This window comes from Pseudophryne corroboree, chromosome 2, assembly GCF_028390025.1.
Source record: "Pseudophryne corroboree isolate aPseCor3 chromosome 2, aPseCor3.hap2, whole genome shotgun sequence".
Lineage (NCBI taxonomy): Eukaryota > Metazoa > Chordata > Amphibia > Anura > Myobatrachidae > Pseudophryne > Pseudophryne corroboree.
Genome location: NC_086445.1, coordinates 968,257,610 through 968,401,788, shown reverse-complemented (window position 1 = coordinate 968,401,788; position 144,179 = coordinate 968,257,610).

Genomic DNA, 144,179 nt, shown 5'->3' with positions numbered 1-144,179 from the left:
ATAACCTATAACTGGCACTGCAGTGCTCCCCAGTCTCCCCCACAATTATAAGCTGTGAGAGCTGAGCACAGTCAGATATATATACATAGATGATGCAGCACACTGGGCTGAGCAGTGCACTCAGATATGGTATGAGACTGAGTCACTGTGTGTATCGTTTTTTTCAGGCAGAGAACGGATATATTAAATAAAACTGCACTGTCTGGTGGTCACTGTGGTCAGTCACTAGTAAACTCTGCACTCTCTACACTTCTACAGTACTCCTAAGCTCCAGTAAATCAGGTCAATCTCTCTCTCTCTCTCTCTTCTAATCTAAATGGAGAGGACGCCAGCCACGTCCTCTCCCTATCAATCTCAATGCACGTGTGAAAATGGCGGCGACGCGCGGCTCCTTATATAGAATCCGAGTCTCGCGAGAATCCGACAGCGTCATGATGACGTTCGGGCGCGCTCGGGTTAACCGAGCAAGGCGGGAAGATCCGAGTCGCTCGGACCCGTGAAAAAAAACATGAAGTTCGTGCGGGTTCGGATTCAGAGAAACCGAACCCGCTCATCTCTAATGAAAAATACAAAGAATATGTTTGAAATATCTTCTTTGCATTATTCTAATCTTTTGCATTTTTATGTCAACCTTTTGACCTTGTCGACCTTTTGTACTGTCTACCTTTTTCATGTCAACCTTTTGATCTTGTCTACCTTTTTACCCTGTCAACATAATGTCTGTCTAACACATGAGGCGTAATAGGGTGCGATTTTTACGATTAAAATGGAATTTGCATCGCAAATGTAATAGAATGCGAATTTTAAGGTTAAAATGGAATTTGCATGTGATTATTTGCAGTTTTTAGTAAAGGAAACATGCGGTTTTTCAGTAATAAAAACATGCGGATTTTAGGTCATGTTTTTATTACTTAGTAGCCAGAAGCATGCACAGATCAGTGAGATCCGTGCATGCTTCTGTCTGTAAAGGTAAAGAAAGTGTTAAAAATGTAAAAAAAACAACATGCAGGTCGTCCCCCCCCCAAAACATAACTAGCCCCGGGCTCTATGAGACGGTCCTGGTTGTAATAATACACAGAAAAAATTGATTGGGGTTCCCTGTATTTATACAAACAGCACCGGACTCTTGGACTGGTTCAAAAAATATGGGGGACAAAAGAAGCAAGGGTCCCCCGTATTTTTGAAACCAGCACAAGGCTCCACTAGCAAGGGAGGTGATACCGCAGCCGGGGGACACTTTTATATAGGTCCCTGCAGCCAAAGCATCACCTTTACCAACTTATCACCCCTGGCCGGGGTTCCCTGGGGGAGAGGGGACCCCTAAAATAATGCACCCAAGGGCCAGGGATGAAGACCAGGGCTGTCCCCAGCACCCCTGGGTGGTGGGTGCCGGGCTGATAGCCGTGAAAGTGTTAAGAAAGAATATTGTTTTTTCTGTTGAACTACAAGTCCCAGCAAACCTCACCCACATGCTGGTACTTGGAGAACCACAAGTACCAGCATGCGGGGCATTAAAGAGCCCGCTGGTACTTGTGGTTCTACAACAAAAGAAATATTACAATAAACAAACAGACACCATGACAGTAAAACATTAATAAAACATACTTGCACACTCACACTCACATACATACACACACTTACACATACTTGCCAACATCCAACGTAGCCATTCATGTCCACTTATCCCATAGCATCCACGATCGCTGTAAAAAAAATACACACCTACCCCTTGTGTCTAGTCCTTTTCTTTCCCTGTAGGCATCCCAGGGGTTAAAAAAAATAAAAAATGAGAAACCCGGTCCAACGCGCTAAAGGGGATCCATGTTTACACATGGATCCCCTTTCCCCGAATTCCGGGGGGCCCCCATGACGCTTGTCACTAGAGGACCCGGCAGACAATCAGGGAGCCCCACATCATAGCGCTGTCCTGATTGGCTGAGCGCTACTGGCCTGTCAGTCAAGCGGAGGCCATAGTGTATAATGGAGGAGCACACTCTCCATTATACTCTTTGGTGGGAATCCTGACTCTTGTGGGTGACCTCAATTAACCCTGCGGTCTACTGCAGACCGCAAGATTCTCACCATAGAGTATAATGGAGCAGCGGCAGCGATTGCAGTCTGAATGACTCTGTGGAGTGCGCACGCGCAGCCCTGTAATGCCAGCGCTGCCCATGAATTGTATTTATGTTGCATTAGGGATGTGGCTAAGATGCATATTTTGCACACACAAAAAAAAGTCTATGGCCAGATTCATGGTGCGGCTTAGTCACAAAGTCTGTTGCCAGATGCATGGTGCGGCTTAGTCACAAAGTCTGTGGCCAGATGCATGGTGCAGCTTAGTCACAGAGTCTGTGGCCAGATGCATGGTGTGGCTTAGCCACAAAGTCTGTGGCTAGATGCAAGGTGCGGCTTAGTCACAAAGTCTGTGGCCAGATGCTTTGTGTGGCTTAGTCACAAAGTCTGTAGTCAGATGCTTTGTGTGGCGGCATGGTGCAGCTTAGTCACAGAGTCTGTGTACAGAAACATGGAGCTGTTTAATCACAAAGTCTGTGGCCAGATGCATGGTGTGGCTTAGTCACAGAGTCTGTGGCAAGGTGCATGGTGCAGCTTAGTAACAAAGTCTGTGGCCAGATGCATTGTGTGGCTTAGTCACAAAGTCTGTAGTCAAATGCATGGTGTGGTGGCATGGTGCAGCTTAGTCAGAGTCTGTGGACAGATACATGCAGCCAAATGCATGTTGCGGTTTAGTCACAAAGTCTGTAGCCAGGTGCATGGTGTGACTTAGTCACAAAGTCTGTGGCCAGGTGCATGGTGCGGCTTAGTCACAGAGTCTGTGGCCAAATGCATTGTGCGGCTTAGTCACACAATCTGTGGCCAGATGCATGGTGCGGCTTAGTCACACAGTCTGTGGCCAGATACATGGTGTGGCTAAGTCACAGAATCTGTGGCCAGATGCATAGTGCGAGATGTGGTTAAAATTTTCCTCCTGTCATCAATGTTCGTGTTCTAAGCCTTTTGGGTACACAACATTTTTCGTCTTCCCTCCTCCATGGTTACTTCAGTTATTACAGTTAATTAAAGTTTTCTTCCAAATCCATCCAGTGGAAGGCCCAGAACAGGCTCTTTGGGTCGCAGTTCTGGCCGCCGCATTCCGCCATGAGGTCCCCCCGACCCCAATTCACTACTATATCTTCTGGGATGCAATGTTTCCACTCTGTGAAGTTTTCTTCCAAATCCATCCAGTGGAAGGCCCAGAACAGGTTCCCGGGGTGAAAGTTCTGACCAACGCATTCTGCTGTGAGATCCAACCAACTCCAGCCTTCTAGTATGTCTTGCGGGATCCAATGTTACCAGTCTGTGAAGTTTTATTCCAAATCCATCCAGTGGAAGGCCCAAAACAGGCTTCCTGGGTCAAATTTCTGTCCGGCTCATTCTGCCGTAGGGTACAACCGGGACCCTAACCCCCCTAAAACCTGGGCAGGATCCAACTGGACAACCTCGTATTGGTATCATTCCAATCAGTGCAGAGGTGTCCGAATGCATAACCGGACAGACAAACAAACAAACAAATGAACAAACAAACGGACCAATGAATTTTATATATAGGCTCTTACTACTGGGGGAGGGGGCAGACAGCAGGCCTGTTGAGAGGCACCGTTGTTGCTTGCTGTAAGTAAGTTCTGTGCTTACACTACTGCTTCAGGCAGGTTAGGTTTTCTTCTTATGTTTTTTCATCTTTATGCTGCAAATAAAACTAGCCCTGACTACTTTTACCAAGACCCTGGACTTGTGTAAGGGTTCTAGCCCTGATCTTGCCAGGGTGTATATATATATAACAGTCAATTGCAAAAATTTGCTAAATTTTACATTTCTTTGAAATTTTACAATAAATCTAAACTGTACACTGTATGTGAAATTTGCAGGTACTGCACACATTTACAGGCAAAACAATGTCTTCATTCCCTAAAGTATATTACCAGAAAATATACAGTAACTTGTGATTTCACAGCTTATTAAACATATGCATACTTGAAAAACATATTTTATGTATTACTTGATCAATGTTAAAGAGTTATATAACGTTTAGGTGTGTGTAATGTACCCTCTGTATGTGAGTATAATAGATGATTATTTCAGCTCTAGCTACTGTAAATGTTATATTCAGATTTCACACTTTAAAGTTTTCCAAACAAACTGAGCAATTCGCCTGGCTCTCAGACTGTCCATCCCTGAATAGCTGCTTATACTGCAGCACACAGTAATTCAGCATCCTGCATAAATGCAACTTGCAAGCACAACGTGGACAGAACTAAATTATTTTCATTAAAACGGAATATATTATTTTTTATTCAAGATAAATATACAGGGGCTTATTCACATTTGGGAGCTAAGCAAGAAAAGCAAGTAACTTTTCACCTTGGTAAAACCACACTGCACTACATTTGGGGTAGGTATAACATGTGCAGAGACATTTATATATGAGAGGGACTTGTCCATGCTCAGATCTAAATTACAGTGTAAAAATAAAGTTGTCCAGAATGTGTGGGCTACATGCAAAATCAGCCAGTATTTACCATGCATGCAAAAAATTAAAACAAGTACTGTATTTGCACCTCTTATTTAGTGATGAGCGGGTTCGGTTTCTCGAAAACCGAACCCCCCCGAACTTCAGCCTTTTTACACGGGTCCGAGCCGTACTCGGATTCTCCCGTGTGGCTCGGGTAAACCGAGCGCGCCCGAACGTCATCATCCCGCTGTCGGATTCTCGCGAGATTTGGATTCTATATAAGCAGCCGCGCGTCGCCGCCATTTTCACACGTGCATTGAGATTGATAGGGAGAGGACGTGGCTGGCGTCCTCTCCGTTTATATAGTTATAGCAGTTAGTTGATCTGATTGCTACTGCTTAGCTTATTGTGGGGAGGATTGGGGAGCAGCTGTTAGGACTCAGGAGGAGACGGAGTACAGTGCAGAGTTTTGCTAGTTTTTTTTTATCCGTTCTCTGCCTGAAAAAAACGCTCCATACCATATCTGTGCTCAACCTCAGTGTTCTGCATGATATATCTGACTGTGCTGAGTGCTCACACTGCTTAATTGTGGGGGAGACTGGGGAGCAGCTATAGCAGGAGTACAGTGCACAGTTTTGCTGACAGTGACCACCAGTATACGTTTGTCTGCCTGAAAAACACTCCTGTGGTGTCTTTATTTCTTTATACTATAAGTATAAATGCAGTCTGCTGACAGTGTCCACCAGGCCCATTATACTGTATATAGCAGTACGGTAGGCCACTGCTGTACCTACCTCTGTGTCTTCAGTCACTCGTCGTCATACATAAAGTATACTATCCATCCATCTACATTGTATACCTGTGGTGTCTTTTTTTCTTTATACTATAAACGCAGTCTGCTGACAGTGTCCACCAGGTCCATTATACTGTATATAGCAGTACGGTAGGCCACTGCTGTACCTACCTCTGTGTCTTCAGTCACTCGTCGTCATACATAAAGTATACTATCCATCCATCTACATTGTATACCTGTGGTGTCTTATTTTCTTTATACTATAAACGCAGTCTGCTGACAGTGTCCACCAGGTACATTATACTGTATATAGCAGTACGGTAGGCCACTGCTGTACCTACCTCTGTGTCTTCAGTCACTCGTCGTCATACATAAAGTATACTATCCATCCATCTACATTGTATACCTGTGGTGTCTTTTTTTCTTTATACTATAAACGCAGTCTGCTGACAGTGTCCACCAGGTCCATTATACTGTATATAGCAGTACGGTAGGCCACTGCTGTACCTACCTCTGTGTCTTCAGTCACTCGTCGTCATACATAAAGTATACTATCCATCCATCTAGATTGTATACCTGTGGTGTCTTTTTTTCTTTATACTATAAACGCAGTCTGCGGACAGTGTCCACCAGGTCCATTATACTGTATATAGCAGTACGGTAGGCCACTGCTGTACCTACCTCTGTGTCTTCAGTCACTCGTCGTCATACATAAAGTATACTATCCATCCATCTACATTGTATACCTGTGGTGTATTTTTTTCTTTATACTATAAACGCAGTCTGCTGACAGTGTCCACCAGGTCCATTATACTGTATATAGCAGTACGGTAGGCCACTGCTGTACCTACCTCTGTGTTTTCAGTCACTCGTCGTCATACATAAAGTATACTATCCATCCATCTACATTGTATACCTTTGGTGCCTTTTAGTTGTGCGCATTAAAATATGGAGAACAAAAATGTGGAGGTTAAAAAAATAGGGAAAGATCAAGATCCACTTCCACCTCGTGCTGAAGCTGCTGCCACTAGTCATGGCCGAGATGATGAAATTCCATCAACGTCGTCTGCCAAGGCCGATGCCCAATGTCATAGTACAGAGCATGTAAAATCCAAAATACAAAAGATCAGTAAAAAAATGACCCAAAAATCAAAATTAATAGCGTCTGAGGAGAAGCGTAAACTTGCCAATATGCCATTTACGACACGGAGTGGCAAGGAACGGCTGAGGCCCTGGCCTATGTTCATGGCTAGTGGTTCAGCTTCACATGAGGATGGAAGCACTCATCCTCTCGCTAGAAAAAAGAAAAGACTTAAGAACTGTGCGTTCTTCGAAATCTCAAATCCCCAAGGAGAGCCCAATTGTGTCGGTTGCGATGCCTGACCTTCCCAACACTGGACGGGAAGAGCTTGCACCTTCCACCATTTGCACGCCCCCTGCAAGTGCTGGAAGGAGAACCCGCAGTCCAGTTCCTGATAGTCAAATTGAAGATGTCACTGTTGAAGTACACCAGGATGAGGATATGGGTGTTGCTGGCACTGGGGAGGAAATTGACAAGGAGGATTCTGATGGTGAGGTGGTTTGTTTAAGTCAGGCACCCGGGGAGACACCTGTTGTCCGTGGGATAAATATGGCCATTGACATGCCTGGTCAAAATACAAAAAAAATCAGCTCTTCGGTGTGGAATTATTTCAACAGAAATGCGGACAACAGGTGTCAAGCCGTGTGTTGCCTTTGTCAAGCTGTAATAAGTAGGGGTAAGGACGTTAACCACCTCGGAACATCCTCCCTTATACGTCACCTGCAGCGCATTCATCATAAGTCAGTGACAAGTTCAAAAACTTTGGGTGACAGCGGAAGCAGTCCACTGACCACTAAATCCCTTCCTCTTGTAACCAAGCTCCTGCAAACCACACCACCAACTCCCTCAGTGTCAATTTCCTCCTTACCCAGGAAAGCCAATAGTCCTGCAGGCCATGTCACTGGCAAGTCTGACGAGTCCTCTCCTGCCTGGGATTCCTCCGATGCATCCTTGAGTGTAACGCCTACTGATGCTGGCGCTGCTGTTGTTGCTGCTGGGAGTCGATCGGCATCCCAGAGGGGAAGTCGGAAGACCACTTGTACTACTTCCAGTAAGCAATTGACTGTCCAACAGTCCTTTGCAAGGAAGATGAAATATCACAGCAGTCATCCTGCTGCAAAGCGGATAACTGAGGCCTTGGCAGCCTGGGCGGTGAGAAACTTGGTTCCGGTATCCATCGTTAATTCAGAGCCAACTAGAGACTTGATTGAGGTACTGTGTCCCCGGTACCAAATACCATCTAGGTTCCATTTCTCTAGGCAGGCGATACCGAAAATGTACACAGACCTCAGAAAAAGAGTCACCAGTGTCCTAAAAAATGCAGTTGTACCCAATGTCCACTTAAACACGGACATGTGGACAAGTGGAGCAGGGCAGACTCAGGACTACATGACTGTGACAGCCCACTGGGTAGATGTATTGCCTCCCGCTGCAAGAACAGCAGCGGCGGCACCAGTAGCAGCATCTCGCAAACGCCAACTCATTCCTAGGCAGGCTACGCTTTGTATCACCGCTTTCCAGAATACGCACACAGCTGAAAACCTCTTACGGCAACTGAGGAAGATCATTGCAGAATGGCTTACCCCAATTGGACTCTCCTGGGGATTTGTGGCATCGGACAACGCCAGCAATATTGTGCGTGCATTACATCTGGGCAAATTCCAGCACGTCCCATGTTTTGCACATACCTTGAATTTGGTGGTGCAGAATTATTTAAAAAACGACAGGGGCATGCAAGAGATGCTGTCGGTGGCCCGAAGAATTGCGGGCCACTTTCGGCGTACAGGCACCGCGTACAGAAGACTGGAGCACCACAAAAAACACCTGATCCTGCCCTGCCATCATCTGAAGCAAGAGGTGGTAACGAGGTGGAATTCAACCCTCTATATGCTTCAGAGGATGGAGGAGCAGCAAAAGGCCATTCAAGCCTATACATCTGGCCACGATATAGGCAAAGGAGGTGGAATGCACCTGACTCAAGCGCAGTGGAGAATGATTTCAACGTTGTGCAAGGTTCTGCAACCTTTTGAACTTGCCACACGTGAAGTCAGTTCAGACACTGCCAGCCTGAGTCAGGTCATTCCCCTCATCAGGCTTTTGCAGAAGAAGCTGGAGACATTGAAGGAGGAGCTAAAACAGAGCGATTCCGCTAGGCATGTGGGACTTGTGGATGGAGCCCTTCATTCGCTTAACCAGGATTCACGGGTGGTCAATCTGTTGAAATCAGAGCACTACATTTTGGCCACCGTGCTCGATCCTAGATTTAAAACCTACGTTGTATCTCTCTTTCCAGCAGACACAAGTCTGCAGAGGTTCAAAGACCTGCTGGTGAGAAAATTGTCAAGTCAAGCGGAACGTGACCCGTCAACATCTCCTCCTTCACATTCTCCCGCAACTGGGGGTGCGAGGAAAAGGCTACGAATTCCGAGCCCACCCGCTGGCGGTGATGCAGGGCAGTCTGGAGCGAGTGCTGACATCTGGTCCGGACTGAAGGACCTGCCAACGATTACTGACATGTCGTCTACTGTCACTGCATATAATTCTCTCACCATTGAAAGAATGGTGGAGGATTATATGAGTGACCGCATCCAAGTAGGCACGTCAGACATTCCGTACGTATACTGGCAGGAAAAAGAGGCAATTTGGAGGCCCTTGCACAAACTGGCTTTATTCTACCTAAGTTGCCCTCCCTCCAGTGTGTACTCCGAAAGAGTGTTTAGTGCCGCCGCTCACCTTGTCAGCAATCGGCGTACGAGGTTACTTCCAGAAAATGTGGAGAAGATGATGTTCATTAAAATTAATTATAATCAATTCCTCCGTGGAGACATTCACCAGCAGCAATTGCCTCCAGAAAGTACACGGGGACCTGAGATGGTGGATTCCAGTGGGGACGAATTAATAATCTGTGAGGAGGGGGATGTACACAGTGAAAGGGGTGATGAATCGGACGATGATGATGAGGTGGACATCTTGCCTCTGTAGAGCCAGTTTGTGCAAGGAGAGATTGATTGCTTCTTTTTTGGTGGGGGCCCAAACCAACCAGTCATTTCAGTCACAGTCGTGTGGCAGACCCTGTCGCTGAAATGATGGGTTCGTTAAAGTGTGCATGTCCTGTTTATACAACATAAGGGTGGGTGGGAGGGCCCAAGGACAATTCCATCTTGCACCTCTTTTTTCTTTCATTTTTCTTTGCGTCATGTGCTGTTTGGGGAGTATTTTTTTGAAGGGCCATCCTGCGTGACACTGCAGTGCCAACCCTAGATGGGCCAGGTGATTGTGTCGGCCACTTGGGTCGCTTATCTTAGTCACACAGCTACCTCATTGCGCCTCTTTTTTTCTTTGCGTCATGTGCTGTTTGGGGAGTATTTTTTTGAAGGGCCATCCTGCGTGACACTGCAGTGCCACTCCTAGATGGGCCAGGTGTTTGTGTCGGCCACTTGGGTCGCTTATCTTAGTCACACAGCTACCTCATTGCGCCTCTTTTTTTCTTTGCGTCATGTGCTGTTTGGGGAGTATTTTTTTGAAGGGCCATCCTGCGTGACACTGCAGTGCCACTCCTAGATGGGCCAGGTGTTTGTGTCGGCCACTTGGGTCGCTTATCTTAGTCACACAGCTACCTCATTGCACCTCTTTTTTTCTTTGCGTCATGTGCTGTTTGGGGAGTATTTTTTTGAAGTGCCATCCTGTCTGACACTGCAGTGCCACTCCTAGATGGGCCAGGTGTTTGTGTCGGCCACTTGGGTCGCTTATCTTAGTCACACAGCTACCTCATTGCGCCTCTTTTTTTCTTTGCGTCATGTGCTGTTTGGGGAGTATTTTTTTGAAGGGCCATCCTGCGTGACACTGCAGTGCCACTCCTAGATGGGCCAGGTGTTTGTGTCGGCCACTTGGGTCGCTTATCTTAGTCACACAGCTACCTCATTGCGCCTCTTTTTTTCTTTGCGTCATGTGCTGTTTGGGGAGTATTTTTTTGAAGGGCCATCCTGCGTGACACTGCAGTGCCACTCCTAGATGGGCCAGGTGTTTGTGTCGGCCACTTGGGTCGCTTAGCTTAGTCACACAGCTACCTCGGTGCAAATTTTAGGACTAAAAATAATATTGTGAGGTGTGAGGTGTTCAGAATAGACTGAAAATTAGTGGAAATTATGGTTATTGGGGTTAATAATACTATGGGATCAAAATGACCCCCAAATTCTATGATTTAAGCTGTTTTTTAGGGTTTTTTGAATAAAACACCCGAATCCGACAAAAAAATTTAGGTGAGGTTTTGCCAAAACGCGTTCGAACCCAAAACACGGCCGCGGAACCGAACCCAAAACCAAAACACAAAACCCGAAAAATTTCCGGTGAACATCACTACTCTTATTGTGCATTGCAACCTGGTTTGTTCCAGTTGCAAAATTGCTTGCTTCTTTATAGTATTGTACCCAACTCAAAATCAGGCACACAGTATTATTTTATTTATAGTATCACATGTTCTTTAGAATCAGTAGCATAATTTACTGCTTTAATTAACAATGTGCCATCATGTCAGCATTTGTGTTATATTGTCAGTCACGTGGGGAAGCTCAATAGCCGACAGAACATCTTCTTTTACCCAGATTAATCCCTCGCATAATTATTTCCTCTGTAAGACCTAATTACGACTTACTCCTTATTTTTTGGGGCAAAACCACCCTCAAGCATTTTTGTTTGTATTCGTTTTTTGGTTCGGTTAAAAATATCAATAAATAAATCTATAATCGTTGATTTTTTAATTGATGAAAAATCAATAAATACAGCTAAAATTATGTAATTTTTTTCAATCCAAAAACTAAAATTCGGATATAAAATTTGAATTCTGAAACATGGGAAGATCTGGACTGGTTTTTGGATCAGTATGGATCAACAAAATTCGGGTGGATTCATTTTTCTGGAGAACCAAACCGCAAATCTCTAAAATAACACGGTGTTTTTAAAAAAGTACCCAGGGCTGTCGAGACATATGTCAGGCCCAAGTGATACTGAGGGTGTGCGTACAAATCCAGGAAGCATGGCCATGCCCAACAAAAAAAAAAAAATCAATGAAAAACACTGTGAAGGGGAACTTTTGCCCCCTCAAGCAATTCCTACTCTCAGTGCTTGCTCTGTAGAGGTCATTAAAAATAAAGCATGTGCTATATGTAAATGGCTGAAGTTGGCTTCTTTGCCAGACCACATATGAAGTAATGTTCTCTGTAGTTCTCTCTAGGGTAAAACTTGATTAGGACCCTCAAAAATGAAGACATACAGTAATGGCTGGTTAGATTAATTCAGACTTCCCAGTATCCACTGTGCTATAGGCGAAAGTGGGTTGGATTTGTGTGACCGCCGGTTGGGAAACTGCCGTTCATCATACCGATGGCGGTATCCCGGCTTTTAGCTGGCCAGCAGTGGGGGGCGAGAGTGCTCACCACAGGTTCTAATCCCACTGTATGGGTGTCGTGGACACCAATGAGTGGGAATAGTACATGTTGGTCTTCATGCTGACCATCGGGCTATTAACCGTTCAGGATCCCGGTGTCGGTATAGTGACCGGCGGTCACATAACTGCATCCCACGTGAGTCTGTGGTGATCAATCGACTAATGGGTGAGACGGCTTTGCTCTACGGTTGTTTCCACAAGCCATTGGTGCTGTTGCAGAGGATGAAAGCAACTGAAGTTTTTCCAAAGCCAATTCCATCTATTTATGCAGCTGCAGATTTGACTGCCATGGCTTGACGACTCAGACACGTCGACAAATTCCCCATAGCAGCTTTTACATTAAAATCTTTCCAGGAATTTTTTTCCTGGAGAACCATTGATTGCAACGAATGGTGGGTTAGTATCTGCCAAACTATGGGGCTCCTGAACTCCGTGTTCAGCTCTTTAAGATGAAAGTGAATTCGTTATCAAAATAAAAAAAATCTGGAATTCTTAAAAATTTATTTTAAATATAAATCTTGTATATATTTGTATTTATTTTTGATAGAAAACTGAAGAAGTCATTATGGTTTGTGTCTGGCAATATATTTTTCAACATCTAATGAGACATTTTCAGAGACATCTGTTTATTGTCTATATTTTCAGATACACTGTATTAAACAACTTGTTTATATTGTCATATTTTATAATGTCATAAAAATCAATTTCCCGGAAGACTCAACATATTGTATGTAATAAAAGCCAATGAAGACAAAACTAAATTATTTTACATTTTTACGATAAGAATAAGTTAAAATGTTTATGAATATTGGATTGTTTTCAGACGCTGGCAGAATTTTCACTACCTCAGTTTATTATGTCAATATTTATCATCCGTAATATTATGAAGTGTCACCTTTAGTTCTGCCGTCAGTTACCATTATAATTTTTTCATTCAATTTTTCAAATGACTATTTGTTTAACTTATAAATGTTCATAGAAAATCTGTTAGTTAAATCTATAAAGTAAGTTATTAATGAAACATATTCTTGGAAAATTTAAAGATAGCCTATTGGTGAGCTTCACAAAATGCACAGGTAGATGTGTATTAGGAAGACCGGCCACAGATTAGATCATAAAGTCAACCAAAGCTCCTCTAATTAGGACAAATCTAAATGGGCCCATGTACTGTATTATGTTTAATACAAGGGATAACATACAGATGGATCCATGTTTATCTTGACCTTTAATAGGATTAACTGAGACTGGCCAGTCTGACTTAATACCCTGCTGTATTGTTCTCTGTATTGTATTGCAGCCGAGAACAATAGATGAATGTTAATAAACCATGTTGTGCCTAGGCGCAGCAAACTAGTCAAGATAACCGTGGACCCATCTGTAGGTAACGGGACATTATAGATGGTTGTTATAACAAGATGATTAACCAAATATGTACATTTTGAATAATGTGTTACTCTTGTCTAAAATATGTATTGTTAAGGGTGTAGCTTCCATAGGTGCAGGGAGAGGAGCTGCTATGGGGCCCAGAGCTGAGAGGGGCCCATCTTCCCTATAACAGTCACATATGCTATATATATTGGGTAGTACATAATATCCCTTACAAACTTTTGCCTTGGAGGCTGCAATATATCCAGTTACCCCTGGCTGGACCTGCTCATTGTAGTGTGGTATAAAATGAACTGGAGGGCATTATATTGTTACATAATATGAACTGGCAGCACTGTATGTCATAATGTGAATTAGGGGTACTGTGTTGCATAATGTGTGCTGGCAGCTCTACAGAGTGACTTAATGTGAACTAGGGTTGTCACTTTCCCTGATGACACAGAATGTGTAAAGGGGGAATGTCACCTAAAAATGGCATTACTCATCGGGTAAGACAAACAGAAAGGTTGAGTATCCGCACAGGATCCCTAATTCTGTTACCAATACTGCAAAATATATAAAGGTATTGGAAAATACAGCAGTGGACAAAATATATACAGAATGCCAACCAACTTCCTCTATTTAGTACAAATTGTATACTGAGAACAGATGGGTTGGTGGTGCTCTCTGAAGCCGGAAAACAGACAAATTGTAGGACAGAGAAAAAAGGTCTCATTTTCTTACATAAGAAATATATATGGGGTCAGATTGTGTTTGTATTTGCTATGGTTCTGTGTATGTTTAATGTTATGTTATTTTTCACTCTATGTCTTACTCCTTTTGCTGTCACTTTAGCCCCTTGCTCCCTGCGTGAAGCTACTTTCTGCCTCTTGCGGTGTTGGAACGCAGGTCGCATCTCCCTGGCGACGGCTGACGCAGATACCGGAAGACCATGGCGGTAGTTAGCCCGGGGATCCGAGTGCGGACGTGATTGCGGAGGGCTGGGACTCATAAGATGTTACAGGTATTTAGGGGGGTAAGTGTTGGTTTGTTTGTTACCTGGCTGTCATGATGTTGTCCTGACGAAGGAGTGCTTTACTCCGAAACAATTGTCGACTATTGACATAATAAATTAACTTGATTACTGTCTCTGAGTGCCGTGCTCGATTGGACTCTCTATTAACTTTGAACTTGGCACCTGAGCACGCTGGATTGAATTTAGGAGTGCCGGCTGCTGCTGTATTTCTATATATATATATATATATATATTGTTCAGAGATTCATTTGAGAAGAATTTAAAACTTAAGTTTTATGTTTGATATTCAGTAAATATATATATAGCTCAAAGTTATCACCAGCTTACTCAAATTCCTTGAGCTAGATATGATAATATGAATAGCAGTAGATCTTTAGATAGACCTAAATGGCACCTTGTGCGCTGGCTTGTAGAGTTTCTGCTGAGACCAACAAATATATATAACGTAAACAATTGTATTTAGACAATATGAATCAGAGACTTTAGTTGGTATGCACAGCTGAAACCAAGGTTTTGTAGTTATAGTTTGAATACCAGATTGAATAGCAAAACAATGTACTCAAATAGATATTTGTTAAACCGAGCAGCCTACTGCTGAAAAATAAATGCCCTAACACAATGTTATATAGCGACGCTTGTGTCGGTTAGATTTAACAAAGAATAGAGACATAGGGGCAGATGTATTAAGCCTGGAGAAGGCATAAAGAAGAGATAAAGCAGTGATAAGTGCAAGGTGATAACGCAGCAGCCAGTCAGCTCCTGTCATTTTTTAAATTTGTAATGATTGGCTGGTGCGTTATCACTTTGCACTTATCACTGCTTTATCACTTCTTTATGCCTTCTCCAGGCTTAATACATCTGCCCCATTGTTTTAAAAGAATAGCATATAGCTATGAGTCAGATCACACAGTACATTCTCATACAATGAGGCTTGTGTCAAATACAGGTGATACACAAAAGAAACAATGTATTAAAGCAGTAGTTCCCAAACTGTGTGCCTAGGCACCCTGGGGTGCCTTGAGGTACTTGCAGGGGTGCCTTGGGTTGGTGGTCCAGGGCCAAATCAAATTATTTATAGTCAATAAAACAGGCAAAACCAGTGCTAGTGGCAAACAATCATGATATATGTAGACAAATAAAAGCAAATCCTGTCCCTTACCACATAACTGACCCTAAGGATGACAAATAAACACAATTTATTTAATTTAATATTTGTTTTTGAATTCCTCAATAAGAAACATTTGGCCTAGGGGTGCCTTGATAAATTTTTGATGGTCTAGGGCGCCGTGATTCAAAAAAGTTTGGTAACCACTGTATTAGAGAGTAGCACACCGCTGTAAGGCAGTATTCAAAAATGGATAACAATTGATACAGTGTCTATAAAAAGACAGAAATTGAGTAGCCCTCAGTGGTGTATTAACGGTGCACGCACGTCCCTGTAAGTTACTGCAATGAATGTTCAAGATAGTACATAAGATAATCTTAGATGTCATAAAAGTGTGTGCAAATGCCACTTCTGCTGTCAGCGTTAGGGGGAGTGAGGCATCCTGATAACAAAGGCATATCAGGGCACCCCCACCGCAATCGTTGATGAGAGAGAGGTCAAAAGAAGAATTGAAAAATGTCAACAAATCACTGCTAGTGTATAGTGGAGCATTGCTGTAGTAATCTGGTAAATTATCATGCAAGCACTATCAGTATTTACTACCTATAAGAAAAAGCAGAAGGGTTTTTCCCATGCACCCTGAGGACTATTAGTAACAAGACCTGTACACTATATAATAATAGAAAGTTTAGAGAACTTAGTTAAATATACTTGCAAAAAATATGATAAGCCTCATGGCCACTTCACGACGTCTCTATTGCTGGAGGTCCCTAATAATAAGTATAAGTGCAGGGCGTGGACCCCACAAACCCGTCTCAGGCCCAATCACCTCAGGGCAGCACACTATTGAAATACTAAAGTGTTAATATGTGTTAATAAGAAAGAAGCAGGAGCTATGTGTTAGCAAGTGATACAAAAATAAGGGTGTTAGTAAAATACTCAAAAGAGTAGTATTAGTGAAAAAAATAAATAGGAGTGTTTTAAAAGTGCTAAATAAATATTATGGTGCACTACCCCAAGGCAGCCCGGTCACACCAAATCTTGGGGGGTACCACACCCCAAACCTACACACAGCAATAATAATTATATCCACTATGGGTCATGTAATTGCTTAATGTAAGGCCACATACAAAATATATCCAGATTAAGAGCTAGCTTACCTGGAGTCACCACTGTATCCTCCAAATGGCACTACAGGACCCAGCATGCCCTTCTTATTAACACATATTAACACTTTAGTATTTCAATGGTGTGCTGCCCAGAGGTGGTTGGGCCAGAGCTGGCTTTGTGGAGTCCACGCCCTGGACTTATACTTAGTATTAAGGACCTGCAGCAATAGATACGCCGTGAAATGGCCTGAATGCTTATCATATTTTTTGCAAAATATATGTACTGTAACTAAGATCTCAAAATGTTCTATTATTATATAGTGTACAGGTCTTGTTACTAATAGCCCTCTGGGTGCGTGGGAAAAAAACCCTTCTGTTTTTTCTTGTCTAGAGTAACCCCCTCCCGCAGCACCTGAGGAACATTACCAGTTTGATTAGAGCAGTTTGCCATTATATATTTCACTATATTTCAATTTTTATCAAGGATCCTAGACCATGCACTTTCTAATAGTTAGGCAAAACAATGTGATGGCTGGCCACACCCCCTCTGGAGACTGGCCACACCCCTAATTATGGGCCTCTACCACTGCATTCCCCCGGGGGGCCCTTCATTCCCCAGTCCGACACTGCTCCATCCACTTTACCTCCAACCAAGGCTTAGTAAATAGACCCCTAAGTGCGAGCAGTAGGAGGTGCACATGTTCTCAGTGTGCTCTTCTTGGTCTCAGCACGAACTATATAAACCAGCGCACAAGGTGTCATTTACTGTAGGTCTATCTAAAAAACTATTTCTATTGATATTATCATATCTATCTCATGGAGTTCAAGTAACCTGGTGATAAATTTGAGCTATATATATTTTACTGAATACTGAAATTAAAAGTTATTGACCTACAAATTACTCATTGGCCCAAGCTTGGTGCATATACAATAAGTGGCCAAACCTCTGAAAGCAGCATTTTCAGAGGTTTGGTTGCATTTTTCACATTGATGCTTCCCACTCAAGAACATTCCTTTAATGTTACATAATGCGTGAAGGCTGCCTGGTCCCAGGGTTTAGAAGCGCTGTGATGTTTCACAGCCACGGCTGCAATCGGGACTACTCAGCCAATGGGAGTCTGGGGAACGGGTTTATACAGGAAGGAGAAGCTGAGTGCTGCATCTCGAGTGCAGTCACAGTTGTGTCATACAGCTCTGTTGATCCATGGGGTCAGGCAGACTTCACACATATTACATGTAACATTAAGCATGTAACATTAACCATAACCAGCGGGTTGGGTATGGGTGACCGGCGCTTGAGATCCTGCCGGTCACCATACCTACGCCGGGATCCCAGGGATTAGAATGCCGGTGGGGCGGGTGCAACAAAGCCCCTTTAGGGCTCACTGCGCTCTCCACACTCTGGGCTCGGTGGCAAGCTGTGCTCGCCACAGGTTCTATTCCCACTCTAAGGGTGTCATGGACACCCACAAGTGGGAATAGTCCCTGCTAGTCGGCATGCCGACTATCGGGATTGTGACGCGGTGGGATGTAGGTGCTGGTATTGTGACCGCCGGTCACATGACTACATCAACTAACCAGCACCCTCCCGTTATGTGTGGTCTGTGCCGCAGCCGACGGACAGCAGCCGCCACTGATAGCATCACTTACTGACAGATACATTTAGACTGATGCAGCAGAGTATGATGCGGGAAAATATGGGTGTGGCTTGGACGTGTTCTTAGAAAGTGGACACAAGAAATCTGGACAGAGGGAGTGTCATGGGCAGAACATGGATATTTGTGCAAGTTAGTTGTTGGGGGTATATTCATATTTGCATCTAAACGTAGGTGCATTGACATCTGTGGACATACTGTCATGTATGTGCAACTTATCCCCTGTACGCGGTGTCCCTCTGGCTTTACACAGCATGTGCTGCATTTACTACTAGATGGGAAAGATTAGCGTATATTCAGGGAATCTGTAATAGTCCTGTTTTACACTAATTATAGCAAGTTGTTTTTTGTATTAATTCAGTATGTCTCAGCTCATAGAATCCTTGATTCATTTTCCAGGAACTGAACGTTGCTTGTGACCATTTTTAATTGTGTACTATTACTTGTAAATAGAAGAGACAAACATAATCACTGTCACGGGAGCACCTTGCGTCTTCCTCACCTCCACAATTTGAAAAACAAATGCACTGGATACAAGAATAGAGTATACGCTGTCAGCAATTAAATATAAATCAAATGCTTTAATTCTTTGAGCAAACAGACAATTACAAACTGCTGAAATGACTTTCGGCTTGTGCAATGTATAGAAGAGGGTTGATGATCAGAAAATTGCACTCGGGAAAGGGTGAATTATGTGGGCAGCACATATTTGTTTTGTACTGTTTTGTGTAACTCATACAATAAAAAAAAAATAAGATTAGCTGAAGGCTGCATAAGCCTGAGGCCATATAAGAGCCCAATTTTTTGTGATTGGTGGTCTATGACTAAGCAGTTGCTGCTAGGTAGTTTTTTGGTTCTGTGGTAATTTTTCCTATAGGATTGTTGGGCTGTCCATCAAGGTTTTAGGGGCGTGGGTTTAGGATTATATATAATCCCAGTCATGTGCCTCAGACTTCCTCTTGCCATTTTGGAATGTTGGAAGGCTGAGTACACATACTGTATTTATACTGTCATGTTTTTTAATTTGGCTTGGTTTGATTTTTTGTTTTAAAATCGTTTTCCCCCTTCATTGCCTGTTGTTATTCTTAATTGGTGCTGCTATCCCTCTCCCATTCCACGTCCCCGCAGGTCTGCTCCCCCCCCCCCGCCTCCGGCGTTTGGCTGCATCCGCCGCTTTCGGCGCCCGCGCTCTCGGTTTGTGGGCTCCCCTGCCTCTGTATCCCGCTCTTGATGGCGGGTCCCGGCGGAGTCGCGATGCCGCGGTCCACGCCTCTCGTCCGTCTGGCCGGTCGGGAGGCGGACGGGTGCCCCTGCCGCAGCTACCGCGGGCGTTGTGCGGGTGCGGGTGGTTTCTCCGGTGCCCGCGGCGCTGCAGATTCCCCTATCCTCGCTCGGCGCTTCCGAGCGCGCCTCTCTCCCCTCACCGCTGGCGTCTCAGGCGCCCACGTGGGGCCTGGCGGCACTGGGCCGTATGTGGGGGGGAGATGGGCGGTGGCTTGTGGAGGCTGGAGCGGTGCGTGGGTAGCAGCCGCTCCCTGCCTTCCTGGTGGCCGGTACCTGGGTTAGGGTTTACGGCTCTCACATTATTCTATTTTAACTTTTATACTCTTATATTTCACTTTGTATGAGGGTAACATATATTAATACATCAGGGGGGTGATTCCGAGTTGTTCGCTCGCTAGCTGCTTTTAGCAGCATTGCACACGCTAAGCCTCCGCCCTCTGGGAGTGTATCTTAGCATAGCAGAATAGCGAACGAAAGATTCGCAGAATAGTGAAAAGAAATTTCTTAGCAGTTTCTGAGTAGCTCCAGACCTACTCACAAATAGCGATCAGTTCAGGCTGTTTCATTCCTGGTTTGACGTCACACACACGCCCAGCGTCCGGCCAGCCACTCCCCCGTTTCTCCAGACACTCCCGCGTTTTTCCCTGGCACGCCTGCGTTTTTCCGCACACTCCCAGAAAACGGCCAGTTTCCACCCAGAAACACCTACTTCCTGTCAATCACACTACGATCACTTCAACGATGAAAAATCTTTGTTCAGGCGTGAGTAAATCTACTAAGTTTTGTGGTAAAATACTAACCGCATGCGCACTGTGAACCATGCGCATGCGCATTTTTGCCTTAATCGCTCCGTTGCGAAAATCGGCAACGAGCGAACAACTCGGAATGAACCCCCATATGTGGTAACATTAAAAAGATATATATCACATATGGGTATGGAACTTTCTTGAAGATTTTATACTGTTAATGAATAAAGTACAACAATGTGGGAGGAACTCAAATGTCTGGAAAGTCAGTTGGGGGGGGCGGTCCCTAGCATGCTCTGATGGCCGAGGGTGGGTACGGGGGGCCGGATGCTCTGGGGTTGGTAGACGGGGGTCCACGTTTTTCCTCCTGGGCCCGCGTAGTGTTTGCGACTGCTTTTCGGGGTCGACTGCCACGGGGCTCAAGCCGGGGTCTCACCTGTGGGCCCCTGCTCCCTGGGGCTGTTTGGTGGCGCTTTTCGGAATCGGGGGTCCTTCCCGCGTGTTACTTCAAGGGGCCTCGGGTCTCCACCCCCCACCTCCACCCCCCGGCCTTTCCGGGTTCATAGCTCGGGAATTCCCCAGCGGCTACGGCCCCGCATGCCCGGTTTTGGCCCTCCTGGCTTCCGGCCTACACCATTGGGGTCGTCCCGTTGATCGGGGCTGCCCCTCCTGCCGCGTGTTCCTCCCTCCCATCTGGGTGTTTTCCCTTGCCTCAGCCCGCTGTCCAAGGGTTGCAGCGTTTGTTTGCCTCCGCTTGTGCCTCCTGTTTCTGTGTTGATGCGCGGGCGCTTCCTGCGCTTGTTGTCCCTCTGTTTCGTCTGCACAGGTGTCTGCGAGTCCAGGGGAGTCGGTGGATTCAACGCGGGGGGATCGGTGACCGAGTAGGGATGCGGCTGCAGCGACAGTGGATGACACACCGACAGGGTCGGTGGCGGTGGAGCCAGCTGATGGTATTCCACGTCCTCCAAACACCAGTGAGCATGCTGTTGTTTCTCATTAATTTTACAGTACTTGTACCTTCTTGTCGTGTTTCCTCTGGTTCTCCTGGGCGCCCGCGTTAGTTGGCTAGGCTCATTGCACGGCGCGTGGCAGGGCGCAGGCGGCTACTGTTCCCTCCGCCCCCTGCGATTCGCGGAGAAGGCAGACAAGGGGGGGGGGGCATCGGGGAGACTGCTTTCCATACTTTTCATCTGTGGTTACTGTCAAAGTCGAAAAATATCATGATTCACTATTGCCTTGTACTAACCCCAATGCACGTGCCCGCTGCTCGTGCACCAACTCCCCCATGCGTATGCATCCCCTCAGGTTGCGTAAGGGACGCTCTGACGTCGCCTGCGCATGGAGATGGGTATTTACGGCGGTGTTTGTGTGCGACTAGCGAGCGACTCAATCGCTACATATTTAACCAATATAATGCGTTTTATAGTTAATACTCCCCTTAACAATGTCAGCAAGTATGGTAAGTTTAAAACTTCTTGGACAGAGAGATTCCTCTTTGCATGCTGGGAGGGCTCAGACAAAGGTTGGAGGGTAGTGTTTGGTGTCCAGCTGTGGGGTATTGAAGGGGTGTTGTGCCTATGATAGTTGGGAGGGATTCGCATAGTTCCTGCTCATGGTTATGCACAGAAGTAGAAAATAAGATTAATTGCATTCCGAATAAATTACACATAAGTGCAGGATAGGTGAATGGAATTCAGTCATTTCTTTCCCACAGACTGAATACAATAGCCTTATTTACACTAAGCTTTGAGATTCTATGAAGAGGGCTTACACCTTTGTTTATGAATAGAACCAGGTTTCTCTCCAGAATAATGAGTGCTGAGTTGTCAATTGTCTCAACTGAAGGTGGGGTAAACAAAGCCCAGAGACAGAGTTTGTTTGGAAGATCCAAAACAAATAGCTTTCCACAATACAACCAGAGAGGAATTTAGAATACTAACTAGTCCTAGCCATCGCCCACTTCTTGAACTAACCAATGATCCCAGGTGCAGTACATGTCCTACCCCCTAACCAATGGAAAGAGAGCACACAGTATCTATTGTAGTATGTCTTGAGTTAGTAAATAAATATAGCTTGCAATAGGCTTGGTGACACAGACTCTCTACAAAGGTTTTCATCATTGATTAACTTAGAGCTGGATATCCAGGACTGCGCTCGCGATCATTCCCACGTGTGTAAGTTTCTCTGTGACCATCTTATTCTCTGTCTGTATTTGCCATATTCTCTCTCTCTCTCACTGTTATTGTTTAGGATTAAGACGCTATTGTGTATTTATGTCCAGTTATTCTGTTTAGGTGTTTTATGTTAGTGCTGTAGTGTATAAGCTGTTAACTGTTTTCCCCTTTTTATATAGCTAAATATTGTTAGTAAAGGTGTTCGAACCTCAGCATGGTGTCTGTGTTTCTCTAGCTAGTATAAAGGGTTTCTGAGCGTCTCGGTCGCTCAAACAGCTTTCACATAATAGAGGTTAATCAGCGTTACATTGTGTTAACATTACAAGACTAGGGTTAACAGTATAAGCTTAGCCTTTCAGCGTGTTGCATACAAGGTTTACTGTGTGTCATCCTGTGAGCGTCTGCGCCGCTCGTGTTCCTCTCGTGGGCACGGCGTCCGCTACGCTAGTAGCGTAGCATTACGGTACTCGGGCCGCCTATAGCGTGCTCAATACCCAGCGTAAGCCATGAGCGAACGTGTCGCTCGTGCATCTCGACCACGGCCTAGCGTCTTCTACGCTAAGTGCGTACCATTACGGTACCCCGTACGCCCATTGCTTACTGAGTTTCTTACCAATATATAGTGAATGTTATAAGATAAATAATTAGCTTTATCAATTGGCGGCTCGTCCGTCCTCCACATATCCGCTCTAGCGAAACTAAGCAGACTTTATCTGTCAGCAAAGGGCGGAAAGGTAGTATCCCTTCGTATCCGTGTTGGTGGTTGGGGATACGGTAGTGCTGACTAGATAAGCGTCTGCATCGCTACGTTGTAGGAGTGCTGGTGGAATCCGGAACCGGAAGGTAAGAACAGTACGCTATTGTGTTTTTTTTAAAACTGTTTCATTTCTGTTTGGTACACATTGCATACGCAACACAAGCACACACCTGCATTTTTCATTTGTGTATTTTCACATCTCGCCTTCCTGTTTGCCATTTATCATTGATAACGTGCTGAGAAAGATTTGTTGCTATTGGTAGTTAAAAGTAAAATTAATACGTAAGGAAGTAATTTGTAAAACACGCACACGGCTTTGCCTAAGATACAAGGTAGATCTGTGTGGTGCTCGGTAAATGATTACAGTTAAATATCATTTGCATTGATAGAAACGTGTTACTTGTGTTACTGTGGACGTGTCTGGCCTGTGTACACGTGTCCCTAACAAAGGGCGGGACAAGCGTACGCGACGCAAGGGCTTACACACGTAGCGTATATTACGCAATGAAGCGTATGGGTATGCCCACGTAATACAAATCACACGATAGTATTGTTTTAGTAGGCGATACGGAGGCAACGCGATAATAGCACAAGTTAATCTCAGTGTCCTAAATTTTAGCGTAATAGATCCTTCTCTAGTTGCAACTCCTCTGGGACTAGCCTGTGATACTGAATGAAAGGAATTTCTGTACAGAAAAGAAAGTAAACAGTATATGAGGTGAAAGAGTGTGTATGTATATATATATATATATATATATATAAGTTTCTCATTTTTGTTGGAACCCCCGGAAGTCGAGTTCTCGTGAGGTACATCCGTGAAAGTGACAGCGCGGTGGCTTGGGAGGCATCCCTTGTTAAATATTGAAATAAGAGCATTAGAGTATAGCAGATTAGGAGGTCTACTGTACACAGACCAAGATGTCACGGACCAGGAGGTCCAGAGAGACAGACCTGGAGGTCTAGGTACAGCAGACTAGGAAGTCCGCTATAGATAGAGTATACCCATATAGGCCATTAAGCTCTGGCTGAAAGGAATTCGCAGCCAAAATTATTGATTCCATTGGTCGTTCCGCACATAATATTAGTTGCTTATGTGCAGTACGATTGTACCACATGTATTTGTGTGCATTAGTTTGTAACTTGACCCAGTACCGTTTGCGTACGCTAGAGGGGTCATAAACGCTATTTGTACATTCTTACGTGATTTGTGTAATTTTTTTATTTCAAGGTAGGTTTGCTGGTCACTCAGGAACTCTCCAGCAACTGATATTTACTGGGAAGGGTAAGTGCTCTTCGGATCACACCCACACGTTCCAGTAAATAGAGGTTCAGGTTGCAGGGGCCCTAGGTTGAGTACGCCAGCGCTAAGGCAGTGTGTGGGCGTATTGGTCGACGTGGGCGAGTGTGTGAAGGTACTCGGTAAACTTTCACTGTCGGCCTACCCCGGACATCTTGGTTTTTGTAAGGGTTCGCTGAAGACCCTGATTTTGAAGGTCAGAGGTAGTGAAAGCAACTCCTACAAAGATGGGGGCCAGTTGTTCAGGTAGGGGGCGATCAACCCTGGTTCAGGTTGATTTAGTAACCCGGCCCATAAGGTCGGCAAGGTATATCATGTGTGAAAAATACGGATCACACACAGAGGTTTTGTGCAATGAATGGGAAAGAATGACTGTGCATGACGGGGAAAAGTTCCCATGGGTAGGCAGTTTTAGTCCCAAGGTGTTACAAAATATAAAGAAAAGGATATGTCTAATTAAGTCCGCGAAGAGGCGGATCCGACATTATGATTGTTTACAGTTATGGCAATGGGAAAGTGAAATACAAGGAGGATTAGCTTACACAGCTGACTCTCACTTTGGTAAGAAAAATATGGCAACAAGAGAGAAAGTGGTTACAGAGAATGGCACACTGGTATATGATAATTGTGCACTTAGCAACTGTATTATTGATGATAAGAATAATTGTAACAAATGTAACAATGATAAAAGTAAAACTGTTAAATGTACAACTGTTAACCCGTGCAAGTTGCACCCCATGTTAAACTTCCCTCAGGATTACAAGCAAGAAAGTGAGCCCAGCACGAGGTCGGCACCTTTTCCAGCAGCCATCATACAAGACATCCAGGTGGACGCGACCCAATCGGTAAAGGCAGTAGTCGAACCCCCTAACAGAGGGTCAGGTGAGGTCGTGTCCACAGGTACGTACGGTGTTATATATCACGCACAAACAAATGTACCTCATATTGTAGAACCAACACAAGATGATGTGGTTGAATTTAATCCTTTCAGGGTGATCACAGTCCCCAATGGAAGACTGACGCTCAGGGAAACATTCCCGCCAGGGACAGTGAAATGCGCCGTCCCTGGTCCCGGACAGAATTAAGAGCAATTATGTCTGAATTCCCTGATCCTAGGAAAGATCTAGTTGCATGTCAGAGGTTTATTAAAGAACTAGGAAACTCTGCCGAACCCACCAACAAAGGTTGGCGGACAGTGCTGAGGACATGTTTGCCCTCCAGTGTTGACCCTGCGAAATTTATTACTGATTGTAAATTAGACACAGAAGTACCTCGTACGGAGGAACACAATCAGGAATGTATTAAGCAGATCAACCGACAGTTAGGAGTATATTTCCGAGCCGTTGTCGAGTGGAACAAAATCTTCTCCATAAGAGAAAGTGAGGGGGAAAGTACTTCTAATTATTTCAATCGAGCACTGCGAGTAATGGCTAGAGATACTGGGATCACGGACATTGAGAAAAATGCACAGCATAGAGATATAGCGGTTAAGGTATTAATGGATGGTTTAAAGGAAGTGTTGAGAACAAAGGTACAAACCTCTCTACCTAACTGGAGAGGTATCTCGGTGGCGGTTTTGAGAGAGTCTGCTATTAACCATGAATAGAACATCAAAAGACACCTGGAGTTACAGGGCAGTAAGCAAATGACAATCAGTAGACAAGCCCTGACAACGAAGCCACACCAGCTTAAGCCCCAAACCCCTGTGAGAAATTCAAATGTGATAGTTTGTTATCATTGTCACAAAGAGGGACATTTTGCAAGAGATTGTAGATTGAGAGATATACAAAAGTCATATAAAACCCCTAGGCAACGACATGAAAAATGAAATTGTAATCAGGTACCACATATGTAATATTTTGAGCTACACCTATAATTTATGATCCGGAAAGTTGGTCATTTAACCTTGATAGTAAGCCTGAGGTTACAGGTAAGGATATTGGGAGGTCAGTTCCTTGTAGACACAGGAACGGCCGAGTAAACTTTGTAATTTATCTGTAAATGTTTCTTTTTCCCCATCTCTGACGTTCATCGGCAGAACTCAAACATCACATAGCTACTTGGTCTTTGCAGAAGTCTACCTAACCCCAGTGTGACCTACCGACATCGGTGTGTCCTGGCCAGGCACAAAAGGGTGAAGTGTGGAAATACTGGTGGGGGAGACTGCGCAAAGATACCAATGGACGTGTTGGTGTGACAGCCTGATGGTGAACGGAAGATCTGACAATGTTTTTTTTGTTTGTTGTTTTATGTAACATATATATGAATTGTTCTCTCTCTCGTTTTTTTTTTCTCTTCTCTCTCATGTTCTCATGCTTTACAGATGGTATGTCACACATCAGTTAGACAAATGGTAATGCAAGATTTTTGCTCCTTACAGAAAGATCGCTGATTTGGAAGGAATATTGCATCACTGGAATGTTCGTTTGGAAGACTGAGAGACAGCACCTTTGAGATGACAACAGAGCAAGAAGAACAAAAGACTAGAGGACAAAAGCATCGTAACATTTTTCTTTTCCTTCAAATTATTTTTTGTACCCCCATTACAAATTTCTCTTTCTCCTCCTGTAAGATGGACTTGCCCCAAGAGACTGTGATCCGGATTTTCCTGTTGACCATGATGTTGACCAGAGCAGTCTGTTTCGGTGAGAGTACCATGGAGGTCGAGAAAGGATCTGGAATGGGTTCTGATGACCAGGATGGAGGCGTAGATTTCCAAGAGCAACATAATCACCGAGTAAAGGCGAGTATCAGAAAATGATCTGGTAGCATTGACAATAGAAGGAATTGTGAAGGATTGTTAGCTGAAGAGAACTGCATCTGTAGGCATTGTGACAACATAGTTGAGGATGGGTGCATCAAGAAATGTCAGTCCAGTTTTAATATCCACATGGACCGGCATCCATTGAGTGACTATCACTCCTTAGTGGGTAAAGTGTTAAACCAGACAGACTGTTGGGTATGCTCTCAAGTACCTCAAGGTCATAGCAAATCAGGACTAGTACCATTCCCTTTAACTGTAGGAGAGGTACTTGAGTTAAGTGGTGGGAGGCTGGTGGACAAGAGGTTTAATATCTCTAGTCCTCCTAGTTTGAAGCTCCACCAATATCATGTGTATAGGTCCTTAGTATGCTTTAACATTTCCAATCCCCGAAAGCCGGGAAATTGGGAAGTGTCATGGAGTAATCAAACCATGACCTTTTCACACAGAGCCGACAGAATGCCCATAGACACAGAGCTTATACGCCAGATAGCCGACAGTGGAATATTTTCCCGGTATAGATACACTCTAGGAAGTAGGACCATGCGAGTTGGAGAAGTATCACCAGGATACTGTGCACATATCATACAATCGGATACGTGTACTAGACAGATGGGAGAATTAGGGTTAGGAGATTTCACATGGAAAATTTGTAACATGGTTATGTCATACTCCGTCCCATATGTTCTCCCCGATGATGCATATTTCATATGCGGGAGGAAGGCGTATAAGTGGCTTGCCCCAAACTCAGAGGGATTGTGTTACATTGGAAAAGTACTGCCTGAAGTAATGACTGTATCCCATAACAAAATGAAAGACATTCACCGCGGTGCCCAAGCTCCTTATACTCACACTCATTACCAGCACGTTGTTAAAAGGCACCTGATAGAGAGGACAGAGCATCCGGCCTCTGATCTGATCCATGAATCCACCGGGATTCAATTCCTACTCGCGTTAGATATCACTCGTACCGCCAGAGGAGTGATAAATTATAGGTATATATCTGCGCTAGCAAACTTGTTAGACAATATCACTGAAATGTATGACGACACGTTCAGGTATACTGGGAGAGAGTTACAAGCCTACAAAACAGAGCTGGTTCAGCATAGGATGATTCTCAATTATCTCACAGCAGTGACAGGCGGGTATTGTGTCACCCTAGCAACTCAGTATGGTGTAAAGTGCTGCACGTACATTACAAACAGCACTGAGGACCCGGTCGAGGTCATAGACCAAAAGATGGATGACATTTTACAATTAAAGTGGGAGTTCCGAAGGAGACATAATCTCACTCTCGCTGCTGTGAGTAATGAGCTGACCAGTTGGGTGTCATGGTTGAACCCACGAAATTGGTTCTCTGGTTTAGGAGAATGGGCCCAAGGCATTATCATGGATGTAGGGAAATTTCTCTTGTGTATTCTGGGAGTCGTCATATTGGTTGGTCTGATATTTAGATGCGTTCGGACTTTAACGAAGTGTAAAGGTAGTACCAGAGTGATGAGTCTGAGGAGCGAGGACACTGTAATAACAACAACTAATTTAATTTATGTCCCAACGATAGAGACAATGTTGTGATGAAAATGTGATTCCACGGTCTGTTTCTTTCACCCGTTTCTCCTTTGTTTTCCTCCAAGGTACAAAGACATCCACTTGGAAGAAGAATTTGACAACCTCTTTTATACAGACCATTGATGAACTGTGTCACAGACACCCAATACTTTTAGTGACTTTAACTATCTACTGGAAACCCAATACTTTAGAGACTGTAATTTTATGGACACTGGAAAAGCTTTTTGTTCACCACTTACAGCAAAAAAGCATCGCGAGACATCAGACAACATGTACATCAGACAAGACATCGACAAGACCTCAATCGGCGACTGTATATTAAAACTCACATAGTTTTATGACTGCATTTATAACGATTGTTTCTTATCTTCATCTCTACAACCTCCAGGTAGTATCCCACATAGACAACAGGTCATTTTCACATACTAGCATCCACATACTCTCCCCCTTCATGTATCAACAACTAATGTGCACCCCATTTGTTGCAACCAAAAGCCGAAAAGAGCTCGGTAGAGTTTGACAGCCCATCCACAGACCCTTAATACGGGATAAGAAGGATTCAAATGTATACTTCGCAATACCTCGAAGCTTGATTTAAAACACGTACGGCACGATGATACATGACCCCTCAGACATGGATTCATACACACATGCTTTACTATCTCACTAGGTCATATCTTTCCCACCTTCTCCTCTCCTCCCTTTACCCAATCATAAAAAGGTATTTACATGATGACATATATTTTTCTGTTTGAATTGTTTAGGAAGTGGCAGTTATTGATGACTGCCAAAGGGTGGACTGTCAAAGTCGAAAAATATCATGATTCACTATTGCCTTGTACTAACCCCAATGCACGTGCCCGCTGCTCGTGCACCGACTCCCCCGTGCGTACGCATCCCCTCAGGTTGCGTAAGGGACGCTCTGACGTGGCCTGCGCATGGAGATGGGTATTTACGGCGGTGTTTGTGTGCGACTAGCAAGCGACTCAATCGCTACATATTTAACCAATATAATGCGTTTTATAGTTAATATTCCCCTTAACAATGTCAGCAAGTATGGTAAGTTTAAAACTTCTTGGACAGAGAGATTCCTCTTTGCATGCTGGGAGGGCTCAGACAAAGGTTGGAGGGTAGTGTTTGGTGTCCAGCTGTGGGGTATTGAAGGGGTGTTGTGCCTATGATAGTTGGGAGGGATTCGCATAGTTCCTGCTCATGGTTATGCACAGAAGTAGAAAATAAGATTAATTGCATTCCGAATAAATTACACATAAGTGCAGGGTAGGTGAATGGAATTCAGTCATTTCTTTCCCACAGACTGAATACAATAGCCTTATTTACACTAAGCTTTGAGATTCTAGGAAGAGGGCTTACACCTTTGTTTATGAATAGAACCAGGTTTCTCTCCAGAATAATGAGTGCTGAGTTGTCAATTGTCTCAACTGAAGGTGGGGTAAACAAAGCCCAGAGACAGAGTTTGTTTGGAAGATCCAAAACAAATAGCTTTCCACAATACAACCAGAGAGAAATTTAGAATACTAACTAGTCCTAGCCATCGCCCACTTCTTGAACTAACCAATGATCCCAGGTGCAGTACATGTCCCACCCCCTAACCAATGGAAAGAGAGCACACAGTATCTATTGTAGTATGTCTTGAGTCAGTAAATAAATATAGCTTGCAATAGGCTTGGTGACACAAGACTCTCTACAAAGGTTTTCATCATTGATTAACTTAGAGCTGGATATCCAGGACTGCGCTCGCGATCATTCCCACGTGTGTAAGTTTCTCTGTGACCATCTTATTCTCTGTCTGTATTTGCCATATTCTCTCTCTCTCTCACTGTTATTGTTTAGGATTAAGACGCTATTGTGTATTTATGTCCAGTTATTCTGTTTAGGTGTTTTATGTTAGTGCTGTAGTGTATAAGCTGTTAACTGTTTTCCCCTTTTTACATAGCTAAATATTGTTAGTAAAGGTGTTCGAACCTCAGCAAGGTGTCTGTGTTTCTCTAGCTAGTATAAAGGGTTTCTGAGCATCTCGGTCGCTCAAACAGCTTTCACATAATAGAGGTTAATCAGTGTTACATTGTGTTAACATTACAAGACTAGGGTTTACAGTATAAGCTTAGCCTTTCAGCGTGTTGCATACAAGGTTTACTGTGTGTCATCCTGTGAGCGTCTGCGCCGCTCGTGTTCCTCTCGTGGGCACGGCGTCCGCTACGCTAGTAGCGTAGCATTACGGTACTCGGGCCGCCTATAGCGTGCTCGATACCCAGCGTAAGCCGCGAGCGAACGTGCCGCTCGTGCGTCTCGACCACGGCCTAGCGTCTGCTACGCTAAGTGTGTACCATTACGGTACCCCGTACGCCCATTGTTTACTGAGTTTCTTACCAATATATAGTGAATGTTATAAGATAAATAATTAGCTTTATCATTACGGTTTTTGGATTTTACAGCTTGTTGCACCGGGTCGCGACCTGCCGAATGTCCCCACAGGGTGCAGTATTTGTTTCAGCCCACGCATTTTAAATCCGAGGTTTACGCTTGGAGAGATTACGACGTGAAGTCCATCGTGATCGGGGTGGTAACGTCATTTTACCTTGGGGGTGTGGTTGGGGGTCACACGGCAGGCCCGGACCGCACAGTGGGGTCCCAGGCCGCAGGCCCCTCGCAGTTGGCGCTTCTGTTTTGCGCTCCTTGGGAGGGGTGGGCTTTTCGCTTATGGCAGGGGCAAGTACACCATAGGCGTCCACTCCTGTTTTCGTCACGCATGCAAATTTACGAGGTAACCTTGCCCGTGGTGGCGCGCCGGTGTTTTAAGTCCGCTCACGCTTTCCCGCATCAGGTCCAGCGGAAGGTGGACGCAGAGCCGGCCTGGGGCTTGTGTGGGCCCTATGCCGTTTTTCCCCTCTTCCCGACTTGTGCATCTTCCCTGTGGGGTTGCTAGTTCCGCCTTATCCTACATTTGTCTTATCCTCATGGGGTTTCTTTTCATGCTCCATTTCCGAGACCGTGCGCAGGGTGAGTATCAGTCTCTTATAGACTCTGCGTTTTGTTTCGTGAATATGAGCCGGGTACCCCCTTTTGGCTAACTTATACGTTGGGTCGTATTTTCACCGCTTCCCCTGCGCCCCTATCCCCTGCAATTTTTCGGGCCTCGATTAGGTGCCAGTTTTATGCTGACAGGTGGGTGCCTCTGGGTTTTTCTGTCTCATGTGCCTATTTTGAGAAATTTGGCACTTTCTTGCGTTGGTGCATACTGTCCGTCTCCGTTCCCCCCCCCCCCCCCCCCCGGTGTTTCTCGCTACCGGGACTATTTTCTCTTCATGGGTCTGGGAGGCATTTCGGTTTGCAGCTATCCTTCTGTAGGTTGCCAGGTCTTTGTTCGGGGTCCTGGGTGTTCCCGTTGCCCCGGTATGCTGCTTGGGCCCTACCGGTTGACTGAGTTATCAAGGGTTTGCGCTGGGCACAATTGCGGGTTGCTGTCGCCTCCCCGCTCACAAGGTACCAACACTTTTGGGTTTTATTAACGACTGCTTGGGGTAACGAGAAGTTCGGCTTAAGCGGGTGCAGTCGTTGCTTAGCTCCTCCCCTTTTGCGGGCAGGTTTATCCCCATGGGTGGCATAGTTTGCAGGAAACCTACGGGCCGCTGCGGGGTCGGCCAGGTAGCGTCACGCAGTTTCCCTTCCCGCGAGATCAGAGATGTTTTTGTGGATTTGGTATTCATTCCTATAGTCTTTTTACGGGGAGGTTTTTTGGGCCTCCTCCTCCTTGTTCCCTCCGGTCCTCCCAGGCTTTGCGACTATTGCGACATCTGCTTGTCTGCTGGCGGTGCAGTTTTACCATCACGCTCCCGGAGTCGGAATGGATTTGCAGATGCTTTGTCTCATTTTCAGTTTGATAAGTGCCGTGAGTGGGTTCCGGGGGTGGCGACATAGGGTTTCTCATGCCCGTCTTCTGTCGGGCGGATTGTCCAGGCGGGTTGGCTGCTCGGACTAGGCATGCATTGGCTCCTTCCTCGTTTGGGGCGTCTGCTGCGTCCTGGTGTTTTTTTCTGCATGTTGGATACAGCGGGTGTGTCCCTGGTAGACAGTTTGATGGTTTTCGTGTTGGAGCGTTATCTGGGAGGTAGGTCCAAGGCGGCCATGTATCCTGCCCTTGCGGGCATTTCCTTCCGTTCTAGGCTGCGCGGGCTGGTGGACCCCGCCTGGTCTTTCGCCCTTTTCGTGAGCGCTTAAGGGTTGGGCTAGGGTGCGCCCCGCACCTGCGGATACCCGTAGGCCTGCTACGTTGCAACTTTTGGCGGAATTGCTAGGTGTGCTGCCTCACCGAGTCGGTGTTGGAGGTGGCCCCCTGTTTAGATTAGCCTTTGCTTTGGCTTTCTTCTGGGTTTTGCGGGATTTGCATTTCAGGATTCCGGGGTCTTTTCTGTAACGCGTGTAGCAGGATGGTCGGTTGCTCTGCAGGATGGTGTGATCCAAATCGGATCAAGCAGCTGGGGGTCGCTGGGTGTCCTTGGAGGCCCAGGAGGATGTGGGTGTCTGCCCGCTGCGCCCCGGGGGTGGGCGACCAGTTGCTGATACAGGCGCTCGCTGGTCCTCTCACTAATTTACAGTTTGCCGCTGTGTTTGGGTTCGGTACCCATTCCTTGCAGAATGGGGCGGCTGACCATGCGGCAGCCACAGGGTCCTCCACGGCAGCTATTCAGGAGGTGGTCCGTGGAAGTATGCTTATTATAAGTCCTACATGCAGGTGGATAATGATTAGTTGCGCCTGTTGCGCTAACCCAAAAACTTGGTTTACCCGTCGGTTTTTGAACGGGTAGTGTTCAGGAATCGAGGGTGTGATGTGAATTTTATAATTTTCCTCCGAGGGGGCCTAATTACAATTGGCTCTTCAAAGGTCCACGGGAGGTTTTTGAGTTTTCTCCTTCACTTGGGTTATTTCTGTTCTCTGTCACTTGGTTTTCCTATGTGATGTATGTCAGTGTGATGATGTTAGGGTGTTTTTATTTTGCAGCAGTCGATGGTTTGAACAGGTGTGGCTGGTTGGCCACTCTTGCATTTTTTTGGGGGCGGCAGGGCATCCCTTGGCGGGTTTGTTGGTTGGGTGTCCGTGGTTAAGGGATACTAAGGAGTATTTGTACAGCTGCTTTGCCACCGTGAGCAGGGCCGTTTCTAGCCAATTTGGCTCCCAGTGCGAGATTAAAAAATGCGCCCCCCCCATTCACATAAGAAAAAATGCGCGCCCCCCCCCCCATAGATATAAAGAGGAAAAGTATGCGCACTCCCGGCAAGGGGGCGTGACCTCGTCAAAATGGGTGTGGCTTTGTTAAGATGGGCGTGGCCTCATCTGATCTCATCATCACGGCCACCACAGGATAAATAAATAAAAAAGTCCTCATTTTACACATTACAGCAGGCAAGTGTCCCCATTTTACACAGCACGGTAGGCAAGTGTCCCCATTTTACACATTGCGGCAGGCACGTGCCCCCATTTTACACATTGCGGCAGGAAAGTGTCCCCATTTTACACATTGCGGCAGGCACGTGCCCCCATTTTACACAGTACAACAGGCAAGTGTCCCCATTTTACACATTGCGGCAGGCACGTGCCCCCATTTTACACAGTACAACAGGCAAGTATCCCCATTTTACACATTGCGGCAGGCACGTGCCCCCATTTTACACAGTACGGCAGGCAAGTGTCCCCATTTTACACATTGTGGCAGGAAAGTGTCCCCATTTTACACATTGCGGCAGGAAAGTGTCCCCATTTTTTACGCATTGCGGCAGGCACGTGCCCCCATTTTACACAGCATGGCAGGCAAGTGACCCCATTTTACACATTGCGGCAGGCACGTGCCCCCATTTTACACATTCCGGCAGGCAAGTGTCCCCATTTTACACATTCCGGCAGGCAAGTGTCCCCATTTTACACATTCCGGCAGGCAAGTGTCCCCATTTTACACAGCATGGCAGGCAAGTGTCCCCATTTTACACATTGCGGCAGGCACGTGCCCCCATTTTACACAGTACAACAGGCTAGTGTCCCCATTTTACACATTGCGGCAGGCACGTGCCCCCATTTTACACAGTACGGCAGGCAAGTGTCCCCATTTTACACATTGCGGCAGGAAAGTGTCCCCATTTTACACATTGCGGCAGGAAAGTGTCCCCATTTTACACATTGCGGCAGGCACATGCCCCCATTTTACACAGGATGGCTGGCAAGTGACCCCATTTTACACATTGCGGCAGGCACGTGCCCCCATTTTACACATTCCGGCAGGCAAGTGTCCCCATTTTACACATTATGGCAGGCAAGTGTCCCCATTTTACACATTGCGGCGGGCACGTGCCCCCATTTTACATAGTACAAAAGGCAAGTGACCCCATTTTACACATTCCGGCTGACAAGAGTCCCCATTTTACATATTACGGCAGGCAAGTGTCCCCATTTTACACATTCCGGCAGGCAAGCGTCCCCATTTTACACATTCCGGCAGACAAGTGTCCCCACTTTACACATTCCGGCAGACAGGTGTCCCCATTTTACACAGTACGGCAGGTGGGGGGGGGGGAGGGAGAGAGAGAGAGGGAGAGGGGCTGACTTACATTTGAAGTGGTTCTTCCCGCTCTTAAGCCGCCTCTCCCTCATCTGCGCAGCGCTGGCCGGCTTAGCTCCCCACTTCTCCCTCCTCCCGAGTGCCCAGGTCGGGGGCGGGGTTTCGCGGAATGACGCGATTGCGTCATGACGTCACGACACAAACGCGTCATTCCGCGAAACCCCGCCCCCCGAGCTGGGCACTCAAGAGGAGAAGGGAGGGGGGTTTGAAAGTGCTCAGGAAGTGCCGCGGCGGGAGCCCCCTGCGGTTGCACGGCTCGCCCACCGCCAGAAACGGCACTGACCGTGAGCATAGTTGGGGTCGTCCTGGCGGTATTGTCCTGCATTTGGGCGGCACTGATAGGGGTCGCGTCAACGGCGTCTACCTCAATTTGTTCATTAAGGCTGATTTCGTGGGCTACGTTGTCACTGGCCAGAGATCCATTTTGGGTGGTCAATTAGTCCAGCGTTTTTTCATTGGAAGGGGGCGGTGCATTTCTCAGCCCGCAAGATGGTAATTCTGCTGTTTCGTTGTTTGTTACAGCTTTTAGGTGGAGTGGTTGTTAGGCATCCTCTGCTTGTACTGTGTCAGCGGCAGTTCTACAAGGAGGATGGGGTTCGTCTTTCTCCGGCTGGAGTTTTCGGGTTTTCTTAGATGGGGTTTTGGTCCTTTCCGTTAGCGATCTTGTTTTCCTTGTTTTCTTTGTTTGGATGGCGGGGCGGTTTGTTAAACCTTTGTGGCGGGAAGTCGCTACCAACCAGCGGTCAGATGGGCATAAGTGGTCATTGTGGGGCATCCTCTTTAGAAGGACGGCAGTTGTGTCCTTACCTTGCGGTTGGACATTTAGACGTTCCCCTGCGGGAACCGAACGTTTGCCAGAGATAAGAGTGGTGAGTCCTGCACAATGCGGGTTATGCAGGGAGGAGGCGGTGTTGTGGTTTAGTCCCCTCCTCAGTTTTTGTGTTTCAATCTAAATGGCTGGAGCTGGTGTCTGGTAGCGACTTTTCCTTTGCCATCCTCCAATATAAAATCAATTCAATTACAATTATAGTTTAAAGAACAGGTCAGCGATCAATAAATATCGTCTTACCTTTAACTACAGCTAACCGTGTCCGTGTCGTTATTATAGTGTATCGTTATTTTAGTGGTAAGCTAGCTTAAAGAAGTGTTTATGTCAATCGCAATAAAATTATGGGCGCCTTATACTCTTTTATATATGACAATGTAAATTAACTCTCATGTGTCCAAGCAGTAACTTCTATACCAGAGATTTCAATGTATTACACTTGCTTAATGGCAGTAGGTATTAACTATGGCAAGTATTTAATTACATAATATCTTTCACAATAAGCCCCATTATCACACTGTTAATTACTGTCATCTTAGTAACTACAACTACTGATGACATTTTAAATGGGGATTACTTTTACTGGTGACTTGTTATTGGGCATTCATTTTTCTGCTTTACATATTAATATACTTTCACTGACATGATGCAGTTAAATGGTCGACAATGTTGACATTTTACCGATAGTTATAATGATGACATGCAACAAGTCGACATTCTCAGAATGTTGACACGTGAAATGTTGACATTTTCAGAATGTCATCATTAGGGCTAGGTAGTTAAAAATGTAATCAAGGATCATATGAAATATAACTCTTTAAATTGGGTTGGGTACGAAATCCCGGCAGTCACAATGGCAACGGCCAGGATGTAGACAGTGGCACCCCGTCACTCAAAATCCTGACAGATCCGCATCCCCTTTAATCAGCTGACATGACTCTTGATGTAAGCGTCAGATATGCATTTTGGTAACTGAATTTACATGAACAAAAAGTTTTAGTTATCGCTAATTAATTAGAGTAAATAAACATTTTATTTTCACTTTCAAGTTAGTATTATTTATTATTAGTGTCTGCGTCCACCCTTGATCAATGAAGGCGACTCTGCTAAACCATGTGCCTTGGGTCTTATGAGAACATACAGTATACTGTAACCTCTGACCAAGGAAGGATTCAGACGGGTGTGTATCGTGTGACCGGCGGCCAGGAGACCACCGGCTACCATACCGACGCTGGCATCCTGGCATTGAGATGCCCGGCGGGGAAGGGGGCGGGCGCAATGAAGCCCCTTGTGGGCTCACTGAGCTTGCCACTTTGCGTGCTCACCACAGGTTCTATTCCCACTGTATGGGTGTTGTGGACACCCATGAGTGGGAATAGTCCCTGTTAGTCGACATGCCGATTATCAGGATTGTGGGTGGGTGGGATGTAGGTGCTGGTATTGTGACCATCAATGGGCAACATCCCCAGTTCTAAAAAATTCCTACCTTACTAAATTTACCCCAATGTGTTAAAAAAAAATGCACGCAAATAAACATTATAAACCATGTAGTAAATGTAGTAACTTCTAAATATTGTTTCGCATAAATTAATAAACATTATTGTATTGGTTTAGAATAAAACATATATTATTTAAACAGCACTTTTATGCTCTTTCTATGATTAAAGCATTTTTTTTAAAAATGCTTTTGCTCTGGTTATGCCCTGGTTAGATTGGCCAAGGGCACCTAATGCTAGCCAGCCTTCCCCTGGGCAATGCGATAATGAGTCCTACCATCAGTGAAAATACCCTTTTTTTTGCTAAAGGCTGCCCAACATGTGTGGTGCCACTCTGCGATGCGATCGCTATTCAATTGCGATTGCATCAAATAGAAGAAGACCCCTGCCTGCGCAGCATGGCTGCGTATGCAGGCGGTCCAGTGCCATGTTTCCTAATGCAGGCAGCGTCAAAGGGTCGCCCCCAAAAATGGCCATGACATGCCTGTGATCCTTGCCCTCCCCAACGCCGGGTCGCCACCCCCGGATGCCCATCGCCTGTCAATCACTGGGGCTGCTGCGCATGAGCAGATGGCTAAAATACGGCCTTCAGAACGATTGCAGCCATAGCGAGCAGTTCTAAATAAGGCCCAGAGTGTGCAAGGGCGTAGCTACCATAGGTGCAGGCAGTGCCGCTGCTATGGGGCCCAGAGCTGAGAGGGGCCCACCTTCCCTGTCAAAGTAACATGTGTTATATAAATTTTTCACCATTGGGAGGTACATAGGGGGCCTTACACACTTTTACATTGGGCTCCTACAATATATCTAGGTATGCCCCTGGACCTGTTTAGTATAATGTGGTATAAAATGAACTGGAAGGGATTATAATGTTACTGTACATAATGTGTACTGGGGCACTGTAATGTGGTACAATATGAAGTGGAGGCACTATAGTGTGGCATAATACGAACTATGTACTGTGTTGCATAATGTGTACAGTTGGGGTAATTCAGAGTTGATCGCAGCAGCAAATTTGTTAGCAGTTGGGCAAACCATGGCCCTCATTCCGAGTTGTTCGCTCGCTAGCTACTTTTAGCAGCCATGCAAATGCATTGTCGCCGCCCACGGGAAAGTGTATTTTAGATTTGCAAGTGTGCGATCGCATGTGCAACCGAGCGGTACAAAAACATTTTGTGCAAAACAAGACCAGCCCTGTAGTTACTTATCCTGTGCGATGATTCCAGCGAAGGAAGTCCCGGAATTGACGTCAGATACCTGCCCTACAAACGCTTGGACACGCCTGTGTTTTACCTACCACTCCCAGAAAATGGTCAGTTGACACCCATAAACGCCCTCTTCCTATCAATCTCCTTGCGATCGGCTGTGCGAATGGAATCGTCACTAGAAGCAGTGCACAGCAACGATGCTGTTTGTATCCGTACAACGCGCGTGCGCATTGTGATGCATACGTATGCGCAGTTTTGCCACTTTTTTACCTGATCGCTGCGCTGCGAAAATCGGCAGCGTGCGATCAACTCGGAATGGCCCCCCATGTGCACTGCAGGTGGAGCATATTTAACATTTGCAGAGAAAGTTAGGTTTGGGTGGATTATATTGTTTCTGTGCTGGGTAAATGGCTGTTTTATTTTTACACTGCAGTTTAGATTCAGATTAAACACACGCCACCCAAATCTAACTCCCTCTGCACATGTTACATCTGACCCCACTGCAGTGCACATGGGCCCTCATTGCGAGTTGATCGCTCGCTAGCTACTTTTAGCAGCCGTGCAAACGCATAGTCGTAGCCCACAGGGGAGTGTATTTTAGCACAGCAAGAGTGCGAACGCCTGTGCAGCAGAGCGGCTGCAAACACATTTTGTGTAGAACAAGACCAGCCCTGTAGTTACTTATTCTGTGCGATGATTGATGCGACGAATGACACGGTAATGACGTCAGATACCTGCCCTGCAAATGCCCGGCCACGCCTGCGTTTTTACAAACACTTCCAGAAAACGGTCAGTTGCCACCCAGAAACTCCCATTTCCTGTCAAGCTCCCTGCGTTCCCCAGTGCGACTGAAAGCGTCGCTAGAACCTGTGCAAAACCACGATGCTCTTTGTACCTGTACGCCGCGGGTGCACATTGCGGTGCATGCGCAGTTTTGCCGTTTATTTAAGTGATCGCTACGCAGCGAACAACGGTAGCTAGCGATCAACTCGGAATGAGGGCCATGCTTTTGCCCAACTGCTAACAAATTTGCTGCAGCAAACAACTCTGAATTACCCCCAATGTAACATAACTTGACCTAGTTCACTACTATGAATACTACTACTAAAATAAACTAGGGCGCTACTATGGGGCATAAGATTAACTTAGGCACTGCTATAGTTTAATAAATGAACTAGGGCACTATTAGGAGGCAATATGAACAACTGCTGCGGAGAAGTGTCTCTCTAGAGGCATTGGACAGAGGCCTCCTTCAAAATGTTGCTATGGGGCCCATAAGGATCTGACGACGCCCCTGAGAGTGCGTTATTGTCCTGAATAAAATAATACAAAGTTCAATATGTAAACAGACATGCTAAAATACTATTTACATTTGCATTATTGTTTAATAAAATAATACCTGCATTGATAGCTAACTGTTTTCTAGTCAGCAATAACAACTACAGACTAAAGAATGCACTTTCTAAGATTATAAAGAAAATAGCCACCATAAAAATATGGCAACGGTAAATAAACATATGCATCTTGATATAATAAATGAATCTATAAATATGTAAATTGAATAAAACACTTATGCTTTCTCTTTAATAATGCATTATATAGTTGAACAAGATGTTTTATTCATATTGCATCCCATCTGTATCCATTAAGACATAAAATAGAAGTACAGTAATTAAGCCTGATTTAGCCCATAGTGGAGCTCACCTGCAATTACGGAGAGGTTCCCCCACTTACTTCTACATCTATTAGCTAAATTGATTCTTTGCTAGATTGAAAAGGGATACTATTCAATTATTCAGATGGATGGATTCTCATACAAGTCAGGGTAAGGGGTATGGAGTGTGAGCTACAGTGAAACAGCGAACAAAGCATCAGCAACCCCAAAACAAGAGTTATAATGTAATGTCTATGCAGGGTCGTGTCTACAGAGGAGGGGGCCCGTGTGCACCTCCGAGTGGGCCCACTCCTCTGAACGGCGCTGTAGACTCCGTCTTTGTGCCGGAGTCTACTGCGCATGCGCAGGTCTCTGGAAACATGGCGCCCGCCATGATCCAGAGACCAATTTGGCTACTGCGCATGCGCGGCGGCTATTTTGGTGGAGATTTCCGCCGCGAACGCTGCGCCTGCCACTGGACTCCGGTAAGGTAAGTATTTAAATGGGTGCAATGTGTGCGGAGTGGGCGCCCCCTGGACGCACACATTGCACCCATTATAGAAACGCCAATGTGTCTATGACAGTGTTACACTCCAAAAGACTTCAGTCAGTACATATGAAATAGCTGATCTAGCAGTAAGTTTTTGTATAGCTTTCATAGGGCAGACATACAGAGTGGCATGCACTTAGGAATGGTGCAGATAATAGAAAAATAGCCACTGTAATACCAATTACTGGGGCAGATGTATTAAGCCTGGAGATGTGATAAAGCAGTGATAAGTGGAAGGTGATAACGCCCCAGCCAATCAGCTCCTGTTAATTTACATATTGGAGCTGATTGGTTGGTGCATTATCACATTCCACTTATCACTGCTTTATCCCTTTTCCAGGCTTAATACATCTGCCCCAATAAAATGTGTGGTAAAACAGACTCTAGTACACCGTGAGCTGCATTTTGCTGCATCTGCGATGTAACTAAGATGCAAGTTTAAAGAAAAATATGGTACACTACTTATCTCGGACAGTCTCATTCGCACTGGTCTCGCACCGTATGGCGTGTGGACCCCGGTCTATGAAGACACATCTGTAAATCAGTAGGCCAAAACTTGAGGTCAGGGCAGACAGCAAGGAACAGTAGTCAGGAACAAAGTGAATCAACACAGTAAACCAATAAGCACCGAGATCAGGCGGGATAACCTACAACAAGCATCTGACCACATACAGGCAAACACAACAGTGACCACACATGCTCAGTAATACATACACCAAAAGAACCACAGAACTAGCTGTAGGCACTGCTAAGAAGACGTCAGATACAGGGCCATCTAAACAAATAGGCACACTGGGAAGCTGCCCAGGGTCCCACAATTCTAGGGGGCTTCAAAAAGGTACAGGTGTTGGCCACACAATAATCAGAGCAGTGATGCAGCATTCTCTTCCTGCTTTCCAGCCTGCAGCCAGACAGTGACTGGCTGTCAGCATGCTGATTGGTGGATGGCTGGAGCTATCCACCAATCAGAATGCTGACAGCCATTCACTGTATGGAAGCATGTAGAGAGATGGTGCAGGACTGCAGGCGGGGCATCTTATGATTTGCTTAATTGGTTCCTGTGAATGGGTGATTATGGTCCTCAGTGCATTGCTTTGCCCAGGGCCTGCAATGCTGTTAAGACGACCCTGGCCAGGTAAATAATAATAAATATTTGACAGCTACAAGCACATGTTCTCTACTGTGTGAGCAGAGCATATTGGGCACATTTTCTCTAAGCCTTTATATTTTATATTGATTAATCTGCATTTGTTTCTGTAGATCATATGCAAAATCACTATGCAATTTTCGATTTCTGTGTAAGTTTATCCAGGGGTCACTTGTCACAGTGAAAGAACCGTTGTGACTATTCATATTGTTATAATGTAAACATCAAGTTACAGTTTTACATTAACTACATGGTTTTACTTCACAAATGACCCCAAAATGTTCCTATCAATAAGCAATTGTCAATGAAAGTCAGTACGGAGTGTGATACCGGGTATTGGCAGTTTATGATCCTTGAAAAGATTTAATACTGGGAATAAATACAAACTGTGATTGAAACAAACCTACAGCGAAACTGGCAATGTTGATGGACAGGGCCTGGAAATGCCAGAACGGCCTCCTGACCCCATCCTTACACTGTAGACTGACCCTGGGTGACCTAATAAAAACAAATATAACTCTAAAAGGATAGTCAATATAAAAGAATCACCTCCAACTTGTTCTTTGACTTTTATTGCTATTGTATGTAGTAGTAATTTACACAGTTCAGGTCAAGTGAGAGAGTAAATTAACTCTGTGCAGAATACCTCCGGGATTTAGCTGTTCTCCTTCCTTCAGCCTTTCATGCATCAGAAACCTTACCTCCATCTTTAAAATGCGTCTTAGTTTGCTTCTCGTCTGTCTGCACTGCAAAGTAGATATTCTTAAAATTCCTGTTTAGTTTGATATATTTATCAAAATTTATAACTAGTGTTAACTTCTGGCAAACAAGCAATCAACCAAGATTTATTTCTAAATCAAAAAGGGAGAGTTTTTTATTCTGTTGTCATATATTCATCTAAATTGCATGTGTGGGGAAGTTGGTCAGTGAAACATAGTTTATTATTGTATGCTGTCTGGTGTTTACCTCCTTTGATCATTTGGCCATTTGTTGTCAGGTGTATTACATCTTTACATTTAGTGAGGTGAAGTCGTGGTATAAAGGATAGAGTGTGATTACTGATTAGTAAAAAAAAAAAAAATACCAACAGAGCAACATCACCGAACAGGTAATTTCAACTTTAAACTTGTCATTTATTTTGTACTGTCTGGACATGGCTACTAATAACAGATGCACAGACAAAATTCTTAAAGCTATGTGTGCAAATGCTAGGAGCAAAGGAGACAAAATTCCAGAGCTAACTGTGATAATGACAAGGGATAACCTGGATTTTGTAGCAATTACAGAGTCATGGTGCAATGAGAATCATGACTGGGACATATCTATACCAGGATATAATTTATTTAGGAAGGATAGAATGGGAAGAATAGGAGGAGGGGTAGCAATGTATGTGAAAAAAAGCATAAATGCTACTTTAATACAAAATATTGAAGATAAAACTGAGGTCCTTTGGGTCACCATAGAAACCGGGGTGAAGGACATTATTCGCATTGGGGTGATCTATAGACCACCAGGCCAGGGGCAGGATGTGGACAGGAACCTATTGTTGGACATCACTAAAATGGCTTTAAAGGGAGAAGACATAATCATGGGAGACTTTAAGTAACCTGATGTAAATTGGGAGGGTTCTTTTGCAAGTTCAGCTACAAGTGGCAAATTTCTACATTCCTTACAGGGAGCATCTCTCAAGAAATTGGTGAGGGAGCCCACTTGCAAAGACTCAATATTAGATTTAATTCTTACAAATGGTGACAGGATATCCGACATATATGTGGGTGAGCACCTGGGATCCAGTGATCATCAAGCAGTATGGTTTAGTATAAAGACAGGATCCAACTCCTATCACACAAAAACAAAGGTGTTGGATTTTAGAAATGCTGACTTTGCAAAAATGGGGAGATGTTTAATGCTAGCCACACACCAGGACGATATCTTTCCAACCAGCCAACTAGTTGGCTGGTTGGAAAGATAATCTGGCAGTGTGTGGGAGCAAACGATTATCAGCCGTTTGCTCCCACACGCTAAAAAACGGTCAGAAACGGTCTGACCAACTAGTTGGGAAAATCAAACCTGTTTGATTTTCCCAACCAATCGTTCAGGTGTAGGGGAAAACTTTCCCCCCAACTGAACTATAAGTAGGCGGACACTGGCTGCTAGTGTCCGCCTACTTTTGTCTCGGGCTGCAGAGGACCCTCTCTGACCTATCCCCCTCCGGCCACCTCACCGCCCCAGCCGCAGTGACCAGCCACCGCACAGCCACACTGCACCGTCCATCTCTGTCCCGCACCGCCAGCCTCCCGCACCGCAAATTAACCCCCCTCCACCCGCCAGTCCCTTTCCTCCGCCGGCCGCCTCATCCATCCCGCCCAGTCTTTATTCCTTCGGCCATCTCACCCGCCCAGCTTCCTTCCCATCACAGCCGCCAGCCTCCCTCCGCCCGCACCGCTAATTCCCCCCGCCCGCCAGCCCGCCCGCCAGCCAGCCTCCCTCCGCCCGCACCGCTAATTCACCCCCCCCCTGCCAGCCAGCCAGCCAGCCTCCCTCCGCCCGCACCGGCTCCCGCACCGCTAATTCACCCCCCGCCAGCCAGACACACATATATACACACTGACACACACATATATATATATATATATATATACACACACACTGACACACATATATACACTGATATACACACATATATATATATATATATATATATATATACACTGACACATATGTACACTGATACACACATATATACAGTGTGATAGACACACATATATACACTGTGATAGACACACATATATACACTGTGATAGACACGTACTGTATAGACACTGTGACACACTCATACACTGTGAGATACACACACATACTAACATATACATATATACACACTGTCACACACACACACACTGAGACACACCTATATACACTGTGATAGACACACATATATACACTGTGATAGACACGTACTGTATAGACACTGTGACACACTCATACACTGTGAGATACACACACACATACTGACATATACATATATACACACTCACACACACACACACACACACACACACTGAGACACACCTATATACACTGTGATAGACACGTACTGTATAGACACTGTGACACACTCATACACTGTGAGATACACACACATACAGACATATACATATATACACACTGTCTCACACACACACACACACACTGAGACACACCTATATACACTGTGATAGACACGTACTGTATAGACACTGTGACACACTCATACACTGTGAGATACACACACATACTGACATATACATATATACACAATGTCACACACACACACACACACACACACACACTGAGACACACCTATATACACTGACACACTCACATATACTGTCACACACATATATAACTAATACACACATATGTATACTGTGATACACACATATACACTTTGATACACATGTATGTACACTGTGACACACACATATACACTGGTATACACACATACTGTCACACCCACATACACTGACACACATATATAACTGATACATACATATGTAAACTGTGATACACACACATATACACTTTGATACACATGTATGTACACTGTGACACACACAAATACACTGGTATACACACATACTGTCACACCCACATACACTGACACACACACACACACACACACACACATATTCAATGGTGGGAACTGTCCGGTCAGCGGTGAGGTCACCCGCGGTCAGCGGCTGACCGCGGGTAACCCCACCGCTTACTGGAAAGTTCCCACCATTGAAACTAATGGAGGGAGCTATGCGATGCGCTTCTGTCACTTCAGACGCGCACAGAGCCAATCAGGTGAGTGCCACGGAGTGGCGCTTCCTGATTGGCTGAAGAGACACTTCTGTGACAGCTGTCACGGGGGTGTCTCTGCATTCGTGGAAAGGGGTACCATGTGTAAACATGGGACCCCTTTCAGTCCGTTTGGTCCGGGTGTTCGGTTTGTTGTTTTGCCAAGTACGTGGATTATAATCTGGACCCTGGATCAGGTGAGTATAATTATCTTTTATTTTCAGGTACCCGTGGATTCTACTTGGAGAAGAGGACCGACTGCTTCGTGTCAACATAGGTAAGTATGTGTGTGTCGACATGTGTGAAATAAAGTTTTACTTTCAAGGTGTGTGTCTCCTGTTTTTATTTGGGTATTTTTTTCCATTAGAACTACAGGTACCAGCGGGCCCGTTTTTCTCCCGCATGCTGGTACTTGTGGTTCTCCAAGTACCAGCTTGCGGGGGAGGCTTGCTGGGACTTGTAGTACTACTGGAAAAAACAATATTCTTTCCATTTTCTCAAGGCTATCAGCCCCCCATCCGCAGCCTTTGGATGGGGGGGACAGCCTCGGGCTTCACCCCTGGCCCTTGGGTGGCTGGGGGGGGGGGACACCCCTTGATTGAAGGGGTCCCCACTCCCCCAGGGTACCCCGGCCAGGGGTGACTAGTTGGATATTTAATGCCACGGCCGCAGGGCACTGTATAAAAGTGACCCCCGGCTGTGGCATTATCTGTCCAGCTAGTGGAGCCCGATGCTGGTGTAAAAAATACGGGGGACCCCTACTCTTTTTGTCCCTCCGTATTTTTTGCACCAGCACCAGGCGCAGAGCCCGGTGCTGGTTTTAAAAATACGGGGGATCCCCTGTCCGTTTTCCCCCCGGATTTTTAAAACCAGGACCGGCTCGAAGAGCCCGAGGCTGGTTATGCTTTGGAGGGGGGACCCCACGCAATTTTTTTTCGGGTTTTTCCCATTCCATTTAAAAAAAAAAATAATAATAATAATCTTTTTAAAAATATATAAATAATACTTGTGCCTCCAAAAAAGACAAACCAAGTACCTAATCCCTTCTAATATAAATAGATATGCTATTACCAAAAAAAAAACACCAAAAAAAAACATGTTTTTAAATTTTTTTATTAGATTCCGCCAGCAAACTGTGGCGGATTGAAAATGACCGAAACCGAAACGTTAAGCTGTCAGAACAGGGTCACATATGTTCTTGATTTTTGAAAAGTCCTAGAGTGCCGCCTATCGTTTGTGATATGTTTGCTTTTTGAAGCTCAGGAGGGCACCAGGCAAGCTGTACATTTTACTACATTGGGAGTGCAGAATATCTACATCTGGTATATATATATATATATATATATATATATATATTTGCCTTGGCAGCCCAACCATGCTGGTATCCATAGTTCAGTATAAAAATAAGTAAATCTAATAAATGTATGGTGGTGAAAGAAAAGCCCAGTTTCACTGAAAAAAAGACACTTCTGCATGTTTTGAAATGAAAAAACAAAACAAAACTGAAGAACTGTAGGCAGGCACTGTCCGCCTACTTCGGTGACATCACAAGTTGGACAGAAGTTGGAAGGTTGGTTGGTCTGATGAAAAGTTGGTTAGATGTGTGGAGCACTGGTAAAAAGTTGGTGAGATGTGTGGGGCACTGTTTTAGTTGAACAGACAAGTTGGATGGTTGGAAGTTTGGAGTGTTGGAGAAAAGTTGGTCTGATGTACAGTATGGCTAGCTTAAGTGATTCATTGGTGGACTAGGGGAAATTGGAAGGAGTGCAGGAGAGGTGGGAAAAACTGAAAAGTACAATACTTAGTGCAACAGACCTTTGTATCAAAAGGGTTAGGAAAAGCACCAGGAAAAGGAAGCCAGTATGGTTCACAAAAGAAGTATCAACTAGTGTTAAAGCAAAAAAGATGGCTTTTAGGAAATACAAACAGACTCAAAATAGTAACAACAAAGAAGTGTATCTTGACAAATGGAAGGATGCTAAGAAAGTGATCAGACGTGCAAAGGCAGAAGCTGAGGAGAAAATGGCACAGTCAATAGAAAAAGGGGGCAAAACTTTTTTTAAGTATATAAGTGAAAGGAAAAAATCAAATGGAGGAATAATAAGACTTAAGACAGAGAGTGAGCATTTGGTGGAGGGAGACAAGGCAATAGCAGATCACCTGAATAATTATTTTTGCTCAGTATTTACTACAGAAGGAGAAGGGGCCACAGTTAAGTTGCAAGGACATTCATAAAAATAAGGTAGATGAAAGTACATTTACAGAGGAGAAGGTCCTAATTGAACTTTCAAAACTAAAAGTGGATAAATCAATAGAGCCAGATGGGATACACCCAAGGATACTCAAAGAGCTAAAAGATGTGCTGGTTACACCTTTAACAGAATTATTTAGCCAATCACTAAATACAGGTGCCATTCCAGAGGACTGGAAAAGAGCAAATGTAGTTCCATTGCACAAAAGTGGAAGCAAGGAAGAAGCAAGTAACTACAGACCAGTAAGCCTTACATCAGTAGTAGTTAAAGTAATGGAAAATCTATTAAAAGAAAGAGTTGTGGAATATCTTAAATCAAACAACTTACAGGATCCAAAACAGCATGGATTTACTGGTGGGAGATCATGCCAAACAAATCTTATTGACTTTTTTGACTCTGTGACGGAAATAATAGATCAATGGGGAGCTGTAGATGCAGCATATCTAGACTTTAGTAAGGCATTTGACACTGTCCCACATTGCAGACTGCTAAATAAACTTGAAAGCGTGGGGGTGGATTATAAAACAGTTAAATGGATAAGAACCTGGTTGCAGGATAGGAAACAGACAGTTGTAGTAAATGGAGTGCAATCTATGGAAGGAAATGTTACCAGTGGAGTACCCCAGGGATCTGTACTTGGACCAGTTTTCTTTAATATCTTTGTTGGTGACATTGCAAATGGTATTGAAGGGAAAGTATGCCTTTTTGCAGATGATACAAAGATATACAACAGGGTAGACACACCAGGAGGGGTAAAACAAATGATTGATAACCTAGGTAGGCTTGAGAAATGGTCAAGAACGTGGCAACTACAGTTTAATGCTAAAAAAAAATGCAAAATCATGCACTTGGGTCTCAAAAACCCAAAGGCTAAATATAGTATCAAGGGTACTATAATGGAAACTACTGTGAAGGAAATGGATTTAGGAGTCTCTATTTCAAGTGACTTGAAGGCAGGAAAGCAATGCAACAAAGCAATGAGAAAGGCAAGTCAGATGCTTGGTTGCATAGGGAGAGGAATCAGTAGCAGGAAAATAGAAGTAATAATCCCACTGTATAGTATAGGTCATTGGTACGGCCCCATCTGGAATACTGTGTCCACTTCTGGAGACCATATCTCCAGAAAGATATAAATACATTAGAGAGTGTACAAAGAAGGGCAACTAAAATGGTGCATGGCCTACATCACAAAACTTACCCGGAAAGGTTAAAAGATCTTAACATGTATAGTTTGGAGGAGAGAAGGGAAAGGGGGGACATGATAGAAACTTTCAAATATATCAAGGGTCTTAACAAAGTTCAGGAGGGAAACATTCTTCAAAGGAAGCGTAGTATTAGAACTCGAGGACATACACTGAGACTGGAGGGGGGGGGAGGTTCAGGGGAAATTTAAGGAAAAATTACTTCACAGAAAGGGCTAGTGGATAAGTGGAATAGTCTCCCATCAGAGGTGGTAGAGGCTAAGACTGTAGAGCAATTTAAACATGCTTGGGATAGGCATATGAATATCCTTACAAAGAATTAAGGTTCAAACAGGGTTGAGATTGCCTAAAGGATAAAAAAAGGGGCAGACTAGATGCGCCAAGTGGTTATCTGCCATCAAATTCTATGTTTCTATGTTTAAATAGACACATAAAAAACATTTACTATAAAAAAATAGAATTTTTTTTTTCTCGATATTTTAAAGGGTCCCATTAGAATAACTGTTATTTGTGTTTAGGCTAATTGTGCTTGGCTTAGCCTTCGTTCCCTCTGTACCCAGTAAACAGATGCTACTCACTTGTAGACTGTCAAATAAATTGGATACGAAAGGAGAGTGACGCTGCTGCTGGTTTCCCAGACCCGGCAATATGCCGGCCGGGTTGCCATAGTAGCAGGGGGGCGAAGCCGGCAGCGGGGGCAGAGGCGAAGGCGGCGCTGGGAGATGAGATCATCTCCGCGCCACCTCTCCCTGTTGTAGTGATTGGGTCCTGGGTCGCATCGACTCGGGAGCCCGTTTACGCTGCCATTGACCCGGTATTCAACCCAGGAATAACACTGCTTTATTCCCGGGTTGAATTGCCGGGGTCAGGTGACCCGGGATTTCAGATATGGCGCTTTCACACCGCACATTTACCCGTGACGACCCGGCAATATGCCGATTCGATACCGAGTTATTTGTGCGGGATCAGTACATATTACCGCCGGGATCCCAACTGGCACAATACCAACAGGGGATCGAGCGCAACGCGGACCCCTGCCCCATGTTCGTTCTACCTCATCTGTGTCACCCCTGTCTGCCCCTCCCCTTTAGAATGTAAGCTCCCACGAGTAGGGCTCTCTTCCCTCATGTGCTTATCCTTTTCTTACTTTAATAATCCTCTTCTGCCCAAATCCTGCAGTTTTTTGGCCACCTTGAAACTTATCTCTATGTCGTCTACTGGTGTAGTTATGCTTAGCCAGGGGCGGATTGGGAACAAAACGCGGCCCTGGAAAAATTTGTACTAGTGGCCCCACATGGGCAGCACCAGAGGTGTAAGGTCTAGCCATGGGCCATGGCAGCAGCACCCTCTCCCCAAGACTTTCCAGATAGTGGGCATGTCCAGCATCAAGGGGGAAGTTAAAAAGAAATAAAATTACATATTATGAGCACATTATATGATACACCTTCAGAATTTAGGAAACTATATCATTCTTTAGAAAGATATATTTTCTTGCTTATTACACCAACCGTATCCCAATCACTATTCACTCAATCTTATATGTCAGCCAAGCAGGCAGACAGAGCATACACTAGATCATCTGCAATCACAGGCTAAGTGGCAAAGTAATTTTCATATATGCAAATTATTTTGCATCTTATTCATTATGTATATAAAAAGGACCACATGTCCTCAAACTAAACAGGCCCCACAGGTGCGTCGGCCCACCGGAGATCTTCCCTGTAAACCCTATGTCCAATCCGTCTCTGTGCTTAGCTACCCTGTGCTTGTCCTATATTGTCTTCAACTGTAAGTCACTGTTATCTTGTTTTGATTATGTGCATATGTACTCTGTAATTGGGCGCTGCGGAACCCTTGTGGTGCCATATAAATAAAGGATAATAAAATAATAGCACAGCCGAATTTGAAAAAACAAAAACTTGTAGAATTTTGTTTCACAGGTTTTACCTGCAGAACCATGAGTTTATGTAATTACATACAATTTCCAAATTGCCAAAATAGAAACATTTTAAAACTACAGTATTCTCTAAGTTTTTGCTCATCACTATTAACAATGAATGCTTCCTTTGATGAAATATACAGTAAGTTGGTCAGCTGCTAGCACCCACTGTAGATATCATGCAAATTCATTATTAATAAACTATTTACAATTTCATGAAAAATAAATGATTATCACTAAAATCCATAATAAACAGTTTTGAGCAAAACTTCAAAATAAGAAAAAATATTGATCACACTCTCCTTTGTATTGCTTAGCATTCAAAAACATGATCTCTTATGGCAAATTATATTTAGGAGAGGGAAAAAAATAGGATTTTAATACCTACCGGTAAATCCTTTTCTCCTAGTCCGTAGAGGATGCTGGGGACTCCAAAAGGACCATGGGGTATAGACGGGATCCGCAGGAGACATGGTCACACTAAAAGACTTTGACTGGGTGTGAACTGGCTCCTCCCTCTATGCCCCTCCTTCAGATCTCAGTTATAGGAACTGTGCCCAGGGGAGACGGACATTTCGAGGAAAAGATTTTTGTTAAACTAAGGGCGAGAGACATACCAGCTCACACCACAAACACACCGTACAACTGGATTAGCAGGAATACCAGATAACAGTATGAACTAACAACAGCAATAAGCTGAACATAACAGATACACAACCTTCGTGTAACCGAAAACCACAAATATCAATACAACTGCAAGTAACAGTCCGCACTGGGATGGGCGCCCAGCATCCTCTACGGACTAGGAGAAAAGGATTTACCGGTAGGTATTAAAATCCTATTTTCTCTTACGTCCTAGAGGATGCTGGGGACTCCAAAAGGACCATGGGGTCTATACCAAAGCTCCAGACCGGGTGGGAGAGTGCGGACGACTCTGCAGCACTAATTGAGCAAACATGAGGTCCTCCTCCGCCAGGGTATCAAACTTTTAGAACTTAGCAAAAGTGTTTGAACCCGACCACGTAGCTGCTCGGCAAAGTTGAAGTGCCGAGACCCCTCGGGCAGCGGCCCAAGATGAGCCCACCTTCCTTGTAGAATGGGCCTTTACTGACTTCGGCAACGGCAACCCAGCCGAAGAATGAGCGTGCTGAATCATATTACAAATCCAGCGTGCAATAGTCTGCTTGGAAGCAGGATTTCCAATCTTGTTGGAAGCATACAGGACAAACAGAGCTTCCGTTTTCCTAACAAGAGCCGTTCTGGCAACATAAATTTTCAAAGCTCTTACGACATCAAGAGATTTTGGGACTGCCACAGCATCCGTAGCCACAGGTACCACAATAGGTTGATTTATGTGAAACGAAGAAACCACCTTCGGCAGAAATTGTTGAAGAGTCCTCAATTCCGCTCTATCCAAATGAAAAATCAAATATGGGCTCTTGTGAGACAAAGCCGCCAATTCTGACACTCGTCTGGCAGACGCCAAGGCCAAAAGCATGACCACTTTCCAAGTGAGAAACTTTAACTCAACCTTTCGCAAAGGTTCAAACCAGTGAGACATAAGAAACTGTAACACCACTTCAAGATCCCACGGTGCCACGGGTGGCACAAATGGAGGATGGATATGCAGCACTCCCTTCACGAAAGTCTGAACCTCAGGAAGGGCGGCCAATTCTTTTTGAAAGAAAATAGATAAAGCCGAAATCTGCGCTTTGATAGAACCCAATTTCAGGCCTGCATCCACGCCTGCCTGCAAAAAATGAAGGAAACGACCCAAGTGAAATTCCTCCACAGGAGCTGTTTTGGTTTCACACCACGACACATATTTTCTCCAAATACGGTGATAATGTTTTGCTGTGACCACCTTTCTATCCTTAAGGAGAGTGGGGATGACTTCCCTGGGAATACCTTTACGAGCTAGGATTTGGCGTTCAACCTCCACGCCATCAAACGCAGCCGCGGTAAGTCTCGAAACATGCATGGCCCCTGCAGTAACAGGTCCTCTCTTAGAGGAAGTGGCCAAGGATCTTCTATGAGCAATTCCCGAAGATCCAGATACCAAGCCCTCCGTGGCCAATCTGGAACGACAAGTATTGCCTGAACCCTTGTTCGTCTTATGATCCTCAGCACCCTTGGAATGAGAGGAAGCGGGGGGGAACACATACACCGACTGAAACACCCACGGAGTTACCAGGGCGTCCACTACACTGGCTTGGGGGTCCCTTGACCTGGAACAATACCTCGGAAGCTTCTTGTTGAGGCGAGACGCCATCATGTCTTTTTGAGGAATTCCCCAACGCCTACGGTTTGTGATGCCTTGTCACTTCTGCAAACACCTCTGGATGAAGGGCCCACTCTCCTGGATGGAGATCGTGTCTGCTGAGAAAGTCTGCTTCCCAGTTGTCCACGCCTGGAAGGAAAACTGCTGACAGAGCGCTCACGTGCCCAGCGGAGAACTCTTGTGGCCTCCGCCATTGCCGCCCTGCTCCTTGTTCCGCCCTGGCAGTTTACGTATGTCACCGCTGTTATGTTGTCCGACTGGATCAGGACAGGTAGACCTTGAAGAAGGTTCTTCACTTGCAGAAGGCCGTTGTACATGGCTCTTAACTCCAGAACATTTATGTGGAGACAAGATTCCTGGCTTGACCATTTTCCCTGGAAACTTCTTCCTTGTGTGATTGCACCCCAGCCTCGGAGAATTGCATCTGTGGTCAGCAGGACCCAATCCTGAATTCTGAATCTGCGTCCCTCTAGAAGGTGAGAACTCTGCAGCCACCACAGGAGAGAAATTCTGGTCCTGGAAGATAGACTTATTTTCCGGTGCATGTGCAGGTGAGACCCGGACCATTTGTTCAGCAGATCCCACTGAAACACCTGGGCATGAAACCTGCCAAACGGAATGGCTTCATAAGCCGCAACCATCTTCCCTAGCACTCGAGTCCATTGATGAATCGACACTCTTGCCGGTTTCAGAATCTCCTTGACCATGGTCTGGATTTCCAGAGCTATTTCCGCCGGAAGAAACACTCTCCGTAGTTCCTTGTCTAGGATCATGCCCAAGAAGGGCAGCCGAGTTGACGGAATCAACTGAGACTTTGGCAAATTGAGAATCCAACCATGATGTTGCAGAACCGTCAGGGAGAGTTCCACACTTCTTAGCAATTGCTCTTTTGATCTCGCCTTTATCAGGAGATCGTCCAAGTACGGGATAATTGTGAGACCCTGCTTGCGTAGGAGTACCATCATTTCCGCCATCACCTTGGTGAAGACCCTCGGGCCGTGGAAAGCCCAAACGGCAACGTCTGAAATTGGTAATGACAATCCTGCACCGCAAATCTTAGGAAGGCCTGATGAGGATATATCGGGACGTGTAAGTAGGCATCCTTTATGTCGACTGATGCCATAAAACCCCCCCTTCTAAGCTGGAGATCACAGCTCGAAGAGATTCCATCTTGAACTTGAAAATTTTCAAGTATATATTGAGGGATTTTAGGTTCAGAATCGGTCTGACCGAGCCGTCCGGCTTCGGCACGACAAAAAGGCTCGAATAGAACCCTTCCCCCGATTGGGATGGGGGAACCGGGACAATGACCCTCTGTTGACACAGCTTTTGTATCGCAGCGTTTACTACTTCTCTTTCTGGAAGAGAAACTGGCAAGGCCGACTTGAAAAAGCGGCGGGGAGGCATCTCCTGAAACTCCAGTTTTTACCCTTGGGACACTATGTCTAAGACCCAAGGATCCAGGGCCGATTGAAACCAGACCCGACTTAAGATTCGGAGACGGCCCCCCACCGGCACGGACTCCCGTAGGGGAGCCCCAGCGTCATGCGGAGGACTTGGCAGAGGCGGGGGAGGACTTTTGGTCCTGGGCGCCAGACACAGCAGGCAACCTTTTTTCCCCTTCCTCTATCTTTTGAAGCGAGGAAGGACGAACCCCTTCCTTTTTTGTATTTATTAGGCTGAAAGGACTGCATCTGAGAATGGGGCGCCTTTTTCTGTTGTGCGGAAACATAAGGAAGAAAAGATGACTTACCCGCAGTAGCGGTAGACACCAGGTCAGCAAGGCCGTCACCAAACAAGACACTACCTTTAAAAGGGAGAGCTTCCAAGCTTTCTTTGAGTCGGCATCAGCATTCCATTGATGAATCCACAGCGTCCTCCTGGCCGAGACCGCCATGGCATTGGCCCTTGATCCCAAGAGGCCAATATCCCTCGCTGCATCCTTCAGGTAATCTGCAGCGTCCTTGATATAACCAAGAGTCAAAAGAATGTTATCCTTATCAAGGTTATCCATATCAGAAGCTAAATTATCAGCCCACTTAGCAATAGCACTACTCACCCACGCCGACGCCACAGCAGGCCTAAGTAAGCACCAGTAGTAACGAAAATGGCCTTCAATGTCGTCTCCTGCTTGCAATCCGCCGGATCCTTGAGTGCAGCCGTGTCAGGAGACGGAAGCGCCACCTTCCTGGACAGTCGGGACAGAGCCTTGTCCACTTTGGGTGACCACTCCCATTTCTGTCAGAAGGGAAAGGATATGCCATAAAAATTCTCTTGGTAATCTGCCACCTTTTGAAAGGCGACTCCCAAGCCTTTTCACAAAGAGCGTTCAGTTCATGAGAGGGGGGAAACTTCACCTCAGGCTTTTTCCCTTTAAATAAACAAACCCTTGTATCTGGAACAAGAGGTTCCTCAGAAACATGTAAAACATCTTTAATAGCCACAATCATGTACTGAATACTCTTAACCACTTTCAGATGTAAACTGGCCTCATTGAAGTCGACACTGGAATCAGAGTCTGTGTCGGTATCGGTATCTGCCATCTGGGTAAATTAACGTTTTGGTGACCCTGAGGGCGTCTGTACCTGAGACAAAGCGTCCTCCATGGATTTGCTCCATGTTTGTGTCTGAGAATAAGATTTATCCAGCCTCTTAAACAATAATGCCACATTGCATTCAATGTACTCAACATATTTACCCAATCATTCCTAAATCTTTCTCCGCGTCCCCAGTAACTTCCTCCGGGAGGAACACTCAGCCTCAGACATGTCGACACGCAGTACCAACACACCCACTCTCACACCGGCCAAAAGGGGACAGACCCACAGGGAAGCCTGTAGAGAGAACACAGAGGGAGTATGCCAGCTCACACCCCAGCACCCATATACTACTAAATAAATAATATATGATGGCTGCGCTGTAATTATATATACATATATAGCACCAAATTGCTTGTCAAACCCCCCCCCCCCGTTTTGCTCCCCAGTACTAGTAAGGAGAGTGGAGGTCCGGGCCAGCGTCTCTGCAGCGGCTGTGAAGAGATAAAATGGCGCTGGTAAGCTGTGCGGCTAAGCCCCGCCCCTTCCCGGCGCACTGTAGTCCCGCTTAAATTTGAAATGTTTTATACTGGCGGGGGTATCGTACATGGTGCCCGTGCACCGAATATGCCTCTTTTGCCAGTAAAAAGCCCCTCAGTAACTTGCTGCCCAGGGCACTCCCCCCCAGCGCCCTGTACCCTGTGAGTGCCGTTGGTGTGTGGGAGCATGGAGCGCAGCGCGACCGCTGTGCTGTACTTCCGTTACTGAAGTCTTCTGCCATCACTGAAGTCTTCTGTTCTTCTAATACTCACCCGGCTTCAAACTTCTGGCTTCTGTGAGGGGGGTGACGGCGCGGCTCCGGGAACAAGCAGCTAGGAGCACCAAGTGATCGAACCGTCTGGAGCTAATGGTGTCTAGTAGCCTAAGATGCAGAGCCCTTAACTTAGAAGAAGTAGGTCTGACTTCTCTCCCCTCAGTCCCACGAAGCAGGGAGCCTGTAGCCAGCAGGTCTCCCTGAAAATAAAAAAGCCTACATAAAGTTTTTCCTGAGAAACTCAGTAGAGCTCCCCTAGTGTGTGTCCAGTCACTCCTGGGCACAGAATCTAACTGAGGTCTGGAGGAGGGACATAGAGGGAGGAGCCAGTTCACACCCAGTCAAAGTCTTTTAGTGTGCCCATGTCTCCTGCGGATCCCGTCTATACCCCATGGTCCTTTTGGAGTCCCCAGCATCCTCTAGGACGTAAGAGAAAACTTATTTAAATATTATTGGGGAAAAAACACATTGCCTGCTGTTGTGAGAATAAAAGGCTATATGGTACTTTGTCAAATAGTCTCAGAGGCACATTCAAGCAAGGGTGAAACCTTGTTTTATTGAATGAAATTAATTGCACTTCTACTGTAGCCTTAACTGCCATTATTCTACATACATTTAATTGGTTAGCTCGTCTGCATAATTGCTTTATCTCCAGGGACCATTCTGCATGTTTTCCCAGTTTGCAAGGCTTTAGATAATAAGAGCTTTTCATTAGCTAAATATGGTTCTCTTTCTTGAGACCGTTTGCAAGACCTATCACTATGTGTGACCTTTTTCAAAGAAGTTAATTAATGGTCCACAAACCGTTCTTTAAACTTATTAAACTTATTAAACTGGAAATGTACAGCATAATTCCTTCAGTACTGAATTTAATGCATTCATTTTTTGGAGCAATGCACACATTAAATCATGACTTTTTATCTGTAATATATAGAGAGAACAATAAAGAATATTAGAAGTGTTTATTCATCAATAATTACCATACCAAACTGTGTGTTAATTAGGATGCTGAAAGGTATTAATTATTCCTAGATTACCTTATACAGTAATTAGCTACATTATGAGAATTTCTTAGCAAAATTAGTTTTTCTTAATAATATTGTGCTTATTATGCAAATATATAAACACTGTGCAGTGATGCAAATGTAGCGGCTTTTATTTCTCTGGTGGAATCTGGCCATTAATGTTCTCTGTTCTATCGCAACTACACTACACCACAACAAATTGAGAGCCATCATTACAACACAATGGGGGGAATTCAAATGTTTGAAAAGTCGGTTGGGTGTCTGTTTTTTCCTATTAGATAGGAAAAAACAGACACTCAACTGACTTTTCAAACAATTGATTATCCCCCCATGAATGCACTTCGCAATTTCTCTTAGGACATACTGTACATTGTTTCCAACATTGATGGCAGAGAAAGCAGAAATGTTTTCCTTGTCCCCCTTTTCAATGGGAACAGAGTGCTCCACCCCTCCATATGCCCCACATAGCCTTGTCATCTTTCCCTGATTAGCTCACCATGTCCCACCTTCCACTCACCCAGAGCTGCTAACTGAACAGTGTGTGTGACGGCCATCAATGGGACAAAGGTTTCCTACCATTGATGGATCCCTAAGCCAGAACTACTGTATATTTAGCGCTGTTGCAGTGGCAATTAAACTCATTTGGCCAAAATAGTCACTGCAGTTACAGAGACCAGATGTGTGAGATCCTTCTGGTCAAGCTTATGGTGCAGTGAGCACTAAAGGAGGGAGTGGGGGTGTTATTGGGTTATAAGAGAGGGAATTTTACAATACAGTGTGAAATGGCAATCTGTGCTAAGTTGAAGCAGAAGTAAAACTTCTAAATTGCATTATTGGAATGTTAATGTTTGCAAAATGGCCTGATGTACACCCCATCTCACAAAATGATTTGCTTATCTTTTGTTCTGAACTTTGTTGTTAATAGAGGTCCATAGCAGTAGCAAATTTCCCATTAGGCATGAGAGGCTCGTGTCTAGGGGTGGCACTTTTTTGGGGGTGGCACTTAGACACTTGTGTTGGTCCTGTCAGACCAAAAAGTACCAGTTACTACAAAATATTTCTACTGTACTGGATAGGACATACACAGACTGCCCCTGTAAGTTGTCCCACTTAGTAAATATGTATACATCAGGGGTGGCCAACCAGTCAGAGGCAAAGAGCCAGAAAAGATCCATAGTAAAGGGCAAGAGCCACTATCATGCATGCGCCGTAGGCCTTGTGTCATAACCCCATTTTTAGTTATGTTGTACAGTGCCACATACATATAATGCCCCAGTACAGTGCCACATACATATAAAAATGCCAAAAAATGGGTGCCACCACAATGCCAGATACATATACCCCCCTCCACAGTGCCAGATACACATATGTCCACACAGTGCCAGATAAATATATGCCCCCAGTGCCAGATACACATGCCCCACAGTACCAGAAACACATGCCCCCACAGTGCCAGCTATGCCCCCAGTGCCAGATACACATGCCCCCACAGTGCCAGATATGCCCCCAGTGCCAGATATGCCCCCAGTGCAGATACACGTCTCAACAGTGCCAGCTATGCATGTCCTTACAGTGCCAGCTATGCGCCCAGTGCCAGATACACATGTCCACACAGTGCCAGCTATGCCCCCAGTGCCAGATATGCCCCCAGTGCCAGATACACATGTCCTTACAGTGCCAGATATGCCCCCAGTGCCAGATACACATGTCCTTACAGTGCCAGATATGCCCGCAGTGCAGATATACATGCCCCCACAGTGCCAGATATGCCCCCAGTGCAGATACACGTGTCCTTACAGTGCCAGATATGCCCCCAGTGCCAGCTACATATGACCTTACAGTGCCAGATATGCCCCCACTGCAGATACACATGCCCCCACAGTGCCAGCTATGCCCCCAGTGCAGATACACATGCCCCCACAGTGCCAGCTATGCCCCCAGTGCAGGACCACATGCCCCCACAGTGCCAGCTATGCCCCCAGTGCAGATCCACATGCCCCCACAGTGCCAGCTATGCCCCCAGTGCAGATCCACATGCCCCCACAGTGCCAGCTATGCCCCCAGTGCAGATCCACATGCCCCCACAGTGCCAGCTATGCCCCCAGTGCAGATCCACATGTCCCCACAGTGGCTCCCCCCCAAGTGCTGCTCACCGTTGTGCTGCTGCTGTAAGGGGAGGGGAGGAGAGCGCAGCGTGCGCCTCTCCTGTTCCTCTGACTCCGGCGGTGGTGTCTATCTTCAATTCAGCGCCGGCCCTGAGGCAATCAGAGCTGGCGGTCCGGCAGCCAATCAGGAGCTTAGCTGCCTGACCGCGAGCTCTGTTTGGCTCATGGGTAGGCACCGAATTGAAGATAGACACCGCCGCAGGAGTCAGAGGGGCAGGAGAGGCACGTGCTGCGCTCTCCTCCCCTCCACTCACACGCCGGAGAGACCTTAGATTAAAACACAGCAACTTCTAAGCCTTAGAAGTTGCTGTGTGTCGGGCAGCGGTGGCCGGGAGCGGATCGAGTCGCATGCGGAGGATGAAAGAGCCGCATGCAGCTCGAGAGCCGCGGGTTGGCCACCGCTGGTATACATAATTAAAAATAAAAAAATGTCATGGTGGCTTTTTTTATTACTCTGTTAAATTGGCTATCATCAATCAATAAAAATAATAAAATGAGGCAGGCAGGGGGCAGCCATTACTGTTGTGCCCAGGGGCGCCCTCACCCTTAAATCCGCCCCTGGTCCAAAGCGGTTAATGACAATGGTATGTGACCCTTGCCCAATATTTATCAGCTGTGTTAATCTACATAAGTACTTGTCTATGGAACAAAACATCTTGTTTGTATAACAGAAGTTGCAAATATGTACTGTTCACCATAGGCGTGCGCAGCACATTTTATTAGGGGGTGCACTGTCGGAGGGGTGTGTCTAGCACCGCCTTTTGGGCGTGTCTAGCACCATCTATTGACGGTCAACGCAATATACAATATCCACCCTTGTACCAATCCTAATAATGCAGATGCATTGTCAGATGTCGTGGTGTGCACAGCTGCATTTCTAGAAAGGAGGGGACCCATGTGCAGACTCCGTGTGTGGGCCCCCTCCTCTCCTAAAGCCGTCACTGCTGCTGCTAGCGCTCTGAGTGCTGAAACTCTGGCACAGTGCCAGAGTCTACAACGCATGCGCAGGACTCCGAAAAATGGCCGCCGCGCCATTTTTCTGAAGTCCTGCGCATGCGCTATAGACTCTGGCACTGTTCCAGAGTCTCTAGCGCTCAGTGCGCTAGCAGCAGCGGTGACGGCTATGGGAGAGGAGGGGGCCCACACACGGTCAGCGATGGATGCCGGAAAGGTAAGTATAGAAGAAATGGGTGCAGTGTGTGCGGTGTCGGCCCCCTCTGGACCCAGTTGCCCGTGTGCACCCATTATAGATAAGCCAGTGGGTGTGCAGCAAACAAACACCCCTGATGGCATTCACTGCAATTACAGTGCTCCTCCTCAGCCTGGTCTGGCTCCCCCTCACTTTCCCCTGCAAGCTGCAGCAGCTTACTTACAAGTCAGTCACTCACTGACACTGACAGTCGCAGACTAGTACTGCTGCTGTTGGAAAAACGAGTGACGTGTCAATACTGCTGCCGACCGCCTGCCAGTATTGATCGCTGGCTGCATGCTGATCCTCATCAGTGGCTAGCGTTGGCATAGAATAGAAGGAGAGAGGTGGGCGTGTGACAGGTGGGCGTGCGAGCAGCATGACGTCATCACGTCACATCACGCTGTTATTGTACATGGAAGTGAAGCCGTGAGTTTGAAATCCGGTGGCAGTGGCACCCTTGATTAACCAAGGCATCAGGTCAGTAATGCAGTCCTGAGAGGGTGCAGCGCAGAGGAGACAGTAATCAGCCTGCTCGGCGATCGCTGCATTAGGCATGTGAGATCGGGGTGCTAGACATTAGGGGTGCCTGTGCGCACCAGGCACCCCCCCTACGCACACCTATGCTGTTCACACATTTAATATGCAGAGAGATGTTATGAGTGCATAGAAAAGTAGTTCAAAATAGCACATCTTATTGCTTAAGCAGATAAATAACAGGATTTTAATACCTACCGGTAAATCCTTTTCTCCTGGTCCGTAGAGGATGCTGGGGTCCACTTCAGTACCATGGGGTATAGACGGTTCCGCAGGAGCCATGGGCACTTTAAGACTTTTCAAGGGTGTGAACTGGCTCCTCCCTCTATGTCCCGCCTCCAGACCTCAGTATAGGAACTGTGCCCAGGGAGACGGACATTTCGAGGAAAGGATTTACTTTTAAATTAATGGTTAGATTCATACCAGCTCACACCTCAACCATGCCGCACAACATGGCATTTAACACAACACATGCCAACGGGCATGAACACTTTTGCAGCAACATGCTGAAAATAACTGTAACACAACACTTGTGTAACTACAAAACTAATAACTGCAGGTAAAGTACGCACTGAGTCGGGCGCCCAGCATCCTCTACGGACTAGGAGAAAAGGATTTACTGGTAGGTATTAAAATCCTGTTTTCTCATATGTCCTAGAGGATGCTGGGGTCCACTTCAGTACCATGGGGTTATACCAAAGCTCCAGTATGGGCGGGAGAGTGCAGATGACCCTGCAGCACCGATTGACCAAACTTGAGGTCCTCATCGGCCAAGGTGTCAAACTTGTAAAACTTTGCAAACGTGTTGGCCCCTGACCAAGTAGCTGCTCGGCAAAGTTGTAACGCCGAGACCCCCCGGGCAGCCGCCCAGGATGAGCCCACCTTTCTAGTAGAATGGTCGGTATGAAATACCTCCAATCAAAATGCTGACGTTCAAAATCCCGACACCAATTGACCAATGGTTAAAATCCTGACAAGGTCAAAATCCCCACATGGACAAAATTCCGACATTTAAAATACCGTCAAGGTCAAAATACTGACATGTAAAATGCCGACAGGTCAAAATACCGACATGCTGTTTTTGTTGTTTTTTGTGTGTATGTCGACATAAGTCAACATGGACATCATATAAAGTGTACCGCGTCCCCTCGCATGGCTCGCTGCACTCACCATGCTTCGGGCACGGTGCCTCGCTGCGTTCGGCACACTTATTTTCTCCCTCCAGGTCCACTGGGATGGTAAAGTATGAACAAGTCGGTTTCAATGAAAAAAATCATGAAAAACTCGTGTCAGTATTTTGACCTGTCGGCATTTTACATGTCGGTATTTTGACCTTGTCGGTATTTTAAATGTCAGTATTTTGTCCATGTATGGATTTTGACCTTGCCGGCATTTTGACCATCGGTCAATTGGTGTCGGGATTTTGATTGGAGGTAAACTGACTGCATCCCGTTTTCCGTATCCTAGCTGTTCTTGAGACATACATTTTCAAAGCTCTAACCACATCAAGAGACTTTGACGCAGAGAAGGTGTCAGTAGCCACTGGCACCCCAATAGGCTGGTTTATATGGAAAGACGAAACCACCTTCGGAAGAAATTGTTGGCGAGTTCTCAACTCTGCCATATCTTCATGGAAGATCAGGTAAGGGCTCTTGTGAGACAAGGCCCCCAACTCTGACCCCCACCTTGCGGATGCCAAGGCCAAGAGCATCACCAGTTTCCAAGTGAGAAACTTCAATTCTATCTCCTGCAGCGGTTCAAACCAATCTGATTGAAGGAACTGCAACACCACATTAAGGTCCCATGGTGCCACCGGAGGCCTAAATGGAGGTTGGATGTGCAGCACCCCTTTCATGAACGTCTGAACTTCTGGAAGGGAGGCCAATTGTTTTTGAAAGAAAACTGACAAGGCCGAAATCTGAACCTTGATTGAACCCAATCTTAAGCCCGCATCCACACCTGCATCCATGAGCAACTCCTGAAGATCTGGATACCAAGCCCTCCTTGGCCAGTCTGGGGCAATGAGGATTGCTTGAACCCTTGTTCTTCTTATTATTTTGAGAACTTTTGGTATTAGTGGAAGAGGAGGGAAGACATATACCGACCGAAACACCCACTGGGTCACCAGTGCATCCACTGCTAATGCTTGAGGGTCTCTCGAACTGGAACAATATCTCTGAAGCTTCTTGTTGAGATGAGATGCCATCATGTCTATTTGAGGAACTCCCCCAAAGACTTGTTACCTCTGCAAAGACTTCTTGGTGGAGGCCCCATTCTCCTAGATGGAGATCGTGTCTGCTGAGGAAGTCTGCTTCCCAGTTGTCCACTCCCGGAATGAAAATTGCTGACAGAGCACTTGCATGTCTTTCTGCCCAGAGGAGGATCTTTGTCACCTCTGCCATTGCCACTCTGCTTTTCATTCCGCCCTGACAGTTTATGTACGTGACTGCTGTTACATTGTCCAACTGGATCTGCATGGGTTGATCTTAAAGAAGATGCACCACTTGTAGAAGGCCGTTGTAAATGGCTCTCAATTCCAGAACGTTTATGTGAAGACAGGTTTCCTGACTTAACCATTTTCCTTGGAAACTTTTTCCCCATGTGACTGCTACCCAGCCTCGGAGACATGCATCTGTGGTTACTAGGACCCAGTCCTGAATCCCGAACCTGCGTCCCTCTAATAGGTGAGAACTGTGCTGCCACCACAGGAGTGAAATCCTGGCTTTGGAAGACAGGGTTATCTTCTGGTGCATGTGTAGGTGGGATCCGGACCACTGGTCCAACAGGTCCCACTGGAATACTCTGGCATGGAATCGGCCAAACTGTATGGCCTCGTAGGCCGCTACCATCTTTCCTAACAACTGAATGCATTGATGTATCGACACTCTCGTCGGTTTCAAAACTTGTTTGACCATTCTCTGGATCTCCAGAGCTTTTTCTACTGGAAGAAATACGCTCTGAAATTCTGTGTCCAGTATCATCCCCAGAAAGGACAATCTTGTCGTTGGTTCTAACTGCGACTTTGGAAAATTCAAAATCCAACCGTGTTGTTGGAGTACTGACAGGGAAAGTGCAATGTTCTGCACCAACCGTTCCTTGGATTTCGCTTTTATCAGGAGATCATCCAGGTAAGGAATTATATTGACTCCTTGTTGTCGAAGGAGGACCATCATCTCTGCCATCACCTTGGTGAACACCCTCGGTGCCGTGGAGAGTCCAAACGGCAACGTCTGGAACTGGTAATGGCAATCCTGTATTGCAAATCTCAGATAAGCCTGATGTGGAGGATAAATGGGAACATGTAAGTAGGCATCTTTTATGTCCACCGACACCATGACATCTCCTTCCTCCAGACTGGAAATCACTGCCCTCAGAGATTCCATCTTGAACTTGAACCTTTTCAGGTAGAGATTCAGAGATTTCAGGTTTAAAATTGGTCTGACCGAGCCGTCCGGCTTCGGAACTACATAGAGGCTTGAATAAAAACCTTCTCCCTGCTGTGACAAGGGTACCAGGACAATGACTTGATCCTGACATAATTGTTGAATTGCAGCCGTTACTACTTCTCTGCCTGGAAGAGAAGCTGGTAAGGTCGATTTGAAAAATCGGCATGGGGGACGTCTTGAAACTCCAGCTTGTATCCATGGGACACTATTTGCAAAACCCATGGGTCCAGGCAAATTGAGCCCAGATCTGACTGAAAAGTTTCAGACGTGCTCCCACCCGAGCGGACTCCCGCAAGGGAGCCCCAGCGTCATGCTGCAAATTTGGCAGAAGCAGGGGTGGACTTCTGCTCCTGCGATCCTGGAGACACTGTGGACTTTTTTCCTCTTCCCCTCCCTCCACCTGCAAAGAAGGGGGAACCTTTGGCCTTTGGCCTTTTTGTATTTGTTGGGCTGACAGGACTGCATCTGAGAGTGATGTGACTTTTTCGCCGGTGCAGGAGCATAAGGCAAGAATGTCGACTTACCTGCAGTAGCCGCAGAGACCAACGCATCCAGCCCATCTCCAAACAAGGCCTCACCTTTATACGGGAGAGCCTTCATATTTCTTTTGGAATCTGCGTCAGCATTCCACTGGCGAATCCACAACGCCCTCCGAGCCGAGACTGCCATGGTAGCGGCTTTTGAATCCAAGAGCCCAATATCTTTCATGGCTTCTAGCATGTATGCAGCAGCGTCTTTGATATGACCTAACTTTAGGAGAATCTCGTCTCTATCTATCGTGTCAATTTCAGATGACAAGTTATCTGACCATTTTTCAATAGCACTACTCACCCATGAGCAAGCAATGGTGGGACTGAGCAGCGTACCATTGCCCACATAAATAGATTTTAACGTAGTCTCCAACTTGCGGTCTGCCGGCTCCTTTAGTGAAGACATCCCAGGTGCAGGGAGAATCACCTTTTTTGTTAACCGTGACAGGGCACTGTCTAAAACTGGGGGTGACTCCCACCTTTTCCTGTCCTCAGCCGGGAAAGGATAAGCAACCTGAATCCTTTTGGGAATCTGAAATTTCTTTTCAGGGTTTGACCAAACTCCCTCAAAAAGTGTATTTAGTTCGTGGGAAGGAGGTAAAGTTACTTTTCTTTATAAAAATAAGCCTTCTCCTGAGGTACAGGAGGGGCTTCCATAACTTCCAAAACCTCCTTTATAGCAACAATCATGTATTGAATGCTTTTTGCCAATTTAGGATCTATTCCCCTGGAATCACTAGTGTCGACACAGGAATCAGAGTCCGTGTCGGTTTCAGTTTGTACTATTTGTGCAAATGGTCTTTTAAGTGACCCAGAGGGGTCCCCTGTGGACGAAAAAGCAGAACTGTGAAAAATCACATCTTCCACTGATTTTCTCCAGTTTTCTGCATGAGACTCAGACTTATCTAATCTCTTACGGATATGATTCACACTATCACATAATTCTTACACCCATTCAGGCTCATGGTGTGCCGGCAGCGCCACCACATTACAACTCTGTGTCCCTAAAATGGCTCCCTCAGGGGAAGAGCTCCCTGCCTCAGACATGTCACACACGTGCACAACCACACCACAGACACTTCAGGACTTATAGGGGACAGAGCCACAGTAAAATCTGTCAGAAGGACACAGATAGGATTTGCCAGTTCACAACCCAGCGCCAGTGATAAATATTCCGTGAAACACAAAATGCCCACAGACCTGTAGCGCTTTTTATAATGATAATTTCACACTATAGCACAAAATTACACTGTGCCCCCCCCTGCTTTGCACCCTGATACTTGGTTCAGAAGTGGAGGAGGACCAGCGTTCTTCTCTGCAGCTTGGTAGGAGAGAAAATGGTGCTGAGCAGTGTGCTGGCTGCCTGAGGAAGCCCTGCCCCCGTAATGGCGCATTTTCCCTCAGATTTTTCAATACTAATATTTATACTGGCGGGGGTAGGACTGTGCCTCAGCAACTTATGTCCTTGTATCTGCCAGTGTTTAGTAGGTTTCATGCTGCCCAGGGCGCACCCCCCCCCCCCCACGCGTGTTACCAGGTAGCATGGCGCGCAGCATTCCCGCCCGCTGCGCGGTACCTTTCAGCCGCCACGATGAAGATCCTTCTTCTTATACACTCACCTGTCTTCTGACTTCTGGCTCTGTAAGGGGGCTGATGGCGGGCTGTGGGAGTGAGCACATATCCGCAGCTAGCGTTCAGTACCCTTCAGGAGCTAATGTCCTGTCAGCCAGAAGCAGAGCCATAGAACTATTCAGGAAGTTGGTTCCTACTTCTGCCCCCTAAGTCCCACGAAGCAGGGAGACTATTGCCAGCAGTTCTCCCTGAAAATAAAAAACCTAACATAAAGTCTTACAGAGAAACTCAGTAGAGCTCCCCTGGAGTGCATCCAGTCTGCCTGGGTACATTTTCTAAACTGAGGTCTGGAGGAGGGGCATAGAGGGAGGAGTCAGTTCACACCCTTGAAAAGTCTTAAAGTGTCCATGGCTCCTGCGGAACCGTCTATACCCCATGGTACTGAAGTGGACCTCAGCATCCTCTAGGAGGACGTATGAGAAATGTTGTTTAATTTTATACATTCTAAACATAACTAGGAGTAGATAATTAATCTATGCAATATATAAATTCTGTGAGTCATCGTCCTAAAGCACCTCTTTACCAGGGGGTGCAATACATTTTACTCTTACCAGAGGATGCAATACATTTTACTCTTACCAGGGGATGCAACACATTTTTTCACCAGGAGGTGCAATACATTTTACTCTTACCAGAGGATGCAATACATTTTACTCTTACCAGGGGGTGCAATACATTTTACTCTTACCAGAGGATGCAATACATTTTACTCTTACCAGGGGGTGCAATACATGTTACTCTTACCAGAGGATGCAATATATTTTACTCTTACCAGGGGATGCAATACATTTTACTCTTACCAGGGGGTGCAATACATTTTACTCTAACCAGGGGATGAAATACATTTTACTCTTACCAGGGGGTGCAATACATTTTACTATTACCAGAGGATGCAATACATTTTACTCTTACCAGGGGGTGCAATACATTTTACTCTTACCAGAGAATGCAATACATTTTACTCTTAGCAGAGGATGCAATACATTTTACTCTTAGCAGGGGATGCAATACATTTTACTCTTACCAGAGGATGCAATACATTTTACTCTTACCAGGGGTCTTACCAGGGGATGCAATACATTTTACTCTTACCAGGGGATTCAATACATTTTACTCTTACCAGAGGATGCAATACATTTTACTCTTACCAGAGGATGCAATACATTTTACTCTTACCAGAGGATGCAATACATTTTACTCTTACCAGGGGATGCAATACATTTTACTCTTACCAGGGGAAGCAATACATTTTACTCTTACCAGCGGATGCAATACATTTTACTCTTACCAGGGGATGCAATACATTTTACTCTTACCAGAGGATGCAATACATTTTACTCTTACCGGGGGATGCAATACATTTTACTCTTACCAGAGGATGCAATACATTTTACTCTTACCAGGGGATGCAATACATTTTACTCTTACCAGGGGATGCAATACATTTTACTCTTACCAGCGGATGCAATACATTTTACTCTTACCAGAGGATGCAATACATTTTACTCTTACCAGGGGAAGCAATTAGTGATGAGCGGGTTCGGTTCCTCGGAAACCGAACCCCCCCGAACTTCACCCATTTTACACGGGTCCGAGGCATACTCGGATTCTCCCGTATGGCTCGGTTAACCCGAGCGCGCCCGAACGTCATCATCCCGCTGTCGGATTCTCGCGAGATTCGGATTCTATATAAGCAGCCGTGCGTCACCGCCATTTTCACTCGTGCATTGGAAATGTTAGGGAGAGGACGTGGCTGGCGTCCTCTCCCTTTATTATTAATATTTGTGCTACTGCTTATTGCTTAATTGTGGGGACTGGGGAGCAGCTGTATTATATAGGAGGAGTACAGTGCAGAGTTTTGCTGACCAGTGACCACCAGTATACGTTGTCTGCCTGAAAAACACTCCATATCTGTGCTCAGTGTGCTGCATATATCTGTGCTCACACTGCTTAATTGTGGGGACTGGGGAGCAGCTGTATTACATACCTCTCAACATGACCCTCTACAGGAGGGACACAATGCTCTGCTTCTGGACTTTTCTCTTAATTTATGATTGCCAGCACCTGTTTTGAACAGGTTAATGTATAAGAAAGGTGTTTCAGCACAGGTGATGGCAATCATAAACTAAGAGGGAAGTCCAGGAGCAGAGCATTATGACCCTCCTGGAGAGGGTCATGTTGGGAGGTATGGTATTATATAGGAGGAGTACAGTGCAGAGTTTTGCTGACCAGTGACCACCAGTATACGTTGTCTGCCTGAAAAACACTCCATATCTGTGCTCAGTGTGCTGCATATATCTGTGCTCACACTGCTTAATTGTGGGGACTGGGTAGCAGCTGTATTATATAGGAGGAGTACAGTGCAGAGTTTTGCTGACCAGTGACCACCAGTATACGTTGTCTGCCTGAAAAACACTCCATATCTGTGCTCAGTGTGCTGCATATATCTTTGCTCACACTGCTTAATTGTGGGTACTGGGGAGCAGCTGTATTATTATATAGGAGGAGTACAGTGTAGAGTTTTGCTGACCAGTGACCACCAGTATACGTTGTCTGCCTGAAAAACACTCCATATCTGTGCTCAGTGTGCTGCATATATCTGTGCTCAAACTGCTTAATTGTGGGGACTGGGGAGCAGCTGTATTATATAGGAGGAGTACTGTGCAGAGTTTTGCTGACCAGTGACCACCAGTATACGTTGTCTGCCTGAAAAACACTCCATATCTGTGCTCAGTGTGCTGCATATATCTGTGCTCACACTGCTTAATTGTGGGTACTGGGGAGCAGCTGTATTACATACCTCCCAACATGACCCTCTCCAGGAGGGACACAATGCTCTGCTTCTGGACTTTTCTCTTATTTTATGATTGCCAGCACCTGTTTTGAAAAGGTTAATGGATAAGAAAGGTGTTTCAGCACAGGTGATGGCAATCATAAACTAAGAGGGAAGTCCAGGAGCAGAGCATTATGAACATCCTGGAGAGGGTCATGTTGGGAGGTATGGTATTATATAGGAGGAGTACAGTGCAGAGTTTTGCTGACCAGTGACCACCAGTATACGTTGTCTGCCTGAAAAACACTCCATATCTGTGCTCAGTGTGCTGCACATATCTGTGCTCACACTGCTTAATTGTGGGGTCTGGGGAGCAGCTGTATTATTATATAGGAGGAGTACAGTGCAGAGTTTTGCTGACTAGTGACCACCAGTATACGTTGTCTGCCTGAGAAACACTCCATATCTGTGCTCAGTGTGCTGCATATATCTGTCCTCACACTGCTTAATTGTGGGGACTGGGGAGCAGCTGTATTATATGGGAGGAGTACAGTGCAGAGTTTTGCTGACCAGTGACCACCAGTATACGTTGTCTGCCTGAAAATCACTCCATATCTGTGCTCAGTGTGCTGCATATATCTGTGCTCACACTGCTTAATTGTAGGGACTGGGGAGCAGCTGTATTATATAGGAAGAGTACAGTGCAGAGTTTTGCTGACCAGTGACCACCAGTATACGTTGTCTGCCTGAAAAACATTCCATATCTGTGCTCAGTGTGCTGCATATATCTGTGCTCACACTGCTTAATTGTGGGGACTGGGGAGCAGCTGTATTATATAGGAGTACAGTGCAGAGTTTTGCTGACGAGTGACCACCAGTATACGTTGTCTGCCTGAAAAACACTCCATATCTGTGCTCAGTGTGCTGCATATATCTGTGCTCACACTGCTTAATTGTGGGGACTGGGGAGCAGCTGTATTATTATATAGGAGTAGTACAGTGCAGAGTTTTGCTGACCAGTGACCACCAGTATACGTTGTCTGCCTGAAAAACACTCCATATCTGTGCACAGTGTGCTGCATATATCTGTGCTCACACTGCTTTATTGTGGGGACTGGGGAGCAGCTGTATTATATAGGAGGAGTACAGTGCAGAGTTTTGCTGACCAGTGACCACTAGTATACGTTGTCTGCCTGAAAAACACTCCATATCTGTGCTCAGTGTGCTGCATATATCTGTGCTCACACTGCTTAATTGTGGGGACTGGGGAGCAGCTGTATTACATACCTCCCAACATGACCCTCTCCAGGAGGGACACAATGCTCTGCTTCTGGACTTTTCTCTTAATTTATGATTGCCAGCACCTGTTTTGAACAGGTTAATGGATAAGAAAGGTGTTTCAGCACAGGTGATGCCAATCATAAACTAAGAGGAAAGTCCAGGAGCAGAGCATTATGACCCTCCTGGAGAGGGTCATGTTGGGAGGAATGGTATTATATAGGAGGAGTACAGTGCAGAGTTTTGCTGACCAGTGACCACCAGTATACGTTGTCTGCCTGAAAAACACTCCATATCTGTGCTCAGTGTGCTGCATATATCTGTGCTCACACTGCTTAATTGTGGGGACTGGGGAGCAGCTGTATTATATAGGAGGAGTACAGTGCAGAGTTTTGCTGACAGTGACCACCAGTATACGTTGTCTGCCTGAAAAACACTCAATATCTGTGCTCAGTGTGCTGCATATATCTGTGCTCACACTGCTTTATTGTGGGCTCTGGGGACCACAAGTATATTATATAGGAGGAGTACAATGCAGAGTTTTGCTGACAGTGACCACCAGTATATATAGCAGTACGGTACGGAAGGCCACTGCTCTACCTACCTCTGTGTTGTCAAGTATACTATCCATCCATACCTGTGGTGCATTTCAGTTGTGCACAGTATATATAGTAGTAGGCCATTGCTATTGATACTGGCATATAATTCCACACATTAAAAAATGGAGAACAAAAATGTGGAGGTTAAAATAGGGAAAGATCAAGATCCACTTCCACCTCGTGCTGAAGCTGCTGCCACTAGTCATGCCCGAGACGATGAAATGCCATCAACGTCGTTTGCCAAGGCCGATGCCCAATGTCATAGTAGAGAGCATGTAAAATCCAAAAAACAAAAGTTCAGTAAAATGACCCAAAAATCAAAATTGAAAGCGTCTGATGAGAAGCGTAAACTTGCCAATATGCCATTTACGACACGGAGTGGCAAGGAACGGCTGAGGCCCTGGCCTATGTTCATGGCTAGTGGTTCAGATTCACATGAAGATGGAAGCACTCATCCTCTCGCTAGAAAAATTAAAAGACTTAAGCTGGCAAAAGCACAGCAAAGAACTGTGCGTTCTTCTAAATCACAAATCCCCAAGGAGAGTCCAATTGTGTCGGTTGCGATGCCTGACCTTCCCAACACTGGACGGGAAGAGCTTGCGCCTTCCACCATTTGCACGCCCCCTGCAAGTGCTAGAAGGAGCACCCGCAGTCCTGTTCCTGATAGTCAAATTGAAGATGTCACTGTTGAAGTACACCAGGATGAGGATATGGGTGTTGCTGGCGCTGGGGAGGAAATTGACAAGGAGGATTCTGATGGTGAGGTGGTTTATTTAAGTCAGGCACCCGGGGAGACACCTGTTGCCCGTGGGACGAATATGGCCATTGACATGCCTGGTCAAAATACAAAAAAAATCACCTCTTCGGTGTGGAATTATTTCAACACAAATGCGGACAACAGGTGTCAAGCCGTGTGTTGCCTTTGTCAAGCTGTAATAAGTAGGGGTAAGGACGTTAACCACCTCGGAATATCCTCCGTTATACGTCACCTGGACCGCATTCATCAGAAGTCAGTGACAAGTTCAAAAACTTTGGATGACAGCAGAAGCAGTCCACTGACCACTAAATACCTTCCTCTTGTAACCAAGCTCCCGCAAACCACACCATCAACTAACTCAGTGTCAATTTTCACCTTACACAGCAAAGCCAATAGTCCTGCAGGCCATGTCACTGGCAAGTCTGACGAGTCCTCTCCTGCCTGGGATTCCTCCGATGCATCCTTGAGTGTAACGCCTACTGATGCTGGCGCTGCTGTTGTTGCTGCTGGGAGTCGATCGGCATCCCAGAGGGGAAGTCGGAAGACCACTTGTACTACTTCCAGTAAGCAATTGACTGTCCAACAGTCCTTTGCGAGGAAGATGAAATATCACAGCAGTCATCCTGCTGCAAAGCGGATAACTCAGGTCTTGTCAGCCTGGGTGGTGAGAAACGTGGTTCCGGTATCCACCGTTAATTCAGAGGCAACTAGAGACTTGATTGAGGTACTCTGTCCCCGGTACCAAATACCATCTAGGTTCCATTTCTCTAGGCAGGCGATACCGAAAATGTACACAGACCTCAGAAAAAGACTCACCAGTGTCCTAAAAAATGCAGTTGTACCCAATGTCCACTTAACCATGGACATGTGGACAAGTGGAGCAGGGCAGACTCAGGACTATATGACTGTGACAGCCCACTGGGTAAATGTATTGCCTCCCGCAGCAAGAACAGCAGGGGCGGCACCAGTAGCAGCATCTCGCAAACGCGAACTCGTTCCTAGGCAGGCTACGCTTTGTATCACCGCTTTCCATAAGAGACACACAGCTGACAACCTCTTACGGAAACTGAGGAACATCATCGCAGACTGGCTTACCCAAATTGGACTCTCCTGGGGATTTGTCACATCGGACAACGCCACCAATATTGTGCGTGCATTACATCTGGGCAAATTCCAGCACGTCCCATGTTTTGCACATACATTGAATTTGGTGGTGCAGAATTATTTAAAAAATGACAGGGGCGTGCAAGAGATGCTGTCGGTGGCCCGAAGAATTGCGGGTCACTTTCGGCATTCAGCCACCGCGTGCCGAAGACTGGAGCACCACCAAACAGTCCTGAACCTGCCCTGCCATCATCTGAAGCAAGAGGTGGTAACGAGGTGGAATTCAACCCTCTATATGCTTCAGAGGATGGAGGAGCAGCATAAGGCCATTCAAGCCTATACATCTGCCCACGATATAGGCAAAGGAGGGGGAATGCACCTGACTCAAGCGCAGTGGAGAATGATTTCAACGTTGTGCAAGGTTCTGCAACCCTTTGAACTTGCCACACGTGAAGTCAGTTCAGACACTGCCAGCCTGAGTCAGGTCATTCCCCTCATCAGGCTTTTGCAGAAGAAGCTGGAGACATTGAAGGAGGAGCTAAAACAGAGCGATTCCGCTAGGCATGTGGGACTTGTGGATGGAGCCCTTAATTCGCTTAACCAGGATTCACGGGTGGTCAATCTGTTGAAATCAGAGCACTACATTTTGGCCACCGTGCTCGATCCTAGATTTAAAACCTACGTTGCATCTCTCTTTCCGGCAGACACAAGTCTGCAGAGGTTCAAAGACCTGCTGGTGAGAAAATTGTCAAGTCAAGCGGAACGTGACCCGTCAACAGCTCCTCCTTCACATTCTCCCGCAACTGGGGGTGCGAGGAAAAGGCTAAGAATTCCGAGCCCACCCGCTCGCGGTGATGCAGGGCAGTCTGGAGCGAGTGCTGACATCTGGTCCGGACTAAAGGACCTGCCAACGATTACTGACATGTCGTCTACTGTCACTGCATATGATTCTGTCACCATTGAAAGAATGGTGGAGGATTATATGAGTGACCGCATCCAAGTAGGCACATCAGACAGTCCGTAAGTATACTGGCAGGAAAAAGAGGCAATTTGGAGGCCCTTGCACTAACTGGCTTTATTTTACCTAAGTTGCCCCCCCCCCCTCCAGTGTGTTCTCCGAAAGAGTGTTTAGTGCAGCCGCTCACCTTGTCAGCAAACGAGGTTACTTCCAGAAAATGTGGAGAAGATGATGTTCATCAAAATGAATTATAATCAATTCCTCCGTGGAGACATTCCCCAGCAATTGCCTCCAGAAAATACACAGGGACCTGAGATGGTGGATTCCAGTGGGGACGAATTATTAATCTGTGAGGAGGGGGATGTACACAGTGAAAGGGGTGAGGAATCGGAGGATGATGATGAGGTGGACATCTTGCCTCTGTAGAGCCAGTTTGTGCAAGGAGAGATTGATTGCTTCTTTTTTGGTGGGGGCCCAAACCAACCAGTCATTTCAGTCACAGTCGTGTGGCAGACCCTGTCGCTGAAATGATGGGTTCGTTAAAGTGTGCGTGTCCTGTTTATACAACATAAGGGTGGGTGGGAGGGCCCAAGGACAATTCCATCTTGCACCACTTTTTTCTTTCATTTTTCTTTGCATCATGTGCTGTTTGAAGACAATTTTTTTGAAGTGCCATCCTGCCTGACACTGCAGTGCCACTCCTAGATGGGCCAGGTGTTTGTGTCGGCCACTTGTGTCGTTTAGCTTAGTCACACAGCGACCTTGGTGCGCCTCTTTATTTCTTTGCATCATGTGCTGTTTGGGGACAATTTTTTTGAAGTGCCATCCTGCCTGACATTGCAGTGCCACTCCTAGATGGGCCAGGTGTTTGTGTCGGCCACTTGTGTCGCTTAGCTTAGTCACACAGCGACCTAGGTGCGCCTCTTTTTTTCTTTGCATCATGTGCTGTTTGGGGACAATTTTTTTGAAGTGCCATCCTGTCTGACACTGCAGTGCCACTCCTAGATGGGCCAGGTGTTTGTGTCGGCCACTTGTGTCGCTTAGCTTAGTCACACAGCGACCTTGGTGCGCCTCTTTTTTTCTTTGCATCATATGCTGTTTGGGGACAATTTTTTTTGAAGTGCCATCCTGCCTGACACTGCAGTGCCACTCCTAGATGGGCCAGGTGTTTGTGTCGGCCACTTGTGTCACTTAGCTTAGCCATCCAGCGACCTCGGTGCAAATTTTAGGACTAAAAATAATATTGTGAGGTGTTCAGAATAGACTGAAAATGAGTGTAAATTATGGTTATTGAGGTTAATAATACAATGGGATCAAAATGACCCCCAAATTCTATGATTTAAGCTGTTTTTGAGGGTTTTTTGTAAAAAAAACCACCCGAATCCAAAACACACCCGAATCCGACAAAAAATTTTCAGGGAGGTTTTGCCAAAACGCGTCCGAATCCAAAACACGGCCGCGGACCCGAATCCAAAACCAAAACACAAAACCCGAAAAATTTCTGGTGCACATCACTAGAATCAATACATTTTACTCTTACCAGGGGATGCAATACATTTTACTCTTACCAGGGATTGCAATACATTTTACTCTTACCAGTGGAAGAAATACATTTTACTCTTGCCAGAGGATGCAATACATTTTACTCTTACCAGGGGAAGAAATACATTTTACTCTTGCCAGAGGATGCAATACATTTTACTCTTACCAGGGGATGCAATACATTTTACTCTTACCAGAGGATGCAATACATTTTACTCTTACCAGGGGATGCAATACATTTTACTCTTACCAGAGGATGCAGTACATTTTACTCTTACCAGGGGAAGAAATACATCTTACTCTTACCAGGGGAAGCAATACATTTTACTCTTACCAGGGGATGCAATACATTTTACTCTTACCAGAGGATGCAATACATTTTACTCTTACCAGGGGATGCAATACATTTTACTCTTACAAGGGGATGCAATACATTTTACTCTTACCAGGGGATGCAATACATTTTACTCTTACCAGGGGATGCAATACATTTTACTCTTACCAGGGGAAGCAATACATTTTACTCTTACCAGGGAGTGCAATACATTTTACTCTTACCAGGGGATGCAATACATTTTACTCTTACCAGGGGATGCAATACATTTTACTCTTACCAGAGGATGCAATACATTTTTCTCTTACCAGTGGATGCAATACATTTTACTCTTACCAGGGGATGCAATACATTTTACTCTTACCAGGGGATGCAATACATTTTACTCTTACCAGGGGGTGCAATACATTTTACTCTTACCAGGGGATGCAATACATTTTACTCTTACCAGAGGATGCAATACATTTTACTCTTACCAGGGGATGCAATACATTTTACTCTTACCAGAGGATGCAATACATGTTTCTCTTACAGGGGATGCAATACATTTTACTCTTACCAGGGGATGCAATACATTTTACTCTTACCAGGGGATGCAATACATTTTACTCTTACCAGGGGGTGCAATACATTTTACTCTTACCAGGGGATGCAATACATTTTACTCTTACCAGGGGATGCAATACATTTTACTCCTACCAGAGGATGCAGTACATTTTACTCTTACCAGGGGATGCAATACATTTTACTCCTACCAGGGAGTACAATACATTTTACACTTACCAGGGGAAGCAATACATTTTACTCTTACCAGGGGATGCAATACATTTTACTCTTACCAGAGGATGCAATACATTTTTCTCTTACCAATGGATGCAATACATTTTACTCTTACCAGGGGATGCAATACATTTTACTCTTACCAGGGGATGCAATACATTTTACTCTTACCAGGGGGTGCAATACATTTTACTCTTACCAGGGGATGCAATACATTTTACTCTTACCAGAGGATGCAATACATTTTACTCTTACCAGAGGATGCAATACATTTTACTCTTACCAGGGGATGCAATACATTTTACTCTTACCAGAGGATGCAATACATGTTTCTCTTACCAGGGGATGCAATACATTTTACTCTTACCAGGGGATGCAATACATTTTACTCTTACCAGGGGATGCAATACATTTTACTCTTACCAGGGGGTGCAATACATTTTACTCTTACCAGGGGATGCAATACATTTTACTCTTACCAGGGGATGCAATACATTTTACTCCTACCAGAGGATGCAGTACATTTTACTCTTACCAGGGGATGCAATACATTTTACTCCTACCAGAGGATGCAATACATTTTACTCTTACCAGGGAGTACAATACATTTTACACTTACCAGGGGAAGCAATACATTTTACTCTTACCAGGGGTCTTACCAGGGGATGCAATGCATTTTACTCTTACCAGAGGATGCAATACATTTTACTCTTACCAGGGGATGCAATACATTTTACTCTTACCATGGGATGCAATACATTTTACACTTACCAGGGGAAGCAATACATTTTACTCTTACCAGGGGATGCAATACATTTTACTCTTACCAGGGGATGCAATACATTTTACTCTTACCAGGGGAAGAAATACATTTTACTCTTACCAGGGGAAGCAATACATTTTACTCTTACCAGAGGATGCAATACATTTTACTCTTACCAGAGGATGCAATACATTTTACTCTTACCAGGGGAAGCAATACATTTTACTCTTACCAGGGGAAGCAATACATTTTACTCTTACCAGGGGATGCAATACATTTTACTCTTACCAGGGGAAGCAATACATTTTACTCTTACCAGGGGATGCAATACATTTTACTCTTACCAGAGGATGCAATACATTTTACTCTTACCAGAGGATGCAATACATTTTACTCTTACCAGGGGAAGCAATACATTTTACTCTTACCAGGGGAAGCAATACATTTTACTCTTACCAGGGGAAGCAATACATTTTACTCTTACCAGGGGAAGCAATACATTTTAGCCCATCTTCCTGGAACTGACTGCTGATATATCCAGTCTTCACGTTCTTTAATACGGGGGTCCAACTGACATACTGTAGGCGGGTTGGGCATGCGTGATCGGCGGTCAGGAGATGGACAGTCACAATACCGACGCCGGGATATCGGCTGTGAGGTGGCCAGCAGGGGGGGGAGTGCAATTAAGCATGTTGCGGGCTCACGCTCACCATGCAGGGGCCACAGTGGCTTGCGGGGCTCGCCACAGGATCTATTCCCACTCTATGGGAATAGTGGTAATAGTCCCTGTTGGTTGGCATACTGACCGGTGGGATTGAGAGCGGGCAGGATGTAGTGGTCAATATTGTGACTGGCGGTCTTCTGACCACTGGTCACATAACTACATCCCCTGTAGGCAACTGGGCTTTCCGGGAACAGCAGCTCAGACACCTCCATTAATATAACTAAATAAGATTTGCGTACATATTGATTTGAGCTATATTGTTTCTGTGCAGGTTAAATACTGGCTGCTTTATTTTTACACTGCAATTTAGATTTCAGTTTGAACACACCCCATCCAAATGTAACTCTCTCTGCACATGTTACATCTGCCCCCTCTCCTGCAGTGCAACATGGTTTTTCCCATTGGTGTGCTTTTTTGGTTTGCTAACAAACCTGAATAAGGCCTATAGTCCTGCATTCAATTTGGGGCGGTGTGAGGGTTGTTCCATTTGCTTAATTCATTTCTAAATATATGAGTCTTTGGAAGTGGATATGTGATGCTTTAATGAGAAAACCTATTAGCATCATCCAGATGAAAAAAGACAAGCATTGCCTACTGTAGCAGTGGGAATAATGGCTTTGTGGCCACAACACAAAAGTACATTAAAGCTTTTGCAAATAATCGACATTTGCCATATGAGCCCACTGTGAATTATATTACAGGGGGTCGGTTTTGTTTTGCGCTATCTTGACACACTCTGATTTGTGTTGCTCACTTCTCATGGGAAAATATTATTCTATATACAGTTCTCAGGAAATTATTTATCATTTTTCTATTACGGTTTCAAAGAGATGTCTGTAAAGAAAAAAAAAAAGGCTGATGATAAATGATTTATAATGTATCTCATTAGTTCTAAAGAGCACCATTAAGGTGTATATATTTACATGTGTCAGCAATATGCAAAGCTTGCAGAAAAGTGCAGAGTCTGTGTGATGGCGTATTCCAAGAATTTCCATTTCAGTCCATTTTATGGATATTAATAGTCAGAAATTAAAATACAAATGGACCTGCAAAATACTCTACTGCTGACTCTTCTTAATATCATCCCACTAATTTATAGACATATTATGAGTTTTATTCAAGTCTTTCTTTGTGACTGAGAAGCCTGATCAGGGAGATCTTCCAAGTAAGCAGGGAAGAGGAATTATAACATACACTTTGCATTTGCAGAATAGGATACAATAATAATAATTACTCCCAGAGTTAAACCTAAATTTTATTAGGCTAAGGGTGGTATGCAATTAGCCCCGATGCAATTTCAGCTGTATCCAATTAGTGGCTGGTTTTAATGGGCAAAATTGGACCCACGATCACAGCTCTGGTGGCTGCTTATGTGGATTATGCATAATACCCAACAAGTGCAGGCATCGAGGTAAAAGGACGCCTACATCTTGGTTAATAGGATCGCCCCTGGTGATCCTATCAGCAGCAGTAAAGTACTAATAGGACATCCCCCTTAGTTAAAATGAGTGTGGTTCATTGGGTCAACCAGTATTAACTAGAGATGAGCGGGTTCGGATTTAACGCCAGAATTAACGCCAGTTCGGTTTTATCCGGATTTTTTCTATTGGCTATCCAAAACACGTGACACCCGTGAGCCAATAAGATGCCGTTTTGAGAACCGAGTAAATCCGAGTAAAACCGAGTAAAACCGAACCCGCTCATCTCTAGTATTAACTTGAAAGTCAATAGGTCAACCCCATGTGGTCGACATGCAACTAGTCAACAAAGTCAAAAGGTCGGCAATAGGTACAATAGGTTGACAATACAATAGGAGTCAATAGGTACAAAAGGTTGACAGGTACAAAAAGTTGGCACGGTCAAAAGGTTGACATGGAAATTATTGACAAAAAAAAAGTCTACACAAGTTTTTTTTTGGGTTAGGGTGTCATTTTCAATGTTAAATCACATGTAACCCCAATTAGTGTACCGCGTCCCCTCACATGACAAATTTTCAGGCAAGGTGACTCACTGTGCTTGGTACATGTTACTAGTTACGATCTTAGTCCACCTGGACGGTAAAAGGTGAAAAAGTTGTTTGTTTTTTTAAAATGTGTGTAGACCATTTGTGTCAACATTCATCATGTTGACCATTTGAACCTGTTGACATTTTACATGTCAACCTTTTACATGTAACAGCCTTTTTTACCTGTCAATCTAATGCATGTTGACCATATGGAGTCGACATATTTACTGTCTACCTTATACTGGTCAACTTATCATCCTTAAAACATTAAGGGTGTGGATCATTGAGTTGACCACCTGTTGACCTATTGACCATGTTGACCTTTTGTACCTGTCTACCTAATGCATATTGACCTATTGACTGTCGATCTAAAACTGGTTGACCTATAAACCAGTTACCAGTAGAGATGTGCGGCAGGCACTTTTCGGGTTTTGTGTTTTGGTTTTGGATCTGGATCCCTGCTCGTGTTTTGAATATGGATTGGTTTTCCAAAACCACCCTTTCGGGTTATGGTTTTGGTTTTGGATCTGGATGATTTTTTTGGGGAAAAAACATTAAAACAGCTAAAATCACAGAATGTGGGGGTAATTTTGATCCTACCGTATTATTAAGCTCAATAACATTAATTTCCACTCATTTCCAGTCGATTCTGAACACCTCACACCTCACAATATTGTTTTTAGGCCAAAAGGTTGCACAGAGGTCGCTGGATGACTAAACTAAGCGACCCAAGTGGGAAACACAAACACCTGGCCCATCTAGGAGCAGTATTGCAGTGTCAGACAGGATGGCACTGTTAAAAACTAGGCCCCAAAGAGCACATAATGCAAAGAAAAAATAGAGGTGCAATGAGGTAGCTGAATGACTAAGCTAAGCGACACAAGTGGGCGGTACAAACACCTGACCCATCTACGAGTGGCACTGCAGTGTCAGACAGGATGGCACTTCTAAAAACTAGGCCCCAAAGAGCACATAATGCAAAGAAGAAAAAGAGGCGCAATGAGGTAGTTGGATGACTAACCTAAGTGACCCAAGTGGATGGCACAAACACCTGGCCCATCTAGGAGTGGTACTGCAGTGTCAGACAGGATGGCACTTTAAAAAACTAGGCCCCAAAGAGCACATAATGCAAAGAAAAAAATAAGAGGTGCAAGATGAAATTGTCCTTTGGCCCTCCCACCCACCCTTATGTTATATAAACAGGACATGCACACTTTAACAAACCAATAATTTCAGCAACAGGGTCTGCCACATGACTGTGGCTGAAATGATTGGTTTGTTTGGGACCCCACAAAAAAAAGCAATTAATCCCCCCACCAGAAAATAAGCAATTCATCTCTACTTGCACAAACTGTCTCTACAGAGGCAAGATGTCGTCCTCATCCTCATTCCTCCGAATCCTCAACCTTTTCAGTGTGTACATCCTCTTCCTCACAGAGTATTAATTTGTTCCCACTGGAATCCACCATCACAGGTCCCTGTGTACTTTCTGGAGGCAGTTGTAGGTAAAGGTCTTCCTGAAGGAATTGATAATTCATTTTGATAAAAATCATCTTCTCCACATTTTGTGGAAGTAACCTCGTACGCCGATCGCTGACAAGGTTACCGGCTGCACTAAACACTCTTTTGAAATACACAATGGAGGGGGGGCAACTTAGGTAAAATAAAGCCAGTTTGTGCAAGGGCATCCAAATTGCCTATTTTTCCTGCCAGTATACATACGGACTGTCTGACATTCCTACTTGGATGCTCTCACCGATATAATCCTCCATCATATGCAGTGACAGTAGACATGTCAGTAATTGTTGGCAGGTCCTTCAGTCCGGACTAGATTTCAAAACTTGCTTCTCACTACCCTGCATCACCACCAGCGGGTGGCCTAGAAAATGTTATCCTTTTCCTGGCAGCTCCAGTGGTGGTAGAAAGTGAAGGAGGAGCTGTTGGCGGGTCACGTTCCTCTAGACTTGACAAGTGTCTCACCAGCAGGTCTTTGAACATCTGCAGATTTGTGTCTGCTGGAAAGAGAGATACAACGTAGGCTTTAAACCTAGGATTGCGCATGGTGGCCAAAATGTAGTGCTCTGATTTCATCAGATTGACCACACTTGAATCCTGGCAAAGCAAATGAAGGGCTCCATCCACAAGTCCCACATACTTAGCGGAATTGCTCCATATTAGCTCCTCCTCCAATTTCTCCAGATGCTTCTGCAAAAGCCAGATGAGGGGAATGACCTGAATCAAGCTGGCAGTGTCTGAATTGACTTCACGTGTGGCAAGTTCGAAGGGTTGGAGAACCTTGCAAACATGGAAATCATTCTCCACTGCGCTTGAGTCAGGTGCATTCCCCCTCCTTTGCCTATATCGTAGATGGATGTATAGGTTTGAATGGCCCTTTGTTGCTCCTCCATCCTCTGAAGCATATAGAGTGTTGAATTCCACCTCGTTACCACCTCTTGCTTCAGGTGATGGCGGGGCAGGTTCAGGAGTGTTTGCTGTCACTCCAGTCTTCAGCATGCAGTGGCTGAATGTCGAAAGTGGCCCACAATTTTTCAAGCCGACAGCACCTCCTGCATGCCCCCGTCATTTTTCAAAAAAATTCTGCACCACCAAATTCATTGTATGTGCAAAACATGGGACATGCTGGAATTTTCCCAGATGTATTGCATGCACAATATTGGTGGTGTTGTCCGATATCACAAATCCACAGGAGAGTCTAATTGGGGTAAGCCATTGTGCGATGATTTCCCTCAGTTTCCGTAAGAGGTTGTCAGCGGTGTTCCTCTTATGGAAACCAGTGATACACAGCGTAGCCTGCCTAGGAACCAGCTGGCGTTTGTGAGATGCTGCTACTGGTGCCGCTGCTGTTGATGCTGTGGGAGGCAATACATCTACCCAGTGGGCTGTCACAGTCATGTAGTCCTTAGTTTGCCCTGCTCCACTTGTCCACATGTCCGTGGTTAAGTGGACACTGGGTACAACCGCATTTTTCAGGACACTGAGGACACTTTTCTTAATGTGCCTGTACAGTCCCGGAATCGTTTTCCTAGTGAAGTAGAATCTAGATGGGATTTGGTACCGGAGACACACTACCTCCATCAATTGTCTAAATCCCACTGCACCAATGGTGGATACCGGATGCACGTCTAACACCAACATAGCTGTCAAGTCCTCAGTTATCAACTTTGCAACAGGATGACTGCTGTCATATTTCATCTTCCTCGCAAAGGACTGTTGGACAGTCAATTTCTTAGTTGAAGTAGTACATATGGTCTTTCAACTTTCCCTCTGGGATGACGATGGACTCCCAGCAGCAACAACAGCAGTGGCAGCAGCAGTAGGCATACCACTCAAGGATCCTCCGGAGGAATCCCGGTTAGCAGAGGAGTCCTAAGACCTGCCAGTGACATGGCCTGCAGGACTACTGATGTTCCTGACTGAGGTTGAACTTAATGTTGAAGTAGTAGGTGGTGTGGCTTGCAGGAGCTTGGTTACAAGAGGAAAAATTGATTTAGGTGTCAGTGGACGGCTTATGCTCTTACCCAAAGTTTCTGAACTTGACAATAACTTTTGATGAATGTGCTGCAGGTAACGTATAAGGGAGGATGTTCCTAGGTGGTTAACGTCCTTACTCCTACTTATTACGGATTGACAAAGTCAGCACATGGCTTGACACCTGTTGTCTGGATTTGTGGAGAAATAATTCCACACCGAAGAGGACCATGGACAACAACTGTCTGGTTTATACATGGGGTGTACGTGTCCATGGGGTACCATCAGAATCCTCCTCCTCAACTTCCTCCTCAGCGCCAGCAACACCCATAACCTCATCCTGGTGTACTTCAACAGTGACATCGTCAATTTGAATATCAGAAACTGTACTGTGGGTGCTACTTCCAGCACTTGCAGAGGGCGTGCAAATGGTGGAAGGAGCCACCTCTCCACATCCAGTGTTGGGAAGGTCAGGCATCGCAACCGCCAACACACTTGGACTCTCCTTGGGGATTTGTGATACCATCTTAGAATGTACAGTTCTTTGCTGTGCTTTTGCCAGCTTAACTCTTTTCATTTTTCTAGTGGGAGGATGAGGGCTTCCATCGTCATGTGAAGCTGAACCACTAGTCATGAACATAGGCCAAATTTTTGTTCACCATTATTTTTCTGGAGTTATATAACAATATGTGGCACAGGAGAGTGTACCCCTATACCACACAGGGCAAACCCTTTAAAAAATATTTGGATAATAATAACCCTTTTATTTGGAGTTATTATAATAAGATGCTGCACAGGAGAGCGTACCCCTAAACCACACACACACAACAAAGCCTGTAAAAATTATTTGGATAATAGCCCATTTATTTGGAGTTATTATAATAATATGCAGCACAAGAGAGCATTTACATTACTTGGATTAAATATTAATAACCCCGTTATTTGGAGTAAATAACATACAGCACAGGACCGCACCATGGGACTTATACAGCAGTACCGCTGGAGTTATACGGCAGTACCACTGGACTTATACTACAGTACCCCTGGACTTATACGGCTCTACCGCTGGACTTATATGGCAGTACTGCTGGACTTATACAGCAGTACCGCTGGACTTATATGGTAGTACCGCTGGACTTATATGGCAGTACCGCTGGACTTATGCGGCAGCACCACTGGACTGGACTTATACGCCAGCACCATGGACTGGACTTATACAGCAGCACCACTGGACTTATGGCAGCACAGGACACCACCAGTGGAGTGACTGGACTGATGCAGCACAAAACACCACCACTGTACTGATGGAGCACAAGTCAGCACCACTGGACTTATATGTCAGTACCGATGGACTTATATGGCAGTACCCCATGACTTATACAGCAGTACTGCTGGACTTATATGGCAGTACCACTGGACTTATACGGCAGCACCACTGGACTGGACTTATATGGCAGCACGACTGGACTGGACTTATACAGCAGCACCACTGGACTTATGGCAGCAGAGGACACCACCATGGGACTGATGCAGCACAAGACAGCACCACTGGACTGGACTTATACAGCAGCACTGGACTTATGGCAGCACAGGACACCACCACTGGATTTATGGCAGCACAGGACACCACCACTGGAGTGACTGGACTGATGCAGCACAAGACACCACCACTGGACTGATGCAGCACAAGACAGCACCACTGGACTTGACTTATACAGCAGCACTGGACTTGTGGCAGCACATGACACCACCACTGGACTGATGCAGCACAAGACAGCACCACTGGACTGGACTTATACAGCAGCACTGGACTTATGGCAGCACTTGACACCACCACTGGACTTATGGTAACACAGGACACCACCACTGGAGTGACTGGACTGATGCAGCACAAGACACAACCACTGGACTGATGCAGCACAAGACAGCACCACTGGCCTGCATTATACAGCAGCACTGGACTTATGGCAGCACAGGACACCACCACTGGACTGATGCAGCACAAGACACCATCACTGGACTGATGCAGCACAAGACAGCCCACTGGAATGATACAAAAGAGCAGGTCGCCACCGCACGCACCACGCCACTTTCCCGCACAGACACCGAGGCGACATGTCCTCTCACTACACTCTCCGGGACTGGAGTGAAAATGGCAGCGATGCGCGGCTCCTTATACAGTATGGAATCCAAAACCCACGAGAATCCGACAGCGGGATGATGACATTTTGCCTCGTTCTGGTTTCCAAGTCTGGCGGGAAAACCTGAGCCGGACTTGGATCCGGACTTGGAGCGTAAAGTTCAGGGAAGTTTGGTTCTCAGGGAACCGAACCCGCTCATCTCTAGTTACCAGTAAGAACTGTTAAAGATTTGCAAATGTGCTTTCAAACTATGTGCAGGAGAAACTGCCTGTTTGTTTTTGCAACACAGTGGACAGTACCCCAAATATCACCATGCAATCCTTGCCATAAACCACTTCCAGCTTCTGGTCATCATTGATTTGGTATGAAATTGTGAGAGAAATATATCAAGCCTTCCGAAGAGGACAAATGGATATACTGCCCATATCAACCAATCAGATTATACCTGTACTTATCATTTTATGATTGTACTAGATACATGATAGCTAAAGCCTGATTGGTTGCTACTGGCAACTTCTGCACTTGTCATCTTTATATTTGACACATCTCCCCATGACTATTCTTAGACAACCTAATTCTTTCACAAGCTGTAAATATTAATAGCCAAAGTGTGAAATGTGTGTATTTTGTCATCAATATCCTCATCCTATGATAGCCATTTTGTATGGGAACAATGGGAAGGACCACTCTCCTTCAGTATTGCAACTGTGAGTTTGTATGTAGCTGCAGGACAAGAATGATGGGAATAAGTCATATTATGCTCCTTGTTGAACAAAATACAGTGATTAGATGCCATTGCCGATATCTTCTACATAAGATCCTTAAGCAGTTTAATTTGTCACTCTAAAGAAAGAAACAGGAGTAGGGGGACAAATAGTTAGTGCAAGTAGGCCAATTGCCTTTAACTGCACCAAGAGTCATCCTAGTACACAACCATGTGATGCCAATGAGAGTGACATAGTTCCCCTCAACCAACATTGAGGGACACTGATTTAGATGGCAAGACCTAGGATATGTACACATAAAATGCATCTTTTATATTTACATTGAGGTCCAGCTAATCACTCTTTCCTCAAAACATGGGCAGAGTACTGGGGAGTGTATAAATTGTACCCTTTCCTGCAGAAGAACATAACATGCAGCAACGATACAGTAAGTTATCAGTTCTCGTTTACCTTCAGGACCAGTACTTATTGTTATTATCCTGCATTGCATTCCAACAGCTTTAGGACACAAAGTAAGGGTCCCAGACAACATAAGTATTTATAGTTTGCTTAACTCGTTTATTACTCTTTGGCTGGTTAATAGCAGTAAGCCATGCAGAAAGCTATTGTCAGAAACATGGCTCTTGGCAACCATTCTTAAACACATAAGATACTGTATATTAAGGAAAATATGGAAGAAACATTGGTACATTTCCTATTCCTGTTTGCCATAGTACTTAGAATGCAATGGTCCTTACTGTTACTTGTCCAACTGTTGAGTTGGTGGAGTGCTCAGAGAAGATGCAGAGGGCATAGCTTATACTCATTACATGCATGCTCCATTCCTAACCTTCCTCTGTGCCACAAATCGTCTGCTATATCTAGGTTGCAGAAGTTGATTCTGCTCCACTGATGGAGCAAAGCCACATTGTAATTTAGTAATAATTGTTATATATGTCATCCCTCTGCTTACTTGTATATACGTTTCATTCATGCAAAGTAATGAGGCTGAATTGCATTTATTTCTAATTTGTTTTGGGATTCTGACCTCTCGCTTCATGACATTACTAAGATAGTATTGAAACGGGTCAGGGGAATATGGGATTTTTGCACCACCTATTTAAATCAAGAGGAGACCTTTCCTATAAAAGGGGGACTGAAGATTCTATGACTTTATTGCCTCATTATGATGTGTCATCACTCTTATTTCATCTGGTAGGCGCTTGTATGATGCCAAGAATAGACTCTATTTGTATACCTTTTAGCCATTATTGTGAGTGCTGTTTTAACGCATTTGGACTCGGAGGGACATGTACTAAGCAGTGATAAAAGTGGAGAAGTGAGCCAGTGGAGATGTTGCCCATGGCAACCAATCAGTATTGACGTAACATTTATAATTTGCATACTATAAAAGCATACAGAGCAGCTGATTGGTTGCCAAGGGCAACTTCTCCACTGGCTCGCTTCTCCACTTTTATCACTGCTTAGTACATTTCCCCCTAAGGGTGTTATCCAATTAGCCACGTAATTGCTGGAATTTTTGGCTCAAATTTTTTTTGCGTCTATCATGTGAAAATAGCTGCAGCGTTTTATGTATATGCCCGCTCCTGTTTTTCTCCCTATCCTATTCCAAACGTGCAAAAACGGGACTTGGGTGAAAAAGAAAAATAAGTTAAAAATCAGGTTGAAAATGGGGAAATCAGCCTGTACAGTACCTCAAAAAATGCTAAACTAACAAAAGGCAACAGTATTGAAGTCATAGGCGTGCGCAGCTAATTATATTAGGGAGTGCACCGCTGAAGGGGCGTGTCTAGCACTGTTTTACATTCTCTCAGTAAAATCACATGGCTTAATCTAATTTCTCCCTAATAATAAAGTAGATATACTACGCCTCAGAGAAATAAAATGAAACATAATGGTGTGAGCACCAGCCCGTACTGATTCTCTGCTACGGCATAAAACCCTATCACTGCTTACACATCCCCAACCTATCCCTGACCCAGTGGCGGAAGTAGAGTGGTCGGCCTAGATGCATATGCATTCCCCCCCCCTTACACACACACACACACACACACACACACCAACCCTTGCACCCCCCAGCACCTACTCTCTGATTTTGAGTGGGCCGATCTGAAAACTACGGGAGATTTAGGGGGCCGAACATATGAGTTTTGATTTAACACAAGTAAAGTTTAAAATTTACATGTGTGCCACATCTGCCTCTTTCTATGCCATCAGCCCCCTCCTCCGCGGGACACCAGCATGTGTCACACATGTCTCCATGCTCACCAGCTACTGACAGTAGAGATGTGCACCGGAAATTTTTCGGGTTTTGTGTTTTGGTTTTGGATTTGCTTCCGTGGCCGTGTTTTGGATTCGGACGAGTTTTGTCAAAACCTCCCTGAAAATTTTTTGTCGAATTCGGATGTGTTTTGGATTCGGGTGTTTTTTTTTTCAATAACCCCTCAAAAACAGCTTAAATCATAGAATTTGGGGGTAATTCTGATCCTATAGTATTATTAACCTCAATAACCACAATTTCCACTCATTTCCAGTCTATTCTGAACACCTCACACCTCACAATACTATTTTTAGTCCTAAAATTTGCACCAAGGTCGCTGGATGACTAAGCTAAGTGACCCAAGAGGGCAACACAAACACCTGGCCCATCTAGGAGTGGCACTGCAGTGTCAGACAGGATGGCACTAATTGGCCCCAAACAGCACATGATGCAAAGAAAAGAGAAAAAGAGGTGCACTGTGGTCGCTGGACGGCTAAGCTAAGCGACACAAACACCTCAATATCACAGGAATTATTTGTTCTAATCAATGGTATTATTGGTCCAAAGCACTGGAAGAAAATGACAAAATCACTGGAATTATTCGTTCTAATCAATGGTATTATTGGTCCAAATCACTGGAAGAAAATTACAAAATCACTGGAATTATTCGTTCTAATCAATGGTATTATTGGTCCAAATCACTGGAAGAAAATGACAAAATCACTGGAATTATTTGGCAAGATCACTGTAATTAATAATTATAAATCACTGATAATAATTGGTAAAATCTCGCTATCGCCTGCCTAGTGAAGTGGAATCTAGATGGGATTTTGAACCGGGGACACAATAACTTCATCAATTGTCTAAATCCTACTGCACTAATGGCGGAAAATGGGCACACGTCTAACAGCGCACTGATTATACTGAGAACTGATTATATTGATCACTGATGATATTACGGAGAACTGACACCGAGCAGCGAGAACAGCACTGGACTATTGTACTGTAGTATACTGGTCACCACAATGCAGCTCTGACACTGAGCACAGATATTAAGCACTGATCAGGATACTAGAAGTGACACAGAGCTGCAAGATACAGCAATGGCCTACTGTACTGTACTACTATAATTATACACTGAGCACAGATATTACCAGGTGTATCTCACATATCGCTCAGTACAGATTACAGGATGTATAATCACCAGGTGTATAACACACATCACACAGTACAGTATATAGGGTGTATAATCCCCAGGTGTATCTCACACATCACACAGTACAGTATATAGGGTGTATAATCCCCAGGTGTATCTCACACATCACACAGTACAGTATATAGGGTGTATAATACCCAGGTGTATCTCACACATCACACAGTACAGAATATAGGGTGTATAATCCCCAGGTGTATCACAAACGTTGCACAGTACAGTATACAGGGTGTATAATCCCCAGGTGTATCTCACACATCGCTCAGTACAGATTACAGGATGTATAAAATCACCAGGTGTATAACACAAGTCGCACAGTACAGTATACATACTGGTCACAACAATACAGCAGATATTGAGCACTGATCAGGATACTAGAAGTGACACAGAGCTGAAAGATACAGCAATGGCCTACTGTACTGTACTTTATGTATACTGCTGGTCACCAAAATGCTGCACTGTCCTACTATATACTGCTCACAATAATGCAGCACAGAGATAGTATACTTGACACAGAGCTGCAAGATACAGCAATGGTCTACTGTACTGTACTATATGTATACTGCTGGTCACCAAAATGCTGCACTGTCCTACTATATACTGCTCACAATAATGCAGCACAGAGATAGTATACTTGACACAGAGCTGCAAGATACAGCAATGGCCTACTGTACTGTACTACTATAATTATATACTGGTGGTCCCCAGTCCCCACAATGCAGCACACTGAGCACAGATATTTGCAGCACACTGAGCACAGATATTTGCAGCACACTGAGCACAGATATGGAGCGTTTTCAGGCAGAGAACGTAGATATTTTCAGCACACTGAGCACAGATATTTTCAGCACACTGAGCACAGATTACGGAGCTTTTCAGGGAGAGAACGCAGCCACTTCCTCTCCGTTCAACCTCCAATGCACAAGTGAAAATGGCGGCGACGCGCGGCTCTTTATATAGAATACGAATCTCGCGAGAATCCGACAGCGGGATGATGACGTTCGGGAGCGTTCGGGTTAACCGAGCAAGGCGGGAAGATCCGAGGCTGCCTCGGAACCGTATAAAATAGGTGAAGTTCGAGGGGGTTCGGATCTCGGAGAGCCGAACCCACTCATCTCTATCTGACAGTAGTGTCCTTTTTCACATTATACCACACAGTATGAGTCAAAATGCATATTATGCCACAGAGTATGAGCTGAAATTTACATTACCCCACACAGTATGAGCCAAAATTCACATTACGCCACAGAGTATGAGCTGAAATTTACATTACCCCACACAGTATGAGCCAAAACTCACATTATGCCACACAGTATGAGCCAAATTCACATTATGCCACATGGTATGAGCCAAATTCACATTATGCCACATGGTTTGAGCCAAAGTTCACATTACGCCACACAGTATGAGCCAAATTCACATTATGCCACAGAGTATGAGCCGAAAAAATTCATTATGCCACACAGTATGAGCCAAAAAAATTCACATTATGCCACACAGTATGCCCTCAGCAGTGCCAAATACACGTAATTCCCCCAATAGTGCTCACCGCTTCTCAGCCTCTGCCGCTCGTTGCCTGCCGCTGCTGCTCGTTTTTGATAGGAGGGGGAGGACAGCACAGCGCAGCACGTGCCTCTCCTGCCCCTCACTGTAGTCCAGTGTCCGGCGGCCATTTGAAATAAGGTGCCTGATAAAGCTGATTATTTACCTTAGAACACAAGCTATTTACTAATATCGTGAAGCCGTAATGGCCGCTGTCCCTCGTGCACGTGCTACGCACTTAGTACACTATTTGCGTACAAAGACCTCGCACGTGGTACGCAAGTTACGTACACACGCTGCGCTGTGAGAACGGGATACACACAGCGAGCGTACACACAGATAATAACCTTTTAAACCTTACACAGAGTATGCTTATACTGTAATTCTTAGTGTTGAGATACTACAATGATATAACTGTTTAACCTTGGTCTGTAAGCTAGCTGTTTGAGCGATTGAGATGCTCAGCAACCCTTAATAACAAATGGTGAAACACACTCCTTGCTAAGGTTCCAACACCTTTACTAAACGATGTAAGTAAGTAAAAGGAAAAAGATACAGTAACAGCTTATACACTACAGGCTAACATTAATGACTAACAGAATAACTAAACAGAAATATACACAACAGCGAACGATCGCAAACACAAATACATAGGCTAAGAATGAATGGCTTACATTAAACGGGTAACAAAGTGGCCACAGAGAAACATACCATACGGGGGAACACTCGCTAGCGCAACCGGATCCAGTCCTTCAATTATCAGAGATAAATGTTGAAGAGAGAGAGTACTGGCCGGTCAGGGGACAGTGACCCTTATATACACAACATACAGTGTACTACAAAGGGCCCTACAATCTTATTGTTCATTGGACACAGGAATGTCTCCTCGAATCATAACAAAAGGTCATAGGTTAGTTTGAACAGGTGGGCTGTGACTATATCAAACTGCTCAGGTGGGAGGGAATCTCAGAATTCCCGCCGCATGGATAATGAACCGCAAATATAGTAAATGTCCAGAAACTACTAATAGACATAACTATACGCAGGAGCGATTAATCTTTACCTAACCAGCACCGGATTGTTTCTAATAAAATGTTCTTTAGTTAGGTACCAAACACCACTGCTCAAACCCTGTCTGACCCTTCGTATCATGCAAAGAGGAATTCCTCTGTCCAGGGACCAGTTACATTAAACAAACTTACAGTTATTATTAAGGGGGACATTACCTATAAAACATACTATTTGGTTTTACTATGTAACGATTGAGTCGCCGACTAGACGCACACAAACTCTACCGCTCGAGCGCATGGCCGAGGAAGTGCCATCACGCAGCTGCGAGTATCCGCACGCACGGGAGAGAATGTGCACATGCAGCGGGCAAGCACATGGGGTGAATATATGGCAACGTGTAGCGTGATATTTTTCGACTTTGACAGTCCACCCTTTGGCAGTCATCAATAACTGCCACTTCCTAAAACAGTTCAAAAAAAAGAAAAATATATGTCATCATGTAAATACCATTTTATGATTGGGTAAAGGGAGGAGAGGAGAAGGTGAGAAAAGTATGACCTAGTGAAATAGTAGAAGCATGTGTGTATGAATCCATGTCTGAAGGGTCATGTATCATCGTGCCGTACGTGTTTTACATCAAGCTTCGAGGTATTGCGAAGTATACATTTGAATCCTTCGTATCCCGTATTACGGGTCTGTGGATGGGCTGTCAAACTTTACCAAGCTCTTTTCGGCTTTTGGTTGCAACAAATGGGGGAGCACATTTAGTTGATGATACATGAATGGGGGGATATGTGAGTGCTGGTATCTGTGTCTATATTCCCTATCGACTATGTGTGTCATTACCTAAAGGTTGTAGAGGTGAAGATAAGAAGCAATTATTATAAATGCAGTCATAAACTATGTGAGTTTAAATAAACAGTCGCCGATTGAGGTCTTGTCTGATGTCTTGTCTTGATGTACATGTTGTCTGATGTCTCTCGGTGCTTTTGCTATAAATAGCGAGCAAAAAGCTTTTCCATTGTCCATAAAGTTACAGTCTCTAAAGTATTGGGCTATCGTAAAAGTTAAAGTCACTAGGGAAATTGGGGGTCTGTGGCATAGTTCATCCGTGGTCTGTATAAAAGAGGTTGTCAAATTCTTCTTCCAAGCGGATGTCTTTGTACCTTGGAGGAAAGCAAAGGAGAAACGGGTGAAAGAAACGGACCGTGGAATCACATTTTCATCACAACATTGTCTCTATCGTTGGGTCATAAATCAAATTTGTTGTTGTTATTATAGTGTCTTCGCTCCTTAAACTCATCACCCTGGTATTACTTTTACACTTCGTCAAAACCCGAACGCATCTAAATATCAAACCAACAAATATGACGACTCCCAATATACACAAGAGAAATTTCCCTACATCCATAATAATACCTTGGGCCCATTCTCCTAAGCCTGAGAACCAATTTCGTGGGTTCAACCATGACACCCAACTGGTCAGCTCATTACCCACAGTGGTGAGAGTGAGATTATGTCTCCTCCGGAACTCCCATTTTAATTGTAAAATGTCATCCATCTTTTGGTCTATGACCTCGGCTGGGTCCTCTGTGCTGTTTGTGATATACGTGCAGCACTTTATTCCATATTGAGTTGCTAGGGTAACACAATACCCGCCTGTCACAGCTGTGAGGTAATTGAGAATCATCCTATGCTGAACCAGTTCTGTTTTGTAGGCTTGTAACTCTTTCCCAGTATACCTGAATGTGTCGTCATACATTTCGGTGATATTGTCTAATAAATTTGCAAGCGCAGATATATACCTATAATTTATCACTCCTCTGGCGGTACGAGAGATATCTAACGCGAGTAGGAATTGAATCCCGGTGGATTCATGGATCAGATCAGAGGCCGGATGCTCTGTTCTTTCTATCAGGTGCCGTTTAACGATGTGCTCGTAATGAGTGTGAGTATAAGGAGCTTGGGCACTGCGGTGGATATCTTTCATTTTGTTATGGGTTATAGTCATTACTTCAGGCAGTACTTTTCCAATATAACACAATCCCTCTGAGTTTGGGGCAAGCCACTTATACGCCTTCCTCCCGCATATGAAATATGCATCATCGGGGAGAACATATGGGACGGAGTATGACATTACCATGTTACAAATTTTCCATGTGAAATCTCCTAACCCTAATTCTCCCATCTGTTTAGTACACGTATCTGTTTGTACGATATGTGCACAGTATCCTGGTGATACTTCTCCAACTCGCATGGTCCTACTTCCTAGAGTGTACCTATACCGGAAAAATCTTCCATGGTCGGCTATCTGGCGTATAAGTTCTGTGTCTATGGGCATTCTGTCGGCTCTGTATGAAAAGGTCATGGTTTGATTACTCCATGACACTTCCCAATTTCCCGGCTTTCGGGGATTGGAAATTTTAAAGCATACTAAAGACCTATCCACATGATATTGGTGGAGCTTCAAACTAGGAGGACTAGAGATATTAAACCTCTTGTCCACCGGCCTCCTACCACTTAACTCAAGTACCTCTCCTACAGTTAAATGGAATGGTACTAGTCCTGATTTGCTATGACCTTGAGGTACTTGAGAGCATACCCAACAGTCTGTCTGATTTAACACTTTACCCACTAAGGAGTGATAGTCACTCAATGGATGCCGGTCCATGTGGATATTAAAACTGGACTGACATTTCTTGATGCACCCATCCTCAACTATATTGTCACAATGCCTACAGATGCAGTTCTCTTCAGCTAACAATCCTTCACAATTCCTTCTATTGTCAATGCTACCAGATCGTTTTCTGATACTCGCCTTTACTCGGAGATTATGTTGCTCTTGGAAAACCATGCCTCCATCCTGGTCATCAGAACCCATTCCCGATCCTTTCTCGACCTCCATGGTACTCTCACCGAAACAGACTGCTCTGGTCAACATCATGGTCAACAGGAAAATCCGGATCACAGTCTCTTGGGGCAAGTCCATCTTAGAGGAGTAAAAGGAGAAAAATAAGAAGGGGGAAAGGAAATAGGAGGGAGGTGGGAACTGGAGAAAATAACAAATGGGAAAAAGAAATCTGGCTCGACAAACGCCTCTGGTCTTATTATTCTCAGTGCTCAGGTGTCGTCTCAATCCTCCCTGAACAGACACTCTAGTGATACAACCTCTACCGTCTGTTCTTTATCACGAGACCTCTCTGGGTCAGCAACCTTTTTACAATGAGACGAATGGACCCAAGTCTCCCTCTCGGCAACCTTCAATGCAGTTGTGCTGGTCAATAAGACTTGATATGGTCCTTCCCATCTGTCAACAAGGCAACCTGAGCGTAGAAAATTCCGTATCATTACATAATCCCCAGGTTCAATGTCATGACAATTACTGTCTGGCAAATCAGGAATCACCAACTTTAGATTATCATTCTGATTCCTCAATTGCTTACTCATCTTAACCAAGTACTTTACAGTGACTTCATTGTTACATTTCAAATCATCCTGGGGGTTAATCATAACATGAGGTTGTCGACTAAACAGAATTTCAAAAGGAGACAGATTAAGAGGGGACCTGGGAGTGGTTCTGATGCTGTATAATACGATTGGCAAAGCTTCAGGCCATAACAGTCCTGTTTCAGTCATTACCTTGCTCAATTTATTTTTAATAGTGCTGTTTACTCTTTCCACCTTCGCACTCGCCTGGGGGCGGTACGGAGTGTGCAGTTTACTATTAATTCCCATCAACTTACACATTGTTTGAAAGACTTCACCTGTGAAATGGGTACCCCTATCGCTTTCAATTATTCTAGGGATACCGTACCTACACCCAAATTCCTGCACAATTTTCTTTGCAGTAAACACAGCGGTATTTGTGGCCGCGGGAAATGCTTCAACCCAATTTGAGAACACATCAATACAGACCAATACATACTTTAAATTTCTACAAGGTGGCAATTGTATGAAATCAATTTGTATTACCTGAAAAGGGCCATCTGTCGGAGGGATATGGGAAGGCTCTGTTGGTATTGCCTTTCCGATATTCTTCCTCAAGCAGGTGAGACATGTCATCGCTCTTTTACCCGCATGGGAAGAAAATCCTGGGGCGCACCAATAAGCTCTTACCAACTTACACATTCCTTCTTTGCCTAGATGAGTCAGCCCATGTGCCGCTTCCGCTAGACTTGGAAGGTATGCTCTGGGTGCCACTGGCTTACCCTGTCCATCTGTCCAGAGTCCTGAGGACCCCTGGCCATATCCTTTTGACCTCCAAACTGCCTTTTCCTGTGGGGAACACAAGTTTTGCATTTCACACAATTTCTGTGTGTTTACAATATTAAATACCATCAGTTGTGTGGTGTCTGTCTGTATGGGGGTACTTGCTGCTGATTTAGCAGCTTCGTCTGCTCGGCTGTTACCAAGTGATACCAGGTCTTGGCTATATGTGTGAGCTTTACACTTGATAACAGCCACTCTGTCGGGTTCCTGTATCGCTGTTAGAAGTCTTTTGATGTGGGCTGCATGCGCTACGGGTGTGCCAGCTGCTGTCATGAAATTCCTGAGGCGCCATAGGGCCCCGAAATCATGGACTACTCCGAAGGCGTACCTAGAATCTGTGTAAATATTGGCTGACTTGCCCTTAGCCAATTCGCATGCTCTGGTTAGGGCAACCAGTTCAGCAACTTGTGCTGAGTGTGGTGGGCCTAGCGGTTCTGCTTCTATGGTACTTTGGTCATCTACGACTGCGTATCCAGTACACAAGTCTCCCGAGTCCGTCTGTCTGTGACAACTACCGTCAGTGTAGAAAGTAAAATCTACATCTTCCAGTGGGTTGTCACTGATGTCAGGCCTTGCCGTGAAATTTTGGGTCAAATATTCCATACAATCATGCGTGTCATCCCCTGTATTAAATCCTCCTTCACCATCACTCTCATCCTCCACCCTTTGTGCCTGTCCAGGCACACCTGGGAGATACGTTGCAGGATTTAATGCGCTGCATCTCCTTATGGTGATGTTTACAGGGGCCATCAATGCCAATTCCCATCTTGTAAACCGCGCTGATGAGACGTGTCTGGTTTGGGCCGAATTCAGTAAGGCTGACACTGCATGTGGTGTATGAATTGTGAGGTTGTGTCCTAGCACTACATCTTCGCTTTTACTTACTAGCAATGCTATCGTTGCAACACTTCGCAAGCATGTGGGGAGGGATCGCGCTACCATATCTAGCTGAGCGCTATAGTAGGCTACCGGCCTGCTGGCATCACCATGCTTCTGGGTTAAGACACCTGCTGCGCACCCAGCACTCTCTGTTCCGTACAGCTCAAAGGGTTTCCCATAGTCTGGCATACCTAATGCCGGTGCCTGTGTTAGGCACTGTTTAAGTCTCTCAAATGCCATCTCGGATTCGTCTGTGTGCGAAATCCGATCAGGTTTGTTTGATGAGACCATCTCCTGCAAAGGTAGGGCCAGTATGGAAAAACCTGGGATCCAGTTACGGCAATACCCACACATTCCTAGAAACGTTCTAATCTGTTGCTGGGTTTGTGGCAGGGTCATGTCACGAATTGCTTGAATTCTATCAGCGGTAAGGTGTCTCAGTCCTTGTGTTAAACAGTGTCCCAAATACTTCACACGGGTCTGGCATAATTGTAACTTGTCCTTGGAAACCTTGTGTCCTGTGTCTGAAAGATGAAACAGGAGTTGTTTCGTATCTCTCAGGGACGCTTCCAGTGAATCTGAACACAGCAGTAAATCATCTACATACTGTATCAATATTGATCCACTCTCTGGTTGGAAAGACTGTAAACAATCATGCAGGGCCTGTGAGAAAATACTTGGACTATCTATGAAACCTTGTGGTAAGCGAGTCCAAGTGTACTGAACTCCTCTGTATGTGAATGCGAATAAGTATTGACTGTCAGGGTGCAGAGGTACCGAGAAGAAAGCGGAGCAGAGGTCAATCACAGTGAAAAATTTGGCAGTGGGAGGGATTTGCATAAGGATAACAGCTGGATTTGGCACTACAGGGAATTGGCTCTCAATTATTTTGTTGATCCCCCTTAGATCCTGCACTAATCTGTAACCCCTCCCCCCACTCTTTTTAACAGGGAAGATGGGACTATTGGCAGTGCTGGACGTCCTTACCAGAATGCCCTGTTGTAGCAAGCGCTCTATTACAGGGTAAACTCCTAACTCCACCTCTGGCTTCAGAGGGTATTGTGGGTTTTTTGGAGCTATCCTACCATCTTTTACTTACACAACTACTGGGGCTACGTTTGCCATCAATCCAGTGTCTTGTCCGTCCTTGGTCCAAAGTGACTCCGGTATCTGGGAAGTCATTTCTTCTACCTTGGACGGACACCTATTTACAACAACAGTGTGTGACATTAATCTTGTTGGGGAGTCTAGCATATCCTGCGCTTCCTGAGCGTGGTTTTCGGGTATGTCCAAGAACACACCTTCAGGAGTACAGTATATGACGCATCCCATTTTGCACAGTAAATCTCTCCCTAGGAGATTAGTCGGAGCCGATGCAGCCAGCAGAAAAGAATGCTTGGTATGCAAAGGCCCTATCGTAATCTCTGCTGGTTTGCTTAAAGGATATTGTCGCACTACTCCTGTTACTCCCATGGCTGGAATTGTTTTACCAGTGGTTCTCATGCCCACGGTCGAATTTATCACTGACTTGGCCGCCCCCATATCTACAAGGAAATTTAGAGATTTACCAGCTACATCAATTGTGACCTCGGGTTCACTTCCAAGGCTCGCAATTAATTTTACTGGCTGCAGATTACAGGTGTGGCCCCACCCCTATGGTGCGTGGTGACCTCCCTGCATTGCGCTGGCAGCTATTACCTGTGAAGGGGGTAAATGGGAACTATCAGAGACTTGCCAGTCTCTTCTTGGGGGATACCTTCTTGTTTCCCCTGCGTGTGGCTCATAACTCCGTCTCTGCGGTCCTTGATCCCAATCTCGTATGTCATGTCGTTGTCTAGGGTTTTTATATGTATTGTGTGGGTTACTGGTGCAGTTACGTGCAAAATGACCTTCCCTGTTACAATTGTAACATTTTACCATATGCGGCTTACCACCAGGGGTCTGAGATTTAGACTGAGGCGGCCTTGTTGTAAGGGCTTGGATACTTATCGCCATCAGTTTATCACCCTGTGACTCCCTGCGTCTTGTGATGTACCTGTCGTGCCCAACAGCAGTCTCTCTTAAGGCGGCCACCGACATACCTCTCCAGTTAGGTTGAGTGGTTTGTACCCTATTCCTTAATACCTCCTTTAAACCGTCCATCAAGACGGACACCGCTACCTCTCTATGGTGTATATTTTCCTCAATGTCCACGATCCCAGTATATTTAGCCATTTCCTCCAGTGCCCGGTGGAAATAGTCAGAGGCTGTTTCTCCTTCCGTTTGTTTGATGGAGAAAATTTTGTTCCATTTTACCACAGCTGGGAAGTATACTCCCAGCTGCAGATTGATCCTGGTTACATTATCTTGATTATACTCATCCGTAAGGGGTACCTCTTCATATAATTTACAGTCAGCTATAAATTTCACAGGGTCAATACTAGAGGGCAGGCATGCCCTCAGTAGTGTCCGCCAATCTTTGTTGTTAGGTTCAGTGGAGTTACCCAGGTCCTTAATGAACCTCTGACATGCGGCTAAATCTTTTCTGGGATCAGGAAATTCAGACAAAATTGTTCTTAATTCTGCTCGGGACCAGGGACAGTGCATTGCAATATTCCTGATGGGTGTGACCCCATTTGTGTCGGTCTTCCCATTGGGGACCGCTATCACTCTAACAGGATTAAGATTAATTACTTCACTCTGGGTTGATTCTACAGTGTGTGGTGCAACAGTTTCAGCATATTGTACAGTGCCGTACTTACCTCTAGATACAACCTCACCTGTCCCTGAACTATGGGCCTTTGATACCACTCTTACTGGTTGGGCGGTGCCCACTAGAGTATCGTTTATGGTGGCCGCTAGAGAGAGAGCTGAAATCGTAGTGGGCTCATCTTCCTGGTCGTATTCCTGGGGGAAGTTTAAAATGGGATACAACTTGCATGGGTTAGCGTTAGTATCAACATTTGCATTAACTTTCATTTTATTCTTATCACTACTACATTGGTTAAGTGCACCCTTATCGTACACCCGCATGTCATTCTCTGCAGCCACTTTTTCCCCTACTATATACGGTGGTGGTGCCGTTGCTATCAGACTCCTACCAGGATTTGAATTTGCTTTCTGAGCAAATTCCTGTTGTATTTCACTTTCCTGTTGCCATACCTGTAAACAATCATAATGTCTAATCCTCTGCTTTGCAGATTTTATTAGACCTATCCTTTTTCTTAGATTCTGCAATACCTCAGGGTTCAAACTGCCTACCCGGGGAAACTGCTCCCCATCATCCTCTGTCATTCGTTATCATTCTTTGCAAAATACCTGTGTGTGTGATCCGTAGTTTTCACAAATTATATACCGTGCTGACCCTTTGGGCCAACAAATACCAACGTGAACCCTTGTTGGACGTCCCTTCTTTGAACAACTGGCCCCCATCGTTTGCAGATATTGCTGTCTCAGCGAATTCTTACAAACAAACCAAGTTGCCCGCGGTAAGGCGACGGTGAAAGTTCAACTAGTGCCTTCACTCACTTTACGCCCCAATTGGCCAGTACGAGTTCCAACAATGTGCCCACCACTGGACGTACCCAATTCGCGGGATCTTTTTGTAACCTCTATTCACTGGGGCGTGTGGGAGTATGCTACCCTCCCCAGTAAGTATTGGTTGTTGGAGATTTCCTGAGTGAACAGCGAAACTCCCTTAAAATAACAAAAACCTACACAAATCACGTTAGAATGTACAAATAGCGTTTATGATCCCACAGTAAATTTTAATGGGTATCAAGGTAACAAACTAATGCACACAATTACGTGCGGTCCAGTCGCACTGCGCATAAGTAACTTAATATTTATACGCTGTATGACCAACGGAATCGGTTGTTTAGGCTGCGAAACCTTCAGCCGGAGCTCAACTTGTCTATATGGGTACTACGCAAAACCCCCCGGGCTGCGCTTAAACCTTTGCAGTCCTTTTGTCTGCGGATACTACTTGCTCCTTTTACCTTGTATAATGTTAACGCGGGCAAGCCAGTCCCACGCCACCAAGTGTCCACTCACCTGATGTGGTCTCCGATGGGATCCCGATTTCTGGGTTCACAAAATAATACCTTTATTTCCACACTCACTCCTACTCACTCATATGCACACTGATCTTTCTGTACAGAAATTCCTTTCATACAGGCAGTAGTCCAATCCCTGAGTATTGCAAATAGAAAAAAAGGTTATCTTTTAACTAAGCTTTTTGGAAACTGAACAAACCTGTGCTATTATCTGGTGGCTATACTATACCGCCCCCACTAAAACAATGTTATCGTGTGATTTGAGTCTCGGTGGGCGTATCCGTACACTCCGTTGCGTAAACACGCTACGTGCGTATGCCTTTGTGTTGCGTACGTAATCTCGCACGTTGCCCGAGACACGTATGCACAAAGTCCAGATATGCCCACAGCAACGCAACTAACACGCTTCTATAAATGTAAACGATGTTCAACTGTAATCGCTTACCGTACACCACACAGTATGCTGTGTGCGTGTCCTTTACAATTATTCCCTTAAAAATGATCCTTTATAATCTCAACTAAATAGCACCAGATTTCCTCAGCACGTCTCTAATAATCGATTCTAATGGCAACAAGAGAGTGAGCCGCAACAATGCAGGTGTGTGCGTGCGTGCGTGCGTGCGTGTGTGCGTACGCAAAACAGAAATAAACAGTTAATAAAGATAGCGTATTGTTCTTACCTTCCTACCTTCCGGTTTCGGATTCCACCCCAGCACTCCTACAGCGTAGCGTAACAGACGCTTATCTAGTCAGCACCACTGTATCCCTCACCACCAATACGGATACGAAGGATACTGCTTTCCCACCCTTTGCTGACAGATAAAGTCTGTGTGCACTAGTGTGGATATGTGGAGGATGGACGAGGCCCCAATTGATAAAGCTGATTATTTACCTTAGAACACAAGCTATTTACTAATATCGTGAAGCCGTAATGGCCGCTGTCCCTCGTGCACGTGCTACGCACTTCGTACGCCATTTGCGTACAAAGACCTCGCACGTGGTACGCAAGTTACGTACACACGCTGCGCTGTGAGTACGGGATACACACAGCGAGCGTACACACAGATAATAACCTTTTAAACCTTACACAGAGTATGCTTATACTGTAATTCTTAGTGTTGAGATACTACAATGATATAACTGTTTAACCTTGGTCTGTAAGCTAGCTGTTTGAGCGATTGAGATGCTCAGCAACCCTTAATAACAAATGGTGAAAAACACTCCTTGCTAAGGTTCCAACACCTTTACTAAACGATGTAAGTAGGTAAAAGGAAAAAGATACAGTAACAGCTTATACACTACAGGTTAACATTAATGACTAACAGAATAACTAAACAGAAATATACACAACAGCAAACGATCGCAAACACAAATAAATAGGCTAAGAATGAATGGCTTACATTAAACGGGTAACAAAGTGGCCACAGAGAAACATACCATACGGGGGAACACTCGCTAGCGCAACCGGATCCAGTCCTCCAATTATCAGAGATAAATGTTGAAGAGAGAGAGTACTGGCCGGTCTGGGGACAGTGACCCTTATATACACAACATACAGTGTACTACAAAGGGCCCTACAATCTTATTGTTCATCGGACACAGGAATGTCTCCTCGCATCATAACAAAAGGTCATAGGTTAGTTTGAACAGGTGGGCTGTGACTATATCAAACTGCTCAGGTGGGAGGGAATCTCAGAATTCCCGCCGCATGGATAATGAACCGCAAATATAGTAAATGTCCAGAAACTACTAATAGACATAACTATACGCAGGAGCTATTAATCTTTACCTAACCAGCACCGGATTGTTTCTAATAAAATGTTCTTTAGTTAGGTACCAAACACCACTGCTCAAACCCTGTCTGACCCTTCGTATCATGCAAAGAGGAATTCCTCTGTCCAGGGACCAGTTACATTAAACAAACTTACAGTTATTATTAAGGGGGACATTACCTATAAAACATACTATTTGGTTTTACTATTTAATGATTGAGTCGCCGACTAGACGCACACAAACTCTACCGTAAATGCACATACCACGCGCTCGAGCGCATGGCCGAAGAAGTGCCATCACGCAGCTGCGAGTATCCGCACGAACGGGAGAGAATGTGCACGTGCAGCGGGCAAGCGCATGGGGTGAATATATGGCAACGTGTAGCGTGATATTTTTCGACTTTGACAGTGCCGACTGGTGAGCCAATAAAAGCTTGTGGTCCACCAGTCAATCAGGAGCTGCTGCTTCCGGTCCGCAAGCTTAGAAATGGCCAGGTGCAGCGGGGAGTGGAGTACAGGAATCGATCGGCATGCTCGGCAATCACTGCAGCAGCAGGCGTGTGTGACGGGGGTGCAAGGCCGGCCCGACCCTAATGTTTTTTGGAAAACATAATTCTATGGTTTGCAGCCTCTTTCTCCCACTGACCTGGACAGGAGTCCAGTGCAGTAGCAGCAATAGTAATGTAACAACTGTCATAGGGACTATTTAACCAGGATCCTCTATGGGTTCTTTCACTTAAATTAATTATCCTGTCTACGAGATGGAAATCCCACAGTGACACATAGCACCGTAACCCCAGTGAGACCCAGCACTGCTGCCCTATGGGATACATTATTGTTGCTATGATCTAAATCACAGGGGGGCTCCTTGCTGTTGTGGGACTACAAATCCTGGCATGCGCAGCTGATATGAGTCTGTAAATATATTGTGTGGACTATAATAGCGCTGAGACTAATGTCTAGAAAACAATCCTCAAATAAAACGAACATATGGAAAACACTGCTGAAAAGCACTGTGCAAAAAAACAAGTCTACTTAAATGAAAGTGTTCTGCTGACTGTCCTAAATAATAATCTGCCTGGGTGAAATCTCATGCACTGCAAGCAATAAAAAATATTTCAATAAAATGAAAAGAGTCATATAATATGAAATAAATTACTATAGAACAGGTAAGACAGATGAGCCCCTTAAGAGGACAAAAAGAGCACTTTGTTAGAGATGGTGCTCATCGGACATTTAGCAGACAGAAAAGCAAATTTACGGTAATTGGGAAGCCTGATGATATTAGTACGGTCTCCTCACCTGCTAACTTCCATGCAGGGGGACCCGTCTGGCTATGTGTCCCAGGACTTACTGCTGGTCCCACTGGTCTCCGTCTGGAGTGGACAGAGGGTGCTGCAATTGCAGCTGATTGGATTGAGGACGGCGCTAGTGCCACATTTTAAATGGTGTCGGCGCTGTCTCTGTTTCAGTAGTTGGCTGCCTGGCGTCCTCCTTAATGTGGCACTGTGTAGCCGGTGTAATAGTCGGGACGCCCCTGGGGTGGGTGCGGGACATTAGGGGGTGCCTGTGCGCACCAGGCACCACCCCGTGCGCACGCAGTGCTTGCTGAAGGGGGTTATTTGTCACACCGAGTGACACTCACCAACCCCCAGTGCAGCCACTGCGCCAAAACATACTAAAGCACAAGGACAGAGTTTTCTAGTGTGCACAGATTGATCATAATGGGCCACACTATCCATGAAATGTGCACTACTGGGAGGTGATTGGGGTGACCATTTAATCGCATGTAACTGATTTGTCTCATGTGGGTCAATTCAATTTGCCGGCAGTTGAATAACGCCTGGAATTAGCTCCCATCACTATTCAATTTTGCTCATTTTAAGTTGGCGAATGCCCGTTCTCCTGGACTTAACAGGTTGATTTGTTGGGAGAACGGGCATTCTCCGACTTAACTGCCCGGCGCGATGCTGATTCCCAACAGAATCAGCCTTGTGCCAGCACTTTTGTCGGATTTCTTCTGTCAACCCCCGGGGGTGTGAGAGAAATTCCCGACAAGTAAGTATCTATGGCGCTGTATTGAATAGCTCTGGGAGCTAATTCCCGGCGCTATTCAACAGTCTTCAAATTGAATTGACCCCATGGGGGTGTCATGGCATGTCATCGGCATGTCATGGGTGTGTCATACACATCATGGGTGTGCCATGGGGATGTCAGCTGACTTCAGTGCTTGTTCACAGCATGCACATGGAGATTGGATGTCTGTTGTGAAAAGGATATTTTGCACTCAGCGTGGAGCTGGTTCAAGTTGAGTCCTACTGGAAAAAAAGCACTACATAAATAAAATTCTTATTATTAATTCTTATTATTAAGTATAGACACTTATGCTCATGCTCCAAAATCCTGTTATCCTATAGATATTTAGCTGAATGTTGAAGTATATAAATAAATAAATAAATAAATAATCTACATGTATAATCCTCTCAATTGGTTCCCAAAGCAACAATCTTTTAATTCATATAAGTAAACATAACCTGGAGCAATTTTTATATCTAAACTTTTTTCATTCATACTTTGATTATTCCCAGATAAATTTGATATGAGTATCACATTAGTATACTTTAGCCATAATAATCATCATCATCATCATCATCATCATCATAACAACAACAACAATATGAGTATACATAATTAGGAATTTTTGTGCAGAGTGGGGCTGTTTCCATCTGGCTGTGGCACCCTGCTTACTACATTATGCTAATGCAAAATCTGGCAGTGTACACTAACGGCAGGATGTAATGGAGTCCTAGAACTCCGGAGGTGCAGGATGCCGGATTCACTACCCTTTTCCACTAGCAAAAAACACGGGTAAATAAGCGCCCCAATGCATTTACCCGTGGTTTTTTTGAGCTAGTGGAAAAGGGGTATAAGTTTTGTGTGAACTGTATAGAGTGAAATCTAGATATAGATAACAAACTCATTCTAAACTTTTTGAAAGGAGCTAATTAGAAGATTTTAAGGCACCAAAAAGCAAACTTTCCATCCAAAATACATACAGACATTTGGGAGGCGCTGTTCTGAGATTCTGTAAGCCCAATGTAACTGAAAAATTTCTGTAATTCTACATTTGTTCAATAAAAGACTATAATGTCTTTGCACATGCAAATTCTTTTGTGCAAAACCTCTACACTTGTACTTGTGCCTCTCTATTTATTAATCCATATTACTGCAAAACAAATGAGTAGAAGAACATTAACCTCATCATCATTGGGAAAATATTAATAATAAATATAAATAATAAATCAACTGAAGAAGTCTGGTGTGCAATGTATTATACATGGCGGGCGAGTGTAAGCCCTGTCCCATTCGCTGGCAGCAGTGACCCTGATCAGAAACTGATATGACAAAACTATTATTTTATTGTATTGTGAGTTACTATATGAAAACCGAGGTTCCGTTGTCAATGTAATTAATATATAGATAATATATGCAAGATATAAATATATATATATATGTATATATATAAAACAGTAAAAATATATTGCTCTTGCTTTCCTTTAAAGGCTTAGGCGAATTATAACTTGTCACGTACGTGTTAAACAAACTCATTACCAAGTAAATGTTCTTCACAACTGCTACATATCATAAAGCATTGTCAGATTAGTATCTGTCCAATGGATTAATGATTAGTTGTCTTTACCGGTTTTGCCATGCGAATAAATCATCCTGCACATAAGGAATTAATTTGAAATATTGATTATGCAGTAGTTTTGAAGACACTGTATATAAATCATTTATAAGTACCCATTCAACTTTGTGTGATTCTCAGATATGAGCCGGCCAGTGATTATCATTAGTTCATTATATTATGGCATTTTGGGCCATGTGCACATGGTTGCATGAGTAGTTTAGAATTTGTATGCAGCAGACTTGCGAAAATATGCAAATGATTATGCTAATAAATATGCTAATGCTATTATGCTAATGCTAATGACCATTGGACCTCTGATCTAAATTATGCTCAGAATGTGTGGCTCTCCTAAGGCGCCTGGGACTCTCCAGCTGCAAATGAATTTGCAGTGGCTTCCTATGGCACACCTATAAAATGGTCCATGAGGCATGCCTGCGATGCTATAAAAAGCTATCCTGACTGCATGCCACTGTGACTCCTGGCTGGGAAAGCAGAGGCAGGTGTCAATCAGAGGCTTCAATGCTGCCAGAACCTGGCTGAGGTAACGGGAGAAGGTGGACTGATATATACCAAGCATATAGGATATAACAGTGACAGACTAAACATTCCCAGTAGCCAGAAAGTGCAAACCACCCAGGAGCTTGTGCAGGTCTGAAACAGACTGTGAGCGTGAAGCCTTAGGGTCTAGGTCTAGTTTGACACGGTCACACAGAGTAAGTTGATATGTTTGACCTGGAACATCTGTATGACCTCGTCGACAGACAATGCATCCAGGTTCCAAAATTGTGACCTGCACAGCCTCTGTGGTACCTGCATAACCTGCTGGAGTCTGTTCAGTTCTTTGCACCTGGGTCCTTTTTACCTTAAGCCTCTGATATCCCAGCCATGTGCTCTGCAGAGCAGTAAATTCTGTCATGTTTGCGCTACACAAATCAGGACTGTTTCTAGACAATTTGGCACCCAGTGCGAGCATTAAAAAAATGCTGCCCCCCCCCCCCCCCCCATAGACATTTAAAAATGCGTTCTTCCCATAGACATTTAAAAAAACTATTTTGAGGGGGCGTGCCTTGCTAAAATGGGCTTGGTCTCACTAAAATAGACTAGGCATCACAGGAAAAGACTACCTTATAACCCATTTTTGACCCTATAATAATAGAACTCGGTCACCATAGGAAGAAAAAACATTCCAGCATATTAAGCCCCACGGGATACGGTCGTTAGGTCGACACAACTTAGATCGACAGTCATTAGGTCGACCACTGAAGGTCGACATGCATTCGTTCGGCATGGTCAATAGGTCGACATGTACTAGGTCGACAGGTCAAAAAGTTGACATGAGTTTTTCACTTTTTTATTTTTGGAATTTTTTATATTTTACGTTCTACGTGGACTACGATTGGGAATGGTAACCTGTGCCGAGCACAGTGGCAGCGGAGAGAGGCACCTTGCCCGAAGCACGGCGAGTGAAGCGAGCCATGTGAGGGGACACGGTGCACTAATTGGGGTTCCCCGTCACTTTATGAAGAAAATAACACCAAAAAAGTCCAAAAACCCATGTCGACCTTTTGACCTGTTGACCTAGTACATGTCGACCTAATGACCATGTCGACCTATTGCCCCATGTTGACCTAATGCATGTTGACCTTCAGTGGTCAACCTAATGACTGTCGACCTAAGTTGAGTCGACCCAACGACCCAAACCCAAGCCCCACACAGTAATGCCCCTTACACCAGATTACACCGCAATGCCTGTGATACATTATGCCCTACAGTAAAACTTCTAATTACTTTTAAATGACCTGCTCATTGCCAGGGGTTTCACACGCTGGGTGTCATGCTCGTTGCCAGGAGTTTCACGCACTGGGTGTTGCTTCTTGTTGCCAGGGGTTTCTTTTCTGCTGGGTGTCATGCTTATTGCTAGGGGTTTCATGCGCTGGGTGTCATGCTTATTGCCAGGGGTTTCATGCGCTGGGTGTCATGCTCGTTGCCAGGGGTTTCATGTTCTGGGATCCATGCTTGTTTGCCAAGGGTAATGCCCGTTGCCAAGTGTAATGCTCATTGGAAAGGGGGTGTATAAAGGATATTCGCTGGCGGGCGCTAGCCCGCCAGCACTTAATCACCTGCTTTTCCCTCTTCCCTAGTACTCCGCTGTGGGGGGCAAAGTTTTGCAGAGAGAAGCAGTTGCGTCATGACGTCATGATACAACCACAACATTCCGTGCAATGCCATCCGCCAAGCAGAGTACTAGGGTAGAGGGAGGAGGGGGAGCAGAAAGGAGACACAAAGTGCCGCGACGGGTGCCACATGCAATTGCACGGTTCACCCACCACAAGTAATGGCACTGACACAAATTTATGCAGCTTATTTGGCCCCTTTTACAGGCATCATCATTGGGTGAACATCCAAAACACATGCAAACACACTGCTGATGAGGTACTGTAGTTTGTTTGAGTCTTCTTTTTTTTGACTAGAGATGTTCGGCGGAAACTTTTCGGGTTTTGTGTTTTGGTTTTGTATCTGGATCTCCGTTCATGTTTTGGATCTGGATTGGTTTTGCCAAAACCACCCCTTCGGGTTTTTGTTTTGGATCTGTATTTTTTGGGAAAAAACATAAAAACAGCTAAAATCACAGAATTTGGGGGTATGTTTGATCCTACGGTATTATTAACCTCAATAACATTCATTGCCACTCATTTCTAGTCTATTCTGAACACCTCACAATATTGTTTTTAGGCCAAAAGGTTGCACCGAGATAGCTGGAAGCTAAGCGACACAAGTGTGCGGCACAAACACCTGGCCCATCTAGGAGTGGCACTGCAGTAGCAGACAGGATGGCAGTTTTAAAAACTAGGCCTCAAAGAGCACATAATGCAAAGAAGGAAAAAGAGGTGCAAGATAGAATTGTCCTTGGGCCTCCCACCCACCCGTATGTTGTTTAAACAGGACATGCACAGGTTAATAAACCCATCAATTCAGCGACAGGTGGTCCCCCCGTAAAAAGCTTGCCAAGTTCTCTGAATTATAGCTAGCTACAAACATACCACCTTCATATTTGATGACTTTTCACATTATGAGAATAGGCAAGAAGAGGAGGACAGTGTCAAGAAGGTGATTAAAAATCAGAGAGGCACATGCAATCAGGAACAACACACAGCCTTTCACCTCCACTCCTATATTGGTGTGGAACAGAAAGGACTTTAACCAAGCAAATATATAATTACCACATTACTGGACAAACTGAAAAACTAGGGGCCAAAGCCTCCGAATTTGTACCCCCTTCTCCATTTTCAGGGATTAAGATAATCTCGGATTTAATTGTGGTGTATAACACAGGATCAAGATTGGCTATTTTCCCCTCCATGGAGTCTGGAGACTTATTTTGTGAAAATCTCGTGGGTTTCTTTTTTTCCATTTTTTATTGTATTTTTATTTACATCTTTTGTGGCAGATGCCTTATTTTCATTTTTCATAGCTCCCTGTTACACGCATGTGAGCATACCTTTGTGTCTTGTTTATTTTATTCATATTTAATTTTTAAATAAAGCTGCCCCTTAGATGTTTTAGCAGCCCCTTCTGAGTCCCCACAACTGCCCCGGATGGGGCAAATTGAGTTCGGGTAGGATTAGTACAGTACTAAGCAGGACTGTGCAGTGAATTTTTTGTTATTGAGCCCCTGCCCTAGTGGAGCTTACCACTCTACAGTCAAAACTAATTTCATACTATATGTAGAACTGTGGGAGGAAGCAATGCTAACCTCTGTGCCCACAGCATGCCTCAGCAAGCCAGATATCTTCCTGGCTATAAGCACCATGAGACTCCATACTGGGCCTTATTCAGTAACTGTTTGTGTCTCACAGGAGCTCCTGGCCCATCTAGTGCTGCAGTGCGATGGAAAGCTAATGCAATGCAAGTTCACTGAAAATCTGTTCTTCTAACACCGCGAGGTCTTGCGATAACCCTACGCAGCATTTACATTATACAATTATTAAGGAGAAAACATTTAAAAAATAATGGAAAAGAACCCTGTACAACAAATGTGTATCTTGTAAATAATCCCAAAATGTGTAACATTAATAATAAATAAAAGTTAAGGTTGACTAATTGGAGCCATTCATTTGAGTCCCTAACATGACATAATTGAGAAGAACCTCTCTCTAGTGCTGGGTACACAGTGCACACTAGAAGATGTAGCTGAGCGGGTTCAGATAGGGCACCCCTGGAATTATATGGCAGACATATAGACATGTGTGTTTGGAAAATCTAGTTTTCTACCGCAGTTGCGCTGGATTATGATTCTGTCTCTTCTGAGTCTGACTGACTTTGGCCACAAATGTGGTCTCATTGGAAAACACTTGTCAAAGTTGTAATTTCCATTAACACCTTTTCGGCTATATGTTTTCACAAATCTGATTGTTATGTTGAAGCTTGTTTCATATTCTGCTCTAGGCTTTAATTTAAACCTAGGATCAAGTACAGCAGCAACCCTGGAATTATATAGCAGCGCCTCTGGAGTTATACAGCAGATAGGCAGCACCCTTGGATTTATACAGCATAGGCAGCGCCCCTGGAGAATTACACAGCACAGCAGACAGGCACCAGCACCCCTGGACTTAAACAGTAGTGGGACAGAACCCCTGGACTGGTAGGGCAGAGGGGCAGCGCCCCTAGAATGATGTGGCAGACAAAGAAAATATGTGCAAGATGGAATTGCCCATGGGCCCTCCCACCCAATCTTATGTTGTATAAACAGGACATGCACATTTTAACAAACCAATCATTTCAGTGACAGGGTCTGCAACATGACTGTGACTGAAATGGTTGTTTTGTTTGGGCCCCCACCAAAAAAGAAGCAATTAATCTCTCCTTGTACAAACTGACTCTACATCCTCCGATTCCTCCCCCCTTCAGAGTTTCTATCCCCATCCTCACAGAGAAATAATTCCACACCGAAGAGTTGGATTTTTTGATAATTTGCCCAGGCATTACAATGAGCTTTTTCATCCCATTACCAACAACTGTCTCCACTGGTGCCTTTTTCAAACAAATCACATCACCATCAGAATCCTCATTGTCAACTTCCTCCTCAGCGCCAGCTACACTAATATCCTCCTCATCCTGGTGTACTTCTACAGTGACATCCTCAATCTCAATATCAGCAACTAGACTCGCGGTGCTCCTACCAACACTTGCACGGAGCGTGCAAATGGTGGTAGGAGCCTCCTCTTCCCATGCAGTCTTGGGAAGATCAGACCTAGACATTGCAACCACGAACACACTTGGACTCAGGTGGAGGAGGGAATCCGGCTGGTGAGGACGTTTATTATTTACCAATTGCACTGACGGCATACCCGGGACGCCAGATATCATTTAAAGAGCGCACTTGAACTGTTTATATTACAGTTCCAATCTATTTGGTAATTATCCCTTTATCACCTGCCTGGGAAAGCCTCCTTATAAATTAATGTATGCCTTGCACTGCACTTTATGAATTTTGCTGAATGTTGCACCAATTGTAATATTGCATCTTTTAATTTTATTTTTATTGTACCGTTTGTTCACCTATGTGCATTAAAATTGTGTTACACTATATGCACTTTTTTCTTTTTCCATACTCCCATTTGAATACGGGACGGTACATGAGAACTAATTGGACAAGCGCTGGTTAAGTTATTACTTCATTTTTCTCTATACTTTACACTTGGACTCTCCTTGGGGATTTCTGATATCTCTGAACGTACAGTTGTTTTTTCCTTTGCTTTAAAAAGCTTTGTTTTAAAAAAATGTTTGAGAGGGAGGAGGGCTTCCATCTTCATGAGAAGCTGAAACACCAGTCATGAACATAGGCCAAGGCCTTAGCCTTTCCTTGCCACTTCGTATCGTGAATGGCATATTGTCAATTTTATGTTTCTTATCAGATAATTTTTCTTTTTTTGTTCTTAATTTTTGCTTCTTGGATGTTACATGCCCTCTATGACATTGGACATCTTAGCAGACGACGTTGATGGAATTACATCGTCAATGTCATGACTGGTGGCAGCAGCAGCTTCAGCAATAGTAGTAGGAACTGGAAGTGGTTCCTCGTCTTTAACTATTTTTTCCTCCAAATTTTTGTTCTCCATTTCTTAGGACAGCACCCCTTTATTATTACAGCACACAGAACAGAGCCCCTTTATTTTCACAGCACCTCTGTATTTTTAAAGCATGCAGGACAGGGCCCGTGTACATTTATTTTCACAGCAACCCTGAATTTTTACAGCATACAAGACAGGGTCAGTGTAGAATTTTTACAGCATACAAGAGAGGGCCAGTGTACATTTATTTTTACAAACTCATGTGGGAATAGTGTAATAACTACTGTGCCACAGAAGAAACCCATGTGCCTACTGCAGTATGTGCCCAGTAGTGAGGGGGTCATGGTAATACTGGTCTATCAACTCTTGAAGCCTTAACTGTAAGTATTTGCTGGTGGGCATATCAGGCACAGTAAAGCCTCACTTGAGTATTCAGGGGCATATGTATCAAAGCTTGAAGAGAGATAAAGTGCTGGAAGATAATTTCCAACCAATCAGCTCCTGTTAGTTTACAGGCTGTGTTTAAAAAAACTTAGGAGAGGACTGGTTGGTACTTTATATCTCTCCTACCTTTGATACATATGCTTCTCAGTTCCAGAGTGGATGGATCACTATCATTGCCCACTCCGCAAGTTTTGCTATGGGGCCTGGTGATTGTCTGTTATGCCTATGTGTACTGTATGTGGTATCAAACACATCTCTGTATAAACCAAAGTTTACACATGAAATATGTTTCAGATTATTGTTACTTATATTAAGGGAAGAGTTCCAGGTAATATGCAAGTTCCAACATAGTAATATTCGCTGCTTGAATTTTAAAAAAACGTAATACTATAGAAGTGCTACAAAATGTACAGGCTTGTAGGTGAGCAGGCAGAACATGCTGCATCTTATAGCTTACTTTGAAGTCTTCCAGCTGTGAGATGTGAATGGACACTTTGAACTCTAATTTCGAGTTTGAACTTTGAATTTGAGTTGATCAGCTTGGCAGGTATCGCACATACACTACAGAGGCTGAAACAGAAATGGATTTCATTGGCCCATAAAACATGGTAGTTCAATCCAATATCAAAATAGCTGGGAATGTTCAGCAGCCCTACTGATTTCTTGTATATGGAGAGCATTCCTCTATCCATTCATGTTATCTACGCAGCAGTATATACGTAAGCCTCTGTATTTTATAAAGTTGAGTATGAAAATGCAAAGTCAAGTTGAATACAAATATCATGATGAGACAGTAGGGGTTGGGTATATTTTGTCAACATTTATCACGTCAACATTTATGTCAACAAGGCCGCAATGTCTATATGTTGCATGACAACATACCTGTATCACATTAACATTCATCATGAGAACACTGATGAAATGTCTACATAATTAGAATGCTGATATGTTCCTGGCGGTCCAGCAGTGACTTACTCTGTTCTGCGGTTCCAGCTGCTCCATGTCTTCCTGGTCTGACTGTCATCTGACAGTGCATTTTGGCTAGTCCTGTAGCTAACTCCTAATCTTAACCCCCCCGCAACCAAATCACAACTTCCCCTTCTGCAGCCTAGTCCTAACCTCACGTCATATGCAACGTACCCCTCCGCCCAGCCTAAGCCATCCCTCCTCTATCCTAAACCTAACCTCGCCTCCCGCAGGCTAGCTTCAGATGTTGACATTGTTAACATGTTGACATTCTTCAGGAGTAGACATGTTCTAAGTTGACATTTCAACTATGTTGGCATCATAACTGTCAACATGGTGATGTCAATATTGTGATTGTTGACATTACTGTATCCAGACAGTAGTACATGAAGCAAGCAATCTCTAAATCCCTAAGCAATCCCTGGAATTTACTTACTGTTTTTTACTATAAGTAAAATAAAATCATCCTTTCTTTGCTACAGCGATGCCAATGCAAACTCAACAGAAAACATATAAACATATAAATAATACAGATACTATTCAGATAAATTTGGAGGATAACATATTAATGCAACAGCCTTTCAAATGTCTTAATGATCAACCTATTTCACAGTACCATAGGAAATTAGGATCACTTATAGGGTTACCATAATTTGTAAATGAGAAGCCTATAGATTACTCGAGCAAGTAAATTCATCCATACTCCAGGGCACCAAGGAGAATAAAGCACAGGAACCTATTCTTACCTATCCCGAATATTAGGATGTACAGTATGAGGAGAACACATAAACTGCAAGTAAAGATTAGTAGTGTAAAAATCAGTATACAGATGTATCCACATTTATCTTGACGGTTAATAGGATTAACTGTGACTGGCCAGTCAGACTTAATCCCCTGCTGTAATGACTTAATCCCCTACTGTATTGTTCTCTGTATTGTATTGCAGTTGAGAACAATGGAGGATTTATGCTAATAAATCATGTTGTGACTAGGCACAGAAAACTACTCAAGATAACGGTGGACACATCATATAGAGCAGTTCTAATCAATTGTTACATAAGAATACATTTTTTCACAAAAAGTGATATTTATGGATGTTTACCAAAAATTGTTTAATTTAATATAAGAGATATGAAAGTTAAATAATGAGTGGAGTTGTCAATAATTCAATACTGTATGCCATGCATAGTAAATCAGGGTTCTAACTATTTATTATTTATTATTTATTACCAGTTATTTATATAGCGCACACATATTCCGCAGCGCTTTACAGAGAATATTTGGTCATTCACATCAGTCCCTGCCCCAGTGGAGCTTACAATCTATATTCCCTAACACATGTACACGCGCACACATTCACACAAGGGTTAATTTTGTTGGGATACAATTAACCTACCAGCATATTTTTGGATTGTGGGAGGAAACCGGAGTACCCGGAGGAAACCCACGCAAGTACGGGGAGAATATACAAACTCCGCACAGGTAGAGCCATGGTGGTAATTGAACCCATGACCCCAGTGCTGTGAGGCAGTAATGCTAACCATTACACGTAACTCACCACTATAGACACATTACTGCTCCAGGCTCCAGCTGCCCTCATTGAGTGTAAGTGGGGGTGGATTGGGATGGAAAACCAGCCCGGTAAATGTATGAAAGCAGCCATAATGGGGATGCGGTCTAATGAGGGGCATGGGGTCTATTGAGGGGGGCAGACTCCCTCCTTGTAGTAGGGATGTGCGCCAGCCCAAATCTTGTGATTTAGGTTCTTGTTTTTGATCTGTATCTCCTTCGTATTTTGGATCTGGGTTTTGCCAAAAGCTCCCTTGCAAGCTTTGTTCCTCTATTTGTTTTGGATCTGTATTTTTTTTAAATCATAAAAACAGCTAAAATCACAGAATGTGGGCCTGTTTTTGTTCCTACAGTATTATCAACCTCAATAACATTCATTTCCACTAATTTCCAGTCAATTTTGACCACAATATTGTAAACATCTAGTGTTGGATCTTGCAGGTTTTGAATTCCATATAAGGGAGCCGCATCCTGGACTCACGATTGCACCCCCTTTGCCGCGATGTCTGCAATAAAGTGGAAATATGTTGAATTAATCCAGAAATGAGTTACATATATTGGTAAAAAATCATTTACTTGGTACTACATACCTTGCATAAAGCTGGATGAAGCGGAACCTTCTCCAGGTTGAACATAACATTCAGGAACTGATCCTACATTGAGGCTGAAAATAATCTATACAGATGATTACAGCATCTAAAAATATATATTGTACAATATATATATATTTCATTGTTTGTACTGTGGTTAAAATTGCCTGGAAATGCCAGGCAATTAATGTAATTGAGGTTAATTATACTCTGTGAACAAAAAAAGGGCAAATCATGTGATTTTAGCTGTTTTTGTAAATTTATTTAAAAAAGTGTGAAACCAAAATCAGCAAAAATGGACTGACATAGATATCAATAACTAGATCAGGGGCCCAAGGGAGGTAGAGTATGTATGTAGTGGAATGAAGGATTGATTAGTAATTTCATTTAATTTGTTTTTAAAAATGTAAATTAATAATTGGTTATATTATTGCACTAATCTGACTTTTACTAATCCAACTCTTACTTTTTCTTTGAGTTTACATGCCCAGAATTGAGCCGTCTATCCTCTACTCTCAATTGTTTGTCCTCCATATCTATCAACAAACACTAACCAAGTGGGGTACAGCACACACCGCAATATGTACAAAAAATGCACCAGCTACAGTGTCACAATACGTGTATAAATCATAGGGGGTCATTCCGAGTTGTTCGCTCGCAAGCGGATTTTAGCAGATTTGCTCATGCTAAGCCGCCGCCTACTGGGAGTGAATCTTAGCATCTTAAAATTGCGAACGATGTATTCGCAATATTGCGATTACACACCTCGTAGCAGTTTCTGAGTAGCTCCAGACTTACTCGGCATCTGCGATCAGTTCAGTGCTTGTCGTTCCTGGTTTGACGTCACAAACACACCCAGCGTTCGTCCAGACACTCCCCCGTTTCTCCGGCCACTCCTGCGTTTTTTCCGGAAGCGGTAGCGTTTTTTCCCACACGCCCATAAAACGGCCTGTTTCCGCCCAGTAACACCCATTTCCTGTCAATCACATTACGATCGCCAGAACGATGAAAAAGCCGTGAGTAAAATTCCTAACTGCATAGCAAATTTACTTGGCGCAGTCGCAGTGCGAACATTGCGCATGCGCATTAAGCGGAAAATCGCTGCGATGCGAAGATTTTTACAGAGCGAACAACTCGGAATGACCCCCATAGATAATAATCTAATGCTACGGTTTAATTTCACCAACAGTGTTGCACAATATGTGAATGTGTAGAAAATAAAATATATTACTGTGGTACCACCTTTATCTACAGCGTCACACAATGCGTGTATGAGTCAGAGATAATAATCTAATGCTACAGTTTAATTTCACCAACAGTGTCGCACAATACATGTATGAGAAGGAAATAAAATATATTATTATGGTACCACCTTCACCCACAGCGTCATACATTACATGGGTGCATCGAAAATATTGATCGAACACTGCAGTTGACCTTCAGTAAGACGATGACGTGTTGCCTCGTTTTGGGATCCAAGTGTGGCGGGAAACCCTGAGCTGGTCTCAGATCCAGACCCGGATCATGACGTTCATCCATCATAGGGACTCATTGTATGCAGTTGCGGCCTTCCTCGTGTCTTTTGCTGCAGTTGTGTCTGAGAACAGGGGCAGATGGTAATGAAATGTGTCCCTGTAAAATTTGGCAGCATCACTGGATGGCAGAGTTGCTGTACTGCAGAGATGGAATAACAGAGTGAATGGGAACAGTGCAGTGTACTGAGTGCGGTGGGCTGCCTGTCATGTGTACGGTGGGTCCACATGACAACACAGAAAACAAGCCCCACAGACACGTCAGCCTACAAGGAATCTGGTGAGTTCTATGGCCAATCCGCCCCTGAGTGTAAGTATACAAGGTTTATGTGTGCTCATCTGTTTGCAGGGCCGTAACTAGCAGTGTGTGAATAGTGCTGGCGCACAGAGCCCTGTGGGCAGCACCATCGCTCACCCATTGCCCCTGCATATGGCTAGCAGGATGACTGGCACAAAACCAGACAGCCAAAATTGCTATTGCAAATAGGCACACTGCAGCTCATACAGTTACCTGGAGCAATCCCAGTGCTGTAACTGCCAGCGCCCTCCACATGACTTCATGATGTCATGCACTCAGGGAGCTTGGCAGGCACAGAGCGCAGTAAAGCTCTATTACAGTGCTGGCTGTTAGGTCAGACTCACTTTGACAAAAGCATATGTTTATAGCAGTACGGTAACCCAGCACCTTTTTAGGTTTATGGCTCACCCAGGCGCGAATAACAGCACAGGTACAATGATACACCCAGCACAAATATTTGCAATCTAAATGTCAGATGGTATCAAGCACTCCCAAAGTGCTCTCCACCCCCTAACAGTTCCCTTTTACACCATGGATCTTAGTGGCTCATTGTCGCGGCCGGACCTATTCCCTGATGGTAGACTGAAAAGTCTGCGAGAAAAAAGAAATATAGTAGGCGCTGGAGAAGGACTGTTTAATCGAGTATCCTTTCCCTGCGCTGCAGTGATTTTAACCGCTGATTAGTAATTACTAATTGAATATGCCTGATAATCTGTTTGATAATCTCTGGGGTTTTTTTTTGTCTGTAACGTATACTAATTGCAGAGATGCCAAACTGGATTATCATATACATACTGTACGGGACTGATTCTGATTGGGTATTGTACTTTGCACTTGGAGAAACCAAGGGGTGTAAATACATGAATTTGTTTTGTATGCAAGGTATTGCTGATTTTCCATGTAGTCCACAGCTTTATTTTTACACTGCACTTTACGTTTGAGTTTGGACACACCCCACCCAAATCTAAATCTCTCTGCACATTTTACCTTGGTTTTACAAATGTGCACAGATAACGACCCCATATATCTAGACCAGGGGCATTTTAAGAGAAGAGGGGACACGCATGCTGTCTCCGTCACGGGCCCACTCCTCTCTGGCAAATAGTAGACTCTGTCGTAAAGCCAGAGCCGCAAGCGCAGTTGTCCGGGAACATGGTGCCCGAACCTTGTTCCCGGTGAAACCTCCAGTGTGCATGTGCAAATCACATGGAAATGGCCTCGGCGGACATTTTTCAATTGATTTGTGCCCGCACTGCAGAGCCGCCACCGCGGGACTCCGGATGGGTATGTATATTCTATGGGTGCAGGACCTAGGGGCCCATGTGCATCGTACACACTACACCCATTATAGAAACACATGATCTAGAAACCATTTCCCCACCTTGACCAGAACCACCGATCTGCCGATTGGAACAGCCGATCGTCGCCAATCAATGATTAACATTTCGCCGGGGAATGGGGGGGGGGGAATTATTCATGTTAAAAATCCCAGATTAGCCAATCCCGACCGTTTTCACTCAAAATCAGGGAATCAATATTTTTAAACAACAATTTGCCTTTACTTGCTTTGTGTCTTGGTTTGCTCCATCTCAGAATCAGCCCAATGGAGTACGGCAACATCTGTGGAAAATAACTTACAAGACCAAATATCCAGATGTGATACTAATTATTTCACTTGCGATTCTGTGAGGAGACCTGCACCTAGAATTTTCCTTCTTCACCTATGGATTATACTTCACATGTGATCCATTCTGCAATGCAGTGTGTATGCAGGTGCCTCCGCTGCCTGAAATAAAACTGTCCCCATGTCCCTACAGCATATATTAACAACATTAAAACAAAAATATTATTAAATTTAATTAAATGTGCCCGCACCCACCTTCCACAAATCCCCAACCTTCCCCTACCTACAACAAGAGATAATGAATGTGGTGGCTTCCTGGCTACAGTAAAAGCATCTGGATAAGTGGACAAGTATGAGTAAAAGTCAGTCAAGGGTTGTCAGAACGGGGCTGGTGAATCATACTTGCATACTGTAGGGTGTCAAACTGTGTCTCAGTGGCTTGAAACCCGTTCACATCTTAGGCTACAATCCGTGACTTCTCCTCTGCCGGCACTTGGAGATGACATCATCTCCAAGCGCTGGTGAGCCGGCTCTCTATAGGGTCTGATTGGGACCTGTTCACACTGTCTTGTAACCAATATTTTTGGGGACCCTTTCACACCAAGCCGTGACCGTTAACTAGGCTTGAAGCAGTGGTGTGAAAGGGGTATAACTGTGTTTATTTTTTTATTTTGGGAGACTCTGGGCGGGTGGACACACTGTTTTCAGCAGGCCCCACGCGAATGAAGCACCAGCCCTAGGCTCACTAGCCATTGGCTGGTTATCATCTTAGCAATGGTAGATAGAGATAAAGTAAAGAGTTTGTCCAACCAATCACTGTCTGTCATGTCATAGACTGTGCTAGATAAATGACAGCTAGAAGCTGGTTGGTTACTTTGGGAAACTTCTCCACTCTATCTCTCTCTCCAAGGCTTGGTACAGTACATCTCCCTATGTAATTAAAAAGACTCAACAGATGTGTAAAATGTATCATGCTTTGAATGAACTAAAGATCTATATATCTTAAAAACAAACATTCAATCCATGTATCAAATGAGATCAATTGCAATCTTAAAATACCTAGTCATACAGATTACTAATAACAGCTACTGTATATTTGACAGATTGGAACATTATTTTTGAGGCTGAAGAAAGCCCTTTCTTTGTCATTATTACAACCGTAAAAAAAGAATTCCTCAAAGGTTATCAAAAGATTAATAGTAAACTGGCCAAGAAGCTAAAAGACTTCAAAAAAATGTTGTACCTGGACATATCTCAGACAGAAATACTAGGGTGGATGCCACTAAGACTGTTGACCTTAAAGGTCATTCCAAGGTCATTTTGTGGCCCAAAAAGGTCAAATTTCAAAGTCATCCAAATATAGTCATGTAATATATTAAAAGAAAGTTATCAAAGAGACAAATAGTACTTTTTTAGGTCAGAGTATTGATGTCAGTAGTAGCTAACATTGGAAAAATGTAAATGGGTTAAATTTTTAGGACAAGGGGACATGAAAAGAAAATTAAAAAAAGAGTCTTGTAGACTTGACATTTACAAAATACAGTTTTAGCTATTGTGTAGAGTACTTCTGGAGTAAGTTGTCGGTGATGTAGTTAATAGTATCTCTCTTTATTCCTTTAAGAAAGGTTTGGATAAGTATATGAATGAGCAGGGTTTGTAGTGATTTATTAATAGATTTTTTGTGGGATTCAGCAGAATGTCTACCGACGGGTCCTAGTAGCTCTGTGTAATTTTAACAATTCTTAAGTTCTAAAAGTATGTTCTTATATTGTTATGAACACATTATTACAATGTATAACCTTTATACATTTTACTGTATATAACTAATAACATTTAATGTCTTTTCTCGTGCAGGCTGTGAACTGAACACACAATAATCGTGAGTGCAGATTCCCCTAGAATGACCACTTTAGAATGTAAGCTCTCACGAGCAGGGCCCTCTTCCCTCATGTGCTTATCCTTTCTTACTTTAATAATCTTCAACTGCACCAAATCCAGCAGTCTTCTGCCACCTGATACTTATTCCAGTGTCATCTGTAACTATGTTTATTTACCCTGTACTTGTCCTATACTGTCATCAACTGTAAGTTGCTGTTTTCCTGTTTGATTATTTGTTATTGTACTCTGTAATTGGGCGCTGCGGAACCCTTGTGGCGCCATACAAATAAAGGATAATAATAATAAAATCAAGAGGCAGCATACTGAATATGAAAATAAGAATGGTTGTTTCTTTTGTCAAAGCAGTTCAGATGACCTTCGTCAAGGATCCACTGCACAACAAAGAAGGAATTTGGGTGACCACAGCTATTCAGAAGTGATGGAAAAACTAGATGGTTTCTCATAGATAATTTTAATTCTTTAGAAAATAAGAGGCACAAATCCTGCGATTCAGTGTTTACATCAGAGAGCAATCTGAACAGAGTACAGAATAAGTGACAAACAACATATGTACCATCTACCAGCTAAACAACTAGAAGTTATCAGACAACTATTGACTGGAAGCTTTGGATGTTTTGCCAGTCACAGATCTCAAACAAGCTTCACCATGTAGAAACTATTATTAAATCCACAACGCTGATTGAACGATCAAAATCTAAACCAGTGATGTCTGTCAGACTCTCTGGGGTCAGTGACTTGATGGCGGCTGACATTTGAATGATGCACTAAAGGAATGTATCAAGAAGTTTAACCAGATCTGGACGAGTGTATAACGGAGTTGTGCTCTGATTGGATATTCGGCTTGCAAGAGGTAATACTGATGACATGACGGATGTGTGGCACAGATACCAGGAAATGTGTGCTGAAAGAAACATCCCCGTTCATGAGAGATAACAGTTTAGAATAGCAACCTTCTATGAACAGGTTAAGAAAATGATTGCTTCAAAGGCAGGATACCGCAAACCTCTTTCAAATAGAGCAACAATAATGCACCCTAGGGAAAAGTCTAACTTCATTCTGCCAAAGGCATTGACAAAAACTCATCAACATGGTGGTTCATCCTCAGAATAAGACTCCAGATGAAGATGAAGACGTTGCTACTGTTGGATTTAATTAAGAAACTACTGTATTTATCACGAAATGGTACATGCAGCACTGAAAACCAAAAAAGATCTCAAAGATACTCCAGGTCTTTGCAGCACTTGGCAAGGACTTGATGAAGAACATGTTGTACAAGTTATCTTAAACAGCTTATACCTATTTCTGCAAATATTGTTAAGAGATGTTGATGATCTTCATGAGGGAATGGAAAAAGACAACAGTATCTAGCAGAGTGTGTGCAGCAATCCAAGAAGAGAGTAAGACCCGGTGGCGCAAGGAAGAGAACATGAAAAAACAGTACAACCTGAATTATGTTATAAATGGGTGTGGTTGTCGACAATCTTGATTTATCCTTCCCTTGATAAACACTGCTCCACTCCAAGATATGCAGCCTCAGAAGAAAAGGAATTTAGTGCAACACTGTTGGACAGGTTAAAATCCTCAATTTATTAATTCATTCCACTCACATGTAGGAGTAATCAATATTGCATGTCATAAGTTTCCAAACTTATTCAGGCACAGAATCCTTTTCCAAATCTCTTCAGATCAAACTTTGGAGGGAAACATACTTAGTGCAACATTGTTGGACTTTCATAAAAATGTAATTTACAATTACACTCACATTCAGCATGAAATAAATAGTATAAAAACATGGGGGAATTCTGGTCCTCACTAACACCGGAATGCTCGTTCCATTCGTCCTGGTTGTCCACATCTGATAGAGAGTCCCAGTCCTGCCCCTTTAAAGTTCCACGAGACACCTGCTTAACGCGTTTCGGACCTCCAAATTAATGGTCCTTCCTCATGCTTTTTATGTTCCACATGTTCCAAGGCACGTTTGGATCTCTTCCATGCAGTGAACCATACCATTGATATTGATACCTTTCGAAGACTGGATACATCGATAGGACAAAACATTCTTCAAAGATTTATTCAAAATCTACTGAGTATTGTAATCCATCAGGTTGAACACTATTTCTGTCAAATACATATTGCATAAACATACATTTTTTATTCAATAATAAATTAATTTGTTCGGATTTGATATTCTAATATCTTTTTTCCTAAGTTACCTACTTCTGAGATCAATATTCTGACCTAAAAATAGTACCAAACTGTTTGTCCCTTCCATACCTTTCTTTTAATATATTACATGACTATATTTGTATGACTGAAATTTGACCTTTTTGGGCCACAAAATGATCTTGAAATAACATTTAAGGTCATATTTTTTAGTGGTATCAACTTTAGTATTTCTGTCTGAGCATGAATAATTGATAGAGCATGGTTGCCAGCTATTAACATTCCATGCAGGTAAAAGTCACAGTTATATCCCCATAGATCTTTATGGGGATGTTGGAATCTTGCAATTCATCAATTCATGGCAGTAAACAATAGATGGAAAAGACAATGAATGCTTTGAACTATTGATGCGTATCACTACAGTGGTACAAGTGACTGTGGCTTGCCAATCATAGAAGGTGGGACTAGCTGCGCAAAAAGGGGTTGGGGTTAAGCAGGGTGTGCGCAACAAATAAAATAGCCTCATCTCTGCTATAAATGGCGGATAAATATTGGACCTCTACCACCGATGGAAAAACCATCTCCAGTCCAAGCAAATAGGCAAGTTTGAAATACACAGGCTGAGAATGAGGCATCTGCTGTGAGAGAAAAAGGCTTAGGTGGTCATTCCGAGTTGATCGCAGCTAGCAACTTTTTGCTGCTGCTGCTGCTGCGATCAACTAGTCCACGCCTATAGGGGGAGTGTATTTTAGCTTAACAGGGCTGCAATCGCTTGTGCAGCCCTGCAAAGCTAAAAAAATTTCAAGCAGAACAAGACCAGCCCTGCACCTACTTACCCTGTGCGACGATCTCTACGATGCTGGAGCCGGCTTTGACGTCAGACATCCGCCCTCCGTTCTCCTGGACACACCTGCGTTTTCCTTACCACTTCCCGAAAACAGTCTCCAACGGTCCGGATCCGCCCAGGTACACCTTCTTTCTGTCAATCTTCTTTGCGGTCGGCTCTGCGACCGCTTCCATCGTAGGCCGCGATGTAACCCGGTGACCCCTGTCGCCGGGCAATGTCGCGCACGCGCAATGCGACCGCCGCGCATGCGTATTCTGGACCCATTCGCACCGCAGCGACAAACTGCTGCGTGCGAACGGGTCAGAATGACCCCCTTAGAGAGAGACAGACTTACATTAGGCCTGATTCAGAAGTAGATGCACATGTGTAAAATACTCTGGAATCCCCTACAGTACATGCATTGCCAAGAGTGGGTGCACAAATGTGCTGTTGCATACGGAGGTGCTGGCGTTAGAAATGTTGAATCAAATCGGTGGATGTTTCCGGCTAGTGTCTGAGAGGCGGCCTAAAGGGAGCGGTGGTGTGTAATGGCAGTGTCATGGGCATGTCCCAGTAAGCGGGCTAATTTCTCATATGCATAGCCACTTCCATAGAGGCATGTTCAGATGAAGACACTGCAGGTATATGTGTTGGTGGACACAATGGTGCTCCTATGACAGAACATCCAGAACCACCGGCAGTGTTACTGTGTGCAGGTGCATAGAAGTGGGCGTCTCAGGGCTTGCACATTCCAGCACACTCTAGGCACAAGGGAAAGGCTATAACTAGCATTTGCGACACCGGTAACAGGCACTACAGCCAATGCAGGAGCGTCCACCTTTGAATTAGGCCTATTATCTGAGAGAAAAGATGTGTTGCACCATTTGTTAGAGTTTTCCCTACCTTAAACTCTGATAGCTGGTGTACGAAATACTGTATGATGTGTAATATAATGGTGAGGTGCTGGTCCTGGCGGTCCACGAAGGGAAGGATTACATTGGTGGCCATATTCTGACACAGAATCTACAGCAAGCATAGGGCTGGTGCAAATTCTGATGGTGCATCCAATGGTAGCATCTAAAGACCCACCACGAGGGATCATTGTGCCAGAAGACACACAAACTGGCCATCCCAGTCCTTGCACATTGAGATGTACACTTGTACACCAGGCAAAGGACTTTCCCTGGCATAATGTCGCAAAATACACTAAAGTGGTCACAGTAACATGCAACTCTGAAACAGCTGGTGACAATGACACTCACATTATCTTTTTGCTTAAACACTTTTCAATGGTGCAAGAAGACAATATGGAAGTCTGTGCCAGTGATTGGATACAGGTAGTATATGGTCTGTAACAGAGCTAAGGTAGGGAGAAATGGGACATAAAGAGAAGCAAGCATGGCATGACAATCAATTTCTCTGCATTTATCATGAATTTGTGGATGGTCAAATCAAAAGGGGGTTGGACAATTCATGATCTTCCCACACACTCGCCATTGGCTGCTGATTTTTCTGATGGACTCCTGTAGTGCTGGTAATATGAGTGTATGAAAGTGTAAGGTGCTCAATACACAATCATTCACAATCACAATCCCTAATTATTACTCTTATAATTATTTGCTAACTTTTATCCTTCAGGACACCCCATTGTGTTACGACTTTTAATACTATTACACTATACAGCTTGTCTGTGAAAATCTGAAATTTTCTATCAAGTGCATTGTCTGTTGTCACCTAGAGTTATGGTTTATAAGACTCACTAAGAGGAGAGTTCATTATAAACTCTACCCGATAACTTCCATGAGTTATTTGACAACTACAAGGACGCATAGCGTTTACGGCCTGAGCAAACGTGAGTGTCCCAGATATTCATCACCAAATTATGGAATTTCTAGCTCAGATCCATTCTTTACAAAGTGACATTTTGATCCTACTCTATCAGTGGGTAATCAGCAGTGTCAGACTTTAGCTCACTGCCGTTTTCTACCATGAAAAGCAATGTAATTACAGTGGCAAGACAGCTATAGGAAACACATTCTACAGCAAATATAAACAATTAAAACAATGAACTTATTGTGTTACATGTATAATTCACTTGCTGCTATATGTGCATTTTTACAAACGGAAGCTTTTCATTGATACTCTACTAATTTATGTTAATAAATCGCCGAAGTCTAAATTAGTGCCAAATGCAAGTGTTTTTAAGAAAACATTGTTCCAGTAATTCTACAGTGCAGAGTAATAGGCAAAAGTGGGGAGTAGACTCAAGGCCAACGTCGCCATTAGGTGAACCTAGGTGGTTGCTTAAAGCCAATTGTGGTAAATTGCCCTCAGCACTCAGAGGCAAAGTCTTCTACACCCATCAACCCCTCATGGTCTAATAGTGCTAGAGACAGTGGGGGTAATTCTGAGTTGATCGCAGCAGCAAGTTTCTTAGCAGTTGGGCAAAACCATGTGCACTGCAGGTGTGGCAGATATAACATGTGCAGAGAGAGTTAGATTTGGGTGGGTTATTTTGTTTCTGTGCAGGGTAAATACTGTCTGCTTTATTTTTACACTGCAATTTAGATTTCAGTTTGAATACACCCCACCCAAATCTAACTCTCTCTGCACATGTTATATCTGCCTCCCCTGCAGTGCACATGGTTTTGCCCAATTGCTATTAAATTTGCTGCTGCGATCAACTCAGAATTAGGTCCGACTACTTTCTCCCATTATGCACAGCCATCTTGTTTCTCTTATTTGCACGTACTGTACCTCAGGAACTGCAGGAGTGGTGAGGGATGTAGAAGTGCAAAATAAAAGTGCAAACTGTGTAAGTGCTCTTACACAGCATGCGGGACAAACTACAAAGCCCCAGTTGTCTGTTCCCCTATGTCTTAGTGCAATCGTTTGTGAGATCTCCATCTGTGACACTTGTTGCACAGACAGGGGCGGTTTTAACAGAGGAGGTGGCCCATGTACAGACTGGGGGTGGCCCCCCTCCTCTTTACGATGCAGTCCACTCTGGCATTGTGACAGAGTCTACTGCGCATTTGCAGGTCTCCGGAAACATGTTGCCCATTGAGTTCCTGCGACTAAAACCCTGCTGCGCATGTGCGGTGGCCATTTTGCTAGTGTTTTTTTTTTTTTTTTTACTGCCGCTGCAGTTCCAATGTGATATAGGAAAGGTAAGTAATAAAACATGGGTGCAGTGTGTGTGGTGTGGGCCTCCTGAACCTGGGGGCCCGTGTTCACTGCACACATTGCACCCATTACAGAAACGCCAATGTGCCCAGAGGCAAATGCACCCCCATCCCCCTCCACATCTAATACCTTTCCTAAATGGAATGTTTAAAGTTTTGAAATTGATTGCATAGCCATTTCTTGCCCTAGATGCCCTAGAGAAACGTGTGAAGTAACTGAGTTTGCAGAGCTTTGTGATTTGTAAACTCTCCCATGGCAAGATAAATGACTTTCGGGTTGATCTAGCCACAGTGAAAAGAGTGGATAAGTGAACCAATGGAGAAATTGCCCATTGTACTCAATCAGCTTTGTGGCAGCATAGTATTTATTGCACATACACGCTAGGCAATTAGGGTTGTCCTGTAGCTACCCCCTTCCCCTTCCATTGAAGACTGAAGATAATTTGGGTGCAGAAGGCTGCCACAAGAGGATCATCAACAATAGTCCATAGTTTGGTACACTGCTGTAACCGTATCACAGCCCAGTGATCAAATAAAGGGCCTGCTCCAGACCTGATCGTTGCTGTGCATTTTTGTAACTGCGCATGCGTATGCACCGCAATGTGCACGCACATCAGGCATTGATGGACAGCAACAGAATGGTGTGAAAATTTCTTTCGCACGGGAGTTCGCAAGGTGATTGACAGGAGGAAGCCATTTGTGGGAGGTAACTGACCGTTTTTCTGGGAGTGTCTGGAAAAAGGCAGGCGTTCTCACGGAGGGTGTCTGACGTCAGTTCAAGCCCCGATCAACCTGTTCTCATGGCACTGTAGGAGTAAGTCCTGGGCTGCGCAGAGGCTGCACACACTGGATTTTTGCAGCTCGGCGTACACATGGAATCTCATACTTGAACAGCGAATTTACTCTCCCCCTGGGGTGGCGACTATCTTAACGCAGGACAGCAAAGTTTGCAGCCCAGCGATCAGGTGTCAATCACTCCCAAAGGCGGCAAGTGTGACAGTAGTATTACTGCACATATACAGAGCATAATAATATTATGGATCAGGCTTCCCTCTCATTAAAGGATAATTCCCCTTTCCAATAAAGTGGTTTTTAAAACCACTCAGCTCCACCAAATTCCTCAAATCTTGGGACCACTTACACCAAAGACCTCTTGCCCACACTGGGTTATTGAAATGCTATGATGTCCATTGGTTGAGGTGGCACAAGCTCCCAGCTACAGTAGGCTGAATTGGTAAAAAGTAGAAAAGATAAAAAGTAAGTTTTACTTATTGAACAGTAAATAGACTTATATGTGACCGTGACTCAAGATTTCATAGCAATATAACAGCATTTACAATTATACATTAAATTTCTAGTCCATCTCCAGGCAAACCTACTGCATAAGCTGTGTCGCAGCATGTCCCATTAAACACACTCCAAGCCAGCTGAGAGGAATAGAAAATTGTATAGTAATAAATAGAAAGTGAAAATGCTCACACCACTGAACACGAAGACAGGCGGTCAACAATAAAACACCAGGGATATAGGATTCTATAACATAGAAGGCTGCCCACAGAGAAGCCAATGCTTTATCTAAAAGCCAGCACACTGGAAGATGACATGATTACCAGTGTACTATGAGCGGAAAAAGACTCCCGCAGACACAGTCTATTCTGCTGAAGATGGAAATGCTAAATATGCCAATCTATGTAACAAAAGGCCATGTATGCAATATACAGTAAAATAAAAAAATAAAAAAATATATACTGTATATATATATATATATATATATACATATATACTGTATACAAAAAAAAAAAAAAAATATATATATATATAGCATAGGAAGGGTCTGGCACTCACAGAACCATTGTTTGTAGCTTGATCCGGTGCCTGCCTGCATAGTAGTAGTAGTAGAGAAGTTCATCAAAGATGCGACACTCAGGATACGTGTACGGAATCAATAATCAGCAACAAGGCATGAGTCAACATTTCCGTTTTATCAACTGTTTTCAAGAAATACAGCCATAAACATAACTCATCTAAATAATATACACAGCACCATCACCAAGTGAATTGATATAGCTGCACTGCTCCGGTTATGTCCCGGTCTGGTGACGTCACCACGCCTCCGTCACGTCAGGTGACGTCATGCGCCGCACACCACGTGACCATCACCAAAAAATTATGTTGCCCAGCAACCAGTTACACAACAACCCGTCCTAGACAATCTGGATAGAAAAGCATCATATTGTGACATCCATAACACTTTATACAGTTATATGTAAATGATCAATCTAGTAATGCAAACTCAATTCAATAAATAGAGTACACTACATAAATGCCTCTGCTGGTCTAAAGATAGATTATTCAAATACCATACATATCAAAGAGATCTCAAATCTGCAGGTGGCATTAGTGCAATAATCAAACAGTACTTAAGCATTACTTTCCCAGTCTATAAAAGCATGTAAACGAAATTGATTCATTAAGACCCTTAGGGTAAATAACATCCAATTTGGAAATCCAAAATGTTTCCTACGTAAAAAGTGTTTTGTTGCGGTCACCCCCTCGACTATTGGGGAGGATCTGGTCAATCATCCTATATTTCAAGGACGTTAACGGATGTTTCATTTCCAAGAAATGCCTTGCGACTGGTTGGTCGCTCGACCCACACGTTAATGCCTGGCGTATTGCATGACGATGATTCGCCATCCTTTCTTTAAATTTAGTCTGTGTTTTACCAATATATGAAAGCCTACATGGGCATATGAGTTGGTATACCACAAAGATACTGTTACATGTAAGGTGATACTTAATTTTAATCGGTTTGCCCGTGTGTGGGTTATTAAAGGTGTCACCCGCTATCATGAAGCCACAGGTCACACAGCCACGTCTAAAGCAACCAGGCATCTTGTTCATTAAAAAAATGGCTTCTACCCTGTAGAGATTTTGAATTATAGTTAGTTTTAACAAGAATATCTTTTAAGTTTCTACCTCTAGAGTAACAAGCCACCAGTGAACTATCATTGAGTCCGATCTCCGGATTTGGTATAATAATGGCCATAGTTTGCTTGGAATTGTACGGACTGTTGGTGAAGCTGTAGTGTATTGGGACACCAATCGCAATTTCTTATTCATTTTATCCCTAGGTTTACATTTAAGTAATTCACATCTATCAATAGCTAACACACGTTCCTTGGTGTCTAGCAGATGTTTTAGATTATAGCCTCTCATGGAAAACTTTTCTGTCATTGTATCTAATTTACAGTTTTATCAATATTACTATTTATCCTATGCACCCGGAGCATTTGAGAGTATGGCAATCCTAACTTAAGGCTTCGTGGGTGACAACTTCTATAATCAAGTAAGGAGTTCCTGTCTGTAGTCTTAGGGGTCAGTTCAATTCACCGACAGTTGAATAGCGCCGAGAATTAGCTCCCGGCGCTATTCAATACAGAGACAAGTGACCCTCAATTGTCGGGAATTCCTCTCTCACCCCCGGGGGATGAGAAAAGAAATCTGATAAAAGTGCTGGTGCGCAGCCGGCGCGAGGCTGATTCTGTCGGGAATCAGCATTGTGGTGGGGAGTTAAGTTGGAGAATGCCTGTTCTCCCGACAATTCAACCCATTAAGTCCGGGAGAACGGGCATTCGCCGACTTAACTTGAGCTGAATTGAATAGCAACGGGAGCTAATTGCCGGTGCTATTCAACTGTCGGTGAATTGAATCGACCCCTTAGTGAATAATGTCATCAACAATCTCTTGTCATTTTTCAATATTCGTTCATCCAAAAAATCGATTACCACATGATCCACAGTGTAGGTAAATTTTACTGGACTATTTGTTAGATTATGCTTATCCAGCAAATTACTAAATTTCTCACGTGGACCATTCCAAAAGATCAGGAGGTCATTGATAAATCTGGTATAGAAAAAAAAATTGTGAAGCAATCTCACAATCACTAAAAAACAAATCTTTCTCCACCTGAAACATGAAGGCGTTTGCATACGCTGGGGCCACCGATGACCCCATAGCGCAGCCAGTCAACTGTAGATAATAAACACCATCAAACATTAAAAAAAGTTATTCTTAAGAATCAATTCCAATGCCAGTAATAAAATCTCAATATCAGTAGGATTCATGGAGCCTTCACCCCTCAGCAGTTTACCAACTGAGGCCACTCCCTCATTATGTGGTATGACTGTATATAAACTAAATACATCAGCCGTAATAAACCACAAGTCATCTGGTATGTCTGGTAGTGATTCCAGTTGTTCAGGAGCATAGTGCTATCTAGCAAAAAATTAGCCTGTCTCTGAACAAAAGGTTGCAATATCGAATCAATAAGCTGATTGATGAAGAATTACTCCACCCCCTGGAAGACCGATAATATCGGCACGTGGCTCTCTCTTTCAGCCAATGTCAGTCTGGATTGATTCGATCACAGCAGATGCTGCTATTGACTGCCACTGTTTGTTACATGTGCGGTAAAATAAATATATGCTGCAACTAATTGGTGAGTGCCTATATCCTTGGATTTATATTATGGACTGTATTGGCCCTTTATGGAGCACCGCCTTATGGATAAATTGAAGCAGTGAGTGTGGATATACTACATATATATATATATATATATATATATATATTCTTTGATCATGACATTGACTGATAATACTCAAAAGATGTAAACTGTACTGAAGCATGGGTGCTACACAGTATGACAGCCTGCATACAAAAAGTTAATCTTACACTAAAAGCTCAAAACAATTATGTGGGTGCAATCTCTGCATATATTAGGAACAGGTGTGCGAAAGAAATGGTAAAAACATCTGTAACTCTCTCCAGGCTATCCAATTCCTCCTGTGGCTCATGGTCTTGAGAGGTAAAGTCCAGTTTTAGCTGAAAATTCAGCTTGTGATTTGGGCCTAAACCTTACCCCTTAAAATTTCAACTGTTGGGTATCATGACTGGACCCAAGTGCCATATGAACTGGAGGGTAGACTGCTAATGGTCAAGTGTTCATGAGACCAAAAAGAGGGGCTCCAGAACAGAGAGAAAGAGGCCAGTGATACTGCAAAAAGATGTGTGGTACCACATTACAACTGCCACGAACTTGTGATGGACTGTTGTTCCTCTTCCTCCCTACATAACACTGCTCTGGGCAGATGCTCAGAAACTTACAGCAGGGAAAGGGATAACTGCACCCTGAGTGCTGTGGCTGGTATGCACTGAGACAGTTGACAGCTGGACTCTGGGGACCGTTGATGTGCTGAGGCAGCCATCTCAGGTTAACAGGTGGAAGAGAGCAGAGCAGCGCCTTTGAGCAAAGGGTGCTGCACAGTGGTTTACTTGTGTGGTGCCTGTTTTCTGGGAGGGAGGTCTGGCAGCAGAGGGGAATTCCAACATATCACAATACCCGGAAGATCAGTATAATTTACCGTCGACTCGGATGCTGACCGTCAGTATGCCAACAGCAGCATTCCAACCACCATCATGCTGGCAGCGGGGCGACTGCAAAGAGTCCCCTTGCCAGCTCGCTGCACTCACCACGCTGCAGGCTCGGTGGCTTGTATCACTCACCACATGATCTATTCCCACCCTATGGGTGTCGTGGATACCCAAGTGTGGGAATAGACCCCGTGTGCCGGGATTCCGGCGTCGGTATCCTGACTGCCTTGATCCCGATAGCCGGCAAATTAACTGAATCCCGTGCTTGGTGGTGTCTGGCTGAACTTCCCAGCAATGCAGTAGGCGGTGTGGCAGTTCCCCACACCCAATGGAGATGGATATGAGGTGGTCTTTCCATTTGACAGATAGCTAGAAGACAGTGAAGGGCAACAGAGCACCTTGTATCTCACTAATTAAAGGAGTGGTTTTCTTAATCCATTTACAGAGCGGAGCTTTTTTGGCCACTGTAACAATAATAGCAAAAATAGAAATGAAATACTTAACATCAGGTGCAATTTTCCATGTATTAAAATTAGCAAATAATAATGAAATAGAGAAAAATAAAGTCAGAGATGGAAAGATTGATTAATAAAATCAACAACCTCATTCCAACAATGTCAGAACTTTGGACACGACCATATTCCATGAGTATAGTCTGCACATGATGCATTATATTTAGTGCAATAGCCAAGTTCCTCGGGCAACATAGCCAGTGGAGAGACGTATGTTCTATGAATGGTTTTTAAATGGACCTCATGAAGTACAGAGGAACCCATAATTTTACTACAGTATCCATAAATTGGATAGCATCCCAAAAAATCTGTTACTTCCGGAGGTCTTTAGACCATACTAGAGACACTGATTTCCATATTTGAATGGGGTCTTTTACCAATAAATCTGAATAAAGGTGTCTAATGCAAAATTAATGATATGCTAAAAAATTTAGCAGTGAATGTAACTTATCAATATAGTTTCAAGCCTTAAATAGATATAATTTATCCAGAACAAAATTACTTCATTGTAAAGCCATAAAAAATTAGAATTAGGAATATAATATTTATCTCCCAATTATTAAAATGAGAGTATAGAGCCTCCAGGGAGCCAACTGCACAGCTAAACAGTTGCACAGCCATCCCAACGCATAGCACTCAGGGAGTAATTCTGACCTGGTGGTAGCAGCAAATTTGTTAGCAGTTAGGCAAAACCAAGGGGGTCATTCCGACAGGTTCGCACGCAGCGGTTCTTCGTTGCGGTGCAAACGGGTCAGAAATGCACATGCGCGGCGGATGCATTGCGCACGTGCATCGTTTCCCACGACGACGCCAGCGAGAAAAGTGATCGCAGCCGCGATCGCAAGAAGACGGACAGGCGGGAGGCGTTCCAGGGCGGATACTCACCGTTTTCCAGGCATGGTGAGTCCAACGCAGGCGGATCCAGGAGTTTGGAGGGTAGATGTCTGACGTCAGAGCCGGGACCTTCATAGCTGGATCCATCGCACAGGATAAGTAGCTTCAGGGCTGGTCTTGTTTTGCAGGAAACTTTTTTAGCATAGCAGGGCTGCACAAGCGATCGCAGCCCTGCTATGCTAAAATACACTCCCCCATAGGCGGTGTCAGGTTGATCGCACGAGCAGCAAAATGTTGCTACATGCGATCAACTCAAAATGACCCCCTATGTGCACTGCAGGTGTGGCAGAAATAACATGTGCAGAGAGAGTTAGATTTGGGTGGGTTATTTTGTTTCTGTGCAGAGTAAATACTGACTGCTTTATTTTTACACTGCAATTTAGATTTCAGTTTGAACACAGCACACCCAAATCTCTCTCTCTCTGCACATGTTATATCTGCCCCCCCCCCTGCAGTGCACATGGTTTTGCCCAACTGCTAACAAATTTGCTGCTACGATCAGGTCCAATTTACCCCTTAGTAACCCTACTAAGTATAGCTAAGTCTAAGCTGTTAAAGAGAGTCCATGCAAGTCTCACTAAGCTAAGGAATGTAACAATAGCTGAGCTTTGTGATAAAGGAGAGACACAGGTTCCTTGGTTAAAGTTTATTATTGCTACAGACAGGGGCGTAGCCAGAACTTTGTGGGCCCCATAGCAACATTTTGAAAGGGCCCCCATTCCAATGCTTCTAGAGCAGGGATGGGGAACCTTCGGTCCTCCAGCTGTTGTTGAACTACACATCACAGCATGCCCTACAACAGTTTTAGCATGTCCAAATAGCAAAACTGTAGCAAGGCATGCTGGTATGTGTAGTTCAACAACAGCTGGAGGACCGAAGGATCCCCATCCCTGTTCTAGAGAGACACTTCTCTGCAGCAGTTGTTAATTTTATGCCCTATAATAGTGCCCTAGTTCATTTTCTGAACCATAGTAGAGCCTTATTTAATGTTATGCCCCATAGTAGTGCCCTAGTTTCTTTTATGAATCACAGAAATGCTTAATTTCACCCTATGTCACATTTCAGAGCTGCCAGTATACATTATGCCGCACAGTACCCCCAATTCACATTATGATATATAGTGCTCCCCGCTTATATTGTGCCTCATTACAGTGCACCAGTTCATATTATATAACATTAAGATGCCTTCCAGTTCATTTTATACCACACTACAATGAACAAGGGGCATACCTAGATACAGTATATTGCAGACCCCAAGGAAAAAGTTTGAAAGGACCCCTACGTACCACCCAATGGCGAAAAACTTATATAACACATGTAACTTTTACAGGGAAGGGAGAATCCTCTTAACTCTCCCCATAGCAGCTACACTCTCTACACCTATGGTAGCTACGCTCTTGTATATAACACAGGGGTGGGGAACCTCCGGCCCGCGAAGCCGTTTGGTCCGGCCCACCAGCTTGTGTCAGTGAGACACGCTGCCGCTCAGTCCGGCGGCAGCGTGTCTCAGCTGTCAGAACAGGGAGGAGAGCGCGGCTGTCGAGTGGGAGCGGCGGTGTGTAGTACTTCAAACCAGCCACCGGTCCGTGAGCCTATCAGAGCTTGCGGACCGGCATCCAATCAGGAGCCGCGGCTGCCGGTCCGCGAGCTCTGATTGGCTCTTGAACCGGCGGCTGGTTTGAAGTACTACACGCCGCCGCTCCCACCCGACAGCCGCGCTCTCCTCCGTGTCCCACGGTAATCAGCACGGAGGGGAGAGAGGAGGGGGGAGGGCATCTGTATACCTGGCACTGTGGGGGCATTTGTATACCTGGCACTGTGGGGGCATTTGTATACCTGGCACTGTGGGGGCATCTGTATACCTGGCACTGTGGGGGGCATTTGTATACCTGGCACTGTGGGGGCATCTGTATACCTGGCACTGTGGGGGCATCTGTATACCTGGCACTGTGGGGGGCATTTGTATACCTGGCACTGTGGGGACATCTGTATACCTGGCACTGTGAGGGGCATTTGTATACCTGGCACTGTGAGGGGCATTTGTATACCAGGCACTGTGGGGGGCATTTGTATACCTGGCACTGTGGGGGCATCTGTATAACTGGCCCTGTGAGGGGCATTTGTATACCTGGCACTGTGGGGGCATCTGTATACCTGGCACTGTGAGGGGCATTTGTATACCTGGCACTGTGGGGGCATCTGTATACCTGGCACTGTGGGGACATCTGTATACCTGGCACTGTGAGGGGCATTTGTATACCTGGCACTGTGAGGGGCATTTGTATACCTGGCACTGTGGGGGCATTTGTATACCTGGCACTGTGGGGGCAATTGTGGATCTGGCACCGCACTATTGGGGGCATATGTGTATCACGTCCCATTTTAACTGGCCACACCCATTTTTTTTGGCGCGTGCGCGCCTCCGGCGCGCACACACAGTACCTCTAAGAGGCAGACCTACTGGGGGGCAGGGTAATTTTTTAAGTTGAGAATTTTTGTATGGCCCCCGAAGGATTTTATAAATATCCAAATGGCCCTCGGTAGAAAAAAGGTTCCCCATCCCTGATATAACACATGTAACTGTGACAGGGAAGGTGGCCCCTCTCAGCTCTGAGCCCCATAGCAGCTGCACTGTCTGCACCTATTGTAGCTACGAACTTGGCTACATAGTAACGGAAGAAATTGTTACATAGAAAAGTAATTTCCTTCAGACAGGAAAAGAGCTACAGTACTCTCCAGTTAGAAAGAGCTAGCTACATTTTGACTTTTGCTAGCTCTCATTTTCTACATTTAAGGCCTAATTCAGACCTGATTGCTGCTGTGTGTAATCGCACAGTGGACGATTATCGAATCACTGTACATGCCTATGGATCATAATTGTCATGATGCTGCCAGCCAATTCCACAAATACACAAAGAAAGAACTCCAGAAGACAGTGCGCAATAAAACTAAAAAGCTGCTAAAAAATTTACATAAATGTGCATCAAATTACACATTAGAAAGACAATGTGACAAAGAAAGGTGCATCAATAGTAGCGCTATTCAGAAACCATGTATCGTATTTTATACACCACTGTGTGAAAAGTGAACTGAATACACTGATTCACCATAAAGGGAGGGAGATGTCCTCAAAATATTCCTTGTATAAAATCATACATCAGTTTTTCTCCCTCAATGAACTCGTCAGTAGGCAGCTGTATGCAATCTTGAGCCTGCAAAATATGTGTCACCTCTCCCTATTTGTATAAGGGAATTGCTCAAGGGACACTTTAAACAAAGCTGATCATGGTGCAGTATCTCTTAAAAATGACACATTTATTTTTAACAGAATGCACTTACAGAAACAAAGATTTAAAACAGCATGTCACAATAAGCTCCTCTGGCATATCACCAACAGCTGTAGTCCTTAGCCGGGGAATCCTGGGGTGCCAGATGGTAGAGGTAGGTGGAAATGTGAGCTCCGGATGCCCAAAACCACGTCACCGCAGAAAAAACCCCTCAAGGTAGCAGATGGAGTCCAAGAACAATAGCCACGCTTAACGCGTTTCGGACGAGATTCGTCCTTCGTCAGAAGCATGGCTAGCAGAAGTAAGTCCTCAGTATTTATCCCCTCTTAATGAGAGGCACACAGCTGAAAACATTTACCATTGTTCGGTGCTGCCGTGGCCTGGCGCTTGCGCACCAAGTTCCCGAAGCGGAAGTATCCGATGCGGTTCACCGCTCACCTGAAGTTGTAATGTTTGCGTTCCACCATCGTAATTCTTTGCCTCCGGCTGGTGCAAACTGTGATCTTCTAAAATATATTTCCATAAAACGGCTCAACAATAGCCCGATCCACATTAAAAGTCCCCATAAATGAGTCCATCATAAAAAAACTTAAAAAATGAAAAAAATACAAACGAGCAAAAAATATTTATATATGAAAAACTCACAAAGGTGCATATAATAAAAAGTGCAGTGTGCAAGATAGGTAAAAAGGCATGCTAAGTCAGAAAACATTTGAGTTCGAATTCACCGTTTAGTCCCCCAGGCGCAAGGGTTCCCAAATGGTGAATCCACCTCATTTCTGTTTGTGACAGCCGTCTCTCTAAATCCCTAGTTCTCCATTTGGGGAGAATTAACTGGATTCCACAAAAAGATTTTAGGGAACACTCTTTTGAATTATGAAGTTTCTTAAAGTGTGATGAGACGGTATGGGTATCTAAACCCTTTCTGATGTTATAAATATGCTCCGCCCATCTAATCTTAGCACATCTGGTTGACTTTCCTACATAAAAGAGCCCGCATGCACACTCCAAAATGTATATTACATTTTTTGAGTGGCATGCTATGAACTCCTTTATGGGATATGAATGACCGTTAACCCTAAATTCTGTTACCTTTCGAGAGGGTGATTTAACAGTTCTACACATCAAGCAATCACCGCAGCGATGGAAACCCTTGGTTCTAATACTCTGTCTTGGATTGGTTTCCACGCTGCTTCTCACTAATCCCTGTCCCTTGAGAAATTCCCTTATACAAATAGGGAGAGGTGACACATATTTTGCAGGCTCAAGATTGCATACAGCTGCCTACTGATGAGTTCATAGAGGGAGAAAAACTGATGTATGATTTTATACAAGGAAAATTTTGAGGACATCTCCCTCCCTTTATGGTGAATCAGTGTATTCAGTTCACTTTTCACACAGTGGTGTATAAAATACGATACATGGTTTCTGAATAGCACTACTATTGATGCACATTTCTTTGTCACAATTCCACAAATACGCCAATTTGAGAATTGCCACATATGATGTGGGGGTCACGTTTGCACACACGAGATTAATCAAACACTTTCAGCTGCCACCAGCAAAGACTTTTCAACATATTCCGGACGCTGCAGGCGTCTTTAGCTTTACCTGTCACACACACACTGCAATACTTAGAAAAATAGGTAGACATGAGCCACACAGGTCCAGAGTTCATAAGACTCACAGAATCAGAACTAAAATTTTAATTTTAATTTCAAGAATACTTCAGAGCTTTAGTAACAAAAAGATTACAAAGATTATTAAGAATATTTGAAAAACATACACAGGATACAGCAATCTCAATAAATGAAAAGAAATAAAAACTGCAGAAACTCTAATTCACTTACTCAAATGACTTTAGTTGTTTCTGTTGTGGGGGAATTCACAAAAAAAACTCAGGTCATCTCCAACGTATTGTTGAATCCCCAAGAGATCACACTCTCTGTTTTAATGAGGGAGACAGATATAATCTCCAGCTTCAGCAAGACTCCTCCATTGGGATTTTTAACTACTTCCCTGCTGGACACTACACATACACCAGTTTTACATACAGTACTTGGTACTTGGCAACAGCCAAGGGGGGAGGAAAGGGGTGTAGCCCAAAGTTATACTGTAGGAATCTCTTTCAAAGAGAGTGAGGTTTGTGACATTAGCTAGGAAATAGGATCCCTGCATTCCAATCATGACATTTGGACACACTTCCCTGGTATGTTTACAGAGCCCCTCTGTTGACATAACAAACGAATTGGGCTTATCAGCCCTCAATGTCAGAGTTTGGCAATATCTGCTTTTGATGTAGAAATGTAATCACCCTTTACAATGGTCATGTCAAGATCCAGGCCACAGATAATTTCTATTTTGGACAATATACAAGTCTCCCTCTTATCAGTATTTATAACCTCTGGTCTGGTCATTGCACATGTCATACTTTATGGTCTGCAGATCTCCCCCAGCCTGGATGTATGGAGGTTGAACGCAGGACATTGTCTGTCAGCCATTTTGTCACATCTAGGCTGAAAGAATACAAAATTATATATATATATATATATAATATATAATTAAATATATATATACAGTCTCTTGAAAACATTATTGGTGATTATTCCTGCAGGTAATCAATCACCACACCTTAGATCACATATAATTTGTGATCCTCCTTTCTGTTTTTTAAACATGACATCTCCCCCGGCAAATGGCGCACAAGGGGCGGTGACCTACGTCACCGACTCATTGCTGCGCTACTGACCACTTGTTCACCTTGCCATGATAAACCATCTGCATTAGTGTGTTGAGAACCCTTTCTGTGCTGGATGGTAAAGGTATACTGCTGCAAGGTGAGACTCCATCTCAGGAGTTTCGCATTGTCCCCAGACAATCTATCAAGTCACTCTGAGAGGCATCAGACACATTTTTACACATTTGGTTCACATGATTCCCTGGTACCTTTAACTCTTCATGGTTGAATACATTACCAATGGGAGTACTCTCATGATTAATGCTCACGGTGGGACAGGTGACTATGTTCTTCTCCCACATAATCTCACCTTGTGCCCTTTCCTGATATGGTGGCCTGCCCCTCACCCACACGGTTCCTGAGGTGGGGGCATCTTGCTCTCCAGGATGCTCTTGACAGGTTTCCCTGAACATTTTTTGGAGTATACCTAGGACATTGGGATCGTCACCTAAATGTCCCTTTCTAAGAGAAATCCTTTCCACTGAAGCCTCAGTGTATGGGAATCCCTGCTGGGTGTCTGCATGTAACAGGAGGGCAGGGAGGGGGGTCAGGAGTAAAAGACCAGCAACATGTGTTTCTCCCTTCTCCTCAGCTGTTGACACAGCCCCCTTCTCTGACACAACCCTGGTACCTAACATGCTGGCAGCACCCCCGACAGACACATTATTTCCTACATTCATACATGCTTCATCAGAATTACTGGTAACACGGGTACAAGACAATACATCATCCTCATTATTATCCTGACTGGGTGAATCATCCTGGGGTACTTGCAACACAACACAAGCATTTTCATCAATACAAGGAATCATTGCCCCTCCTTTATACATAGACATTTGCATGTTTTCGGGGCCCCTTGGTACCTGCAAATTAATTTGAGCATTTTCCTCACCACCTGGATTCACTGCCCTCCCCTGACACATAAACATTTGCATTTCATCTTGGTCCCACTGTACCTGCAAATCAGCCTGAGCTGTCTCAACAATACAGGGAGTCATTTCCTTGTCCCTACACATAGACATTGACATGTTATCCGGATCACCCGAGGCCTGAGGGAGACTGGTGATAGCAAGAAAAGCTGGCAACATTGCAGTATCAGTAACGACATTACCATCATTCATGTAGGTGGAGTGTGTTCGCCCCATATCTGTTTCAAGTACTCACTCTTAGGCAGGTTGGGTAACACACTTATGGGAACAGGGTCCCCTATTCCCACCTCATGGTAAGATGGCTGTGGACGACAGAAAGGGTTGCATCCTATCACATTAATCAGGGTGGCACGGGACACATTGTTGCATACAGCCTTCAACCCAACTACTGATACAGGTGGAACATAATCTGCTAACTGCACCCCTCACAACTCTATATCAGGGCATGCACTTTCAGACAGAATAGATTCAGCCCTGTGTAACGACAAAGAGTTTTTTTCTAGTACACACTGGTTGGTAACATTCTCAGCATCACATACATTGTCATTAATGTTGTGCAGATCAGCAGGTGTCCCCTGAGGAATAGAAGGGTTAGTTCCTGCAGCAATACAGTTCATTTCACTGGTATTATCACAAGTCTCTGACACAGTAGAAAATGCAAAATGTTCACAGGGCCCTACGTTTTTACCCAGAGTAGCTTCTGTGCAAGATTCAGCAGTGTCACATAGCATCACAGGTACTGTACACAGAGATGATTCACATTTTTCCACAGACTTAGAAATGTCAGGGACAGGTTGTGCTATCAATTGTCCAAAGTCAGTTCTCCCGAACAGATTCTTGGGAATAATATCAGTCACTCCCACCTCTCTTATCGACATAGTTTCCTCCACAATCAGGTTCTCCTGAAAATCAGCCTCTTCCAGCTGCAAATTCTGTGCAGATTGTGGTAATAGGCTGTTCGCACCAACAGCCCCTCCCAGTAGGGTACTCTGCACCTTGGGATGTAAGAACTCCGTA